Source organism: Staurois parvus, unplaced genomic scaffold (genome assembly GCF_062004578.1).
Source record: "Staurois parvus isolate SC_StPar_1 unplaced genomic scaffold, SC_StPar_1.0 ptg000120l, whole genome shotgun sequence".
NCBI lineage: Eukaryota > Metazoa > Chordata > Amphibia > Anura > Ranidae > Staurois > Staurois parvus.
The window spans coordinates 8,236,009-8,380,187 of NW_028317916.1; the positions used below are offsets into that span (position 1 = coordinate 8,236,009).

At 40.3% G+C, this 144,179-nt stretch overlaps 4 protein-coding genes across 6 annotated transcripts in view; 2 read left to right on the forward strand and 2 right to left on the reverse strand.

Moving 5' to 3' along the window:
• Positions 1 to 446: 446 nt before the first annotated feature.
• Positions 447 to 66,312, reverse strand: IQUB (IQ motif and ubiquitin domain containing). Its single transcript, XM_089672139.1, has 13 exons — positions 66,094 to 66,312; positions 40,074 to 40,711; positions 38,315 to 38,449; positions 33,893 to 34,060; positions 32,879 to 33,054; positions 30,544 to 30,699; positions 27,705 to 27,915; positions 23,695 to 23,870; positions 17,538 to 17,708; positions 16,440 to 16,616; positions 14,661 to 14,909; positions 10,925 to 11,110; positions 447 to 827 (listed from the first exon to the last, which is right to left on the reverse strand). The coding sequence occupies exons 2-13, from the start codon at positions 40,663 to 40,665 to the stop codon at positions 654 to 656; spliced, it is 2,571 nt and encodes an 856-aa protein (XP_089528265.1). The 5' UTR covers positions 40,666 to 40,711; positions 66,094 to 66,312; the 3' UTR covers positions 447 to 653.
• A 20,246-nt stretch (positions 66,313 to 86,558) lies between these two features.
• NDUFA5 (NADH:ubiquinone oxidoreductase subunit A5) lies at positions 86,559 to 102,177 on the reverse strand. 3 transcript variants are annotated; one of them, XM_089672141.1, is made up of 5 exons: positions 102,139 to 102,177; positions 90,587 to 90,631; positions 90,348 to 90,464; positions 87,276 to 87,341; positions 86,559 to 86,761 (listed from the first exon to the last, which is right to left on the reverse strand). In XM_089672141.1, exons 1-5 carry the CDS (start codon positions 102,160 to 102,162, stop codon positions 86,660 to 86,662), a joined length of 354 nt encoding a protein of 117 aa, XP_089528267.1. In that variant the 5' UTR covers positions 102,163 to 102,177; the 3' UTR covers positions 86,559 to 86,659. The 3 variants fall into 3 exon arrangements, with proteins under 3 accessions (XP_089528267.1, XP_089528268.1, XP_089528266.1); XM_089672142.1 differs by lacking the exon at positions 102,139 to 102,177 and adding an exon at positions 97,674 to 97,788; XM_089672140.1 differs by lacking the exon at positions 102,139 to 102,177 and adding an exon at positions 97,603 to 97,700.
• A 3,126-nt stretch (positions 102,178 to 105,303) lies between these two features.
• ASB15 (ankyrin repeat and SOCS box containing 15) lies at positions 105,304 to 124,464 on the forward strand. The gene is made up of 10 exons (XM_089672143.1): positions 105,304 to 105,369; positions 108,421 to 108,519; positions 116,148 to 116,203; positions 116,281 to 116,412; positions 117,997 to 118,155; positions 118,664 to 118,909; positions 121,003 to 121,174; positions 121,993 to 122,563; positions 123,295 to 123,448; positions 123,588 to 124,464. Exons 2-10 carry the CDS (start codon positions 108,422 to 108,424, stop codon positions 123,761 to 123,763), a joined length of 1,764 nt encoding a protein of 587 aa, XP_089528269.1. The 5' UTR covers positions 105,304 to 105,369; position 108,421; the 3' UTR covers positions 123,764 to 124,464.
• A 12,717-nt stretch (positions 124,465 to 137,181) lies between these two features.
• Positions 137,182 to 144,179, forward strand: part of LMOD2 (leiomodin 2) — an 8,357-nt gene continuing 1,359 nt past the window's right edge. Inside the window, exons 1-2 of the mRNA XM_089672144.1 lie at positions 137,182 to 137,587; positions 140,829 to 142,247. Of these exons, the coding sequence (XP_089528270.1) occupies positions 137,318 to 137,587; positions 140,829 to 142,247 (1,689 nt within the window). The 5' untranslated portion in view covers positions 137,182 to 137,317. The remainder of the gene's footprint in view (positions 137,588 to 140,828; positions 142,248 to 144,179) is intronic.

The following is a 144,179-nucleotide window of genomic DNA, read 5'->3' on the forward strand; positions in this document are numbered from 1 at the left end:
CATAATTTGTTAGACATGCATTTCTTTTGAATTTTGTGTTCCTATTTTGTCTCTCAGTATTACAAAACACCTACCATTCAATTTTTAGACTGATCATTTCTTTGTGAGTGGGCAAACATTCAAAATTAGAAGGGGATCAAATACTTATTTCCTTCACTTTATATATATATAATATTTGGGGGTTCTAAGTAATTTTCTAGCAAGAAAGTACTGATATTTCCATGTAAATTAAAAGTGTAAGAAAAGGCTCAGTCTTCAAGTGGATATACCCATCTCTGTGAGGGTAAATAATATCCAGTTGGGACACATCTAGCAGTAAAAACCTGGCAGAAGTTCTAGCCATTCTTCACACTATCTAAAACTAAACAAAAATCTATGTTTAGAATCACTGGAATGTCAATATGGACAAGAACTTCCATTACATGGCTAAATCAGCAGTGCTAAGATAAAATATTATAATATTTATTTTTTTTATAACAGGTTTGATAGTTTAACAATCACTGCTCAATGTTTGAGGATGGGAATACAGGACACATAGGATTGTAGAGAGCATTGCTGGAGTCAGAAAATGTTCTGTTATAGAATTACCCAGCAGGGAAAATATAAAAGCAATTTAAAAAAAGATAAACATACTGAAGTGAGTGGAAAAAAGTCTAGGCTTGGAAAGCAGTAGCGATAGGTTTACTAATAACCAGATCATTAACTGCAGACATCTGATTTGAATTCTCCCCATGAAGAAATGGTGCCATCTCTGGAATCTGTGAAAAATAGTTCTTGGCAAGAGTATGTCTGTGCTTGATCTTCCGAATAAAAACAATGCCATAAGCCTGGAAAAGAGAGTGAGAGAAATAAACAAGGACTTTAGAATGTGTACAGTTGTATTATCCTAATTAAATAAGTACAAGTAGCTTATAAATTATATGAATGTGCAACATGTCTTGTGCAATGACTATTATTTTCTCATTAGGATAGAGGCAATGCCAGTTTTAAAGGGAAACTACTGTGAATTTCTATCGTATACACATATTGATTTGTGCTGTTTTCAAACTGTAATTTTCAAAAAAAACTTTGTACTTGCCTAATGTGCCATATTTTCATGACAAGTTTATATATTTTTGCTTTCATGGCTATCTGCAGTCAGCATTCTTGTTACAGTATTACTATATATGAGCAAAACTTTCAGTAAGATACATATAATTTATAAGCACTGCTTGTGATAATTGGGCTGATTTATTTTTTGGCGTAGAGAGTAATACCAGGTGTGTTTATATATGCCCATTATCTCATATGAAAATCTACAATTTCTGCAAAGTGAAAGTGGAAGAAAATCTAACTATTCTTAAAAATATTCCCTCTCCTACTTTCTACCTACCCTGCCTAACCTGTATTTAAAAGATCTCTGTACTTTAAAAGTGGATTTCAAAATGGCAAGTACTCAGATCTTTATTTACAGGTCAGGCAGGATAGGTAGGAAGAGAGAGAAGGGAAGATTTTTTAAGGATATATAGGGTAAGACTGGCCATACATGAATTTAAAAAAATGATTCCAATGTGGATGGGGGAATCACTCCCGTTGTGTTATTATGTTCTGATAGCAGGGGAGACAGAATCTGGCTTTCCTCAATCATTCAAATTTTTAAAGTTCCAGATGACTATATTATTAAGGCACTGTTCTGTAAACCAACATCTAGAAACAATTTTTTACATTCTAAAAGTTCCCATCCCACCAGCCTTATATATGGAATACTAATAGGGCAATACCAAAGGGTTTCTAGGAATTATTCCAGTGATAAATCTATTAAACATGAGGCTATTTTGCTATGTAATAGATGTAGAGCAAGGGACTACAATGATAAGCACCATAGGAGCCAAGGGAATACATTTTCTAAGAATTGTCACTAGATTTAGTAAAAAAAATCTTCCAATTTGTGAGAGATTCTCAACACTGGGAATGGCTTAGGGGATGATCTAACTATTCTGGGATTTATTTCACCTTTGCGCTCCACTACCTTTAAATAGGTCCATAGGTGATATTCTAATCCATCATCATTATTAAAAACATCAGTCCAAGTGTTACGAATTCACAGGTACATATAAATGCAGTTCTTGCACTATTAATGGAAAAATCTTGTATTCCAAACACTTTATAAACTCCAATACATAGGGGATGATTTACCTCCTGATTTGTGATTGTCAGCTTTTATATGAGCAAAACAAAAAGATTTTTCAAAATTAATGATCAATGTTTGATCATAAAATCAGATGTTGTGCCTGGTAATCTTAAACAAATTGCAATTTTTATTTTATGCTTTAATATTATATTTAAAGTCAAAATAAATATTTTTATTTTTACTGTACTGATTTGTATTATAGTTTGTGATCAGTTTTGAATAGTATAACATTGTTCTATTTTTGTTTTGCTGATATTTTTTTGTTTTCTGGCCTTGTTGGTGTATTGGCAAATAACTTCCAGTTTTCTGGTAGGTGTGCTATTGAAGGTGATGCAATTCTAGTGAGGTCACTTCTATTCCCAGTTCCATTGCTGACATCTATGGTATTCCACCCTTCCAGTCCCATCTTGTGAATATATTCCCTTCAACAACATAGTTGACACTGCACTGCTTGAGAAAGTCATCATATTTGGTGACAAAACACATCACAAGATGTGATGTCACAAGCTGCACACTGAACTTATATTTTGTTTCTCTTCTCTGGTTAATTTTGATGATGTTTCAACTTTTGGGGGCTACAATCCATGACTTCCTCCAGATCATTTGCCATGATTCTTTGGGCAAGTAAAATCAAGGACTGGTAAAATAATGACCATGTTTCACTCCTTTGTTTGTTAGCTACGTGATGTGTAAGAAAATATCGCACTATAGAAGTATCATTAGCCATCCTGACTGGCATAATATCCATCGTTGCTTGATTTGATTTACATCGTTGACCTTCATATGTCGAGAGGGAGATCTAGCCCAAGGCTTTGCATGAACTACACCTTAAATTGATTTATGGGTCATTCCATGTACTATGCAGATTAACTTTACTATTACAGGGTGACCTTTATATGTACTACAAAAATCTTGTCTTGTTAACACACATCCATATCCTCATGGTTGTTGAACCATTCCTTGGTGATTTTACATATATTAGCGGCAAACCATTAGCATGAGAATCTATGTAAGTTGATCTATTTTTAAATGATAATTAATTAATTGACCACTTTGCAATAATCTATAGTACCAAATAGTTCAACTGCATGGATAAGCAATTTTGCCAGTCTGGGGATATACACACCCTAACAACATTTTTGTCAAGGCTAAGGAGGATATTTTCTTACTTTCAGTAATATTCCTAAAAGCACGGATGATCAGCTATATAAAAATCTGGTCCAATTAGAAGTGATAAAGCAGGGATGAGAAAATTAGAGATCTATTAGTAAAAGACAGCAACGTTTGCACACATTACATATAGTGAGGCACACATTTAACCGCTTGATCGCCCTAGTTGCTAAACCCTTCCCAGCCAGTGTCATTAGTACAATGACAGTGTATAATGTTATCACTGATCACTGTATTAAAGGCACTGGTGATGTCAGTGATAGTTAGTCTGTTCCCCCAGCATCAGTTTGTATCAGATTGTCTGCCGCACTATCGCAGTCCCATTATAAGTCACTGATCACCACCATTAGTAGTATTAAAAAATAAATAGGTAAAAATTTCAGTATATAAACCATAGTTTGTAGATGCTATAACTTTCACACAAATCAACCAATATAGACTTATTTGGATTTTTTTTTATCAAAGACATGTATAAGAATCCATTTTGGCCAAAATTTATGAAGAATTTAGATTTTTTTAAATTTTTTATTGGATATGTTTTATAGCAAAAAGTAAAAAATATACAGTAGGGTTTTTTTAATTTTTGTTTTTTTTTTCGTTTATATCGCAAAAAAATGAAAAAAAAAAACCCATTGGTGATCAATACCATCAAAAGAAGCCTCTATTTGTGTGAAAAATATACATTTCGCTTGGGTACAGCATTGCGTGACTGCACAATTACGAGTTAAAGAGTAGCGCAGTGCTGAATAGCAAACAAATGGCCTGGTCATGAAAGGGGATGGGAAATCTCCTCAATGGGACACATACGTAAAAAAAAAAAAAAAGAAAAAAAGGGGGTCAAAACCTTTCCTTATTCTATATAAAATGCAAAAAAAATTTGCCTTTACTTACACTTTAACAAGTCTTTATGCTTCAGCACTAAATACAGCATGTGCTCTAATTTATCCCAAAAATATCTGGGTCCCAGAGGCCTGCTAAAAAGATGTAACTTTGATTTTAAAAAATCATTTGTAGTTGATCTCAGTGACAGAACACTGACAGCTCAGGACCATCTGGTTGAAGACAGACAAGATTAACTTTGTGATATAGAACACAGCCAAATTTGTCTAAGTTCACAGGCTACTCTAACTGTGCAAAAGACATTTTCACACAGTTTTGGTGTCAAACTCTGAAGTAATCTGAAATGTTCCGGGCAAGAAAATTATGCAGCTCATCTGCTTGACACATGGCCACTAATGGATCTGTATAATCAGATGCCTCAAGGATGAATCTTGAGGAAGACCACAATCAAGTGGTTCTAAAGGCAGAAGGTTTTTCTTTTATTCTACGCATTAACACCTTCATGCCGACCTCACACAAATATGGGCTTTATGCTGTGGGGCTGCATACTTGCGTATCTCCCTTTGTGCTGGGAGCGCGCCGCACGGCGCGATCCCAGCACAGAGACCGGAGTCCCACTGTGAGTCCCAGGTCCCGTATTAACGATCGGGACCCAGAACTCCCAATTCCAGGTCACATGATCGCTGTGATAGCCTCTGATCAATCACTGTGAAGCCCGCCCCTGTGTTTTCTCTCTCTGAATGGAGGAGAGAGATACATTGTCTCTCTCTCTGTCCTTTCAGAGAGAGAAAAAAACAAGTCTGTAAAATAAATAAATATAAAAAAATAAAGAAAAAATCATCAAGGTTTGATGTAGGTCAGTGCCAGGGTTAGTGTTTGAGTCAAGTAAGGGTCAAAGTTCAAGGTGAGGGTCAAAGGTCAGGGTCAGTATATTTTAGGCAGGATTTTTTTTTAATTAGTATCAGTGTCAGTTAGTGTCAGTGTGTTTTAGGCAGGACAAAAAATAGCAAACTGTGCACTATTGTTGCTGGGCTGTACTAGAGGTACGAATAACAAATAACATACACATATGTGACATTGCTGCGATTGTCAGGAGCAGAATTTATTTCAGGTTATTCTTTGGTGGAATGTTATGGTAGTAACAAGGAAAATACAGGTAAATTAAAAAAAAATTATTATTTTGGGCCAGTTTTCCTCTGATAATAAAACAAAATCAGGAGATATCCATTACCATTCACCACCAAATGAAAGCCTAATTTGTCCAGAAAGTAACAAGGTATAATTCACCTTTGTTTTACCCTTAGGCATGAAAGAGTTAAGGTAAAAAAAACCTTCTGTGTGCAGCTCCCCTCCTCCCCAGGCCCCCTTATACAGAGCCCGATGTTGATCCAGTGCTGTGCGCAACAGCAGCATCATTGCTCTCTCTCCCCTCACTGGCTCAGCAGCAGCAGTGGGAGCCATTAGCTCCTGCTGCTGTCAATCACAGCCAGTAAGGAGGGAGTGGGGCCGTGCCGCACTGTGTGCTTCATTGACACATGGGACACAGCTTGAAGGGGAGCTTGCTATGGGGGTACTCAGCAGGGGTGAGGCCAGGAGTACTGGCAGGAGGACCAAGAGGAGGAGGATTGTGGCTGCTCTGTGCAAAACCACTTCACAGAGTAGGTAAGTATACCATGTTTGTTATAATTATAAGACTTTCACTACATATATTTCCCCATAGGCTACCTGCCCTAGCATTTTGTATGTCATTTATGTCTATTACTAAAAGGACAAATATTAATTTGCCTTTTTTGAACTTCACTTCATCGTTTAAAGCCAATCTCCAGCTATATTTGTATTCAACTTTTGAATAACGTGGAGAAGGGTTAGAACCTCTTTCAGGTTTTTACTGCTGTTTGTTACTCCATTTGTTTTCTCTGGAATTTGGCTTTAACCATCACATTGTAGACTGGATTTTTAATTATGTCGTCACTCATATTGAACAGAGATCACTGACTACATTATCTCCTCTGATCTCAGCCAATTCCATTATTTCTGATCTAGACAAATTCTTTTATTTGCAAGCCAGAGGCCTATACATTAAATGTTACATTCACTTTTATTAAAGAATAAGTTCACCTTTTCTAACATGTTACATGTTATACCCATATTCCGTGTGTAACATGTAACATGTTAGTGCTGCAGCTGCCCCTGCTGTGACAGAAGACCAGGGATCTTCTCCCCATGTTTGCTGTCACAATTAAAAAATAATTCTGTGAATGAAAAACTACAAGTCCCGTCAGCCTTTGCAGCTGTCAGCTTGTAGTTCTCACTCAACTACCATGGTGCTGTTGATTTCATTCTGTCTTCCTGTCTGTGTATATCTGCCTGCTCATAAGAGGTATGAGCACACAGATATACAGACAGGTCTGCAGGAGTCCTGCACGGAACCCACAATCTGTCGTTCGCGTGTGCAATGCTTTCTAGGCTCCTAGTAAAAAAAATAATAAATACACATTTTTATACCTGCAAAAAGATGTCCATTTATAATTTTTTTTAACAAAGGTGAATTTATCCTTTAAATCAGAGTTCTCCAAAGTATGGCCCGCAGGCCACATCTGGCCCTGTTAGGCCATTTTTTACAGCTCACAGCTAGAGTCCTCAGACTCACTGCAGGGATGGACTCTGTCGACTGTGGAACATGAGTTGCATATTCACCCCCGTCAGCATGCACTGCAACCCCTCTTGGTGTCTCACTGTGTTGGGTGCTAGGACCGCCTGCATCCTAGGAATCAATTAAGTGCTTTATTACAGACCTGCTGCCGCTTCCCAGCTCCCCCCCCCGCCTCACTGTTAACCAGTATCCTTCCTTGCCCTGTACAGTGGTAAGGGGGAACTGTGAGATGTTTACAAGTTTGCAGTGGGTGGGGTGGGTTTAATGGGTCTGAATGGGACACACATGTAGGGGGGTGGAAACACTAACATGTGAGGAGGGGATGATGGCTCTGATAGGGACACAAACGTGGGGGAAGGTCTGATGTCTGTGATGACATAAACATGGGGGGGGGGGGGCTGATGGGAACATATACATAAGGGGGGCTGATGGCTCTGATAGGGACACAAATATGCAGGTAGCTGATGGCTCTGTTGGGGACAGAAAAATGCATAGGACTGATGGCTCTCATGGGGACACTAACATGTGGAGGTGGGGGCTCTGATGGGGACACAAATATACAGGGGTGCTGATGGCTCTGATGGGGACACAAACATGTGGGGGGCTAGTGGCTCTGATGGGGGCACAAATATGCAGGGGGGCTGATGGCTCTGATGGGGGCACAAACATGTGGGGGGGCAATGGCTCTGATGTGGACACAAACATGTGGGGGAAGGTCTGATGGCTCTGATGCGGACATAAACCTGTGGGAGGAGGTTGATAGGGACACATACGTTGGGGGGGGGGGGCTGATGGTTCTGATGGGGACAAAATATGCAGGGAACTGATGGCTCTGATGTGGACTCAAATATTCGAGGGGAGGGGGGTGATGGCTCTGATGTGAGGATTCTGTAGGAGACACAAATGTGTAGGGAGACTCTAATAGGTGATGGGGACACAAACATGTGGAGGGCTCTAATGAGGACACCTATTTGCGGGGATACTCTGATGAGTGATGGGGACACAAATGTGTAGGAAGACTCTGATGGGGACACAGATGTATGGGGAGACTCTGATGGGGACACAGATGTATGGGGAGACTCTGATGGGGACACAGATGTATGGGGAGACTCTGATGGGGGCACAGATGTATGGGGAGACTCTGATGGGGACAAAAATGTATGGGGAGTCTCTGATGGGGACACAAATGTATGGGGAGATTCTGTCGGGGACACAGATGTATGGGTAGACTCTGATGGGGACACAGATGTACGGGGAGACTCTGATGGGGACACAGATGTATGGGGAGACTCTGATGGGGACACAGATGTATGGGGAGACTCTGATGGGGACACAGATGTATGGGGAGACTCTGATGGGGACACAGATGTATGGGGAGACTCTGATGGGGACAAAAATGTATGGGGAGTCTCTGATGGGGACACAAATGTATGGGGAGATTCTGTCGGGGACACAGATGTATGGGTAGACTCTGATGGGGACACAGATGTACGGGGAGACTCTGACGGGGACACAGATATAAAGCCCCATGCACACAAGAAGTTTAGCCCCACTGCATGATGCTCCAGCCTTTAGGTGCCAGCAAAGGATACAGGAGCACCATCTAGCCCTGCTGTCAGCAGTCTGTCAAATTCTATTCTTCTACTGTGGATTTGATTATAAATTATTTTTCCGGCCCGCAAATATGTGTAAAATATACAATGTGGTCCCCGAAGTAAAAAGTTTGGAGACCCCTGCTTTAAATATAAGGAGAGTTACCAGCAACAGTTGTCATATGTGTAAAAGAGCTGGACAAAAAACGGACAGTTTTATAACCTACTGTATTGTATGACTGGATATCTTGAAGACACTGGGGGTTCAGCTGATAGTGTGTGCTATTGAGTATCTGCATCCAAGTATACATTATGTAGTATTGCATCCTTTAAAATACAGTATATATATCATTTACAGTGTGTACATGATTATACAAAATGTTTTCTTAGTTGTTAAAACTGAGATGGAGATTTTTTTCCCTACACATGGTGGTTATCACATCCCACTGACACCGTTCACTTTTTCTGTGAATGAAGCAAACATCTTACAGCTTCCCAGAAACCGTGCAACACATTTGGAATGACTTACTTGACTCATTGGATTAATAATTACAACATGCAATAGCTGACTTGCAATGCCCTCTGTTGGCAGAAATGTACTGTTATCAGCAAGCTAATGCAATACACGTTACCTAGACATGTGATTTATAAACGTTTAACCAGAGTTTACAAAGCTGTGATGGTTTTAATTGATCAAAGTAAATCGAGTGTGGCCAATGGCTCTAAAAACATGAGAACAATTTTAAATGTAGGGTTTACCAATAATGCCTAATTACATATTCTGTATGCGTGTATATACTGTATATATATATACAGTGAAGGAAATAAGTATTTGATCCCCTGCTGATTTTGAATATTTGCCCACTCACAAAGAAATGATCAGTCTAAAAATCGAATGGTAGGTGTATTGTAACACTAAGAGACAGAATAGCAACAAAAAAATCAAAAGAAATGCATGTCTAACAAATTATGCACCGATTTGCATGTTCATGAGGGAAATAAGTATTTGATCCCCTTCACATGACTTAGTACTTGGTGGCAAATTCCTTGTTGGCAATCACAGAGGTCAGACATTTCCTGTAGTTGGCCACCAGGTTTGCACACATCTCAGGAGGAATTTTGGCCCACTCCTCTTGGCAGATCCTCTCCAAGTCATTAAGGATTGGTGGCTGACGTTTGGCAACTCGAACTTTCAGCTCCCTCCACAGATTTTCAATTGGATTAGGGTCTGAAGACTGGCTAGGCCACTCCAGGACCTTAATGTGCTTCTCTTTGAGCCACTCCTTTGTTGCCTTGGCCGTGTGTTTTGGGTCATTGTCATGCTGGAACACCCATCCACGACCCATTTTCAATGTCCTGGCTGAGGGAAGAAGGCTCTCACCCAAGATTTGACGGTACATTGCTCTGTCCATCGTCCGTTTTGATGCGGTGCAGTTGTATTGTCCCCTTAGCAGAAAAACACAGCCAAAGCAGAATGTTTCCACCGCCATGTTTGACAGTTGGGATGGTGTTCTTGGGGTCATAGGCAGCATTCCTCCTCCTTCAAACACGGCGAGTTGAGTTGATGCCAAAGAGCTCCATTTTGGTCTCATCTGACCACAACACTTTTAACCAGTCCTCCTCTGCATCATTCAGATGTTCAGTGGCAAACTTCAGACGGGCCTGGACATGTGCTTTCTTGAGCAGAGGGACCTTGCAGACACTGCAGGATTTCAATCCTTGTCGGCGTAGTGTGTTACCAATTGTTCTCTTGATGACTGTGGTCCCAGCTGCTTGGAGATCATTGACAAGATCCTCACGTGTAGTTCTGGGATGATTCCTCACTGTTCTCATGATCATTGACACTCCATGAGGTGAGATCTTGCATGGTGCACCAGACCTAGGGAGACTGACAGTTGTTTTGTGTTTCTTCCATTTGCAAATGATTGCACCAACTGTTGTCACCTTCTCACCAAGCTGCTTGCTGATAGTTTGGTAGCTCAGTCCAGCCTTGTGTAGGTCTACGATCTTGTCCCTGACATCCTTGGACAGCTCTTTGGTCTTTGCCATGGTGGAAAGTTTGGAATCTGATTGTTTGATTGCTCCTGTGGAAAGGTGTCTTTTATACAGGTAACAAAATGAGATTAGCAGCACTCCCTTTAAGAGACTGCTTCTAATCTCAGCTTGTTACCTGTATGAGAGACACCTGGTAGCCAGAAATCCTGCTGAATGATAGGGGATCAAATACTTATTTCCCTCATGAACATGCAAGTCAGTGCATAATATGTTAGACATACATTTCTTTAGAATTTTTTGTTTATATTCTGTCTCTCAGTGTTACAATACACCTATCATTCGATTTTTAGACTGATCATTTCTTTGTGAGTGGGCAAACATTCAAAATCAGCAGGGGATCAAATACATATTATCTTCACTATATATATATATATATATATATATATATATATATATATATAAACACAAACTAAATTAATCAAATAAATAAAATTGTCAAATTACCTGTTCAGCATTGCCAAGTTTTAAATGGGCAGCTGCTTCATCTTTTGTTAAAAGGATACAGTTCCATGGAGACCACTCATAGTATTTGTCCCACCTAACCATGACCAGATCATAAAGGTCATCACAGGCACTGAGAACAGACTGGGCTGCCCAGATATTCTCAACCAGATATTGGAGGTCTTCTTGCTGCAAATAAAATAGTTTTAGCACAATAATAGAAATAGGCTCTAAAGGAGTTTTGCACATTTTTACAGCAGCCCTGAAAAACAAATAAATAATAAATGGAGTTGATATACTAAAGGCAAATAGACAGTACACTTTTCAAGTGCAGGTGCTTCAGAGTTTAGTAATTGAGAGGAAGCTCTTCTGACTTCCATTATCCAATCGTGCAAGCAAAAATGCTGGTTTTTTTATGATCCTTGCAGAAGATTAGGTATTTTTTGCAAAGTGAAGCTTCATCTCATTTAGTAAGCTCTGGAACAATTGCACTTGCAAAATACACAGTTTATTTGCCTTTATTTGCCAATGTGTGGACATATACAACACAAACATTTCCCAACACGTACCAGCTAGCTAGCAAAAAAAATTGTTTCAGGCTAAGTGTTAGAGGAGATTAAATGTTAAGGGTTGACTAGGGTTGGGGTAAACAATTAAACGGTAGTAAACCCAAAATGTAATATATTGCGGCTTACCAATCATTAGATGTGGTAACAGCTTTAGTTCTCTTTTTTAGTCTTTTTGTTTCTGTTTTTACCTGGTTTTCTGGCCAGTAACATACCTCCTGTATGACAGTACCTTTACTCTGGATGAAGGAGTATAGGAACACCCTTAGACAACAGCATTTTTCAGTCTTGGGGGAGAGGAGTGTTAGATTTACTAGTAGATTTACATACACTAACAAACAAGCCAAACTAACACTTATTAAGCAGTTGCAGCAACAGGTTTTTTCCTTTTGAGATGCACATTTTACATATATGAAATTAATGTATTAACCCTTTTAACGGCCACATCTCCAAACCAGCTAGTTCTATTAAAAATCAACCGATTTAAAGGCAGGATCACCAGGTGAAAATAAGGGAAAGAAGAAAACAATGCAGTCATCACATCTAAGAATTCGAAAACTGCAATAAAATAAATGCTTTTGGGTTTAATACCTCTTTCAGTGTTAAAACTATACTACTCCAAGAGAATGACATTATCTCATGACATCAGAGCACATATAAGTGCAGCCCTGACTATAAAAGCATTCAAAAACTTCCCACAAATTTCATAAGGATACATCTATATGCACAATAACTAATTAAAAGTTATAACATGACATGACATAACTGAAGCACACTGGACATCAAACCATGTAAAAACAAACACACAAGAACAGCATGAAATGTAATATAAAAACAAATAAGTGAATAAAATAATTTGCTAAAGGGTTAACAAAATGCTCCCGAGCTAGTGTATACTGTGTAGGAGAGGTTTCCTTCTCCTATAAAATAACACGACGTCTAGACATTGGCCATGCCCCTGACAACATCGCTGATGACAAAACGCATTGGATGGAGCCAGAGTGTCACGTACCTGGTTGGGGAGCCTGAAGTGGAGAGAGGGCGCCCTCTTGCAGCCCCCGTTTGGAACCCCTGAAAGTGGGAACAGGGGCACAGAACCAGGAGGGGCAGGAGTGCTGTGAAGGTCTTGCAGCTGTCAGCAGGTAGCTGGGGACACAGGAGATCCGGACACAAGCTAGGTGCGGGTGCAGGGACGTAGGTGCAGCAGCAAGCAGGTGTGGCGGCAGTCAGGGTGCGGGTCTTGGGACCGAGCACCAATGCGTGGATGCGGTGGCTGATGGGTAGGACGGTGGTCCAGATGTAGGCCAGATGCCGAGCCGTGGGTGCAGCGGTAGGTGGATATGGTAGCTGACAAGATGCAGGTCAGGTGCAGGTGCAGGCAAAGTAATAATGCAGAGTGAGGCAGGCCAGGTCGGTAACAAGCGGGCAGATAAGTACAAGAGGAGCAGACAGGAGAATGGTCAGGGATAGGTCGGTGCAGGCGGAGTTCTTTCTTAGGCGGGTATACAGAATGCAGGAATCAGGATCAGAATCAGGAAATGTGTGCAGGAATGTATTTAGACCAGAAGGCAATGATTTCCATCTGAAGCAGGTTCAAATAGCCCGCCAGACGTGACGTGTGTGCTACTGCACATGAGCGAGCCTTCGGCGCTACCGTGCATGCACGGCCACATGCTCTTGCGCCTGCACACTCGCACCGCCGCGATTCGAGGGGATCCGTCGCACTGCTGTACGGCGACGGGATCCCTGACACAGAGCGTGTGACGTCATTGCGCACTGGAACGTGGCGGCCATCTTAATGGTTGGAAACAAGTTGTTTTTTGGATATGGTGACATGCTGTTTTAACTATTATATGAAGTACGTGTATTACTGCATTTGAGGCATTAAAAACTAAAAAATTACTGAACTATGAGGATTTCCTTTTCCTTTTTTAACTGGATTATCCTGTACGAGGATAATACTTACTTAGGTCTATCCATAAATTTTGTATTGAAGACCAAGACCCTTAAGGTTTGTATACAAGTTCATTGTTCGCTTCCAGGAAGCACACAGCGCATATTGACCTTTCTTTTTGGGGGTCAATATTATCTTTTTCCTCTTGGTGGTTTTTTGGGAACCTGTCGGATATCTGTTGGGTCTTGATTGATGAACTTTTTTCACATACAAAAAACTTTAGATTGGACTTTTTGTTATATTAAGAATGTTTTAAAGAGTTTGATTTAGAACTGCGCTTTCTCTATATATACTTTGTAATGATATAAGTGCTCTGGGAACCTTACTAATGTATATCAAAACACCCATCTATATACCAATATATCCTCTATATGACAAAGTGTTAAGTACTAGTAAATAAGTCTATGGCATAAAATATGGAGCTAATCCATAAGTGGTCCACATGTATTGTGGCCACCATATCCTCACGAGCAGGTTCAATTACTGCATTCAAAGTTTAAAAAAAGGATTGTTGCACTTAGCTTAATTTTCTCCTTTCAAAAGTCATTGAGGGATGCAGCTTGATGATAAGGTATTTGTATACCTAAACGTATATTTATATAAAGCCAAAATCTTTTTTTTCCTCTATTGTCCACTGAGGGACACAGCTTAGTGATAATTAAGCAACCTACAGTTATACTGCTGCCTACAGAAGAAACTAACACTAGGCACATAGAAAACTGAAGACCAATCCCCTTGTGGATATAACCCTTCCCACCTCACATCTGCTCAGTTGTAGTATGCAGTCTAAGAGAGAATGATAGCATATGAGGGGAGCAAGCTGTTGCTCTCATTGGGCAAGAAACAAAAAAACAACCCAAGGGCATTAAAGAGTCCATTGCTTAAGCTTGTGACCAAAACTAGCATCTGCGTGGCAGATGCATCGACCTTGTTGAACTTAGAGGAAGAATGTACATAAGTGCAGGTCACAGTGCTGCAAATCTGAGATACAGAGACCTAGGCGGTATAATCCTAGGTTAATTGTCATCAAGCTGTAACCCTCAATACAAGACAATGAAAAAGGCTTTGGCTTTGTACACACTTTAAGTATCTTTTAAGTTAAGGTATACAAATACATTGACAACTGAAAAGGTATAGTACAGTACAAATATTACAATTATTTATGTTATTAAATATATCCACAAAAACAACCAACCTTAGTTTTGATGAACACACTTACCTGGAGCACAAATGCTATTTTAGCATCATCACCATAGTTTATTTCTGATTTTTTCAGTTGTTTCAGTAAAAGTCTATATTTTGAAAATTCTTCTCTTTGTCGAGCTTCATTGTCTAGTTTTGAACATTTTCTACACCTGCCAATACTGTGAGCATTGGCAGATAGAGAAAACTCAGTTGATGGTAGGTAGCTTTTGCAGCTATTACAGAAATATATATTTTTGCGAAGAACAGCGGGATCTTGAGGAACCTGTAGATAAACATTGTAATTAGTTCAGTATCATACAACCAGAGGTGAAATGATCATCATAGCTTACCATAACAATAGCCAGACAATTGTGTTTAGGACTGAATTCTCACCAACATTCCTGTGCTTTTCTGGCATCTCTAAGAGTACAGCAAGGTAATGCTAAAACAACTCCATGCACAGATCCCACCACTTATCATTGATCCACACAAACATTTATTAGATAATTTAATGTTATTTACTGCAGGGTATAAAGGCAGCTGTAGTAAGTACACATATAGAGCCTACATATACCTTTGTATGACTTTATAAAGTTTTGACAGTTGCTGTAGGTTTCGTGAGATGGCCAGCCTCTCATATGTTCCTATTAGCCAGTAATGCCTTGGGAATCATTCCCATCCAATAGTACACAGCAACAGCCCTCAAGAAGGGGGAGTCTTTTCCCCCAAAACACATTGACTTGATGTACATGTCGCTACTTTTTATTAAACAGCTATGAGCCATACTTTAGCAATTGCAATTTCCTGGACACTGGACGCTCCTTCCTTTTTATCCAAGTCTACATGCTGAAACAACCGTAAGGTCTCACTGAAAAGGTAGCATCCCAATCTCCAAGAGGGTCCATCACCCCCGTACATCATTGGGCATTATCCAGGAAGGGATTCCTATCTTTTTGCCCACACAAATACCCACCCAGGACCAGTGACTAATCCAGTCAGTCCAGCGCGAAATCCAACACAAGCTATTAGTCAGTAAGGCCACCCACTGTAGTGATAACCCAGTAAGAACATGTGTAAATTGAGAGTGTTTACCAGTTTACAAGATGACAGTGCTGGTATGTTACAGCTGCCTGGGTTTTGGGAGCTGAAAGTGTCATCTAGGTATCGCTAGGTGACTGCTTTTAATTGCAACAGCCTATTTGGCACCTTTATGATACAGATGAGTTTATTTAAAGTGACACTAAACTCTGGTTTAAAAAAATCTTTTAAGTAAGAGTTCTCAACTTAAAGTGGAACTTTAGGTAAAAAAAAAAAGGCTAAAAGGCAGGAATCTTAATTCAGAAGAGACATGCTTTGTCTCTTCTGCATTAAAGTTACTTACCTGCCTGTCCGCCTCTGTACAGTGAGCTGTGCATAGGCAGCTCACTATATAAATTCAGCAATGCTGAATATGAGTGCACACCCGTGCATGCATGGGAGTGACTTCATCCTCGCCTGGCCAATGGCAGCAGCCGGCGATCAGGACCTGAAAGCTGGCCACCCAAAGAAGTGAGTGGCCGGGCGGGGAGCCGCATCACTGAAGACAAGGTGAGTACAGTTCCGCTTTGACAAAGTACCATCTATGGTCCTCAGCCTCCTCCAATCTCCAAATTCCTTTCTTTGACCTTTGGCTGTGACCTGACTCCCTGTTAGAGGGTGGCCACATTCATTCTCCACGGTTCCACTGTGTGTACAAATGTAGCCATGCTCTCTTTTCACAAGACTGAATGCTATAATGACAGATTTGCTTTAAAGAAAATCATCAAGTCATTACCTTGAGTAATCTGGCAACTTCTGGGTTAAATGTGGGAATTTTAATGTACTGTAGGAAAAGTGTCGATATTCTCTTCCGAAGTCCTTCCAAGTTGTGCTCTTGTACACCACGAAATAAAAGGTCAGCCTCTCTGTCAATTAGCTCTACAATTTCTTGGGTTAACTTGCAATTGTGTTCCTATGAAAAGTAAATGAAAACTACATTAAATATTATATATATATATATATATATATATATATTTTAATATGTATTTATTTCTGGGCCAGACAATAAAAAGTAATATAATAATTTCAAAAACAGGCAGATGCAATGACTTCATGATTCAGAAACAGGCAGATATTTTATTTAATAGGGTCCAAAAAGACCTCATTTGAAAAATAATCAGATCAGCCCATGTATTACTAGTTTCAGAATAATGAAGCACTGACGTAGTTCACTGCAAGCAATTTACCAAGATTTTATGTTCCTAAAAAAAACACTTGAAATATTACTTTTGGTTTTACATGTTCACTGAGGTGTTTGTCTAGTGACTTTCCCTATTATATCTTTATACAGAGTAAAATATGGCAATCCAATTACTGCCACTGCATCAGAAAAAAAAACATTTAAAAATCAGAACTTCATAAGAATAAAAATATTCAAGAAATTAGGTAACTGTTAAATCAGAAAGAAGATGTCCTCTACTTTGGAAAAATGTTGCCTGCTATAGAATGGTGTTTGTAAAAAAAGGTATAGCATGTGGATAGATACACTAAAATTAATTTCGACTTTAGTACATTGTCTTAGACCGAATTGGTTTCAAAATGTCCTGCCTACTGAACTGGAACTGATGCCCATGACAACAAATATTACATTGGCAATAAAGGCTGGCAGTTACAATTTATTGGCCAGGTTTGTGACGTACCTTGGTTAGCTACATTTTAGCCATTCATACATTATACGTAACTCCTGTCTAAGCTTTTTTTTTAACTAGACATTTGTATCTCTTAATATTAGATTAATAATTAATGATATCCACAAAAAATGAACTGTAAAATATTAATAGTGTTACAAAACACCTATTCACACAACTGATTTTTAAAAAGAAAAATAAATTACCTTGACGGTATGCTTAAGCGTCAAGAGTGCATCAATCCTTTCATCACGATTGAAGTATTGGGTGTTAATGCTGTTATATATGTCACGTAGCTCTCTGGCACGGATTGTAAACTGGGTATCCATCTCTGTAACTTTTCCATCAAACGCTTTCCATTTTTTGGGTTCACAACACTTTAAATGAGGAATGTGATTTTAGATACATCAATGTTTACATAAATATACAGCAAATGCAAACTAAGAGAAGTGTATGACAATACTTAAAGCTGAATTTTGGGGTCAGTGAAAACATTGCTTGAAATGATAGCAGCCCGGAACAGACGGTGTCCAAAGTGTTGTTTGTGAAAGCAGCCTATGTGGTGAGGAAAATAACTTAGTGTCCTCTAATGGCCCTTTTTGTGCAGAAGCATTAAGAGGTGGACACAAGTCTATTAAATTCACTTTTCTTGCACCTTTTAGGTCTACCTGCTGACTTTCCCACTCTGAGTCACATGACCAGCAGGTATGACAGCAGCTATAGTCTATGCAAGCCTCCACTGCTGCAACTTGTGCACCAAGGAATAATAGGACATAGTTTAACAATCAAAAGTAGATATTTAAAAATACATTTTCTTTAAATAATAATTTCATATTCAACATAAACAACATTAAGCTATTCCCTAATAATTGTATTGTGAGTCTGGAGTTCAGCTTTAACAATTCACATTTTCTGTATCAAAGCATAATAAAGAAAATAACCAAACTCAATTGTCTGCCTAAAGATAATGTGTTGAGATGGTAATCTTTGTTTTTAGAAAAGAAAATATTTAAGAAAATATTTAATAAAGAAAATAACCAAATAATATTTTCTGACTGTTAGATACAGTTTTCAGTATTCCAACTATACATATATATATATATATATATATATATATATATATATATAGTCAGAATATTGAAAACTATATCTTCAGGCAGAAAATATAATTTGGTTATTTTCTTTATTAAATATTTTCTTTATTATTCTAAAGACAAAGATTACCATCACAACCCAATCTTCTCGTAAAATGTAGCTTTGTGAGAAAACATTTTGAAAGTAATGCTTTCATATTTCGGATAATCACTCCTTAGGCATCAACATTGCAGGTCATCATTTCAGCCAGGAGACCAAAAACAAGACACTCTCATGCTGTTGTTATTGTACATTTTTAATCATCATTCAAATAAAATAAAAAAAAGAAATTAAAGACTTCTAAAGTAAAGCTAAGCACACGTAACTTTAAAATACCGCAAGCAGCAAGAAAAGTTCATATATAGTAAATATAAGCACACACAACTTTAAAATATAGAAAGCCCCTAGGAAGGTCCATGTATAGTAAATAAAAGCACACATTACTTTAAAATACAGCAAGCCCCAAGGAAGGTCTGTGTATAGTAATAAAAGCACACATAACTTTAAAATACAGCATGCCCTAAGGAAGATCTAATTACAGCCACCATCAATTTTTACGTAACAGACACGTTTATTCAACTGTATTAACCAGTAACTGCAAATTACAGTCCAAAGTAAGCTCTGGTATCCTTTGAATACAAAGAGGAGTCAAAGTGCAATGTGATGTGCAATAACTCTGGATAATTCTGGTTTTCCTCATCAACTGGAAAGGGTTGGCACAATAAAAGCTCTCACATGTCATTTTCTTTTTGCTTACAAGGCAGTATACAATTAGCATGGAATAAAATAGACTCTTTGAACAAAAAGAAATGAGTGGTCTTCCACAGTACTTCGGGTGCACTGACTACTTTTCTCCTGGAATCAATCCAGCTCTTAAAAAAGATAAGTAAATACCCAGAAACTTTATTTAAAGTGCACATACAGTACAGTATATGTTTGGAGACTAAGAAAGCAACATTATAATATCAATATAGTATTGTTTAAACTGAAAGGAAATCTGTATTGCCATAAATATGTAGGTGGACATTGCTGATTTCTCCTTCTAAAAAATACTGGTCTCCTAGTTGTCTTGTTGGATCTAATGGCCTTGATATTTTCTTAATCACTGACCTGGAACAAGCATGCAAATCAGAAGTTTTTACTTCTGATTTGCATGCTTCTGATTTGATGCTTCTCCCACTTCTGATTTGCATGGGAGTGATTTAGAAAGCAAGGTAATTAGCATGTCCAGATGGAGGCTTTTGTTCTGAGATGACATTATTCTGGAAATGTAATATGGGTAGTAACAAACAATTTATTTATTTCAGGTACTTATATAGTGCTGTCAATTTTACGCAGCGCTTTACATATATATTGTACATTCACATCAGTCCCTAACCCTCAAGGGGCATACAATCTAAGGTCCCTAACTCACATTCATACATACACATACCAGGGCCAATTTAGACCGGAACCAATTCACCTACCAGCATGTCTTTGGAGTGTGGGAGGAAACCGGAGTACCTGGAGGAAACCCAATGCAGGCACAAGGAGAACATGCAAACTCCAGGCAGGTGGTGCCGTGGTGGGGATTCGAGCCAACTACCCTAGTACTGCCAGGCGGAAGTGCTAACCATTTAGCCACTGTGCTGCCCAATTGAGTAGGATCTACTCTGCTCTCTAGGCTGTATGATGACATTGTTCTGGGTGTACAACAGTTCTATTCTGCTTTTATAAAGACAAGGTTCTGGTTTTGCAGCGGCATAGCTTTGACCCTTGGAGTCACGATTCTTGGCATAAATCAACCCTGTTCGGGCTTTAGGATGGTAGGATCTGGTCACTTTCCTGACCTTAATATGTCTTTGGTAGAACAGCACTGAAGAAAAGTACACCATTTTTTCTAATATAAAAAAACTGCATTAATCTCTTTCATAACAGTTTAAGTAAAAAACAGACCTCAACAAATACAGTTCTTCACTTCACTGTTTGGACTGGGCAGCATTTTGGTCTTCATGATGGCAAAAGGAAACACACTTGCCTTTTAACTACCACATATGTGCCCAGAGTCCCTAAGAAGATAACAGAATAACCATCGACTTGTAGATATATGTCATAATTTCCAATGGATGTTGTGCTCGAATGAGTATGAGTGAACAGGAGGTCATTTTCCCTGCCATGTAGACCAGGATACTGGCAGCTCTGGTAGAGAGGAGCCACATGTTTATATTCTGATTTTTACTTATGTCGAGGAGGGGTAGCAGTGGCTGTGGAGGATGTATTTATGCTTTATTTTGAAAAAGTGCACCTATTGTTTAATATTTATTGCAATGCCAAGTCTGTATAAATTTAAGTGACCTTTAAATATTTAATTCTTATACATTGAGAGTTAATTATCCTAATAAAATTTGTTCTTAGTTCCTTCAACTTACTTTGGACTTGTGGTTTATATATTAATTTTATTAGGAGTCTTTTATATAAAGTTTTTTTTATTATTTAGTGTTTACTGTCTCTCTAGGAGAGTAATCAAAATATGTATATACAGTATATCAGCCTTTTTCAATCAGGTTGCCTTCAGGTTTCTCCAGGTGTGCCTTGGCAAAATGCCTAAAAATTGTATACTAGCCAGCAGGTGGATCAAGCCTGCATTTTAATTATACAAAGCCACAGGTTTTCATTGTGCACCAATATAACTTTTTAGCTGCTTGTGTCCTAACAACCAAAGACGTCATTGGTTGATAAGGAGGACGTTGGTCACAGCATCCTTGTTTGCCCCTTCCTTGCCCCTCTCCATTAGCACTGAGGTCACATTAGCTGAGTGAGGGAGAGAAACTGAGGAAAAAGAGAAACACTGGAATACTAGTCAGTACCAGTGTGCAAAGGCGAGTTTGCTTTGCAACCTCTAACACTTGATGTCCTACGTGTGTGAATATTGCTGTTATGTAAAATGATTAGTTTCGTTTTTACATTTTGGAATGGGGTGCCTTGAGATTGTGCAGAATTTTAAAGGGTGCCTTGGCTAAAAAAAAGGTTGAGAAACACTTCAGTATATTATAGCGTATATATCAATACAACAACACCATTTTAAATCAGAAATTGGAACTAAAACTTTCTATCTTCTGAAGATGGGGCCATCTAAAACTGGCCATACATTATACAATACACAGTAGATGTATAGAGAATTTTGGGCACACTGGATAAAAATGTCAAGGGACAGGGATAGTAAGCACTAGGATCATTGATTCAGATTTCAACGACACTACTTGCATAAAGTTTGCATATTCTTCCTGTGTTTGCTAGATGTTTCCTCTGGGTACTCTGGCTTACTCTCAAATGGCAAAGACATGCTGGTAATGTAGGTCTAAATTGGCTCTTGTATGTGTATGTATGTATGTATGTGAGATACGGACATTAGATAGTAAGCTATTGAGGGCAGGGATTGATGTGAATGTACAATATATATATATATATATACACACACACATACAGTATCTGTATACTGTATACATGTTTTGGCTTATACATGGGGACAGGAAACCAAAGACAGACAAGTACAGTAAAACACTATGGTAGAAAAAGAATAAAATGCTTTCATGAAACGTAAAAGCAGCAGGGAGCCAGTGCAGCAACTGTTGGGGGGCAGTAGTGTGAGTAAAGCAGCTGGCAAAGCAAATCTGTCAGATACATTTATGACAGAATGAAGTTATGCCAGAAAAGTAAATCTGAAACCTAGTGTGGAGAATTACAATTCATAATTTCATATTTTAATTTACAAGGTGAGGCTGGATGAGAAAAACAGCCCAACGTATGATTCAGAGAGAAACCTTATTACAGTTTATCAGAACACCTTATTATAAGCACTAGTAGTTAAGCACTGTAATCTAGCCAAGAAGATGATCATAAGCAAATATGAAACCAAATAACAGCCTTAAAGCATACTTACAAAAGACAAACCAGGAATTCCAGTACTACAGATTACAGTGAACTGAGCAAATAGTTTCCAAGAGCTCTTGAGAACACAAATAAAATTATACAATGGCCTAGCTTCACGTTCACAAATTGGCTTGGGGCAAAAAACATGCTGCAATGAAGTTTTTAGTATCTCTCAAAAAGAAAATGTTATGTCTGCTGTACTAGCAAAACTCCATCTTACTGTATGTGTTAAATAATTTACACATTTAAAAATGCTTTAATTTTTACTTATTATGTACCTTACAAGGTAGTAACATATGTGCAATGGTGCTGTGTAAACAATATGCCGTTTAGATGAAGTGAGAGTTAGTTGTTATTTTCCTACCTTACTTACTGTTTATTACCTAAATACACATGCCTTTAACATTCAGGAAACATAAAAAGGTGGGTACAGCAGTATTATTCATAGTAGTCCTAATGATGAAAAACGGTACTCAGTTGTCTTGTATTATGGACCCTATAATTTTTTTTGTGAGATAGGAAATTAAATAATAGTAACTGGCTAGTTACTCCTAGACAACAGCCCTACTTCCTTTAGCATCACAGATGCCTTGGGTTTAGCAACAGTTCTAATTCAGCAAGTCACTCCATCTAGTAAAGTGACTTACTCTGTTCTGTGTTGGCCTTGCCGAGTGAAGGGATATCCAGGCTCAAATACTACCTGCATAGTTTAACAGATCACTTACCACGGATCACCATGTTAAGAAAGCATTCCCCATTTACCACCACCATTAAGTGTTCACTCACCACTGACCACAAACATTAAGGGGAGCACTCAGCACTAGCCACCAACCATAGGGGTCAGTCACCACTGACTACTGTTTAAGAGGACATTTACAACTGGCCAACACCACAGACCATCAAAGTATAAAAGGGCACTGACAACCACCATAAAAGAGTGTTAACTCCTGACTGCTGCACTCTGCAAGCCTGGTCAGGAAGGGGGGTAAATCCTCCAGAGGGCAAGTGGTTAAGAAATATTTTTCGGGTACAAGACTGCAGTATTTGTTTGCAGTATATACAGCAAGTAGGCTCAGGTTCTGTTCGTTATCTTTAGGCCGCTCACACTGTTGGGTGCAATCTGGCTATGCCCATTGTTCACTGGTGACTTCATCTCCTCAATATGCCCCAGGGCCTCTACAATCCTAGAAATGCCTCTGCCTATTTACGTTTCCTCCATATTGATGGTCCAGCCCTTCCCAATTGTGCAGAAAATAATCACAAGTAGCACACAACAGACTGATGAACTGTATAGCTCTTATGTGTGAGGATGACGCTTACCTTGTTTAGGAGAGACTGTATAGCTTTATTCTGGGTCTCCTCTCCAGCATCTATTTTGTGTCTGCCAATAGAAGAGATCAGCTGGGTCTCCTGTTCCAGTAGTGCACAGAGAGCCGCTTTCCTTTCAGCACCGGTATATTGTTGGTTAATACGCTCCACTTCTTCCTTTCTCCATACTACAAACAACATGGAATTAAACACAATGAAACTGAAGAAAATTATAATATATACAATTGCAACCAAGAAGGAGAAGAAGCCAGAGAGCTCTGAGCATGTAGCCTGCCCGCACATACACCAGTCCTCATCCGCTGACACAATTTCCGCCAAGCAGATGCGTTCAACGCTGGTTCCTTCACTTCCAGCCTGCATTCTGATGCCATGACTGCGTTCCTCACCATCCGTGGAAGCGGGACTCCATCCCTTGACTGTTGGGCTGTACAGAATCTGTGCACTTCTAATGGCAAGTTATCTTATATCTACTCTCTTGTGAGTGTTACTTACTTTTGCTGAATAAACCGTACACTAATACTACACTTAGTGGTGCCTCCCTTGTTCTATCTGACAATTGCAACCATTAAATACCATGAGAAAATTTTAATATATTCATCAGAACTCACCTTAGAAAACAGTGTCACTGGCCAATCGGATGTCACAGAAATAACAACTGGTATGTATAAGAAATACTCATTTACAACAAAAATTAAGCAACTGTGATAAAACTTACACAAACTGATAATGAGCTATAACCTTGCTAAGTGCATTGTTTTCTGAAGTCCATAATAGTTATATGGTACAACTGCATGTTTTTGTTTATGAAGTAAAAATTGAGAACAAAAAGCACTTTAGAATGTTCCAATTTGTACCTCGTCCTATGTTTTTAAATGCCCCTGGGTGTATTTCTTGCTTTCCAGACTTGCTTACATTTCTAGAAGCCTTTTCTCTTGGCTGTACATATATCTTTGTTTTTAAGGTCAAGTTTTTCAATTATTCACTATAAAAATCCTAAAGCAGGAAAACATGGCCTTTAGAAAGCAGAAAGCTAGGTTGACGATAAATGTCACTATTACATTATTATTACAAAAGATGGCCTTAGTGAGGTGCCTTGACATATTTTGAATCTATTTCCAGAAAACCGCCTGATATGGAATGCATCATCGTATTTTGTGCATACAAAGCTGATTAATTGTCACATTGAAATAAAGACATATGACCATTTGTAAGGCTTTAGTATACAAAATATACTTCTTTTCAGAAATACAATCAAGACACTCTGCAGTTCTGGCATATGTCTATTCATGAAGGACAGACTGTTCACCTATGTTGTAAATACAGACTGACATGCTCTCACAGTGCTCAGCATTGTTGTACATGAAAGAAGTAGGGATCAGCAAATCTAGGGGGAAAAGATTATATCTAAGATCCATTTTAAACCCACTGCTGGAAACTCCTGTCTTCATTCTCATAGTTGCCATCACCCCAAATGGAAAAGCAATACACCAAGTTAGTCAGTTTTGTTGTCTCCGGAAAAATTGTATTTTGGGTGAGGACTAAGTATCTTAAAGTCAAGTCCTCATAGCAAAGTTCCTGGACAAAGGCTATACTCCGGAGATGGAAGATGAAGCATACCAGGCATATCTTATACCACTACCAAGATATATAGACATGGGAGAAGTTCCTTTTCCAGATATTATATTCATTCAATTTTATTATTATTATTTACACATGGAGGATATTATCAAAAACCAATGGTCCACTAGAAAAACCCAAACCTGGCCTGGTCTCACCATCTAGGCCTAGATTCATATAATGGAAGACTCCCATTATAAAAATCAAAATAGCTCTCAGTAAGTTGAAATGCAGTACCTCTAAACTTCAATTTAAAGACCTATACAACTTCTTTGGTAATCTTGTAGGGACTTACCAATGCAGAAAAGAATACTTCATGTGAAAATATATTCTACATGGGCAGAATACATTCTTAGGCAAAATGGCAAATTATATCATATATCTCCGTTATATAATTGTTGTATAGATTTTGTTTTTGTTGCCTTTGGTGCCCTTTGGGTTTATTACAGGTTGGGTGTACCATCAGGGTCCTTAGAAGCAGTTGTGTGGAGCGCCACAGATTCATTGAACATGGGAACTTCAAACAGTGTCCTGGATATTTTGCAAAGAAAAATAATAAATCTACAGAGGGTCTTAGGATTTTTTGTGATTGAAGCTATTCCATAATGTGGGTTCACTGCAGGACGATTTCACAGGTTGAGGGAGATTTAATAAAACTGGTGCACGTAGAATCTGGTGCAGCTGAGCATGGTGGCCAATCAGCTTCTAACCAGCTTGTTTGATTAAGCTTTAACAATAAAACTTAGAAGCTGACTGGTTTCTGTCCAGAGCTGCACCAGATTCTGAGTGCACAAGTTTTAGTAAATAACCCCTATTGTGTCATGGCAAAACTTTCTGGATCTTCACCCTTACCATATTAGCTGTGATGGGGTTGAATCAGGAAGAGAACACCATAATGTAGTACCTGTATAATAATTTAAGGCCACTCTCCCTCTTTTTATTGGATATATCTTTCTTATTTATATAGCTTTACATACGTATTTAAAAATCTACATTTATTTTTCTTCTTTTTTTACCACTCAGTATTATGAGAATGAAAACTCCTCCTACAAGCTTTAACCAGTGCTCTGCTGGACATTGATAGAAGTAACAAGACTGCTCTGCTGATGAGAAAAGGTATTTAGCAGTTTATATTTACTAAGATAATTGCATTTCTATGTTCTGTGTACTGTAAGAGACCAGATATAGTGAATGCATGGGATTAGTAACACTTTAATCTCCTTTTCTCAAGAGAGGATAAATTCAGCTCCTCTAATCTTTTCTCCTACTGTAGCTGAGCTCCTCCATGCCTTCCTGTTTGGTTACCCTTCTCTACATTTTCTCCAGTTCCCCAGTATACTGTGAACTGGTGCCCAAAACTGAACTGCATTTTCCAGATGAGGTGTTACTAATGATTTGTACAGGGGTAAAATGATCTCTCTCTCTGGAGTCTATACCTCTTTTAATACAAGAGAGGATTTTGCTCGCTTTAGAAATCTCAGCTTGGCATTGCATGCTATTATTAAGCTTATGATCTACCAGAACCCCCAGATCCTTCTCCATCATTGATTCCCCCAGTTGTACTCCCCCTAGTATGTATGATGCATGATGCATGCATTTTCTTAACCTCCAAATACATAACTTTACATTTATTAACATTAAACCTCATTTGCCATCGTGAACACTTTTACAAATATTGCTCATAATTTGAAGTTTGTGAACTTTGAGGCCCACCCCATTAAAGTTTATGGGGGTGAATCTTGTTATTCAATTGGGAACATTACAGAGCTAATAAACAACTTATTGTAAAAACAGAGAAATCTGGGATTTGCCATGGTGACATATATCGATAGCAGAAATTAATAAATAAATAGGCAGCATCTCTCTCTGCACAGATTTGTCAGTTCTCCCTAACAAGTTCATCACACACTGACATTATGGGTTCTGTGAGCTCGCACTTTTATAGAAAGTGGGCTGTGTTATCTATCCCTTCAAATGACTGATTCCTATGACTCAGCTGACCAGGGGTAAAGGGTATGCACTGTATTATAGACTATTTCTTGTTTCTGGCTGAAAGTGTACAAGTTCAATGTACAAGGTGAATGTTTCAGCCAAAGGTTCATGATTCATGAATTTTGTAAATCCTGAGTATTTGCTGAGAGTGCATAGTAGCAGTGAACCCAAACCTCATCTATAGGCAGCAGACAAATTGCAGTGAGGCCAAGATCCCTCCGAAAACTATTTTGGTAGTGTTTTTTACCCCAAGTATGACGTAGTTTTAATTATACTTACCATATATATATATATATATATATATATATATATATATATATATATATATACACAGTATATATAGCGTAATAGTTCTAAGATGATGCTACATTTGCTCAATACAATATACTTACACTCAAGAGCATGGTAGAGTAACTCAAAATCTTCCTTAGTCTTTGGATTCATTCTGCGTTCATAGTCTTTTCTCAGTCTTTCTTCTTTCTCTTCCTTCTTTCTCAATTCCTCCCTTTCTTCCCATTGCAGTCTCAGCAATTTATCCTCTCTAAGCTGCTCTACCACTTTTTTGGCATGAAATCTTCGAAAGTATGTCTGTATTACTATCACCTGAATGACAAAGATTGTCACACATTAGTTGCAAAACGCAGAACTCAACCTTTTTTTTTAATGTCAAGCCTGTTTATTAGTCTGTACATATTGTGCTACATTTACATACAGAAATCCCCCTGCGCTCCACAGAACCTAGTGATTTAGCTGCTATCACCTATTCTCTATACCGCAAGATATGTGAAACAAAATTATATAAGTGGTGAAGCGCTCAACTTAAATAATAGTGACAATTATCTTAATCAATATAAATGAAAACTGGTGCAATATCCCCATATATAAATTATACGTCCCTGGTGGTATAGTGATAAACAAAAAATACAAACAATACCTCTTGAGCTATGCAAATATAAATAAATGAAAAACTAGTGCAATATCCTCATATATGAATTATACATCCCTGGTGGTATAGTGATGAACAACTAATACCTCTTAAACTGTGCAAAAGTGATACTAAATTCAATTAATTAAACCAATTAAATAAGACATTAATTACAATAAATTAAATTGTGATGCCACACTGTGCAAAATCATGAAAAAGTGTTCAAATGATGTCACTCCATGCTGCAATAGTGCTCTTCGTGAAAATCTTGACGTGACTCCCCTCAATAATAGCCAAAATGCCCCCTCACCTTCCACATTCGACCCTTGCGGGTCACAGAGCTTTATATATATATATATAATATATCTCTGCCAGATATTATTCTCCTCCACTGCCTCCACCGACCAAGATCCTCCTCCAGGCAATAAGTTACACTCCAATAACTCCCCTCACAAACCGGACTCAGACACAGGGCGCATATGCAAGAAAAAGCAGACCTCCATAGTGCAACACTGTTTTAATGCACTCAGCATTTAATGCACTCAGGATCCTGAAGAAGCCACGTGATCGTGGCGCAACGCGTCGACGTATTTCCGGTCATAGGGGTGACGTACTTCCGGTTCCGGGTTCGGACGCCATCTTTGTACACCTGTATACACCCATAGCACATGGGAACTGCTTCTCTCTGTTGGAGGATATGTGAGTGCATTTTTTCAATCTATCGCTGAGTGCATTAAAACAGTGTTGCACTATGGAGGTCTGCTTTTTCTTGCATATGCGCCCTGTGTCTGAGTCCGGTTTGTGAGGGGAGTTATTGGAGTGTAACTTATTGCCTGGAGGAGGATCTTGGTTGGTGGAGGCAGTGGAGGAGAATAATATCTGGCAGAGATATATTATATATATATATATATATATATATAAAGCTCTGTGACCCGCAAGGGTCGAATGTGGAAGGTGAGGGGGCATTTTGGCTATTATTGAGGGGAGTCACGTCAAGATTTTCACGAAGAGCACTATTGCAGCATGGAGTGACATCATTTGAACACTTTTTCATGATTTTGCACAGTGTGGCATCACAATTTAATTTATTGTAATTAATGTCTTATTTAATTGGTTTAATTAATTGAATTTAGTATCACTTTGCACAGTTTAAGAGGTATTAGTTGTTCATCACTATACCACCAGGGATGTATAATTCATATATGAGGATATTGCACTAGTTTTTCATTTATTTATATTTGCATAGCTCAAGAGGTATTGTTTGTATTTTTTGTTTATCACTATACCACCAGGGACGTATAATTTATATATGGGGATATTGCACCAGTTTTCATTTATATTGATTAAGATAATTGTCACTATTATTTAAGTTGAGCGCTTCACCACTTATATAATTGTGCTACATTTGCCCTACTTTTACACAGGACCCCTCTTGCCCTTTCCTTTCCAGTGAAAGCCAGGTTTTAGACAGTGGTGTACCTGCTGAGTAAAATAGGGTGGTCATTGGAAGATGATGGCCAAAAATTGAATCACAGCTAGTTTCTAATAGATAGATAGATAGATAGATAGATAGATAGATAGATAGATAGATAGATAGATCATATTTTTTTTTCAGGGGTCATTTGGCAAAGTCATTAGTGAACAGAAAATTTCTTTGCTTTCCCTACCTGTGTGTGCGAGGTTGTGATCTGTAGTCTTTTAAACAAGAAAAACTTGTGGGCTACAATAAGTCACACAAGACTTTGAAAACATTCCACAATTTAATGGGAACCGCAAGCATGTGACATTGCAAAGTAACAGTAGAGCTCTTGTCTTTCCAATAAAATGTGTGTATCTTTCTAATTAGGTCTATTACTGGGATTGTAAGAGCTAAATTGTTACCTAATTTGCATGAAAGGTACACTAAACTACTGCCGTATAAAATTCGCTTTACAAAATATTTTTGATACCCAGTAGTAATGTGGCCCGGACTGCTAATACATTAGGGGGTTGATTTACTAAAACTGGAGAGTACAAAATCTGGTGCAGCTGTGCATGGTAGCCAATCAGCTTTTAACTTCAGCTTGTTCAGTTAAGCTTTGACAAAAAAATGGAAGTTGATTGGTTTCTATGCAGAGCTGCACCAGATTTTGCACTCTCCAGTTTTACTAAATCAACCTAGGTATTTTATTGCTCGGGACTCTCTGGGGTAAACAAATGGACTAAAGGTCAATGAAAATGGATGACCTTCAAATAGCATAGCATATATTGCAGTTATTCTTTATGTCACAGGTATAGCACACAAACACACACATTCAAGCACTTACTGCTTTCAGTCTTCTGGAATGATACTCATCTGCTGGAACATATTTTGAGGGCTGTAAGAGTTTGTCAGTTATGTTTGATACATAGTAACCTATTTTTGTCATTTGTGTAGACATCGTATTCCTTGACTGCTGAGTCTTGTTCTTTTGAAACACAGTCTGTAGAGAAAATAAAACTATTAGCAAAACTGAGCACATAAATTGTTGAATCTACAAGTAGCTTGAAAAATGTTGAACCAGCGAAAACTGTTTAATTGTTTAGTGGTCCACAATGCTCTCAAGAGAAGACTACAATGGTTTTGGATTAATTTTACTATTTTCTTGTGATGTTTTATATCTATATTTGTACTATTTAAATAACATCTTTGTTTAACAGATACATATTTACACAATTCAAGGCAAAATTGTTACTTTCCCATGCAGTGGGGCTGTGCCTGCACTACATGGGTTAAATGCTCGTTTTTGTCTAGGGGTTCGGACAGCAAAGATATACTTGCCTAATCCGTCAATCCTCCGAGCACCTGTGAATGGGCTGTTCCTGATGTCATCACACCCATAGACTGGTTATGGACGTAAAGACAGCATGAACAGTCCACCGCTAAACATGGGGGAGCACGGTTTTCCTAAGGATTGGACAACAGGATAAGTATAGCTTTTCCCTAAACCCCTGAACAAAATGAGTATCCATGCAGTGCAGGCACAGCCCCACTGCATAGGATAATAAAAGTTGCGACTGGAGTTCTGCTTCAATAATATTATGACTGCACATCAAAAGTTATTTGTCTTTATTTTCCCTCACTATGACTGATACATGGTACAAAATCCTCTGTACATAGCGGGAGTGAGAGGGAGTGAGTCACTGCTTTGATTCATTCAGTTGTGAACTGTAGATTGAGCTATTGAACTCTGTAAGTAAACTAACTGCAAAGACGTTAAAGTGGAAAGTCACCCAAAAGGGGAAGTTCCACTCTTCCTCCTTCCCCCCCCCCCTCTTTCACACTTGGCACATACTTTGCAATGGGGGGGGGATTGGGTACCTGGTTTTAACAGGCACCTGCCACCACTTCTGATGGGATCGCCTATACAACCCGAGCTGAAGTTCTCCTCTCCCCTCCCTGCCCGCAGCCTTCGGGGACACATTACAGGTCCCAAAAAACTGTGGAACTGTGGAACCATTCAGATAGCACAGCACAGCTCACACATAGCCTGTAATGTAAATTGCACTGAGTCAAAAAGCGCCACTTTGAGACATTTTTCGCTTTATTTTTACCCATTCCTACTAACAAATTTGTTCACAAAACAAAAGCAGCAGGTTCTCCTCTGAAAGATGAATGGAGTTTCTGACAAAATAATACAAAACAAAAGTGCCCCCCCCCCCCCCCCCCCCAGCCTACCAGGCTCTTCGGATCTAGTATGGATTATAAGGGGAACCCCATGCCAATATTTTTTTTTTTAATGGCATTGCCCCTACCCCCAAAATCCAAAGCAGACCCCTATCTGAGCATGCAGCCCCACTGGCCAGGAAACCGGTTGGACGGGGGGAGCACCCCCTCCTGAACCATACCATGTCAGGTGCTTTGGGGTAGGGGGGGACTTTTTTTTGGTGAATGAGTAGGGGTATTATGTACCCTATACTTATTCACATGGGGGAAGGGCCAGATTCCGGTAAGTCACCACTGGTACCCCCACAACCACTGGGTTGTGGGGGAGAGGACCTTGTCCTCATCAACATTGGACAAGGTGATTTGGGGGTCCCCCCTACCCCAAAGCACCCCCCATGTTAAGGGCATATAGCCTGGTATGGGGGAGCGCTCACTCCCCCCCCCCTTTCCTTGCTTTTCTGGGCTGTATGCTCGGATAAGGGTCTGGTATGGATTTTGGGGGGAACCCCACGCCATTTTAAAAAGAATAAAATGGCGTTATGCCATTTCGTATTGAAATTGCATTGAAGTCGCACTTAAATTGGACTAAATCACACCACTTTAAAGTCACACCTGGTGTGAACCAGGGCTTAGTCAGCGCATTATTTCTTTAAATTGCAGTGTAATTTAATAAGAAGGTACAACATACTTTTCCTGTGGAGTTCTTTTCTGAGTACCAAACTAAAAATGCTTAGGGAATTCTGACTATCTTGGGATTTCACAGACTTGTAAACGCTGGACCTTTAAAAAAAGTAATCAAACAAACTTTCATGCTTGTAATACTTCCAAGGCTAATTATGCAGTGACCAAAAGATAGGCATTTTGGGATGTGCATATATGCCATATAATTTATATGAATTTATATAACCCCACCCCAGGCAGAAGAAAACAAGCTTACATAAACCTTAGCCATATACCTGGGTGTCTCTACAGAATACTTCAACTCCTTTGTCTGGTCTTTTTTTTGGCACAGTTTGTGTTCCAGCATGGTGGTACACCATTCCTGTTACCTTGTGTCGATATCCACCCAGATACGGTTTGCGGTAGTTTAATCTTTCAATTTCCACTGCTATGTCCTGATATATATCTTCTCCTAATCGAAAGCATAAGTGTTAAATAAAAAAAAACATACAATTTTTTTAATATATTTATTAATGGCCGGCATGGTGTCATTATACCAGGTCTGCCTTTTTCTTTCTGCCTACTATAAAGGCATAAAATGTGTGACATAAAAAATTACAGTGTAAAAAAAGAAAATTGTATTGGTTGTGGAATTTTAGGTACCAGCTTTTATTAGGGTTTTATATACTGTATTAATATGCTATTATTTTAAATGTTTCATTTAAAATTCAGATTTTGTGTTACTATTGCCCTCGTACTCTTGTCAATCAAACCTCAGTTTCTTACATGAGTTAGCCTGGGACTAAAGTGAAAACAAATTAAGTCATTGGTTCAGTATAGCAGCTAGATAACTGTTTTTTTTTTTCAAAACTTCTTTCTTGTATGTTTTCCTAATTTAAGTTAAGTGAAGAGTTTGCAAAAGGTTGTCCTAAACTTTTAACTGTAACTTCCCATAGCATCAGACGAATGGGTAAATGCTTCAATGGGTCTATTTAATAGTGCACTGGGGCAGGGGTAAGTTACAAATCACTGAAGACCACCTTGTTGGGATACTGATAATGCAGAAAACTGGGGTTGGTGTTTTAGAGAAGACTCAGGTATTTTGGACACCCAGTTATTTCACACACCCCTTTAGGAAGCAAACTCTCTGTATTGAAGGAATAGAAGTTGAAATCAGCACAGTGGGCAGCCTACACACTTGATGTACTGAGATGATCTGCTATCAAGGGATGAAAGCATCACTTTGTACATTAAAACACTTTAATACAAGCAAAGCAGGTTCATCAGAAGTATTTTAAATGCAGACAAACCTGTTTGTACCCTGACAGTTATCACATCTGGCATGCTATATTCATGTTGAAATTTCATAGCTTTGACAGGATAGTTTTCAGGATCCATTGACTGCATTTCCAGCTGGATAGTTCCATTAGGTGTGATGCCAAGATCTACTAAAGTCTCATGGTCCTCTACTGCCTGGCCTATAGTAAGAAACAAGAAAAATATAAAACAAAGTATGCTCATAGTGCAATGATACAGTATGTTGGCAACTTACAACAAAGGCTAAATTATTACAGTGCAACACAGAAATCTAATAACATATAAACACTCTTGGGTGGAATTGATAAAGAAGTTGAGAATTTGCACACAATAAATTGTGTAGACAATCATTTCAATTACCCAATCATTTGCAGATGAAATAAATAAACATATATTTGCTTTACAAATGGTTGGATAATTGAAGTGAAAATTCCTACAATTTAGTGTGTAAGGTTTCTCAACTAATTTAGTAAATTAGCCTCTATGGGTCTAAATACTCCCCTAGTTTTAAAAAAGAAGCAGAAATCTATGAAAAAAAGGACTGGTTTTATATCCCATTAAAAGCTTTTTTTTTTTACTTCTCTAAGATAAGTGATTATCCACTTCCAGACCAGACACTTTTACCCCCTTCCTGACCAGGGCAATTTTCAGCTTTAAGCGCTATCAAACTTTGAATGACAATTGCGCGGTCATGCAACACTGTACCCAAATTAATTTTTTACCATTTTTTTGAGACAGAGAAAGCTTTATTTTGGTGGTATTTATTCACCGCTAGGATTTTTATTTTTTTTGCTATGTAAATGAAATGTCCAAAAATGTTGAAAAAAAGTGTTTTTTTTATAAAATTTTGCAAATAAATAATATTTCATCATAAATCTTGGCCAAAATCTATTCCGTTATCTTTTTAGTAAAAAAAAAAATCCAAATTAGTTTATAACCAAAAATTATAATTTTTAAACATTTATTTTTACATTTTTATTTTATTTTTTTATATTATTATTTTTTATTTATTTTTTTTACATACTGTCACCCTAGCAGTACAGTGTCACCATGGTACCACTGTACATTGATTGCTTTTACACCCATATAGGATGTAAAATCAATCATTTCTCTTTCTCTCTGTCTGCATTCTTGCAGTCATTGAGAAGTATTGAGTGAGCTGTGATTGGTCACAGCTTGTCACATGGTACAAGGCTGTTGTGAATAACCTTGTACCATGTGACCTCTGTGATCATTCACAGATTTCACACGTAGTAAGCAATGATGTCACAAGGGACATCTTGCTTACTACTTTGCATGTGATCACTGATTGGCCAATCAGTGACCACATGATCGGGACCTCGTACAGAGGCCCAGAGGACACAGCGGGCACCGGATCGCGGTGCTGCGCGCTCCCAGGGAGCGCGCACAAGCAGGGGGCGGGGAGGCCGTTTATGAACAGCCATCTGACCCTGCACTGCCACCGTCCGGCCGTTTATATACAACGACCGGACGTGAAGTGGTTATTTTTCCTTAATACATGTGGCATATTGTATATATACAGTGGGTACACAAGCTGTGGGATGCAGGATTGCTATTCATGTATTAACTTTTGAAAATGTTTGTAAGAATCCTACTACTGTATCTAGGAAGCTGTAATAGCCCTGTGAAGGATAATCTATTACAGACTAGGAACAATAGTCCTTCATTACTGCAAATAGAATTCCTCCTACGTCTCTCAGCACCATGACAATGCAGAAGATCCCAGTGTGAACCAGAGGCTCCGACTGCGCCTGACCAGTCACAGGAAACTATGAGTGTAATACCTGTTCTTTAACATACACTGCCACCTGTCTGGTGAGAAAAGAATTATTAATAGGACAGAGAAAGAAAACAAATGTTATTTGTCCCTTGTGTCATGCTTTTTTATAAATGTTAGTAACCTTACATTTCCATGGCATCTAGAAATAAATAGTTGCGAATTTTTAAAGCTGTATTTGTTTAATTAAAGGTACATGACAACTAATGTACACACTGTTTACTTGCTGTAGAGTTCTTGTAAGCTAGATTCCTATCACTGTCTTGTGTTTTTGCAGGTAGATCATTTAGTCTGGGAAAACATCAGATACATTTCCAATTTAGTTTCCATTAAAGCCCACTCTGGGATTGTATTTTCCCCTCACCCACCCCTATAGCTGATCGCTGGAAAATAAAAACAATTCTAAAAATCTAAATGCCCTTGTTTACTTACCTAAACCAGCGATTACATGATGCTGCAGCTGTGAGCCTTTTCCTCTTCAATTCGCTTGCTGTAATTGTCCTTCTTTGGATGTTCAAGTCAGTGCCTGAATGACATAGACTCTGCCTATTGAATGTCCAGCGATGGGGTTCTCTCAGGATCCAGAAGAGGACAACTTCATCACATGGGACCGGTGATCTCAGGAAGAACATCACACTGCTAGATCAGTGGTCCCCCTGCCTGAAACCGGTAGCGGGACCTGAGGGGGTACTTAGATGAATATATCTGGCTTCATAAGGTAAGGGGAAAAACACGTGTAGGCAAATGCAGTCTGTTTTCTCCACTGTAGGTGGCACTTGACCCGACTGGTACCACAGCCTGGAGAGGAGGTCCAAGGGAAACATGAATTCTCTGTGGTTTCCTGGGTCAATGGGGCAGTGTTCTGGTTGTCTGTGACCCTTAGTGGCCTTCTTGGGTCAGCAGGATCTATTTAGGGCCCTGCCCCCATGTTCTGCTGCACTTTGTTGCAAATGACTAGTGTAGGGAGAGCTACCTTACTTGTTATGGACTGTAATCCGTGTTAGGGAAAGATTCCTGACAAGGAGAGAAAGACTAGGGGCTTGTTTCCAGGAAAAAGTCTGTGCACAATAAAAACATAGACATCCATCCAGGGCAGCCCTACACATATACGCTCCAGGCTGGGACTGCTGCTGTGCAAGAGGTAGAGAGCAGCAGCACGACTGAAGAGCTTCCCTAACATAGAGCCTGCAGGGGGAGAAAGCCAGCCGTGTGCCCACCTGCCCTGACCTTTGGGGGAAGCCAGCCCAGACTGCACCTGCACTGCTGGATGTAAGTGACATACAGATGTACTCCTGTTTACATAGCCTGCCCAAGGATGATGGACATACTTTGTGAAAACTGACAGATGGATCGAGACTAAACACATGTGTGACCGGGCCCTTAAAATCCTACAAACCCAGATATAGACCAGTTTCTTTTTTATTTCATGCACATGCCATTTTATGCCTGACAACGCATGCATTGATGGTCAATACGGAGTGGGCGAACGCCATTTGAACCGCATTTGGAGGCTATGGAGGAGGTTGGAGCAGTTGCTTAATGATAATTTTTGAGCTGATTTTGACCATTCTATAACTTGATGGTCAAATACATCTGGTAACCCTTCTTTGAGCATGGAATGGACACGTGTTTTCACATGGATAACGTTTGATCGTCTAGCAATTGAAGATTCACGTTTAAACCTTTTTGATGTTTTTTTTTTATTCTTTTTGGAATTGGGACTCATTATTTCACTTTTATATTATTTTTATATTGTATTAGAATTAATGTTATATCCAGCTTCACAAATGTTCAGTTAGGTTATAGTCTCTTTACACCTTTAGCGCTACACTTTAATTTGTATATTTTTTGCATTGCATTTTTCAATAGAAATAAGGAACAACAAAACAAACAAATAAAGAAATAAAATGAAAAGAAAGATACAATTATCCCATATTCAAAAACTTCAAATATCAAAGGCATGTAGCCGTGCCATGGCATTGCAACAGGAGTTATAACCAGAAAAGTGAAACACATTGCTTGGTATGTCAAAGAATTCATGTCATTAAGGTATACATTTTGTGCATATGGTATAACAGATTAATTGTAGAGTTCAGATTGAAATTGTACATAGAAATACAGTAGTTGCTTGCTCAATTGACATCCTTCTGAACATGCCAGTTTTAAACAAAGGTGAAACCCCCAATGCAGTAAACTGGATTTCGTAAGGATGTTGCATTCCATGCAACAGAGTGAATGTAATCTCTCCTCATGTTCTGTGTGGCCTACTGGGAGAAGCAATGAAACAATTGCAGGATATCATAATTTTTTGCTGCAAGGATGAAGAAGTATTTTCTTGTATGAATTTTGGAGTTTGAGTCTCCCGTCACAAAATGTAGACACTGAAACTTAAATCCATACATATATTTTTATATACCTTCCACCATTACCTATATGACTGCTTCTTATATTTTTGTATTAGACACAAGGTAACTAATAGGATCTCCCACAGACTTAATATGATTAAATTGCAAAACAGTCTGTGCGGCAGTCTCTTATTGATTTGAAATGAAACGTGAGCCTTCCTTTAAGGGTTATGAGCCTACAAAAACCTATTTAGAATGCCTGTTTTACATACCTTCAAACATAATCCGTATGACTGTTTCTGGTATTTTCATCTGAGATGCAAAGTCATTTTTAAGGTTTCCCACAGACTTTCCAATGGAAAATGCAATAGTAATGACTTGACCAACAGGAACTAACATTACCTTAACTAAAAATAATGAAAAGAAACAAAATTATATGTCAGAAGCATTTTCTGTTCAATTACCAATGTACCTTTCTGTTAAATTGTATACTTTGTAAATGTACTTTGCTGATTTTTAAAGCTTTAGTAAATCAAATGCTGAGAAGCAACATAGGTAATCATTGGCCTTATTCAGAAAAAAACTGTTACTCCATAGAGAGCAATTCTAGGCATAAAGTAAAATCAATCAGTGTGCTACTAATGCTATCAAGTAAACACAATGAACTCTCTGGTTTTAGCACAGTCAAAGTGGGGAATTTATTAAAATTGGAGCAGCCAAAATCTGGAGCAGCTGTACATGGCAGCCAATCAGCTTCTCTTTTAAGCTTGTTGAGATAAGCTTTAGAAATGAAAGATAGAAACGGATTGGTTGCCATGCACAGTTGTTCCAGATTCTGGCTGCTCTCATTTTGATAAATCCCCCACTTTGACTGTGCTAAAACCATAGAGTTCACTGAATTTACAGGTGGCATAAATCCTAAATTATCATTCCCATCCAGATATGTGTGTATACCGGTAACTCTCTTATCTGAGTCCATGTCAGTCCAAACTCTGAACTCCTTTTTATTTGCAGAGTCCTTTCAGATGAGCATTCTGATCAGATATGCCTGTTAGTTTTTTAGGTGGATCAGATTGGGCGCTCATTGTCAGTCTATGGGCATGTAAATGTAAATAAGCATTTGTTCATTTGATTACATCCATCTAGGTGAAAAAAAAGGAAAAGGTTTGCATTCTTCTCCAGTCTTTTACAAACCTAAAAGTGATGAATCGGTGGCAAAGGACGTATATGTATGTCCGTTCACATCGACCTGCCCATTGACCTAACATCTGTTTGCTTTCAGTCACAAGCTATAGGAAAAAGCTGAACAAACTTAGATGTCAACAAAAGTGCCATCTGTTCTATTCAGCTCTAATTCACTAGGTCTCAACAGAGAACAGACATCTGAAAGTAATTGTCAAAGAAGTTACAAAAGGTAGTAAAGCTGCATATCATACAGCTCTTTTCCAATTCTTTATAATATACAAATTAATAGTAAACAAATAACTGAAGCGATGCACTGAACCAAGAGGAAATTGAAGAAGAAATTAAATGAGAAAAACAGAAGACAATTCAAGGAGAAGAATGGCCAAACCTTGTTTAGCTATACTTCTTTAATAGGTCACAGGAGTGACCCATTTTCAGCTGACAGCAGGTTTAAGCCCACTGTCGGCACCAAGCCCATCCAGGCTCTGGAGAGATTCCAACTTTAAAGTTGGGATCCACCTAGATGTCTGGACCAGCAGTTGGTTCAGCCTCTCAGAGAGACACTGAGAGCCTAAGCCAACCACTCCTGCCCCTCCACCGCCCATCACTCCAGTGAGCACTGGAGGTGCAGAGCAGAGAGTTTGTAACTGACAGTCACTACTCTCTGCCCAGTGAAGTCCAATAACCAAGCGATCAGCAGTCTTTGATCGTTCAGTTCTCGGTCTTAGAGGCGGTGGGGGACAGCTGCAGCTGGGATCGGTGCTGCAACCATCTAGGTGAGTATGATTGTTTGTTTTTCTTTGATTCACAAAGTAATGCAGCTGAACTCCATTGCAATAAACATACCTGTTGCTGTTGGACTGGTTATATCTGAAGATATTTTCTTTTCAAATATATCTTTTTCTGTAGATGGCTCCTCCTCTTCCCTCTTTGCAACTGTAATCTCTTCTGCCTTTGTATCTTTTATGATTTGTATATGGTCTTCATTCATTGTCTCTGGCACTTGCTCTGTTTCTGGTATATCAGCAATGAGCTCTGAAGCAGTCTGATCCCCAATATATTGCTGCTTTGTTAGAGCTGGATCTATACCATCATCTGGTGGTGCAAGTTCAGACTCTTGTTTATGTTGCTTTTCAGCTGACACATCTGAATCAGGTGGTTCATCACCTGTGCTGACCATGTCTTGACGGGTAAGTAAATCCTCTTGCATATTTTGACTTTCGTCATTGTCAGTGTGCAGTTGCTCGTCCATGCTTTGTACCCCTTCACTCTGAACACTGAAGTACTGGACTTGTTCCTGAAAGGCTGCCTCATCTCTTACAGTTGGTACAGAGGAAATCATGTCTTCACCAAGATCATGAATTGCAGTATCTTGGTTCTCATCATCAGTTTGCAGACCTACATCTGTGCTTTCAGATGGCTGAACTGAATGTTCCATCTTAGGTTATTAGGTTTTCTTTCAATTTATGAGATGTTTCCAAAGTCTATAATAGAGAAAATTATAGAAAACATTATGAAAGATTTCTAAAATATCATCACATTCACCCAAGAGTGTAAAGTAACCTGTGGTCAAAACAACACTTATCTATTGTATTTGGCACCTACTGCATATACTTACTGATTTTTGTTCAGCAAACCAGACTCCAGAAAGGAAGAGTACTCTGAAAACGGGGATAATTCTCCATGGTTGCTGTCTCTTCCTGTCTTTCCTGTCTTGATATTGGTTGGCAAGGCCACCCATACTAGTGGTGGGTTTAGGTGAAGGACAGGAAAGTAAAAAAAAAGTAGGTTTGGAGCTGGTCATTGCTCCCCTTCAGAAAGCCCCATTTTCTAAGGTTTGGAGGTGCTCTGCTTGTATTGAGTATGATGGCGCTTTGAGGTACCAACAACAGTATGCAGAATTGTTTACTTTAAAGGCTAACTGTAAAAGGTACATTTCTAAAAATAAAAAATAATATATTAACTATGATAAATTACTTTATCTGTCTGCATTATCTGTGTTGCGATCAGTACCACAGACCAATCAGACTGCAGCAACAGAACACTGCTATCAGCAATTGGGGTTCTTCAGCCATCCCTTCAACCCCCCTCCTCCCAAAAAAAACAGCCATGCCATGCTTCTGCAGCTGCGCCATGGACTGGTAGCTAAGAAAAGATACAGGTGAAACTCGAAAAATTAGAATATTGTGCAAAAGTTCATTTATTTCAGTAATGCAACTTAAAAGGTGAAACTAATATATGAGATAGACTCATTACATGCAAAGCAAGATAGTTCAAGCCGTGATTTGTCATAATTGTGATGATTATGGCTTACAGCTCATGAAAACCCCAAATCCACAATCTCAGAAAATGAGAATATTACATGCAATCAATAAAACAAGGATTGTACATAGAACAATATCGGACCTCTAAAAAGTATAAGCATGCATATGTACTCAGTACTTGGTTTGGGCCCCTTTTGCAGAAATTACTGCCTCAGTGCGGCGTGGCATGAAAGCTATCAGCCTGTGGCACTGCTGAGATGTTATGGAAGACCAGGATGCTTCAATAGCAGCCTTCAGCTCTTCTGCATTGTTCGGTCTCATGTCTCTCATCTTTCTCTTGGCAATGCCCCATAGATTCTCTATGGGGTTCAGGTCAGGCGAGTTTGCTAGCCAATCAAGTACAGTAATCCCACGGTCATTGAACCAGGTTTTGGTGCTTTTGGCAGTGTGGACAGGTGCCAAGTCCTGCTGGAAAATGAAGTCAGCATCCCCATAAAGCTCATCTGTGGAAGGAAGCATGAAGTGCTCCAAAATCTCCTGGTAGACGGCTGCGTTGACCCTGGACTTAATGAAGCACAGTGGACCAACACCAGACATGGCTCCCCAAATCAACACAGACTGTGGAAACTTCACACCGAACTTCAAGCATCTTGCAGTGTGCCTCTCCATTCTTCCTCCATACTCTGGATCCTTGGTTTCCAAATGAGATGCAAAAGTTGCTCTCATCAGAAAAGAGGACTTTGGACCACTGAGCAACAGACCAGGTCTGTTTTTCTTTAGCCCAGGTAAGACGCTTCTGACTTTGTTTGTTGTTCAGGAGCGGCTTGACAAGAGGAATATGCCATTTGAAGCCCATGTCCAGGATCCGTCTGTATGTGGTGGCTCTTGATGCACTGACTCTAGCCTCAGTCCACTCCTTGTGAAAGTCCCCAACACTTTTGAATGGCCTTTTCCTGACAATCCTCTCCAGGCTGTGGTCATCGCTGCTGCTTGTGCACCATTTTCTTCCACACTTTTCTCTTCCACATAACTTTCTATTAATGTGCTTTGATACAGCACTTTGGGAACATCCAACTTCTTTTGCAATTACCTTTTGAGGCTTTCCCTCCTTATGGAGGGTGTCAATGATGGTTTTCTGCACAACTGTCAGGTCAGCAGTCTTTCCCATGATTGTGATTCCTACTGAACCAGACTGAGAGACCATTTAAAGGCTCAGGAACCCTTTGCAGGTGTTATGGCTTAATTAACTGATTAGAGTGGGATACTTTGAGCCTAGAATATTGCACCTTTTCACAATATTCTAATTTTCTGAGATTGTGGATTTGGGGTTTTCATGAGCTGTAAGCCATAATCATCACAATTATGACAAATCAAGGCTTGAACTATCTTGCTTTGCATGTAATGAGTCTATCTCATATATTAATTTCCCCTTTTAAGTTGCATTACTGAAATAAATGAACTTTTGCATGATATTCTAATTTTTCGAGTTTCACCTGTACATACTGTACAAGGTCAAGTAGCTATCTTTTTAGATAATAGATCTAATTCTGCCAAAACCCTTCTTTAAAGCTAAGGTCACCTTTAAGAAAAATAGGGAAAAAAAGTGTGCATTTATTATTTTTTCTTACAGGAGTCTGCAAACCATTGTACCCAAGATCAATGGATTGCTGGAGCAATGTCAGGTTCCTGCAGACTCTCCCTCCAACTTTCTGACCATGCCTCCATACAGGCTTATAGTTAGAAAACTGGAGGAAGTGTGAATGGACTACAATATCATCACACTTGTAATCCATTGATAACTACAAGCCAGCAGACGGGATTTGTAGTTTATTCATTCACAGATCTCTGTTAATGAATAACACAGATGTGCGGGTGGAGTCCCGAACAGCCGCGCAGATTTTAAATGTGACAGCAGCACAGGGGGTGAAGGTGAATGTGCTGCAATGTTACAAGTTATACCCTAAATATGGTTGTAAAATGTTCTAAAGATGAACTTATCCTTTAAAGCTGTGAAAACAAAGTAGAGCTAATTATATGGGATTTGATTTACTTTTACAGTGGCAGACAACAGGGTGAGAGACAGCAGAGGTACTGAGCTCTGTGGAATTTTACACTGGCTGATCACAGAGTGAAGAAGGCTGCATCAAGGCATTAAACTGCAACAAAAATCTACACCTAGTCAAGATAACTAAGTCTAAGACACAGGCATCAGGATTTATATAACCATGTATTCTGCCAATGTGTAACTAGACAAGGCATTGTATTAATCAAATTGATCAATTTGAAAAAATTATTTGCTAATAAAACTGGAAAAGAACAACCCTAATTTATTTAATTCAGTCTTACAGTAACAATTTGAGAGCCCTGATTAATTAACACTTTGTGCTGTATCTGTTATCAGTGATTCATAAGATCAATTATTCATAAAAAAAATTTAACACTTCTCACAGATGAGTCAGAAAGTAGCATTTATATATTTAACTTCAGTACAGATGAAAGTATTTAGTATTTTAAAGAAGAAATCAGTGCCCTGACATAACATAATACAACAAGTGCTTTGACCTGCATAAGTAAATACTATAAATCACACAACTGCTATAAAATTCTCAGAAGCCTTGGGCCCTCCATGGTATCAGGAAGGGGCAAAGCTAGATATAAAGTGACCACAGCAGCTTAAAGGAGAAGTACAGGCAAAGCTCTTTTGGCTGTACTTCTGTAAATCACAGGAGTGCAGTTCGTTCTGCCACTCCTGTGATCCATTTTCAGCTGACAGCAGGACGAAGTCCGCTGTCAGCTGACATCACTCAGCTGGTCCAGGCTGAGGAAAGATCCCGACTTCAAAGTCAGGATCTACCCCAGCAAACCACTGAGAGCCTGAGCCAGCCATTCCCTCCTCCTCCATAGCCCAGCACTCCAGTGAGTGCAGGGGAGCAGAGCAGACAGTGATGACTGCTCACAGCAGCGATGAGAACTCAGTGATCAGCGGTTATGTGATCGATGAGTTCTCACACTTAGAGCCTGTGGGGGACAGATGCAGCATTGGACAAACGCTGCACCCACCTAGGTAAGTATGATTTGGGGAAAAAAACAAAACCTACACTTCTCTTTTAAGGCCTCATGCACATTGAAAATTTTTAACTCCTCTAGAAACCAGCAGAGCTTTGGCCAAAAAAAAACCGCTTGATGCTTGTACAAGTCTGTATCGTGTTTACACGCATTTACCCGCATCAAGCATTTGGGAATTAATTAATTTAATTGGCCAGAATAAATAATATATTAAATAAATTAATGCTCAAGCGCTAAATGCGCCTAACATTAGCACGTGTTTAGATGTTTTTAGACACATCAAGTGTTTTTTCAGCCAAAACACTGTTGTTCCAGGAGGTTTTTTTTTCTGACACTAAATTCTCCTACCACAAAATGCTGCTAAAATCCTATGTGTGCATGATCACATTTAGAGGCAGTAAAAAAAAAAAAGCCTGAATACCCCTAGGAACAGCTGTAAAAGTCCAGTGTGCATGAGGCCTAATAATGCTAACATCAATAAACGTCACCTAGTAGTGTATGCGTATGGCCATCCAAAATGCCCATGTATGTAGGTACTGAACTATTGAACCATTCCTTCTATTGTCCTAACACGAGCACGGCTTGGATAATGCACATATGGATTTGACAGATTAAGACATATGCATCCAGCTAAATCTGTTAAAAATTAGGCAGCAAAAAGTTAAATATTTTCACAGCCATTGGATTCAATTTGCCCACTAAGGCCATTTCAGCAAAATCAGAATATAGACTCATGTTTCTGGGCATCAAAAGACACTCTTGGCTAACCATTTTCATGAAGAATCAACCATGTATTACATTAGAGCACACTGCACAAATCTTATATAACCCATCTGTAGGGGTGGGTGCTTGGCTGAACAGTTGAAAAAAAGGCATTCCAACTGAACTTCCAAGATGGCTGTTTACTGAAATCCAACATCAGTAGAAACTGATGTAGGTGATCAAACGGAACTAAACCCACCAAGACAACTGTTTCACAAAATTACAAAGTTACATTACAGGCATGCTGTCACAGTTGCTTGTACTCTTGACTGACTTGCCAAGACGTCAAATGGCTGGTGTCATAACTGATCATTTGTGCAGCACCATAACAACTGCAAATCAAACAGAGGTTAAGATGGCAGCTTCCTTGGCTGTATAGGATGGAAGGGGTTAGTTCCACTTTAAAGTGGTTGTAAAGCCTTACATATACCCAGTGAAGTAATTGGCCTCAGATGATACACAGAGATAAAACAAATCCTCCTACATAAATTGTACCTGTTTATCTGCATTCTTCTCTTCTCTACAGCTATTCAAGGTGCAGAAACTAAACAGCTTGCCTGAGCATTCAGAAAGCAGAGGGTGGGGAATTGAAGTTTCACACTGCAGATCTCAGTGAGAAGAGCTTTGAGAGCAGACTGTTGGAAAGGGACCCCCCCTTTCACACAGCAGACAAGAACAAAGCTGAGGCTGTCAGTCACAAGCTGTATGCTGCAGCTCCCTCCCGTCACCTTTTTTCTCTTGGTGTCATGAACACCTGTCAGAACTGACTCATACAGATATCAGAGGAATGAGGAAGCAAACAGAAATGACACTTAGTGTTTTGGATTGAGACAAGTACACAGTATACAGGGACATGCTTTGTTCATATTTCAGGTTAGAGGTTTACAAGCCCATCTAACAGTCAGCTTAGAATTTCAGTTGGAGTGCTGGCTTTTTCCATCTGTTTTATCTAATCTGTATCCAAATACTATTATTTTCCAAGTGATAAACAAGTATTGGGAGTATTCGGTTTCCCCTGCGCTATACTCATTAAAAGTATATGCTTAGCTTGATTCTGCATACAATTTTATGGCATATCCAACAGAAAGGCAAGCTTTGGGAGATTAGCCATTGTCTATAGCTGCAAGAACTGTGTGGCTGAAAGCTGCAGAAGATTGGACATCCAATTGGTGGATCTTTGAAAAAGTATGAACAGAGGGCCAGGTCGTGGCCTTACAAAATTGTGAAACAGTCTCGGTGCCAGAATGCCCAAGCAACACACACCAACATAATGGAATGAGTGCATAAAAGTGTAGGAGGAGTTTTCCCTGTAGAGCATACGCTCTGACAATGAGTTGCCTTAGCTATATAGTGAGTGGTGGACTTGGCAGCACAATGCCCCTTGCGAAGTCCTGAGGGGAGAATTAATAGAGTCTGTCTATCTAACAGAAACTGGTGCTGTGATGTAGACTCTGACTAGATCTAGGCAGTGAATAGCTATTTCTTTTGAGTGCTTTGGAGCAGGACACGAGAAGGCAGGGATGGAAGACTGAAACCACCTTAGGAAGAAAAGATGGTCTTGGAGTAAGAGTACCTTGTCATTGTGAAGAGTGAGCAATGACTTTTTATATGAGAAAGCCAATAACTCAGAGACATGTCTGACAGACAAGTTAGCAACCAAGAATGCCACTTTTACAGGGGAGATCAGCTAAGAGGATTTCCCTGATGGGTTCAAAGTGTAGTTTTTGCAGGGCAGAGAGAACTAGATTGAGGTCCCACGGAAGCACAGGGTGCTGTAAGGAGGCCTGAACAGAGATGCACCTTGAATATATGTGGGAGTGCATGGCCAGAGATTTTTGAAAGAGAGTGGGCAAAGACAAAAACCTAACCTTTTTTAGAGGGCTTAAGACCAAATTCTGTTCATGACCTGATCGAAGGAAGACCAGAATGTGAGATACAGAATAATCTCTGGGATTGAAGTGCCTTTGTTCACACCAGTCAAGGAAAGACTTCCAAAATATAATAGTAAATCCTCCTGGAAGTGACTTTTCATGCTTTTAGCAAGGTAGAAATGACAGCCTCAGAGACCCTACCTGTCTTTTAAGACCTGAGCTTCAACAGCCATGCTGTTAAAGCCAGTGACTGAGATGCAGTTGACACTGACCTGAGACAGTAGGTCTAGCCTGTTGGTAAGGGGCCAAGGGTCATCTCCTAGTGGTCTGAGTATGCCTGTGTACCCAGAACTTCTGGGCCAGTGCAGGGCAATGAGGATCACAACCTGAAAGACTGGCATCTGTCATTGTCACTTTCCAATTAAATGGAGGTAACGACTTTACCATTGTTGATTCTGGGCTCAAGATCCCCCAAGCTAGGGAAGCTTGGCTGGATAGGAGCATGGACAGGTGCAAAGAAGACACATGCTTTTTTCATGCCAACAAGATGCTGTGTTGGAGAGGTGTCAAATGAAATTGAGATTCAGAACTAATGGAGAATTATATCCACGTATTCTAGGTGAAAATCAAGGTCTGGGTCTAGGTCAAAGAGTGGTTTTCTGGAAGTTGACCACCCACCTGAAGGATATGGAATGTCCTGTGCATATTTGCAGAATGAATGAGAGTCATTCAGAAAATCATCTAGATAGATGGTGACTTGGATACTCTGACTTCTTATAAGGGTGAGAAGAGGTACAAGGACCTTTGTATATACTCTAGGAGAGTGAGATAGGCCAAATGGCAGCACAACAAAGTGCAAGGGATTGTTGCCTTTTGCAAAGCATATAAAGGTGAATAAAGTGGATAAATGGGAATATGCAGGTAGGTATCTTGGATGTACAGACACCAAGTATTCCCCTTGTCTCAGAAAGGCAAAAACTGACCTTGCAGGCTCCATGCAAAATTTTTAAATTTGAAGGTATTTGTTAAAGAACTTTAGCCCTAGGATTGAACAAGTACCCCCATTAGACTTTGGTACCATGAAAAGGTTTGAATAGAATCCTTTCAAACCTATACTGTACGGAAGGTGTTGGCAACCCCCCAATAGCGATCTTCCCATCATTTGCGGATAGGTGGCGGGTAGATTACAACCCTTCCTTTCTGACCCCTGATACCTGGACAGAAGCAGCAGCGGCATTTACTGGTACCTCCATCAACTGAAAGCCTGCTTCTCCTCCTCTCCATTCAGAGGCTGCAGTAGGAAAATACAAGGGATCGTTTCCAGTAAATGCTGCCCCCACCGCCCATCTTGTCCAGGTTCCACATCCTTCTAATGCTCGGGCCCCTCTGTGTGTTCCCCTGGTTCCCCACTGCGCCCCACCCTCCTTTGCAGCTCTCCTTGCTTCCCTTCCTCTCCTCTCCCACTGGCTGCCGCAGGTAATTGTTTCTGGATGGAGATCAGGGGAAGGGGCCAGTACATATGTAATTTGCTGGCCCCTTCCTTTTCTGAATGAACACAGTGAGTAAACTGTGTTTACTCTGCTTTGGTTTGTGAATGAACAGGGAGGTTATGCAGAGCTCTTCCTGTTCATTCATTCTGTGCAGTTGAGGTTGCAGAGATGGAGATTGAGTACTGTGCAGGGGCGGACTAACCATTTGGAAACTCGGGCACTGCCTGACGGCCCGGGGTCAGTAGGGGGCCCCATGAGATGGCCCTGGTACCTTTTTCATAGGCTTTTTTGAGTTTGGGCAAGGACACAGGGACCCCAGGATCCCCTATTGCCCGGGGGCCCCATGAGTTTTCAGTCCATCCCTGGGACTGTGTCCTCAATCTTCTTTCTCTGTCTCAAAAGTAAGACATCAGGGGTCTGTTTAGATCCCTGATATTTCACCAAAGCCCCCAAATGGGGCTGCTAAAAAAAATAGTAAAAAATAAAATTGTAAAAAAAAAAAATGATAAAAAATATTAATAAAATGCAATAACAAAAATTAAAAACTACTGACCGTCCACTACCATACTGACACCACCCACTGCTTTACTGACCCCGTCCTCTGCCCTACTGACACTGTCCACTGCTCTACTGACTGACACTGTCCACTTTTAAGGTATAAGTTTATATTTTTACAGTGACATTTGTTTTATTATATTTTTCTAAGTTTTCCTTACTATTTACTTAGGGCTTTCTGGTTAATTTCTTCCAAACCCCAATGATTTTTGATCTCTTTCATTTTGTTCAAGTAGATATCGACCTTTTAAAGGCTGCCTGCCCATGCTGTAGGGGCAGAGAGAAATTGCATCAATAGCTATTTGCAGAGCTGGGCTTGCCACTGCAAAAAAAAAACACATTTAAGAGCATCTCAAATTTCTTATTGGCAAAATATTTGAATGACAGAACATCTTCATTTGCTACAGTGAGATATTTGTTTAAGACTGAGACAGAAGGGTCTACTATCAGAACAGATCATTATATAGTTACCTCTTTTTCTACTGGATAGAGTTCAGCAATGATTTTCGGAGTGGCTAAAATCTTTTCTGGATTTTTCCAATTGTCATAAATAGTCCATTCTATTTGTTCATAAATAGGGAATTTCTTTTTAGGCTGCATTCACACTTGAGCGATTTGTAGCTTGAAGTTTGAATCTCCAAAAACACTTAGAATTTAAAAATCAATTGTTCTCTATGATGCCTGTTCACACCTGATAGTGCGAACAGGCACCATGGAGAACAACTGATTTTTTAAGTTTGAGTGTTTTTGGAACTTTGAGCCTCAAGCTACAAATCACTGAAGTGTGAATGCAGCCTAAGACTTAGCAGGTCTGCTTGTACTCAGGAGGTCCAGTGAGACATAGAAAAAGTAAATATAGGAACATGACAAGCATATTGCATGAGGCCCTAACATCAGATGCATAGGAGCTTGGGGGTGAGAAATCTTCCTCTAACACTGCCTCTGGGTCTTCTTCATCTCCTTCTTTGTCTGCCTCTTCTTGGGTGGGCATAATGGGCTCCAATTCAGTTAGACGATGGAGCTGGAGAAAGAGCCAGGAATTTTTGTGCCCTGGACAGAAGGCTGTATTAAAATCATTAGTTGGCCGAGGAGAAGTGACATAGTTGCTTTGTCTTGCAATAGTGTGCAGTAATAGGGTAAGTGTGTACGCAGCTAACCAAGTGCAGAACATCCTATGGCAAAGTCCCCGTGGTACAAGGGAGTACCTTATAAAGGGCTCTAGGCGGTAAATTGTGCGACCCGTGATGTGATTCAATACCTGGTCATTCACCTGAGACTAAGATCAGTGTGGTTGAATTTTAGCAGAAGTTTGAAAAGTTTACACTCTAAAGTAAATAAATTCCAAACAAAATGTCGGTTCTTTACATTAATGGTCAAAGATACAGGCTGATCCTGTCTCACCTATCCACTTCGCTGGTCCTTATATAAGGTCCTGGTTTTGGCTATCACATCAGACATATTCTCAGAGTCTGAATATCATAGGGATGTATCATGAAGAGGACTGTCACATACAGATGGGTTTTGTGGACCCTCCATGTAACCAACACACAGAGAGAGCAACTTTTCAGGCTTTAGCTTTTGTAAATAGCAGTTTTTTATTGAAGATTTTTCAATACAAGAAACAGGAAATATGTACATATAGCTCACTTTATAGCAAAGCTCATAGGATAGGGGCAATGAAAATACTAACGAGGTTCAACCGATAGATAGGAGAAGAAGAAAAGCAAATCCACCTTATAGTAATCACACCAGTAATAATCCATGGGTTTCCTCCGGGTGCTCCGGTTTCCTCCCACACTACAAAGACATGCTGGCAGGTTAATTGGATTCTGTCTAAATTGGCCCTAATATGTGTATGTATGAATGTAAGTTAGGGACCTTAGATTGTACACCCCTTTAGGGTTATGGACTGATGTGAATGTACAATATATATATATATGTGTGTAAAGCGCTGCGTAAATTGACAGCGCTATATAAGTACCTGAAATAAATAAATAAAAAATATGACAGACGCAAGGTGCTTCTCTCTTTCTGGTAGGACGTCATATGACGTCCTCCCATTCTCACCGCGCATGTGCGGCTCAGGGAACGCACAGCGCCGCAATCGGCGGTGCACTGTGTCCCTCGGACACAGCAGATCACCGATCATGGAAAGAGCCGAAGATGTCGGCTCGGTCATGTGATCAGCTGTGTCCAATCACCAATCACAGCTGATCACATGTAAACAGGGAAATGCTGGTTATCGGCATTTCTCTCCTTTCGAGCTGTCACGCTGACCGCTCGAGAGGAGAGGAGAGCCAGTAATCGGCTTTCCGCGGAGGGGACATGTACACTGATCTTTAGGGCACTGATGATCAGTGTGCCCTGATGATCAGTGTAGCCCCAGCAGTGCCACCTGTCAGTGCCCATCAGTGCCACATCAATGCCACATATCAGTGCCTGCCAGTGCACATCAATGCCACATATCAGTGCCCATCTAAGCTGCCTTTCAGTGTCACCCATCAGTGCCAGTCAGTGCCACCTATCAATGCCAATCAGTGCCACCTATCAGTGCTGTCAATCAGTGCCACATATCAGTGCCAGTCAGTGCCAGCCAGTGCCACCTATCAGTGCCTGTCAGTGCCGCCTATCAGTGTCAGTCAGTGCCGCCTAACAGTGCCAGTCAGTGCCGCCTAAAAGTGCCAGTCAGTGCCGCCTATCCGTGCCATATATCAGTGCCATGTATCAGTGCTGCCTTTCAGTGCCCATCAGTGATGCCTGTCAATGCCCATCAGTGCCACCTACCAGTGCCTCCTCATCAGTACCCAACAGTGCCACCTATCAGTGTCCATCAGTGCAACCTATCAGTGCCCATCACTGCAGCCTCATTAGCGCACATCAGTGAAGGAGAAAAATCACTTATTTACAAAATTTTATAACAAAAACTAAGAAAAAATGTTTTTTTTTCAAACTTTTCAGTGGTTTTTGGTTTGTTTAAGAAAAAATAAAAAACCCAGAGTTGATTAAATACCACCAAAATAAAGCTCTATCTGTCACAAAAAAATGATAAAAATGTCATATGGGTACAGTGTTGCATGACAGCGCAATTGTCACCCAAAGTGCGACAGTGGTGAAAGCTGGAAATTGGCCTGGGCAGGAAGGGGGTATAAGTGCCCTGTAGGCTTGTGGTTAAATATTGTATTGTTTTTTTCCTGTTTTTTTGCACTACAAATAAGATATGTGCGTTGTGCATAGAAATGTGTTCATATTTTTTTTCAAACTATAGTCCGGCCCCCAACAGTGTGAAGGTCCATGAACTGGCACCCTGTTTAAAAAGTTTGAGGACCCCTGGTCTATTCCCTTGTTAGAACATATGCCATATACTGTATACAGCGGTGGATACTTTACTTTTTCACAATTATTTTTAGAGATATCTTCCCACTGACAAGTTCCCACTGACATAATTGATCTCTTTAGCTATCTAAAGGGGGGTAATTCTTCCCAGTGGTCACAAGTGTAAGGAGCATTCTTCCCCCTGACCAACACACCAATGTATCATGAGTTGTAGATATAGTCATTTTTAGCAGGGGTTTCCTGAGACTAATAGGTGTTCTAATACCTCTCCACACTATCTAAAACTGAGAAAAAAAAGGTTTTTCCTTTAGTTATATTTTAAGTAAATACAAAATATCTTTCTAAATGTCAATTATTGAATAAAAATAGGATAAAACAATCACACACATACTGTATGTAAATACCAACATTGTATTTTTTATTGGTGGAAGAAGTGTATCTATACATGTGTGTGATGTTTTATACTATTTTCTTTCAATATTTGACATTTAGAAAGATATTTTGTATTTACTTCATGTAACTTGTTTTTGATACAACATGTGTGTCCTGTGAAAGCAGCTTCCCTTTGACTGGCAATCCAGTCACCTTTTTTCTTTTGTATTAATACATACACTGCAGGGACCTCAGTGAGTTGGCATATTTCTAAAGTTTAAACCTTTTTACCTCTTTATTAGCAATAAAAACTGACAAGGCTTCTAATCCTTCTCCACAGTATCTATCGCACTGGATAGCCATGGGATAAAATTCCGCATAGGTTCATGAAATAAATACTGAATATTTCAGAAAACCACAGCATGCGGTATTTTAGAAGTGTTCTTTTGGTGAGTGCCAAAAAGATTTTTGAAAAACGCTTAGCGATATTTTGTCGCATTTCTTAAAGTGGTAGATAACACTTTGCGAATGGAGCCCACAGTCTCTTTTTTTCTGCTGGCAGAATGGTGTCTGAAGACATTTTGGCACTCGGAAATGCTGATTAAGGGGGATGATGGGCGTAGCTGGGGGCTTTTCCTTCTGACAAACAACTATGCAGAACTTAAAGTGGAACTGCTCTCAAAAATTGAAATACCGATTGTTTGCTTCCTCCACCAGCCTATAACTAAACTCGTTTTTTTGGGGGGGGGGGGAACAAGTACTTAAATCTGTCTGTACCCACTGCCACTTCCACAATCCTTGCATTGGCAAGGATGACATCCCTTGCCCAACCCCCTCCCGCAACCTCCAGGGACACATGACATGTCCCAGGAGGCTAGAGGACCATTCACAAACACTGTGCAAGCTCACATATGTGTCTGTGTCCAAGATGGAGGCTCCAGGGACCTACAGCAGTAAGAAGAACTAGCAATAGGAAGGAAAGTTCCTCCTTAATGACTTCAACTCTTTGGATGCGCATAGTACATACAGAGAGTGAAGGGTTCAGCACAAGCTCATGGCTGCAGTATCAGCCACAAGCTTGTGTTTGTTTTCTTCAGCTGGCTTCTGGTACAGTGAAGGTGATCACTTTCACAGCACAAATGGAAGAGATACCTTGCCCCCTTCCCACCAATACCCACCCTCTGAGGTTACTGGGCTCTCTTGCTCTTCCCTGGAGCCTGAGACTACATTAGAGGGTTTCAGGATGGTGAGTGGGAGTAGTCGAGGAACATCCAATCCTCAATCTCCTCTGCAGTCAATGAAGCTGGAAGTGATGATGATTTTGTCATTTTGGGTTTTCAGAGCTGTCATTCCCTGGCTGATATAGCCAGGAAAGCAAGTAGCTGAGCAAATATGTGCTTGATTAGCTGCTTTGGAGGACAGGGGAGACACTGGGATCTAATAGACCGGGGTTTCTCAACCAGGGTTCCTCCAGATGTTGCTATGGGTTCCTTGAGAGATGAGATACTTCTGCCTCTCAGATACGTTCCCAGAAGCATAAGGAGCATTATTCCCAGTAACCATCACAGTAAATATAGCAATTTTTAGCAGGGGTTCCCTGAGACTGGAAAGTTATTTCAAGGGTTCTTTTGTGTTGAAAAGGTTAAGAAAGGTTGTAATAGACCCTTCATGTCTCAATAAAGAGTACATGTCACCTGCCCAATGCTGTCACATGGGGGTTTGCTAACCCTTTGTGATAGCAAGAAAGGTAAATAAATAAAAATGTTTAAAAAATAAAATTATAATAAAATGTATAAAAGAAAATTAAACAGGGTGGGCACATGTAAACTGTGATTACACCACACATTTGAGGTATCACCACAAAAGTCAAAGTGAGAGCAATAATTCTAGCCCCATAGTTTGTGATTAATTCTAAACTGACAAGTAGTAAAGGTTTTTAAAGTGTTGCCTTTGGAGACATGATATGTTTGTTATCTATTTACTGTGACACAACCCCATCTTTTACATTTTACCAAAAATTGGTACTATATTATTCCATTTTGAAATTAATTTTATAATATTTTTTCCTGACAATATGCATTTGATAATCAGTGGTGCAAATGTTGTGCAACATAAAAAATTTAAACTATCTTTTTATTCTACAAAGGTTCTGGGGGTTTTAAGTAATTTTATGGGCAAAGATGCAGATTTTTACATGTGTGCAAAAAAATGAAAACATTTCTCTAGAGCAGAAGTGGTAAAGTGGTTATAAAGGTAAAAGGTTCCTTTTTACCTTAATGCATGCTCTTAATGCAAACCTTTTAAGAGTCCCCCCCCCCCCTAACTACTCACCTGAGCCTGATCTCAGTCCAGTGGGCACTGCAGGATGTCTGCAGGATCTCCTCTCCCCTCATCTGACTCACAGGCTTGGTTGTGAGCAGCGGGAGCCATGGGGTCACTTGGTGGGAGGAGGAGACAGCACCACCAGCAGGGAACTCGAGAATAGAACTATTCCACAGAGCAAATACATAAGTATAACATGTTTGTTATTTTAACCGCTTCCCGATCACCCTATAGCAGAAGTACTGCTACAGGGCAGCAGGGATGTGCAAAATCACATACATAATTGATTTTGTTTCTTCCAGGTAGGGAGGCGCGCTCCCTCAAAAATACTGTTTTTCTTTAAAAATTATCGCTCTTTTTTGTTTATAGCACGAAAAATAAAAAGCGCACAGGTGATCAAATACCATTGAAAGAAAGCTCTATTTGTTGGAAAAAAGGACATAAATTTCATTTATGTACAACTTTGCATGACCGTGCAATTCTCAGTTAACCTCTTGGCGCCGATGCCTCCCGGCCCTTTAAGGGTTGGGTTTTAGGGTCATGTGACCGCCGTGATTAGCTGTCACGGCGGTCACATGATTGGAAAAGGTCCTGATCTCAAGAAGAGATTGGGACCTTTCCGTGAGTACCGGACAGGTGTGCTGGGAGCGCGTAGGGCGCGTGCTCTCAGCACATATGTTTTTCTCAAGACCCAGATGCCGGGAGGCCGCACATTTGCCTGTGGCAGGCTTCAAGAGGTTAAAGTAACGCAGCGATGTATCGCAAAAAGTGGCCTGGTCAGGAAGGGGGGTAAATCCTCTAGAGGGCAAGGGGTTAATGAATAAAAGGGAATGTTTACAACCAATTTAAGGCCCCTTTCACATGGCTGTTCCACTTTGCTCAGCAGGATATCTGTCTGCTGTTCCCCTGCTGAGCAGGGCAGAGCGGGTGGGTGACAGCTCTGTCTGCTCAATTTCTACAGAGCGGACATGGACAGAGCCCACTCTACTCTATGGGCAGTCAGGTGTAAATGGACCAGCTGTCAGTTTACACCTGACTGCCTCCTATCCGATCAGCCTACATGGAAGAGGACAGATTTTCTTCCGTTTGTTTTTAGCGGACCAGATTGAAGGTAGACAAGTGTAAATGGACACATCACATAGAGAGGAATGGACCATCCAATCAGGTCTGTCTGAAAACTGACAGGCAGACCTCACTGGAACAGTTGTGTGAAAGGAGCCTAACAAAGAAACTTGATTTCAACAGCCTAACTTTACTTTGTGACATTGTTTTATGATATTCATCTTGGAATAATTTGCTATTAAACACATTTTACTGTTCACAGAAGAATGGAAGGACTTTTCAGTCTGGGTACATCTCACAACAGCCGACCGATCGGGTCTGCCGGTCAGTTTTTTAGGTGGACCCGATTGGACCATCCATTCTTCTCTATGGAACAGTGGGTGTAAACGGGCATGTGTCCCTTTGCACGTGCCTACATCCAATCCGATCCACTAAAAACAGATGGATGGAGAACTGTTCTACATCTGTCTAGCTGATCGGATGGCAGTTGGCTGTAAATGGAGAGGCATTCCGTTTACATCTGACCGCCTGTAGAGGAGAGCAGGCTGAGTCCATATTTGCTCTGCAAAAGCAGAGTGGACACTGACCAGCCATCTGCCTGCTCATAGGGTATCAGCTGACAGGAAGAGATTACTAAAGTTACAAAAATCCACGTACAACAGAATCCAACTTCCATAGTGTTGTATTGTATTGTATTCTTTTGTTTCTGAGCATGCTTGGTCTTGGTCTCTCAAGTTTTTCCGGGTGAATGTACTGTACTGATTGAACGACAATCGTTCATGCTGTTATTGTACAAGACACATTTTCGTGCTTGTTCCTTTGGATATTGTCACATGAACTGTCGTGATTGGCTGTTGAAAGTTGTGTACTAACGATCAATGTATCATACGATCGCTGCGAAAGCAAATTTTGTCATCTGATTTTCTGAGCGTATGTACGGGACATAATGGAAGGTATTTTTGCAAAGTGATGAGATAACTTACTATTCCCTCCAGCCCGTGCCCCCTTCCCTGACTTCTCCATCAAGATCAATAATACAACCATCAGTCCCTCCCCTCATGCCAGGGTACTAGGTGTAACCCTAAACTCCCATCTGTCCTTTCACCCCAAATCCAATCACTGTCCAAATGTTGTAGGCTTCACCTCTGCAACATCTCCAAGATACGCCCGTTCCTAACCTCAGAAACCACTAATCAACTTATACACTCCCTTGTTATATCTCGCCTTGACTATTGTAACTCCCTCCTCATTGGCCTACCTAATCACAGGCTATCCCCTCTTCAGTCTATTATGAATGCTGCTGCCAGACTCATCCACCTTACTAACAGTTCTGTATCTGCCACCCCTCTCTGCCAATCCCTCCACGGGCTTCCCATTGCCCAACAGATAAATTTCAAAACACTAACAATAACATATAAAGCCATTTATAACTCTGCCCCAAATTACATCACCAATCTTGTCTCCAAATATCACCCAAACCGTACTCTCCGCTTCTCGCAAGACCTCCTACTCTCTAGCTCCCTTGTCTCCTCCTTCCATGCTCATCTCCAGGACTTCTCCAGAGCTTCCCCCATCCTCTGGAACTCTCTACCCCAATTTATCAGACTATCGCCTACTCTGCTCAGTTTTAGGCGATCTCTGAAAACTCTTCATTGAAGCCTATCCTGCCCTCAGCTAATAACAGAATCTTCTATTCCTCCTACCAGTCCATCCCCCACAGTTATTACCTTTTGTACCACTAGCCCTCCCCCTTAGATTGTAAGCTCCAATCCCTCTTGTATTGAACTGTATTGTTGCTGTATTGTCTCCCGTTATATTGTAAAGCGCTGAGCAAACTGTTGGCGCTATATAAATCCTGAATAATAATAATAATGATTGTAATAATAACTAGAAAATCTACAATTTCTGGGGAAATTGTGTGAAGTGTTCTTGCCTCCAACACTAACCAAGTGATTGATGAAATGTAAACAGTGCACATGGCAAGCTTGAAGAAATGCATTTGAACTTTTATTTTGCAGCTCACACTGTAGCTTTGGTCACTCTGCTTCCTGGTGACTCCCCTTCGGTTGCTATGGCAACTCACTCAGTCAGAACAAGCTGAGAGGGGCTTTTATAAACAAACTGCTCCAACTTGCTCACTTCACTGGCAGTTGCCATCTTCAAACGGTTGTAGTTTTAAAAGTATAAATCCTACAGCAAAGAGCTTTATATTGTGAGACTCACAAGACCCAGACCTACATGTTGATGTATAGTATGTCTCTGAAATATTAAAAATTAAGGCACAGTCGTAGTTTAGAAATGGCCCTTCAAATTTCAGGTGGCTGCGAGTGAAGTTTCAATGAAAGTCAATGGGCGGCGTGAGTTGCAAACAAATGGTCATATTGTGAAAACTATCAGGAGTATGGCTTAGCCATGAACATTTTTAGTGACAGCCGGGACAGCTGAACGTTTTGATATAAGATTTGTGTAGGTGGGCTTGAAAATGAGGGAGTGATGGCAGTTTAGAAATCATGTCCTGATTTTTCCTTCTACACTCTAGCTTTTGTCAGCTCCCACTCTAGTTGCGCCATTCATTTCTATGGGAAAATTTCACCACAAAAAACGCGATATTTCGTGAACCATTCGGCGAAACGTTCCACAAAGTAACAACGCACCAATCGGGAACAATCCGCACGTTTCCGTACATTACTGTCTATGTAGTGTAAGAACTGTGGGAGGAGTTAGGGTGGCTATAATAATAAGAACCTATATGTGAGATAACAGGGGAGGGGTCTGCAATGCAAAAACACCTAAAAAAGAGAGGCAGGGAACAACGCTCAACTTCCAAGTGTTCTGGAATGGGGCTCAGAGAAGTCTATATTGCCCTCAGTGTCACTGAACTTCTCTGTGACATCCTCTTTGTCAGTATCATTGAACTTCCCCAGAGAGATCCTCATTGTCCGTATCACTGAACTCCCCCTGAGAGATCCTTATGTATCATCACTCCTGTCAGTAATCACTGAACTTCTTTCAGAGAGATCCTCACATCAGTATCAATGAACTTCCCCTCAGAGGAATCTTCACATCAGTGTCACTAGAAAGATCCTTCACTTGGTGTCCGTTGAGCTTTCCCAACCTCTCCATCTGCTCAGTAAGCTTCGAGTCTTTTTAAACCGCCCAAACTACCAAAATATCAAGCTATGGAGAGTCAAATTTGAATTTAACATTAAAATCTTTCTTTTGGCTTGTATGTTCACTTCCAAATATTTCTGGCTCTATAAACCATCTAAAAACACAAATAATTCAGATTTCATCAATCCTGAGGTGGCAAAACCCATTTCCCAGAATCCTTTGCAAAGATATGCAAATGAGCAGGTTCAGCCAGTAACATTCAAATCATACCTGTGCTGATAACTGTCACCAGTGTGCCTATGGGAGCTCTCAACTGAATTTTCATGCCATAGCTGGACACAGGAGCAGGACCACGGCAACCACCTGTAAAATGACAGCTTTCTTACCTATAAAGGTTAGGGGGGGGGGGGGTATTCTGCTGTAACAAAGCCTTCATTTTTCCTTCATGTAATCCTCCCAGCACTTTATGTGGCAATTTAAGTGTCTGCTGCAGCCTCTCCATGTATACAAGTGTAGAATCAAAATTCAAGAAACCTCAAGGTGGTAATGTTGTGTTATTAACCCCTCACCTACCGGGCACTTCTACCCCCTTCCTGCCCCCCGGGCACTTCTACCCCCTTCCTGTCCAGGCCAATTTCCAGCTTTCAGCGCTGTTGCACTTTGAATGACAATTGCGCAGTCATACAACACCGTACCCATATGAAATTTTTATCATTTTTTTGTGACAAATAGAGCTTTATTTTGGTGGTATTTAATCACCTCGGGGTTTTTTATTTTTTCTTAAACAAACCAAAAACCACTTAAAATGTTGAAAAAAATTTTTTTTTCTTAGTTTTTATTATAAAATTTTGTAAATAAGTGATTTTTCTCCTTCACTGATGTGCACTAATGAGGCTGCACTGATGGGCACTGATAGGCTGCACTGATGGGCACTGATAGGCTGCACTGATGGACACTGATAGGTTGCACTGATGGGCACTGATGAGGAGGCACTGGTAGGTGGCACTGATGGGCATTGACAGGCATCACTGATGGGCGCTGAAAGTCAGCACTGATAGGCGGCACTGACTGGCGCTGTTAGGCGGCACTGACAGGCACTGATAGGCGGCACTGATGCACACTGATAGGCAGCACTGACTGGCACTGATAGGTGGCACTGACTGGCACTGATTGGCATTGATAGGTGGCACTGACTGGCACTGATGGGTGACACTGAAAGGCAGCTCAGATGGGCACTGATATGTGGCATTGATGTGCACTGGTAGGCAGTATGTGGCACTGATGGGCACTGGCGGACACTGACAGGTGGCACTGCTGGGGCTACATTGATCATCAGTGCCCTGATGATCAGTGTACATGTCCCCTCCGAGGAATGCTGATTACCGGCTCTCCTCTCCTCTGTCAGCGTGACAGCTCGAGAGGAGAGAAATGCCGATAACTGGCATTTCCCTGTTTACATGTGATCAGCTGTGATTGGACACAGCTGATCACATGACCGAGCCGACATCTTCGGCTCTTTCCGTGATCGGTGATCCGCTGTGTCCGAAGAACACAGCGCACCGCCGATCGCCACGCTCCCTGAGCCGCGCATGCGCAGTGAGAATGGGAGGACGTCATCCCAGAATGAGAGAACCACCTTGCACCCCTCATATTACTATATGGCGGGCGGTGGTTAATATGGATTTGGATTTTTCCAAATTCTAACCGTTATGCTGGTCATTCACAGTTTGAATTTTGGGAAATTCCTGCTTAATGGGTTGAACTTTGGGATAAGCACACATTTAGATTTACTAAAACTGGCGCACTTACAATCTGGTGGCGCTGTGCATGGCAGCCAATAAGCTTGTTCAGTTAAGCTTTGACAATAAGGCTCCATGTAGACGGGGAATTTGGAAAACTCTTCTGAACGATGAAAACTGACTGCTGGAAAACGTAGGTTAAAAAACGTCTGTTAGCTGCGTTTGCATACCGCGTTTATGTGCGTTTTTTTAAGATAACTTCAGGAGACCTTCCAAAATGCCCAGAATGCACTGAAAAATAGTCAAAAATTAACTATTTCAAACATTTTAGGAGAAATAGAGAGAGCAGAAGCAGAGAGTGTAGTATGTGTTAAGATGACCTGTCTTTTCTGGTTGTCTTCACTATGGATCCCATCATGTTATCCTGTGTGTCCATCCCCGGCGTGTTCTCCTATGTGTCCATCCCCGGTGTGTTCTCCTATGTGTCCATCCCCGGCGTGTTCTCCTATGTGTCCATCCCCGGCATGTTATCCTATGTGTCCATCCCCGGCATGTTATCCTATGTGTCCATCCCCGGCGTGTTATCCTATGTGTCCATCCCCAGCGTGTTCTCCTATGTGTCCATCCCCGGCATGTTCTCCTATGTGTCCATCCCCAGCGTGTTATCCTATGTGTCCATCCCCGGCGTGTTATCCTATGTGTCCATCCCCGGCGTGTTATCCTATGTGTCCATCCCCGGCATGTTCTCCTATGTGTCCATCCCCGGCATGTTCTCCAACGTGTCCATCCCCGGCGTGTTATCCTACGTGTCCATCCCCGGCGTGTTATCCTATGTGTCCATCCCCAGCGTGTTATCCTGTGTGTCCATCCCCGGCATGTTATCCTATGTGTCCATCCCTGGCATGTTCTCCTATGTGTCCATCCCCGGCATGTTATCCTATGTGTCCATCCCCGGCATGTTCTCCTATGTGTCCATCCCCGGCATGTTATCCTATGTGTCCATCCCCGGCATGTTATCCTATGTGTCCATCCCCGGCATGTTATCCTATGTGTCCATCCCCTGCATGTTATCCTATGTGTCCATCCCCGGCATGTTATCCTATGTGTCCATCCCCGGCATGTTATCCTATGTGTCCATCCCCGGCATGTTATCCTATGTGTCCATCCCCGGCATGTTCTCCTATGTGTCCATCCCCCGCATGTTATCCTATGTGTCCATCCCCCGAATGTTATCCTATGTGTCCATCCCCGGCATGTTATCCTTTGTGTCCATCCCCGGCATGTTATCCTATGTGTCCATCCCCGGCATGTTATCCTATGTGTCCATCCCCGGCATGTTCTCCTATGTGTCCATCCCCGGCATGTTATCCTATGTGTCCATCCCCGGCATGTTCTCCTATGTGTCCATCCCCGTCATGTTATCCTATGTGTCCATCCCCGTCATGTTATCCTATGTGTCCATCCCCGTCATGTTATCCTATGTGTCCATCCCCGTCATGTTATCCTATGTGTCCATCCCCGTCATGTTATCCTATGTGTCCATCCCCGTCATGTTATCCTATGTGTCCATCCCCGGCGTGTTATCCTATGTGTCCATTCACACATAGACTGTAATAAACGTTTTGTTTTGGCTGGAAAAAAACCCAGGACTAGTGGGTTTCTAGAGAAGATTTTTAGCTGTAAAAATGCTCTAAATGCTGAAAAATGTGGCAAAACGCGGTAAACTGCCGCAAACTGGTGTTTTTTGGACTTTTTTGACCCCCCCAAAATTTTTTTTTTAAAAAATGCAAATGTGGCAAAACTCCGCTAAATGCTAATGCAAAAATGCTTAAAAAAGCTACAACTGGAGTGGGCGGAGTAACTGGGTGGAGTGGGCGGAGTAACTGTTGTGTGGTTGGAGTGGGCGGAGTAACTGTTGTGTGGTTGGAGTGGCTGGAGTAACTGTTGTGTGGTTGGAGTGGCTGGAGTAACTATTGTGTGGTTGGAGTGGGCGGAGTAACTGTTGTGTGGTTGGAGTGGGCGGAGTAACTGTTGTGTGGTTGGAGTGGGCGGAGTAACTGTTGTGTGGTTGGAGTGGCTGGAGTAACTGTTGTGTGGTTGGAGTGGGCGGAGTAACTGTTGTGTGGTTGGAGTGGCTGGAGTAACTGTTGTGTGGTTGGAGTGGGCGGAGTAACTGTTGTGTGGTTGGAGTGGGCGGAGTAACTGTTGTGTGGTTGGAGTGGCTGGAGTAACTGTTGTGTGGTTGGAGTGGGCGGAGTAACTGTTGTGTGGTTGGAGTGGGCGGAGTAACTGTTGTGTGGTTGGAGTGGCTGGAGTAACTGTGAAAAGGTAGGACTGGGCAGAGTAACTTTATGAAGTGGGTGGAGTAACTGTGTGGAGTGGGCGGAGTGAGTAAAGATAGTGAACATTACACTAACCAATTGATCAAATTTAAAAAGTGCCCATGGCAAGCTTGATAGAGTGAGAAATGCATTTCAACTTTTATTTTTCAGCTCACACTCTCGCTTTTGTCACTCTGCTGCCTGATCACACACCTGGGTTCCTATGGCAACTCACTCTACAGCAAGGGCAGAGAAGAGCGGTTAAAAACAAACTGCTCCAACTTGCTCACTTCACTGGCGGTTGCCATCTTCAAACGGTTGTAGTTTAAAAAATATAAATCCTACACTGAAGAGCTTTAAATTGTGAGAATCACAAGACCCAGACCTACATTTTGATGTATGTGTGTATGTCTCTGAAATATTACAAATGAAGGCACAGTCGCAGTTTAGAATTTGCCCTTCAAATTTGAGGTGGCTAGAGTGGAGTTTCAATGAATGTCAATGGGCGGCGTGAGCTGCAAACAAATGGTCATATTGTGAAAACTATCAGGACTAGGGCTTAGCCGTTTAGTGGCAGCAGGGATAGCTGAACGTTTTGATATACGATTTGTGTAGGTGGGCTTGGAAATGAGGGAGTGATGGCAGTTTACAAATCATGTCCTGATTTTTCAGCTCACACTCTAGTTTTGAACATTCCGCCATTCATTCCTATGGGACCAATTTCACCACAAAAACGCCGATATTTCGTGAACCATTCGGCGAAACGTTCCACAAAGTAATAGCACACCAATCGGGAACAATCCACACGTTTCGGTATATTACTGTCTATGTAGTGTAAAAACTGTGGGAGGAGTTAGGGTGCTAAAATTGGCTATAAGAATAAGAATAAGAATATATATGTGAGACTAGAAAATCTACAATTTCTGGGTAAATTGTGTAAAGTGTTCTTGCTGCAACCTTTACCAAATGATTGATGAAATGTAAGCAGTGCACATTGCAAGCCTGATAGTGAGAAATGCATTTCAGCTTGTATTTTGAAGCTCACAGTCCAGCCTGGTGAGTCATCTGCCTCTTGAGTGACCTTTGGTTGCTGCACCTGGAGAGGGCGGAGTAGGCTCACTGTGCTGAGACAGCTGGGTTGCTATGACAACTCACTCTGAGAGGAATGTCAGCATGTCTGTTCTAAACAGGCTTTTCAAACTTGCCAAGTTCACTGGCGATTGCCATCTTCAAACGCTTGTAGTATAAATGCTACCATGAAAAGGTTTATATTGTGACAATTACAAGAAACAGACCTACATTTTGATGCATAGTATGTCTCTGAAAGATAAAAAATGAAGGCACAGTCGCAGTTTAAAAACGTCCCTTAAAATTTCTGGTGTCTAGAGTGGAGTTTCAATGAAAGTCAATGGGAGGGGTGAGGTCCAAACAAATGGTCATATTGTGAAAACTATCAGGAGTATGTCCTAGCCATGAACATTTTTAGTGGCAGCAGGGTTAGCTGAACGTTTTGATATAAGATATGTGTAGGTGGGCTTGAAAATGACAGAGTGATGGCAGTTTACAAATCATGTTCTGATTCTTCTGATTTTTCCTTTGCACACTCTAGCTGTGCTCTGCTGCTCAATGCATTCCTATGGGAAAATTTCGCCACAAAAAACGCGATATTTCGTGAACGATTTGGCGAAACGTTCCACAAAGTAATAGCAATCCGATCGGGAACAATCCGCACGTTTTGATATATTACTTGTCTTTGTAGTGTAAAAACTGTGGGAGGAGTTAGGGTGGTAAATATGGCTATAATAATAAGAATAAGAATATATATGTGAGAATACAATAAGTGTTCCTTGCTATGCAAGAACACTTAATAATAGATTGTAAGCTCCAAGGAGCAGGACCCTCGATCCCCTCGTGTATTGTACTGTATTGTTACTGTACTGTCTTGTGTATTGTCTCCCATTATAATGTACAGCGCTGAGCACACTGTTGGCGCTATATAAATCCTGTATAATAATAATAATGAAAAAATTCCCATTTAGGAGACAGCCAGCAATAAAAACCTGACAGGGGTTCTAATTGCTCTACAACTAAAAGAAAGAAAAGAGGGAAAATCCCTGATTGTAAGCCACCATCCCCAAAATAACAATTAGATGAAGGAGGGACCCCCAAGGACTTAGGACTTTGAAGGCTTAAATAGTATCAAAAATATTAAAAAAGTACAACTTTGTATTTGTGAACAATTGTTATGACACATAGACATACAACACAGTACTATGACTCTGTATGATGTATTGAATGGGATGTCTAGGTGTCATAACAATTGTTCACAATTAAAAATGTGTACTTTTTTGGTACAACCCATTATAAAAGTGTTTCTTTAGTTCTACTGCAATTGGAAGATTGGTGAAGGAAACCACGAGTCAGTCCTCAGCATGTTCTGTTCTAAACACTGAAATGGTCCCTATTCATCCATGAGTCCTGATCCCTGCTCACAGCCCCAGACAGATGATGAGAATATCGTACAGTGTGTGTCTGTGTCCGCTCGGTGTCAGCACTTCCCCCCTCTGTACATCGGACCCCCATTTCTATCCCTCTTACCGGGCTCAGAGTCCAGGCTGATTTGTTGTCACCGGCGTCTCCAGGGGAACAGGGGGCGGGGACAAGTCTCCCCGGTGACAGGAAGGCGGCTCCAGGGGGAAGACTCCGCCCCTGTCTGTTCAAGGCTCCTTCATTGAGGTGTCACTGATCAGTAGGATCGACATTTTTCCAGAGACTTCTATGATACGATCTGGCAGCCTCTATAGAGGACTGGATGTTTACGTTTCATCTCCGTTGATTCTATTTGCAGTAGGCTGAGGACATTGTACAGGGCGGATGGTTGTGTACAGTACAGAATTCACGGTGTCACATGGTGTCAGAGATTAGGGGAATGGACTAAAACTGGAGCAGATGTGCGGAGGAAGCAATCGGCTACTAGCTGGGGCTCATTCAGGCTCTGTTCATAAGTGTAGTGCGTTTTCAGAAGCGCAGGGACTCACAACCTTCTGTGGGCCCTCCGTTCACACTAGAATGCAGTGCCCTTGAGATCTGCTGTAGAGATCAGTTATTATTTATTAGTATTTATTTCAGGTACTTATATAGCTCCGTCAATTTACGCAGCGCTTTACATATATATTGTACATTTACATCAGTCCCTAACCCTCAAGGGGCGTACAATCTAAGGTCCCTAACTCACATTCATACATACACGTACTAGGACAATTTAGACAGGAGCCAATTCACCTACCAGCATGTCTTTGTAGTTTAAAGTTAACAACACTCCAAATACATTGCGTTTTTTCCCCGCAACGGATTGCCGTGCACATGCACTACTTTTGGTGCAATGCAATTTCAGCCCATTCAAAACAAATAGGGCTGAAATCACACTGCAAAGAACATGAAAATCGCACAGGGACGATAGTGCTGTGAGCTGCAGTTTCTAGTGTGAATGGGCCCTTAGCCCGGGTCCACACTGATGTGGTGCAGCACAATGCATGTGATTCGCACAGGAACTGCACCGCATTCCTGTGCAAGTCACATGTGATTTCTGTGCGGTACAGTTTGAGCCATAGATTTTGTATTGCTCAAATTGCACCGCATCTGCACCAAAAAAGTGCAGAACCCTTTTTTTGCCCACACCAGAATCGGATCGCATGGGTGTTCACGCCCACACGATCCGATTCTTCACCTCGCACCACATTTTGCAAACTGATTTCGAGGTGTTAACTTAAAATACACACCCGCAGCAAATCGTATGAATGGGATGCGATTATGATGTGGTGTGGAAATCACATAGAAACCGGTGCCAATTCCACACCGGATCATGAACCCAAGCTTAGTATAGGTTCACACTTGTGTGGTGCAGGACATCGCATGTAGTTCGCACAGGAATCACACCACATTTCTGTGCAAATCACATGCGATGTCTGTGTGGTGCGATTTAAGCCATTCATTTTGCATGGCTCAAATCGTATCCACAACAAAAAGGTGACAGACCCTTTTTTTCCGCAGCTGATTGGCATCACATGGCTGTTCACACACGTGGTGAGAATTCTAGCATTGGCACTGCATTTTGCGATCTGTTTAGGGGTGTCATTAATTTAACATTGACACACGCAGCAGATCACATGGATGCCGTGCGATTGCAATGCGGTGTGGGAAACACACAGGTTTTGCTGCGTTTCTGGCACAGCATTAGCGTGAACCAGGTCTTAACATGGTTTTCTATGAGTCCCATTCACATCAACGCAGTTTCCTGCAGAGCATTTTTGGAAGAGGTGCAGAGTCTTTTTTTGGTGCATTTTCAGGTTCATAGACTTCAGTGGATGTGTATCAAAGAAGTGTGGTTTTGGTAGGGATTTGTGTTTAACAACCAGTCTGCTCCTACAGAAAGAAAAAACTCATGAAGCATGAAAACACATCAAAAACATGCTGCAAAAATACACCAAAAAATACAAGAAAATCATATGCTCAGGTGTGAACCTAGCCTCGCAGATGGGAAGGGTGAGAAAAAGTGGGCAGTTGTGCCGTGCTTTTACCACTCCACTTAAACCAACACACCAGCCAAGAAGAGTTGTAAACATAACCCCTTTCACATTCAGCAGGCATTAGTGCTGCTGAACATGCCAGTTTAACCAGTTGCCACCCATTAACAGTAGATTTACTGCTAGTGGACAGCAGCCACAGCCTCAGTAACATATCTGTATGTCACAACGTCCGAGTTTCAGGCACACATGCGCGCACCCCTTGCTGACCAGTGATTGGACACAGTACAGGGTTGTTAGCAGGTTACAGCCAATGATTTTGTCTGTATACCTGTTGTGTATTTACAAACACACACAACACTGATTTGGCTGTATCTTCTCTCTGAAATCAGCTCTGTACAGGGAGAAAAAGCAGCCAGATCTGTGTGTAAGTCCCCAGTCACACTGGGTGCGACTTGGCAAGTCAGACTCTATTGTCCGCAATTACAGACAAGAGGAAACAGAGGGTCTTGCTCATTAGAGCTTACAATCTAAGAGGAAGGGTTGAGTGATACAAAAGGTAATAGCTGTGCAGGATGAGCTGATGGAGGAAGTAAATAGAAATAAGGGATGACAGGTCCTCTTTATGGAGGCATCTGGTGTCTAGAAAACCCCAAATATCTCCTCTACCTTTAAAAGCATAAAAAAAACCCAAAAAAACAATTGATCTTATGCTTTAAAAAAAAAAAAATGTAACATCCGGTCCAGTCCAGATGTGATGTCACGACGTTACTCCGGTCCTCCTAGATCATAGAAGTGAGGAAATACGATCTGGTCTTTCCTCACCTCTGTGACCAGCAGCCGCAACCGCCGGCGTCCCCTTCCGCTGCTTCTAAAAGTGATCCAGCAGCTAATCAGTCGCTCAGATTACTTTCATCAGAAAGAGAAACGGCTGCTCGAAAAAAAAAATGCAGGAGTAATAGCTCATGGCTTCAGCCATAACCCCGGTAAACTACTTGCAAACCACAATGTACATATTGTATATACATATTGCAGTCGGTGAGTGGGCAGTAATTGCACGTTACATTTTTTTTCTTAACAATGTGGAGTTCTCTTTAACAACTTCAAGTCCGGACACTTTTACCCCCTTCCTGTTCAGGCCAATTTTCACTTTGAATGACAATTGCGCGGTCATGCAATACTGTACCCATATGAATTTTTTAGCATTTTTTTGAGATAGATAAAACTTTATTTTGGTGGTATTTATTCACCACTGGGATTTTTATTTTTTTGCTATATAAATGAAAAAGTCCAAACATTTTGAAAAAAAAAGTGTTTTTCTTATAACATTTTGAAAATAAATAATCTTTCTTTATAAATCTTGGCCAAAATGTATTCAGCTATCTTTTTAGTAAAAACCCCCCCAAATTAGTTTATAAACAAAATTACAATTTTTCAAAACTTTTTTTACATTTTTATTTTATTTTTTTATATTATTATTTATGATTTAGTTTTTTTGTTTTTTAACATACGGTCACCCTAGCAGTACAGTGTCACCATGGTGACACTGTACTACTTGTGGGAGGTGATAAAGATTTTTTTTTTTTTACACTGAGTGCTTTTACACCCATAAAGGCTGTAAAAGCAATCATTTCTCCTTCTCTCTGGCTGCATTCTTGCAGCCATTGAGAAATACTGTGAGAGCTGTGATTGGCCACAGCTTGTCACATGGTGCTGTTGTGAATAGCATTGTACCATGTGACCTCTGTGATCATTCACAGATTTCCCAAGTAGTAAGCAATGATGTCAGAAGTGACATCTTGCTTACTACTATTCATGTGATCACTGATTGTCCAATCAGTGATCACATGATCGGGACCTCACACAGAGGTCCCGTACACTGATTGGTGTTCCGCTGTGTCCTACGGACACAGTGGGCACCAGATCGCTGTGCCGCGCACTCCCAGGGAGTGTGCACAGGCAGGGAAGCGGGAGGACGTATATAAACAGCCACCTGCTCCTACACTGCTTCCATCTGGCCGTTTATGTACATGGTCCGGACGGGAAGTGGTTAAACACTGTTTGGCAGTGATATTTTTTTACTACAACAGGTGCTTGTGCAGTCTAAGGAAAGGTTCATACTTGTGTAAGGCTGGGAATGCACGTAACATTGTGCATGTTCCAGCAACACACAAAAATGTGCATCCCTCTCACAGGCATGCTGTGGTGCTATGAATTCTTAATTGCACCCCAATGCACTTTGCTAACATGCACAATAAAGTGTGTCTTTTGTGTGATTTTTGCACATAGGTCAACCCACTGAAATGTATAGGCTGCCATAAACTCAACATGCAAATACCATAGGTGTGCATGGAGCCCTAATCCCTCTATGCTATGACTGCTCTGATGCAGGTTAGTAGCTGGCAGTGTTTTTAACACTCATCAAATGCCTATGGAAATGATACTATGGGCAGCACACAGTGCTGTTCACATTAGCAAAACATGAAGCTTTAGGGTCGCGTCAAAATGGAAGCCTCATGTCCAGTCAGGAGGAGTTGAAGCCTTTCAACGCCTCCCATTCAAGTCTATGGTGATGCTCCTCAAACATCTTGCAGGTGTTTGCAGGGCGTTAATACCATTAAGTTTATTATAGGTGTTTGTAGTGCGGTTTTAAAGCTTGTAAAATGCCTCAAAACCTCGCATAGGGCGTTTGGGGAGCGTTTCTAACGCTTGCAGAACACCCAAACTTTAAAGCTCATTAACGCCTGTCTAAAGCTATAGGGGCGTTTTGGAGGTGTTAGAAATTAATCAAGTGTGAACAAACCCTTACTGATCCTTTTACCTGGATTTCAGTCTTTCTGTGGACCTCTTAAAGCTGTACACTCCTTATCGTTTTATCTTTTATGGGCAGCACAGTGGCTAAATGGTTAACACTTTCACCTGGCAGTACTAGGGTTGTTGGTTCAAATCCCAAATACAGCACCATCTGCCTGGAGTTTGCATGTTCTCCCTGTGCCTCTGTGGGTTTCCTCCAGGTACTCTGGTTTCCTCCCACACTCCAAAGACATGCTGGTAGGTAAATTGTCTCCTGTATAAATTGGCGCTAGTATGTGTATGTATGAATGTGAGTTAGGGACCTTAGATTGTACGCCCCTTGAGGGTTAAGGACTGATGTGAATGTACAATATATATGAAAAGCACTGTGTAAACTGACAGCGCTATATAAGTACCTGAAATAAATAAAATAAATCTTTTCTTACTATCAGTTTTCTGCAGAAACATTTGCTTTCTGTCTTGAGCCATGAGTTGTCCCGTCATCCTTGTAGCCAGTCATTGCCATGAAGGTAAGGGACATCTTTCTATTTTCTCAATAGAGGGTTCCCTGATGTAGTTGAGCAGTAAAAACGGTGATGGCACATTATGTAATTTATTTTGCAAATGAGATGGGATTATTATGAAAGCTGCTCATTTCATGAAATGTTATTGACATTTGTTTGCTTTATCTAAAGATTACAAGCATTTTACGGAGCAATTTAAAAACATTGTTGGACTGAATTCCAGATTGTTGGAGAATCTCAGTAGTGTGTCCTTACTCCTTATAAAAAGAATGACTTCACAAATAGAAATATCTAACAGCAATCAAAATAGCATTACCTGCAGTGCAGTAAGCTCAGCAAACCTGAGAAAATAATCATCTAATGTCATCTCATAGCTACCTTGACATTTTAGAAGTCTCTAGTGAATAGCATGAGTATTCTTTGAAAGATTCTGGATGAATTATTTACAACAGACAAATAAAGCAGCTCTAGCTGCCCTTCTCACCCTATCTTCAGCTCTGTTCCCTGAAGACTTACCTGCTAACCAATTCACACATTCATATTTACACGAGGAATGGTCAAAAAGTGCCTAATTTGAAGGGAGGCCCAAACTGGTATTGGGATAGCGATACTGGAAGTGGCCTTTGTTGAAGAACTATCTCGCCAACACAGCATTTTAAGTAATGGACTGGTGGTAAATCTGGATTTAGGCAGATTGAAGGTCAGGGTCCCATAGTGGATGAGATGAATGACCTTTTGCAGGTTTGACAAATGCTCCACACAATGTATTCCATAAGTGGGTGGTCCCTAAGTGTCTTTGGGATGATTCATGAGGGGAGCTATGGGAAACAATCAGGTGGTTGCGGGAAGACAATTGTTTCTTAGTGACCCAATCTTTGAGGGAGGGGCGGAGATGCTAGTTGACCACCCTTGTGATCTGGCAGGCCCAGAAGTATTCTGGTTACAAAGTTCTTTAGCTCCCTTGCATTTTGGGCAAAGTTAAAGTGATTTTAAACCTTTAATTTTTTTTTTCTTTTAAATCAACAAACATATTATACTTACCTGTACCATGTAATGGTTTTGTACAGTGCAGCCCCAATCCTCCTCTTCCGGAGTTTCTTGCCAGCGCTTCCAGCTCCTGCAGCCTTCTGGAGTACCCCCCACAGCAAGGCATGTGTTGGGGAGGGGGGCACTCGTGCAGGCCCGCTGCCTGTGTCCAAAGACACAGACCTCCAAGCTCCCCATTCCCTTGTCAGAGGATTGATTGACAGCAGCGGGAGCCAATGGCTCCCGCTGCTATCAATCTCCTCTGTGAAGAGGGAGAGAGCAGAGAGAACAGCTGTTCTCGTGCACAGTGCTGGATCAAGATCGGGCTTCGGTAAGTATAAGGGGGTCTTGGGGGGGGGGTGGAATCCTGGACAAAGAAGGTTTTTTACATTAATGCAGAGAATGCATTAAAGTTAAAAAAAAAACTTAAGGCTTTTGAACAACTTTAGGAGGGAAAGGCTAATCCCAGGGAGCAGACACCTCCACACAAATATACTAAACATACTTTGTTGATGGCTGCTCTTTGCAATGACTGCTCTTCCAAACCTGGGAAGAAGGAATTGATCCCAAGTCCTTGAGGCTTTGTTGGAGTTTTGGTAAAAGAGAACAGAAATTGCAGGTGTACAGTTCTGCAAGGTCTGACAGTGATTGGAAGCCTAAATATGTAATCACCGCCTTTTTTCATATGAAACGGAACTTCCACTACATCCACAGGAATTAAGGCAGTCAACGGATAGGACATATAATTGATTTTAGATTAAAGAGACCTTGAAAGTGCTTGAGGCCTTCAGTATTTTGCAGAGAATGGCATGTGGTTCTGATATGAATAACAATACATTATCTGCAAAGACAGCTATTTTGTAAACTCTACCCACTACCTGAAGGTCTGTGATATATGGATTTGAATAAATTCAATGTTAATATGAACAGCAGTGGGGATAAGGTATCTGGCACGTGGCCGCTGACTTTCACCTTTGAGTGTGGAGATGAATAAAGCATCATGATTCTAGCACACATGCTGTTTCAAAGTCCTATGAACCAGTGAGCTGCTTCCATATTGTCCCAGGCCACTCTGTCAATCAAGAAGCATCCCTGTTGTTTTTTGGTCATCAGTCAAGGTGGAGATTAAAAGTTTTTAAAGATTAAGGGCTTCCCTACCCAACATGAATCCCACTTAGTCTACAGAAATTTGGGGTGGGAGTAAAGCAGCAGTCAATTTGCTAAAATCTTTAAATCAGCATTTAAAGGAGAAGTAGGGCCAAAGCTCTTTTGGCCCTACATCCCCTGGAGATCACAGAGGTGCACTTCATTCTGCACTCCTATGACCCATATTCAGCTGAATAGCTAGCTAAAGCATGCTTTCAGCTAATGTCACTCAGCTGGTCTAGACTCTGGAGAGATCCCATTAGGATCCACCCAGATGCCTGGACCAGCAGCTGGCACAGCATCTCACCGAGCTGCTGTGAGCCTGAAACAGCCACTCCAGCTCCCTCCAAAGCCCGGCGCTCCAATGAGCACTGGAGGGGCAGAGCAGAGAGCTAGTGACTGATCGTCACCACTCTCTGTTCACGGAAGATCAAGAACTCAGTGATAAGTGGTCTTTGATCACTCAGATCTTGGGTGGAGGCAGCTGAGGACAGATGCTGCATCGGATCGATGCTGCATCTACATAGCTCAGTATGAATGTTTTTTTTAATCTTTTAAGAGAGACATAGGTCTGTAATTTTCAGGACTATAACATAGGCCTCTAGTATAGCCTTTCTCAACCAGGTGTCCAGGCACCTTGGGGTGCCTTGTGGTTTCTTCAGGGGTGCCTTGGCAAAATGTTTAAAAATTGCCCAAAACTTGTATACAGGCCAGCGGGTGGAACACTCCTGCCTTTTAGTTACACAAAGGCACAGGTTTTCATTGTGCACCATTACAATCTTCTAGCCACTGGCGTCCTGACAACAAATTACATCATCAGTTGATAAGGAGGATGTTAGCTGCCTGCACAGCATCCTGCTTTGACCCTCCCCTGCCCCTTTCCATCAGCGCTGGGGGTCACATTAACTCAGTCATGGAGAAAAACTGGAGAAGAGAAACACTGGAATACTAGTCAGTACCAGTGTGCAAAAGTTTATTTGCTTTGAAAGAATAAATCACCTCTAATATTGGGTGTCCTACATGTGTGGATGTTGCTGCGTTATATAAAACTATTAGAGTAGTTTTTCACATTTTAGAATGGGGTGCCTCAAGACTGTCCAAATTTTAAAGGGTGCCTCGAGACTGTCCATAATTTTAAAGGGTTCCTTGATAAAAAAAAGGTTGAGAAACACTGCTCTAGTATACTTTGGGATCTGTCAGGGTATTGAATACAGTCACAAAGCACTGTGCAAGGACTCAAGCATTTTATAGTATTTAACTGCAAAACCGTTCATTCCTGGACATTTATGGTTTATGTGTAGGGCTAAAACAAACCCCTTCAAAATAAGTGAGTGGTCTAGGAGCATAGTATCCTGTTCTGATATAGCTGGAGATCTGTTCATATTCAAATATATTTGTATTTATTATTGAGCTTGTGAAAAAGGCTTCTACAACTGAGCACCCAAATTATACATTGTGCAGACCTTTGTAACGGGTATGGAATTGCTTGGAACGTCTACTGTCTTAGAATGCTCAGCACCTTTCCTATCATAGACATGCCTCTAATTTTTAACTGAATCATCACCTTAAAAATAAATTGTATATATATAGAATAAAAACAGAGAATCAGAAGTTCAAACCTTTCAAATCTTTGGTTATTACAGGCAACCAGAAAACTGCAAACATTCAATACATTAACAAGAACATTAACTTTGAACACAGTGGGGTTGATTTACTAAAGGCAAATAGGCTGTGTACCACAAGTGCACTTGGAAGTGCTGCAAACTCCCCTGGCCAGTTCCTTACTTTTCTAAATTTGTAGAAAATGTCTATTTCTATGGAGAGGCCATCTATCGTTGAAACTCATAATAGGTAGCCACTCCAGAAGAATGAATAGGATTTCCCTATATAGCAGGGGTCTCCAAACATTCTAAACAAAGGGCCAGTTTACTGTTCTTCAGACTTTAAGGGGGTCAGTGGGAGTAGAAATTGTTCTGGCATCAATGGGAGTAAATAGTGCAACTTTGGTATTAGGGGGAGGAATAGTGCCCAATCATTGGTGTCAGTGAGAGGAATAGTGCCCAATCATTGGTGTCAGTGAGAGGAATAGTGCCCCATCGTTGGTGCCAGTGAGAGGAATAGTACCCCATCGTTGATGTTTGTGGCAGGAAGTATGCCCCTTTATGGGAGGAAAAATAGGGTTTTATATCAGTGGTGCATCTGGCCCCTGGGCCACAGTTTGGAGACCACTGCTATATAGCATAGGTACCCTTTAAAGTTGAGAAAAGTATATAACAATTAGGCTACGTAAAGATTAAAAACATTTTGGTACTTGCTGAATAGGAAGATGTAAAGCAGCATGGTTTTGCAAAGAATAAGAAAATCCATGGTTACGTTAAGAAAAATAGTGGAAAATCTAATTTTACTACTGTGCAATTACCTAACAGGATTTCTAAAATATATTGTTTAATTTTTAGCCCCTATCGTTCTTGAAGATGCCATCTCATATTTTTCCACTAGATGGCAGAAAATACGCAGTGAACAAAATAAATGGACAGAATTAATTTAACACTTCTTACACTTGCTTGTGCATTTTCGTTGCTGTTAAATGTATTTGAAATGGCATGGAAAATGATTATCATCTGTTGTCAGCCAATGGCAGTTTACCTTTTTTCTTTTATGCTATTTTAGTGCCATTTAAGATAAAAGCAACGATCTCACCATGCATTTTGTATGTACCTTCACATTTATTTGCACCAAAATGTGGGTACAGTGTTAGGTTAGGAAGGTTTTTAATTATCAGTACTATTTTAGTACCATTATCAACCTGGCTTGAAGTCTTGTTACAGAGCATTTCTAGCCATGGCCATCTTAAGGGTAGATTATTCATGTAGCATTTAGTTCCTGGCATCCATCTGCCCATAGCTCACGTATGCAGGCAGGAGGGTGTGCCTAGCTGAGAAAGCGCCTCCCCCCCTCATTCATATAAAAAAAATAAAAACACGTCCATGAAGACTCCTGGAATGTATGACATTACTTTCATCGAGGCCAGAAATGTAACCAAACAAAAAGAAGTTAAAACAAGTAAATATATTATACCTTCCTGTCTGTTTACTAATACTAGCAGCATAAGGATTGAAAATAAAGTAGAAGTCTGGTCAAATACTAACTATACTTAAACCTGCTTCCACCCCTATTCTAACTGCCCTGTAAAGGTAAGATGTCTCTTCTTTCCTGTTCTGAGGGCACTCCAGTCCGATAACATGTTCACCCCAGCGACTGGCTTCAGTGAAGAGTTGAGATCACTAGGAACAGCTACAGAGCCTAGGCGGTGATGTCACCTATAGGCTTACTATGGGACATCTGTTCTTAGCTGTCCCTTCTCTACACCGAAGCCGGCGCTGGGAGCCCATCATTTGACCGGACCAGAATGCCCTCTGTATAGGTAGGTATAGACATCTTTCCTTTACAAGGTAGTTAGGATAGGCTTAGAATTGCTATGGGAGCAGGTTTCAGTATAGTTCGTTTATGAATGGACCTCTACTCTAATGTTGATTGAGAGAGTTTGGTTCCGCATTAGGAAGCATGGCCATGACAGGCCAACGGGTTATATTTCATAACACTGGTGTATACATTTCAGCTCATATTTACACCTGGCCGATGAGTTAAAATAGACCTAACTTTAGAATTGTTGTCTGCCTTTAAAGTGATACTAAAGTCTTGTGTTTTTGTTCTGAAAAATAACGTCTATACTTACCTGCTCTGTGCAATGGTTTTGTACAGAGCAGCCCAGATCCTCTTTTTGGGACCCCTGCCAGCGCTGCAGGCCCCTCCTTCCTGTTGGGTGCCCACATAGCAAACAGATTGGTATGGGGGCACCCGAGCAGGCACACTTCTGAGCCGCAGCTCTGCGTGCATATTCACACACAGAGCCCTGGCTTGGCCCCACCCCTTCTCTCTCCTGATTAGCTCACTGACTGTAATTTGACAGCAGTGGGAGCCAATGGCTACAGCTGCTGCCTCAGCCAATCAGGAGTGAGAGTCCCCAGGGAATTGATGCTTTCGTGGATATCATTGGATCAAGAGAGGGCTCAGGTAAGTGTTGGGGGGGGGGGGGGGGGCTGCTACACACAGAAGGTTGTTTACCTTCATGCATAGAATGCATGAGGGTAAAAAACCTTGAGCCTGTAGAACCACTTTAAGTAAACATGTTTACTATCAAAATACAGTTGTGTTCAAAATAATAGCAGTGTGTTGAGAAAAGTGAATAAAGCTCAAAATCCTTCTAATAGCTTTTATTTCCATACACACAAATGCATTGGAAACACTACACATTCTATTCCAAATCAAAACATGAAGAAAAATATATCAAATTTGTGTTGTTCCTCTAAAAAAAAAAAAAGGAGGAAAAGTGAATATTAGACTGTTCAAAAAAATAGCAGTATTTGTATTCTTCTTTACAAACTCAAGCATTCACTATATAAACTGAAAAATGTTTGAAGATTTTGCTTTCCTTTGAATCACTTAATTAATATTTAGTTGTATAAGCACTGTTTCTGAGAACTGCTGTACATCTGTGTTGTATGGAGCCAACCAACTTCTGGCACCTGTGAACATGTATTCCAGCTCAGGATGATTGGACTACATTCCACAGTTCTTCTCTATTTCTTGGTTTTGCCTCAAACTGCATTTTTGATCCCCACAAGTTTTCTATTGGATTAAGATCCGGGGATTGGGCTGGCCACTCCATAACGTAAATCTTGTTGGTCTGGAACCAAGCTGTTGCGCGTTTACTGGTGTGTTTGGGGTCGTTGTCCTGTTGGAACACCCATTTCAAGGGCATTTCCTCTTCAAGTATTCTGATGTATTCAAACTGATCCATGTTCCCTGGTATGCAATAAATAGGCCCAACACCGTAGTATGAGAAACATCCCCATATCATGATGCTTGCGCAACCATGCTTCACTGTCTTCACAGTGTACTGTGGCTTGAATTCAGTGTTTGGGGGTCGTCTGACAAACTGTCTCCGGCCACTAGACCCAAAAAGAACAATCTTACTTTCATCAGTCCACAAAATGTTGCGCCATTTCTCTTTAGGTCAATCAATGTGCTCTTTGGCAAATTGTAACCTCTTCAGCACGTCTTTTTTTCAACAGTGGGACTTTGCGGGGGCTTCTTGCAGATAGCGTGGCTTCACATAGGTGTCTTCTAATTGTAACAGTACTCACAGGTAACTTTAGACCTTCTTTGATCTTCCTGGAGCTGATTGTTGGCTGAGTCCTTGCCATTTTGGCTATTCTATCCATTCGAATGGTAGTTTTTCGCTTTCTTCCACATCCTTCAGGTTTTGGTTGCCATTTTAAAGCATTTGCGATCATTTTAGCTGAGCAGCCTATCATTTTCTGCACTTCGTTATATGTTTTCCCCTCTCCAATCAATTTTTTAATCAAGTTACGCTGTTCTTCTGAACAATGTCTGGAACGACCCATTTTCCTCAGAATTTCAGAGAGAAATGCACTGTAACCAGCATGTACAACATTTGCTGCCTTCCATCCTTAAATAATGGCAATAATTGCCACCTGTTTTTCAAAGAATGAATGACCTCACTAGTAGAACTCCACACTGCTATTATTTTGAACATGCCCCTTTCAATTAGTGATTCAATTACACAGAATCAGCAGCATGCATGTCATGACTGTTGGGTCTGTTGGATTTCTATTACTCTACTACACCTGCTAGTAAAATATTTGCCATGTAGAAATATCATTTCTACCAAAAACAGTGATTGATCAGGTTAGTGATGTCTGACTGCTATTATTTTGAACACAACTGTACATAAGCTGTGGGGTGGAGAAGAGGGGTGAAGGAGAGAGAGTTTGAAGAGAGAGTACACAACTGTGAGGAGGAGTAGGGAATGCATGTTACAGAGCTGAAGAAGCAGACTGGATAAGAGCTGAAATAGCTGGATGGGGAAACAGGTCACCTGTAGTCTGATTAGTATTTGAAGTTGTCTGGTGTTGTTTCTCGCTTTGTGCATTCGCTGAAGTGCAGAGCCGAAGTGTAATACTTAATCTACGATTAATACTTTCTCCATGATGATAGTTGCCAATACTGCCCCTGGCTGCGCCTCCCCTAAGGAAGACCTAAATTTATACTGAGTTGGGTGGGGGAATTGCCAATTAATCAATTAAGAATGCTTAGCAGAGACACATGGCTAGTAGGGCAAACTTCTCAAAAAGGAGGACTACAAGAGACAACGAGAGCAGGAGGACAGAGTTGTAAAGATTAGGATCAGCTCATAAATTTGGGTTAGACAATAGGAGTAAAAGAAACACAAATATGGACCAGAGTTAAAGATTTTTGAAGCAGTAAGAATGACCAATAAGAACATTGATAGTTATGAATCAGCTTCAGTTAGAGGTGGATTTTAAAAGCAGTATAGATTACACATAGCAGTGCAGGGTGAATTAGCATTCATACATGGCATGGGCGATATTACAGATGGATATTGCTCGCAGACAATTACCATATAGCAGTGCAGGGTGAATTAGCATTCATACATACCCCACTAAACTGCAGACAATTTCCAGCAGAAATCTCCGAAACCTAAACCCGGTTTCCTTCCACTCTGGAACTGACCAGCTCTACGACAGCATCAACCGCGTCGTGCCCCGACCTGGCCACCGCTGTCTACAACTCTCTCTCATCCGCTCTAGACTCGTTTGCTCCCCTAACAACACGAAGCATCAGGCCCCGACCCCTACAACCTTGGCAGACTGACCACACTTCGAAATCTCAAACGACACAGTCGCGCGCTGGAGCGATTGTGGCATAAAACCAAATCCCACCAAGCGTTCACCCGTTATAAATCTGCCTTCCTAACATACACTTCCTCCTTTCACGCTGCCAAACAAGCTTACTTTGTCACCCTCATTGATACCTTCTCTTCCGAGTCCTCGTCGGCTCTTCTCTACCTTTAACTCTCTACTTTCTCCATGCCCACTGCCACCCAGCGCCTCACTCACTGCCCACGAGATTGCACACTACTTCCAAAACAAGATCAACGCAATTCGTAGGGATATCGCCACTACACAGACACCCACCCCACTTAGCATCCCTCACACCATACCTCCCCTCAACACTGTCCTCCTTTGACCCCGCTACGACCGAAGAGGACCTAAAGGTCTTCTCAGAAGCCCGCCTCACAACCTGCCCCCTGGACCCTGTCCCCTCACAACTCCTTCGATCACCCTCCTCTTCCATCCTATGCTCCTTCACTCACATCTTCAATCTCTCCCTCTCTACAGGTACATTCCTCTCCCCTCTAAAGCACGCACACATCACTCCCATACTTAAGAAAACCACCATAGACCCCACCAACCTGAACAACCTTAGACCCATTTTCCTGCTCCCATTTACCTCTAAACTCCTAGAAAGCTTAGTCTACAATCGTCTGAGCTCCCACCTCACTGACAACAACCTTCTCGACCCCCTACAGTCTGGCTTTCGCCCCCCTACACACCACCAGAACTTCCATACTAAACCTCTCTAATGACCTACTAACTGCAAAAACCAACGGCCACTATTCAATACTCCTACTACTTGACCTCTCCGCGGCTTTTGACACGGTTGACCATCCCCTCCTCCTCAAAAAAAACTACTCTTTTGGCTTCAGCAACTCCGCTCTCTCCTGGTTCTCCTATCACAGCGCTCCTTCAGTATTACCTATAATGCTGCCACCTCCTCCTCACTCCCTCTCTCTGTAAGGGTCCCCCAAGGTTCTGTCCTTGGACCCCTTCTCTTCTCCATCTACACCTCCTCCCTTGGTCACTTGATAAACTCCCATGGCTTCAACTACCATCTCTATGCTGATGACACGCAAATCTATCTGTCTTCCCCTCACCTCACCCCTTCAGTTTCCACCCATATCGCTAGCCTACTAAGCGACATATCGGCCTGGATGGCCCTCCACTTCCTCAAACTCAACCTCTCCAAAACTGAGCTCCTAGTATTCCCCCCTGCCCGCGCTACCCCCACTGACTTCACCATAACTATCGCTAACACCATCCTCAGTCCATCCCCTCACACTAGGGTACTAGGGGTAATCCTAGACTCCCATCTGTCTTTCCAGCCCCAGCTCCAATCGCTGACAAAATCATGTAGACTTCACCTCCGCAACATCTCCAAGATACGACCGTTCCTAACCCCGGAAACCACTAAGCAACTCATTCACTCCCTTGTCATCACGCCTCGACTACTGTAACTCCCTCCTCATTGGCCTACCTCATTGTAGACTATCCCCCCTCCAGTCTATCATGAACGCTGCTGCCCGACTCATCCACCTCACTAACCGTTCCATATTCGCCACCCCTCTCTGCCAATCCCCCCACTGGCTCCCAGTTGCCCAACGGATAAAATTCAAAACTCTGACAATGACATAACCGATCTTATCTCTAAATATCACCCAAACCGTACACTCCGCTCCTCGCAAGACCTCTTACGCTCTAGCTCCCTTATCTCTTCCTCCCATGCTCGTCTCCAAGACTTCTCCAGGGTGTCACCCATCCTCTGGAACTCCCTACCCCAATCTATCAGATTATCACCTACTCTACTTGCCTTTCGGCGTTCACTGAAAACCTCTCTCTTCAGGGAAGCCTATCCTGCCCTCTGCTAATTCTGGTATCCTCTACTCTTCCAACCACTCCATCCCCCACAGTGACTACCTACTGTACCACTCACCCCGCCCTTCAAGATTGTAAGCTCCAAGAAGCAAGGCCCTCTAATCCCTCTTGTATTGAACTGTATTGTTACTGTATTGTCTCCAACTATAATGTAAAGCACTGAGCAAACTGTTGGCACTATATAAATCCTGTATAATAATAATACATGGCATGGGCGATATTACAGATGGATATTAGTCTCAGACAATTACCTGTGATGGGATAGAGAAGAGTTAATCAGATGATGCAGAGCTGAAGTGTAATACTTAAGCCACAATTAATACTTTATCCATGATGATAGTTGCCAATGCTACCCCTGGCTGATGTGCATAATTCAGAAGGATGGCTGTACAGAATTTCTGGTAAGACAGTAAATATATCTCCAGGGCCGGGGGGGGGGGGGGGTGTTGCAGAAGGGACACCTGCCCTGGGAGTTATCTTAATTCGTGGTGAGGGGTTCACATTGGGAGCTGCCACTTCTCCTGCCTGACAGGAGCTGTCATTCTCCCTCATCATATTACTGTACAACCATCCATTCTGGCCACTTCAACTCTGTCTTATCTCTCCTGCAGCCATTATGCTGTCCTCTCATTCCAAGCTCCACTCTCGCCCTCAGGTTGTTCTCCTTCCTGGGTCACTTTCTTCCTTGATGATAACTTTCACTGTGTCCAGCTTCTCTCATTTCCAGCTGTCTAGTTTCCTTACCTTTTCTGAACAATAGTAACAACTCTCCTGCTTCTCTCTCCTGTTCGCATTAACTTAATTAGCTTCTGGTCTCAGCTTTGGGCATTCCACACAGCCATCTGGCTGATACCCTTTCCATCCGTTTACTACTCTACTAACAGTCCTATCTCCATGATGCAGCCCTAGCACTTTCTCTGCACTCCTTCACTCAGCTCTTCATTATAATATACTCTTACTACCCAGAACCCCCTTGCCTATTCACTCTTTGAGTGTGGCCACAGTGTGATTGTATGTGCAGTGTACCTGTGGTTTTATGTGCTCTTCCAATAAATTCTATTACACACTGCATTTTTATGAAAGTACATCAAAGTCCTGCATGATGCAGCTTTGATGCGCTTTCAGAAAATGCACTGTGCAATAGACTTCAATGGGAGCATTCCTAAAACTACACGTACAATCACACTGAGGCCATCTGCAGCACACCAGTGTGAGCCCACTATAAGGCTAGGTTCACACCTTTGCATGTCAGGAATGTGCACAAGATTGTGGCTCTTCTAACAACCACAGAAACACACTGGGCTTTACTTACTATAGCTGGGGAGTGCAAAATCAGACTCTCTTCTGCATAGAAACCAATCAGCTTCTAGGTTTTATTGCCAAGCTTAATTGAACAAGCTGAGGTTAGAAGCTGATTGTTTTCTATGCAGAAGTGAGCCTCATTTTGCACTCTCCAGCTTTAGTAAATAAACCCAACTGTCCATTAGTAGATGTGTGGCAGTGCCATTAACTGTTAATGGCACCCCAATGCATCTGCTAACACATGCATTTTCACATGCAATAAAACACATGGTGTCTCTGTCTCAAAAGTGAGATACCAGTGGTCTGTTTAGACCCCTGCTATTTTACCAAAGCCTCCCTACAGGGCTGTTAAAAATGTAAAGGAAAAAGGAAATAATTATGCTTGTTCTTACGTGTTTTGGTCTCTGAGAAGCAATCAGAGAGCATTTGACTGGCAGTAAGGTGGCTTTGTATTGTCTCCTCACCGCCTGTTTTAACCTCTTCAACGCTTTACTAGCATGCCGAAACCATGTGCATTGCACACAGTTGCGGGGTACTTTTGGAGCAGCATCATTCACTTGAATGGTTCAAGTTTGACAAGGGGTATAATTCATGCTGCAGCTATGAAGCAAAACACTACAGCCACAGCAGGTGTACATTCCCAGGCGTTCCCTCTACAGCTAAAGGATGCAGCAGTTGAGGCACTCAGGGCGTGCCAGTTTCCCCCCTCCCAGCCATCATAATTGAAGCACACCCACTCTTCATTGCCGTGTGACACAGGCCGCTATTTCCCTGAAACGACCCTCATTTCAACTTCAAAAGTTGGACGGTAAATTAGTACTATTTCACTGCGTGTAACAAACATTATATGCATTGTAAACCTTACACCATTATTAGCCCTATCCCGTGGGGGGGGGGGGGGGCGCAGATTGCAATGTTTGTCCTGGACACTGCCCCAGCACTGTATATCTATATATTTGCACTGTGTATTAGCAGTTATCCTCAAGTTCTGCTTTAAAGTGTACACTATATCTAATCACCACAAACCAAAATCAGTTTATTTTTAATATTCCAAGCAAACTCACCCCATTCATCCATGTCTCCATTCGTTATTTTTCTGAGAAATCACTTAGCATAAAATCTGCTAGCATTTCTGGCTGTGGCCATCTTGAGTAAGTGCAGATGATTCATATAACATTTACTTCCTGTCATCTGCCCTTAGCTCAGGAATGCAGGCAGGTGGGTGTGCTTTGCTGAGAAAACCCCTCCTCCCCTCCCGAAGACTCCTGGGATGTATGACATTGTTTGCCTAGGCATGGAAACTAGGAAGTAACTAAAGAAATGTAAAAAAAGTTTAAAACAATTAAATATAAGATACATTCCTATCTATTTACTAATGCTAGCAGCATAAGGATTCAAAAGGTTAATGTTGATTGAAAGAGAAAAGTTCCACTTTAGGTTTACTTTAGCTTTTGTCTGCTCTAAGCAGCTGCTTAGCACGTGGTCCAACAGTGCTTCTGTCAGTGTGGATGAATTTTGCTGGACCTGTTCTTTTAGTGCTTAAATTAATGTTTGTATAGCACCCTGCTGCTGAACCCCTATTCTAAACACAGAAAGCACAGGTACCTGCCAGGAAATTATATTAAAGGAAACCTGTACTTACAGAAATATGGAGGCTACCATTAAATCCTTCAAACGTCAGTTTCCTGGCTGTCAAGCTTAATATTCTCCAAAGTACAGACTTAGCAAAAGTTCAAACTATATTAGCAGAAGACTTGGATCTGGGTCTAGAACTCTGCAATGGTAGCTCCATTATTTTCTTAGCATGTTTTCTTTAAGGTGAAGCTGGCCTCAAAAGACATTTTTCACAAAAGATTTGTTCATTCCAAGAACACTTAAAGGAATATTTGACCTCTCAAAGAGATCATAGTACCTGGCAATACCCAAGAAGGATCCATCTTTGTTTAGGCATCATCCAAGGTTACTATCTACTTTCTTGGCTAAAATGCTGACTCAAAAACGTACTTAAAAAAGTTTATTTTTTTTAGAAACCATACTTACCTAGGTGGATGCAGCATTGGTCCGGCTCTGAGAACTGAGCAAACACTGCTGATCACTCAGTTTTGAGTGCTCCATGAGCTGGTGACTTCCCTATAAAATCGTGATCTTTTTCCAGACTGGACTGGCTGAGTGATGTCATCCGACAGCAGACTTAAGCCTGCTGTTGGCTGAAAACAGGTCACAGGAGTGCAGAACGAACTGTACTCCTGTGATCCACAACAGAAGTACAGCCAAATGAGCTTTAACTATACTTCTCCTTTATTCACATAAATGCTGGTGCATTTACAGGCTTATAATTACCTGTCCATCTTTCCCATCTCTAAGGTGGACAGTACATAAGATATCACTTCTGACCATTTAAAGACCGTATTTGCTTAGAATGAAAATTTTTCATTCAGTAGGAGTGCAAAAACAAGCAAGATAATTCAACAATTGAGTTAAAGTTATCATGTCAGAAAAACAAATTCTGCCACTGCTGAATTTTCCTTCTTAGAATGTTGGTTGCCTTTGAGTCCCTGAGACAGGAAAAATATGCAAATAAGGATATCTGACTTTCCTGGCTACAGACTTATTCTGAATCAATGACTCAAATGCACTGAAGCTTAATCATAAGTCACACGGACAACTTGTTTTTTATATGGTGGTCAGCAATGGAAGTCCCATATTTCTTGCGACAGGTTGACTTGCTAAGACTTTCACTTGAGCTATTCCTATCACACAACACTTTCTGGACCAATTTACTGCATAACTTTAAGCAGGTTTCTTTTTTAATCATCAAATTTTGAGAATACTTGGTTTTGATCCCTAAATGAAGGAGCTACCTTCACTTCTTTCACATTATAGAAAACAGATAATAGTCTGGCCAGTTCTAGTGGAAAAAAAATTACTAGAACCACAGAAAGTTGGAACCAGAAAACAGACACTTGTGTTTGACTAACCCCACATACAGTGAGTAGCTTTTTGTCTTTTATTTGGCCAGGTCTCATGTTAATGCTGAAAATAAAATATTTAAAAAAAAAAAGCAGCAAGAAATATTTTTAACACATATATACAAATCTGATGGATAGGAATTTTATTGAGAACTGGAAATACTATTTTTTAGAAGATATCCCTTGCAACTTTATACAAATATTTACAGATAAGTGAAATGCTAGACTGGCCACTTCCACTGATCTGCAGGAGATTCTTCAATTAAAGGCTCCCAAGGTTTCCACACAGACATTTTTCTTGCCAGATATAATTCATTCTCAGCCTTAAAAGAAAAAAAATACACACACATATTATATACATATACCGTGTATAATAAAAACACACAAAGCACACCCTGCTACATACAGCCAGAGTTGAAATCCTAGCTTTACAAACAGAACACTCAGGGACAGCATAGAACAATTGTGAATATGAGTTCACAAATAGGTTTGCTTATGCAAGCAGGTTTGTGTTTGTCAGAACAATTCTGTAAAAAAATAACAAAACACCAGTGTACCCCTACATGTGGCAACTTTTCTGATGTTATGGCATCTATACTTCTATCATAACTGATACACTCAGTACACGTATTAAACTGTAGGCTTCACAGATCTAATATGAGTGCTTAGTTTGCATTTTAGATTGTTAGGCTATGCAGAAATATCACTATTTATCTCATTTCAAAGTCTAAGACTTAAGAAGTCTTAAGACTTTTTGAAGATGCTTCTTCAGTGATTCCATTGTCATAACATTTGGCTACCCAGCATGCAACAGCCACTAACTCCTAGTGGTTTTACCTGTTGAATGACTTCTTCAATTTGGCCACAATTCATTTTCTGCTCCAGTTTCTCAACATTGGATTCCTAGAAATACAAAATAAAAAGACAGTTAATAGTATTAATACATAATGCAAAATAAAGAGACCGGGACCTAAACTTTAAACACACATCTAAACGATCCAGATAAAGAATGCAGAGTACATTATCATTGCTTTTTATGCGCCATTATAGGTATACACATTATAAGGAACTTATATAACACCATCATGTTGACCACACCAGCTGAGCAGAACAGTAAATTTGGGAAGATATAATAAGATATTTGTACTTACCTTAAACTCTTTTTGAGTTTAACTGAAGTACACAGGAAGTCTTACACATTTGGGTTAAACTGCCACCGACAGGATTGAACACTTACAAACAAACAAAAAAAAATTGTAGGCCACACAGGATAATCCTTCCTACTACCATCATGCCTCAATTGTGTAGCAAAGCAGTACCAAGAGCATGATCATAAACACAACAGGGTGGGAACACTCAATGGACTCAAAAAAAGGACTGAAAGCCACCTGAATGACCGTATGTCTAAAGCTGGCATCAGATGAAGCTGCAACCTTCACCAGGTAGAACTACGAGAATAAGTGAACATTAGGGCACAGCCTTGGAAATCTAGGAAACAGTTGCTCGATGCTGAAAAGCCCAATAAACACTTACAGATCTAGTTGAGTGCACCTTGACAGAAAAAAATGGAACCTAAATTTGGATGATGGCCTGTCTGAGCCACCTAGAGATGGTTGAACGAGAAGCCTGTACACCCATACAAGTACCATTGGGTATGACAAATAGAAAACCAGTCTTTCTGAAAGAAGCAGTGGCTGAGATACAGTATCTCACAGAAGTGAGTACACCCCTCACACGGTTGTAAACATTTTATTATATCTTTTCATGTGACACCACTGAAGAAATGACACTGCTACAATGTAAAGTAGTGCGTGTACAGCTTGTATAAGTGTAAATTTGCTGTCCCCTCAAAATAACTCCTCACACAGCCATTAATGTCTAAACCACTGGCAACAAAAGTGAGTACACCCCTAAGTGAAAATGTCCAAACTGGGCCCAATTAGCCATTTTCCCTCCCTGGTGTCATGTGACTCGTTAGTGTTACAAGGTCTCAGGTCTGAATGGGGAGCAGGTGTGTTAAATTTGGTGTTAAATCGCTCTCACTCTCTCACACTGGTCACTGGAAGTTCAACATGGCACCTCATGGCAAAGAACTCTCTGAGGATCTCAAAAAAAAGAATTGTTGCTCTACATAAAGATGGCCTAGACCAGCAATGGGCAAACTACGGCCCGGCGGACCTTTTAATCCGGCCCGCGGATGTGGCTGTCAGGATGTGTGTAGGCGGGGCAGCGTGACGAACGTGAGGGGAGCTAGGCTCCTCTCACAGTCCGCCCTGAAGACCGGAACGGCGCGGGAACACGGCGAGAGGAACGCGCGGAGCAAAGGTAAGTGAATTGACACGGGGGACTTGGCTTACTACTTGGGGGGGAATAGTACTATGGGGGATGAATTAATATGGAGAATGAATTACTATATGGGGGATGAATTACTATGGGGGATGAATTACTATAGGGGGGATGAATTACTATATGGGGGATGAATTACTATGGGGGATGAATTACTATATGGGGGATGAATTACTATATGGGGGATTAATTACTATGCTTACTATGGGGGAATATTACTATACTTACTATGGATGACACATACACATCATTCATCTACTCTTGGTCCGGCCCCCGGCTAGAAGCAACAGACTAATCCTCTAGTTCTAGAGTGCTGATCTAAAGTGCCTGTGACATCATTAAAACCATCTGTTTTTCTTTTCCCCTCTTTACTATGTGAGTGGGCAGTAATTAGCATTGTACCTCTTTTTCCACGCGCTTTCCTCAGCACCAGGAAACTACACACCCATGGTGCATCGGAATGTTAGGGCATTATTTGGACAGGTCTGTGGGCAGTGTCAGGGGGAGTAATCTTGTAACCACCCACATACCATTGTCATCCATGTGCCCTCTGTTCCTTTACCGCTCACCCCAGCCAAACAGCAACTCAAACTACGCAGGGGAGGGGACTAGCCACCCAAAGCTAAAAGGGACTCTGAGCAGTGACCTTCATGAACCATCTGACAAGAGAGATGCTGCTGTGAGGTGAATGGATCAAATATTACTACAATGTACACCGTGTTTGTGAAGGTAGATTTTGCCTGGAGTTGGGCTTTAAAGAAATGACTATTGGGAGGCCAGATATAACATTTTGATTAAAACTATTGACAGGGACAATGTTAATAAAAATGTTATAGGGTGCTTCAGAAAAACAAAAACTGTTCTGTAGCTTCTCCGGTCCTGTCCCCAGTGGCGCGCCTTGTGTGCTGGAGATAGCGGACAATGGCTGGAAAATGTCTGGGAAGTGACATCACCCATAGAGTTACTATGGGGCTTCCGTTGTCAGCTGTCTCTCCTGCACACTCCTACACACTGAAGCCTCTGCTGACAGTTCAGCATGGGATGAGACAGGAGCAGCTACAGTAAGAATAATTATTGTTTTTTTTTTTTACAGGGCAAGATAGATTAGGCTTAGAATGTGACTAAGAGTAGGTTTAGAGTTTGGATTTGCCTTTACTTACCACGCCTAAAATTTTAAATTAAAAAAAACTGTTAGGACAGCTAAAAGGGGAGTTCAATGGCAGAATTCAGCTGTGACTAAATCCTATATCCAGAGCATCAGTACTGGCCGCATGCAAACTGCAGGACTAACTATTTCCAGTTTCTATGCTGTTAGAACCACCTAGGGCCATTCAAAAGTCCTGACAGTGCCGGCTATTGATTTGTACAAGGTACAAATCTTGCCATGGCTGTGTGCCTTGAACTAGTTTCTTTGCTGGCAAGATTCTCATTAGCAGATGGCCATCAGAATGAGCCGGTAGGTTACAATATTTGAGACAACAGCAATATTATTTGAAGACTTTTCCTCATCTCTATAGATAAATTAGTTAAGTTTCATTTTAGTGATGATTTTTAATTACTTACAGTCTTTACTGCATTATATCGTTCACTGATGATCTGTTCTGTGTATTTCCGGTATGCTGCATCGTTTGGAATGGTCTGCAGGGCAGCAAGGATCTTTGTATACAATATATTCAAGCGCTGCATGGTTAAAGGAACAAGTACATAATGATGTGTAAGACTGAAAAGCAGTCACTTTATCTTAATGCAAAATTCTACACTACAATCTGAAAATGAAAATCAGAACAAAACTTTAAACATACCTCATGTGGATTCTGGGATACAGCTAATCCAACCAAGCCAGTGGTCTGAAAAAAATGAAGCATAAGTTTAAAAAATGTGCCAAGGTAACTCACTAATAAAAATAAAAATAGCATTTAAAGTTAGGGGTGCCCTATATACAAAATAGCTCTATTACAGTGAAAGCAGTACTTAATAATATTGAAGTAGGTCTAAAGACAAAACTTTTTTTTCCATTTTGGGTAAAGAAGGGTTATAACCCCTGCCAGTTTTTATTTTGCCATTTGTGTCCTTTTAGGGAGATTTCCCTTGAAATTCCTGAAAGCCACAACAGGAAGCAAGATGAAATCCCTCCAAAGTAAGGGAATCCCTGGTTGTCAACCAGGTTACCAAAACTATTGTTCCTATTAGAAGAGTCCCCATCCATTCCTGTTATATTTACAACCGAAAATTTGGGGTATGTCTCTATTATCTTACCATATCAAACCCAGGGATGTGCAAATCCTATCACCCGACGCCCAGGACATGTAGTTCCGGGTACCGGGCAGGTTGTTGTTCCTTACATTTAGCCCTGCTACAGACAAGCAGCAGGGCTTGCTTAAGAAAGTAGTTGGTAAACTCTGCAGCGGACAGGCTGTAGCTGTGCATGCTCAGTGTCTGTGACACTCGTTCAGATAGCACACTTCCCCCCCTCCCTCCCTACCTAGATGAGAAAGGAGGGAGATTATGTTTTGCTCCACCTCTTCCTGCCCCTCTCCTCTGTCACTGCCCCGTGAGCGGGAAATCTGAAGATCTATCCGGCTGTATGATTGCCAATGTCTGAGCCTGCAGAGAGCAGCCTGAGGATGAGCGATCTCTGCTCTACCAGGGAGCTTTCCCCACTTCCTTCCTTTCTCTCCTTATCTACCTCCCCACTCCCTGTTCTTCCAGGAGCTTCACACTTAACTATTTCATGTCCAATTAGCAGCTAAACTTTGAGTAAAGGAGGCACCCCGCTGAGCGCTGACTAAAGGGGGCACTCCGCCAGGGTCTGATGTAAGCAGGGACTCCGCTGGACACTGATGTCAGGGGGGACTCTGATGTACAGGGGTAAAGATGGGGACTTTGATGTCCCCGGGTGCAGTGCTGGAGAGAGGCAGGGAGGGGAGGAGGAGATAAACAGTGCAATGTTAAAAATATTAAGGACAAGTAGATTGCCATGAGGGACAAGTAGTTTGGGACCATGATTTAGTCCCTGGACAAGTAGTTTTTTAAAACATTTCCACATCCCTGTAACCATTGGGTCATGCCACAAATTCTCAATTGGATTGCGGTCTGGGTTTTGAATAGTTCATTCCAAGACATTTAAATGTTTTCCTTTAAATCACTTAAGTGTAGCTTTAGTAGTGTGTTTAGGGTCATTGTCCTGCTGGAAGGTGAACCTACATGCCAGTCACAAATTTCGGCCTGACTAAAACATGGTTTTAATCAAGAATTGTCTTTTAAGTAGTGCCATCCATTTCCTTTAATCCTGACCAGTTTGCCAATCCCTGCCAATGAAAAGCATCCCTACAATACGATGCTTCCACTACCATGCTTCACTGTGGGAATGGTGTTCTCAGGGTGATGCAATAGGGACTTTTCAGGGCGATCCTTCTGAAGCACAAATCTGCCTATAAATGACCTCAAGTGTAAATCTAACCATGTTTCTGATTCCCCAGAAAGAGCAAAGCCTCAGCATTTATAGAGTAAGAAAACAGGTATCTTGGCATTACAGCAAAGAACATTTGCCTGACTGAAGGGAAGGGATCTAAAGGACATTCCTCAAGAAGCTGTGAAATAGCCAAAGAATGAGAGACCTAATCTGAGGTGAACCGGTACCCAAAGTCAATAAGGTGTTCTCTGTTCTGTCAGAGGATACCTGCAGCAAGACACTAGTGTTTACTGCCTGCGAACACACCAGCAAAACATTGGGTCCTTCACCTTCCACACAAGATCTCGGGTTCTTTTAAATGCATGAATTTCTCCTCCATGTCTAGAGCCTATTAGTTGAGAGGAATTGGTTTCCAAGGGACTGCCCATTAAAAGGAATGAAGAAGGAGACTATCTCCTGCCTAGGTACGGACTACTCAGAGGTAATAGCAAAGCAGTACCAAAATGGTTTTCAATGGAGTCTGAACCAGCAAACCTGCCTCATGCAGGATACCATAATGTTCTGGAAGGCCAGAAGGCAGCTCCAGAAATAGTGATCCTCCAATAAGAGACATTCCCCAAAGGGAGAATAATCCCTACAAGCCACCTGATGGAGGATGATCAAACTAGGTACTACCTGGTCCATAGAAACTGAAGTCTTAGACTACTCAAGAAACAGACCCACAACAGCAAAGAAGGGGGCTAAAGTAGACCAAGATAAACTGGGAGAAAGATGACCTCCAGCACCCAACATTCATAAAGGAAGAAAAGAGGGGTACCTTTCTGTCTGATGATGAGGGGCCTTAAAGTAAACATGCCGTGGACCTTTGCAGCAAGGAATCTTTTTAATTACCCTTGCCTACAGGTCACAGACAGGTGTTAAGTCTTTTGGGAAGATGTTGTGCACTATGATCCACTACACTTACTTTGACCAGAAGTAACATCCAAGTATCCCACAATGAGGATGACAGGAAAGGGCACTAGGCCAAACACAGGACTCATAGCTCTATGAAGTATCAGGTGTGCCAGGGTGACACGGAGGATTCAGATACCTATCTGGGTGAGAAACAGCCAAAGCTCTTCCTAGTTGACCTGGTGGGTCAGAGGGTCCCATTTGGAGAGTGGGGGCGCTGTGGGGTCATCAGCATGGTGACGTCACAAGCATAAGCTCCACCCTATGCGTTTCATCACAATATCAATTGTGACGAAACGTGTAGGGAGGAGTTTATGCTCGTGACATCACCACACTGGTCACAACGAGGAACTAGACCAGATCGTCTCCCAGGACTGACACTTTTATACTTACAAAGCCCTTTCAAATTTTTTTATATGTGAGTGGATAATTACTTTTTTTTTTAAATAAACATACATTTACGGTTTTACACTAAGTGAGCTCCCTTGCCTCTCTTTCATGTCATGAATGATTACTTCCTATCACTGGATGTGATGTCTTATTGAGTATATGGAGAGATATGGAGGTAATATCAGACATGTGATTGACTCTTGGTAGCCTTTTGTGGTGATGTGGAGGAGATAAGGGGTCTGCTGCAGAAGATATTAAATCACTCACTTCCCTGACTCTTTATCAAAAGAGTCCACATGTTTCAGTAAGCGTCCTCGAAGCCTATGGTGGCGGTATACCATAGTGTTGGAAATTCATGGATGAACAAGGATCTCTTCACTATAATGTGCATGATTTTGAATACAACTGAAACTTTTTTTTAATTTTCTATACACTTTTTTAGTTATGTGATTTATTTTGAATAATATATATTTACGACTTAATGTTTGTCACCAAATTCAGCGCAACAATGCATCTAATTGTCTTTGCCAGCTGCTTTTCTCTTCTCTGCCAGCATGATTTCTTTGTGTATAAAATTGCTTTTACACAAAACTGCATCGCTAGCTGAACAAAAAAAAAGATACAGGGTTGATGCATGCATCCTCACACAGGAGATCGGTTTGTCAATTTTTCATCCATCCGTCGATGGATGAAAACGGACACCAATGCATCTCTATGGAAAGACTGATGCAAACGGATGATCATCTATCTACATCCGCATCCATCAACATCTGTTTTTTCAAAATGGATCAACTCCTTGTTTTTGTTCCGTTAAAAAAAAAAAAAATATGGAACAAATGAAAAACGGATGTAAACTGTCAGTTTTTGCATTGAACTGATGTAAAACTTCATCTGTTTTTTTCTTAAAAAAACAAAACATGACTGAACTGATTAACAAAACAAAACAGAACGCCATGTAAAAGGACCCTTAGGTCCCTTTCACACTTGCAGATCGTTTGTCTGTTTTATATCCATCCGTTGATGGATAAAAAATGGACATCATTGCATCTCTATGGAAAAATAGATGTAAATGGATGATCAGCCATTTACAATCACATCTGTCAGCATCCGTTTTTTTTTCTATAAACTGATCAAAGCTTATTTTTGTTCCGTTAAAAAAAATGGAACAGACAAAAAATGGATGTAAATGGACAAATGGTCCATTTCTGCTTTGCAAGTGCAAAAAAAAACTGATGTAAAAACGTATGTAAACTTTATCCTTTTATTGTTTGAAAAGCTGACTGAACTGATGAAACGAACCGTCCGCAAGTGTGAAAGGGGCCTAATGCAGGCCATAGATGGGTCGAAAATCGGCCGATTTTTCTACCGAAAATAAAATCAGCCGATTTTCGGATCGTTACTGGGCTAATTGTTCGGCCGTTTTTCGGTATTTTGGCAGATTTTCTTTATCGGCAAAGTTGGAAAAAATCAGCCGATTTTGCTGATTGGCCGATTTTCGCGGCAATTATGGGCAAATCGGACGATCTTTTTACCGATAAAAAATCTGCGCATGAGCAGTGACCTGCAAGAAGAAGAAGAAGAGGAAGAGGATGAAGAAAAAGAGGAAGAGGATGAAGAAAAAGAGGAAGAGGATGAAGAAAAAGAGGAAGAGGATGAAGAAAAAGAGGAAGAGGATGAAGAAAAAGAGGAAGAGGATAAAGAAAAAGAGGAAGAGGATAAAGAAAAAGAGGAAGAGGATAAAGAAATAGAGGAAGAGGAGGATGAAGAAGAAGATGATGAAGACGAAGAAGAGGATGAAGACGAAGAAGAGGATGAAGACGAAGAAGAGGATGAAGACGAAGAAGAGGATGAAGAAGAAGAAGAGGATGAAGAAGAAGAAGAGGATGAAGAAGAAGAAGAGGATGAAGAAGAAGAAGAGGATGAAGAAGAAGAAGAGGATGAAGAAGAAGAAGAGGATGAAGAAGAGGATGAAGAAGAAGAAGAGGATGAAGAAGAAGAAGAGGATGAAGAAGAAGAAGAGGATGAAGAAGAGGATGAAGAAGAAGAGGATGAAGAAGAAGAGGATGAAGAAGAGGAAGATGAAGAAGAGGAAGATGAAGAAGAGGATGAAGAAGAAGATGAAGAAGAAGAAGAGGATGAAGAAGAAGAAGAGGATGAAGAAGATGAAGAAGAAGAGGAAGATGAAGAAGAAGAGGAAGATGAAGAAGAAGAGGATGAAGAAGAAGAGGATGAAGAAGAAGAGGATGAAGAAGAAGAGGATGAAGAAGATGAAGAAGAGGAAGATGAAGAAGAGGATGAAGAAGAAGAAGAAGAGGATGAAGAAGAAGAAGAGGATGAAGAAGAAGAAGAGGATGAAGAAGAAGAAGAAGAAGATGAAGAAGAAGAGGAAGATGAAGAAGAAGAGGATGAAGAAGAAGAGGATGAAGAAGATGAAGATGAAGAAGAAGATGAAGATGAAGAAGAGGATGAAGAAGAAGAAGAGGATGAAGAAGAAGAAGAGGATGAAGAAGAAGAAGAGGATGAAGAAGAAGAAGAGGATGAAGAAGAAGAGGATGAAGAAGATGAAGATGAAGAAGAGGATGAAGATGAAGAAGAGGATGAAGATGAAGAAGAGGATGAAGAAGAAGAAGAGGATGAAGAAGAAGAAGAGGATGAAGAAGAAGAAGAGGATGAAGAAGAAGAAGAGGATGAAGAAGAAGAAGAGGATGAAGAAGAAGAAGAGGATGAAGAAGAAGAGGAGGATGAAGAAGAAGAAGAGGATGAAAAAGAAGAAGAGGATGAAAAAGAAGAAGAGGATGAAAAAGAAGAAGAGGATGAAAAAGAAGAGGAAGAAGAGGAAGAAGAGGAAGAGGAATTCCAGTCCGGCAAAAGTGTCCCTGCAGAGAGCTCCGCTATTTCTTTGACAGTTCCTTGACATTTATAGCGGTTGCAACAATGTATCTATTTGTTTCCGAATAAAAACATCTGTATCCTAAATGGATACAAATAGATACATTGTTGCAACCGCTATAAATGTCAAGGAACTGTCAAAGAAATAGCGGAGCTCTCTGCAGGGACACATTTTGCCGGCTGTAGACGGGATGAAAATCGGCCGATTTTTTTTACCATTCCTGGTAACGTCGGCAGCTTGAACGGCCGATTTTTCATTTTTTTAAAGAAAAATCGGCCGGTTTTCACCCCATCTATGGCCTGCACTAGGCTGTATTCTCACTGATCCGTTTTTTCTGCTTTTGTGTTAAAAAAAAAAAAAAAAAAAACAGAAAAAGACGTGCAATTTCAATTGAACTCTTTACACTGATCCACTGCAGTTTTTCAAATCCTGCTTGCTGCATTTTTGGTGTGGTAAAAAAAAAAATGCACCAAAATAGGTACCTCCCCATTTAAATCAATGGAAAACGCATCAAAAACACACCCACATTGCGTTTTTGGAGTCACACGTCCTTTTAAAAAAAATGCTCTGCAAATGTGCATATGTGTTTTTGCCACGGATCAGAGTGAAAGTATCCCAACTGGTGACATATATGTACGTTCACTGGTCTGGAAGTTGGTAAAACCAATTATGGTCTTTTCTGTCATAATTGCTTCTCTCTGACTGTTTGCGTTTGTGTCCACCGATCCACGCATGCGCAGCTCGGTGTATATTTACAGTGCCAGGATGACCTGGCTCCCGTGCGCATACATGGCAATGATGTCATCGCAGCCTGGCGATTAGTTGTAGTCCAGCAGGGAGAATGGGAGAAGGAAGGACCTGTGACTGACAGGAGAGCCAAGAGATCAGTCCTAGGGGGGCTACTGGCAGGTAAGTCCTCCATAATGTGCTGGTGTGGGGGGGCACACTAGTACAACATGGAGGTCACCTCCTGGGGCACATTTTCATTGTAAAGATTTCAAACTTTAATTTCCAGCATTGAGATACACACCGTGTACAGTTCCCCAAGACCCCCTTCCTGGATTTCCTGCCATAGTCAGGGAAGACATGTACAGCGGGGAATACAAGGTGTCACTGAGTCCCCAGACATACTACACTCTAGGTTCACATCCATGGACATGGCCCGACACCGTCACCTCAACACACGGCAGTCCCGAGCCGCGGAGCCCACATTCACACATCGCACGGGTGACCTCCGAGCTCTCACCTTCTTTAGTACTCCGGCCATGGCTGTCCCGCAAAGCACGCCGGGTAGGACGAAGCTCGATACAGAAAGCCAGGCTCCTCCCAATGATCGCTGATAGAGCGACCAAGCCTGAAGCAATCGAGCAGACGAAATGAAAACCTTAGTTCCCACATACAGGAAGTGAAAGAGGATAATATGCTCTGCCAGATAATTGAATCGTGTGTTCATTCACCGTGTTCTCTCATTCAGATATACACTATATTGTCAATGGTATTGGGACACCTCACATATCATTGATTCAGGTGTTCCAATCACCTCCATGGCCACAGGTGTATAATATCAAGCACCTAGGCATGCAGACTGCTTCTACAAACATTTGTGAGATAATGGTTCGCTCTCAGGAGCTCAGTGAAGTCAAGCATGGTGCCGTGATAGGTTGTCACCTGTGTAATAAGTCCATCCGTGAAATTTCCTTGCTACTAAATATTCCACGGGAAACTGTTAGTGGTAGAGTTGCCACCTGATCCCTTTAAAACCGAACGCATATTAATTACACTGTGGCAGATTAAGGTGCTAATTAACCACTTGCCTGCTGGGCACTTCTACTAAACCATCGTTCATTTACAGAAGAGAAACTGGTACATAATATTCCCACCCCCCCCCCAAAAAAAAAAAAAACGTTCTTTTTTCCAGGATGGGGGTTTCCATAGATGTTTTAAATGTGGACCATGCAATCATTCTCTTGAAATGCCAAAGAAAATTACCACGTTTATGTCCCATCAGACCTACAAACAAAGTGCTAGTCAGTGCCACCTATGAGTACTGCCAATCAGTGTCACCTATCAGTGCCAGTCAGTGCCGCCTAACAGTGCCAGTCAGTGCCGCCTAACAGTTCCAGTCAGTGCCACCTAACAGTGCCAGACAGTGCCGCCTATCAGTGCCAGTCAGTGCTGCCTATCAGTGCCATATATGAGTACTGCTTCTCAGTGCCCATCAGTGATGTCTGTCAATGCCCACCAGTGATGCCTGTCAATGCCCATCAGTGCCACCTACCAGTGCCTCATCAGTGCTGCCTATCAGTGCCCATCAGTGCAGCCTATCAGTGCCCATCACTGCAGCCTCATTAGCGCACATTATCAAAATTTACAGTTGTTTTTGGTTTGTTTATCAAAAAATAAAGAACCCAGAGGTGATTAAATACCACCAAAAGAAAGCTCTATCTGTCTCAAAAAAATTATAAAAATGTAATATGGGTACAGTGTTGCATGACCACGCAATTGCCATTCAAAGTGCGACAGCACTGAAAGCTGAAAATTGGCCTGGGCAGGAAGGGGGTGAAAGCACCCGGTAGACAAGTGGTTTAAAAAAAATTAAAAGAACCTTTATAATCACATTATGGATATGCTAAGTATATATTCATAAGTTTTATTTATAACTTTAAAAATAATAATAATATACCAGTATATATTATAATTAGAATTGTATCATATTTATATTATATACATTGTATATGGCCCTGAATCAAATTAGTTTTACATCTTAGTATATCATTACATTTTTTACAGCAAAAGTTTATAGCAGCAAGAAATTGCAATTATAATTAGTGTGTATTAACACACACACACACACAATGCTGGGTTGTTGCTAAACTTTAGTATGACAACTTATTGTTTATAGTTAAATATTTACAACATCAATAACTTGCAATCACCATCATTAATATTATTATTAATGTATATTATATTTATAATTGATCATATTATTATTATTATTATTATTATACAGTATTTATAAAGCGCCAATAGTTCGCTCAGCGCTGTACATTACAAAGGGGGACAGAACATGTGACAGAACAATACCAATACAATGCAAAACATGAGGGGATCGAGGGCCCTGCTCTTTCGAGCTTACAATCTAGGAGATATCAATGTATATTTTTTAAGGCCCTGAATTGAATTAGTATTTGTAAAATTACAGTATTAAAGCTTAGTATATCAATTTGTTGTAGTAAGCAAAACAAGATTATATGAAGTGAACTTGTATGATTATGAAAGTCAAGTTAGTCAAAAGTGCCTAATCACTGCTACTAGGATGTATTAGAAAGAGAATCAAACAATGTACATGTATAGTATCTCCCAGAAGTGAGTACACCCCTCACATTTTTGTAAATATTTTATTATATCTTTTCATGTGACAACACTGAAAAAATGACACTTTGCTACAATGTAAAGAGTGAGTGTATAGCTTGTATAACAGTGTAAATTTGCTGTCCCCTCAAAATAACAACACACAGCCATTAATGTCTAAACCGCTGGCAACAAAAGTTAGCACACCCCTAATTGAAAATGTACAAATTGGGCCCAAAGTGTCAATATTTTGTGTGGCCACCATTATTTTCCAGCACTGCCTTAACCCCCTTGGGCATAGAGTTTACCAGAGCTTCACAGGTTGCCACTGTAGTCCTCTTCCACTCCTCAATGATGACACCACGGAGCTGGTGGACGTTAGAGACCTTGCGCTCCTCCACCTTCCATTTGAGGATGCCCCACAAATGCTCAATAGGGTTCTGATCTGGAGACATGCTTGGTCAGTCCATCACCTTTACCCTCAGGTTCTTTAGCAAGGCAGTGGTCGTCTTGGAGGTGTATTTGGGGTTGTTATCATGTTGGAATACTGCCCTGCGGCCCAGTCTCCGAAGGGAGGGGATCATGCTCTGCTTCAGTATGTCACAGGACATGTTGGCATTCATGGTTACCTCAATGAACTGTAGCTCCCCAGTGCCAGCAGCACTCATGCAGCCCCAGACCATGACATTCCCACCACCATGCTTGACTGCAGGCAAGACACACTTGTCTTTGTGCTCCTCACCTGGTTGCCATCACACACACTTGACACCATCTGAACCAAATAAGTTTATCTTGGTCTCCTCAGACCACAGGACATGGTTCCAGTAATCCATGTCCTTAGTCTGCTTGTCTTCAGCAAACTGTTTGCGGGCTTTCTTGTGCATCATCTTTAGAAGGAACTTCCTTCTGGGACGACAGCCATGCTGACCAATTTGATGCAGTGTGCGGCGTATGGTCTGAGCACTGACAGGCTGACCCCCCATCCATTCAACCTCTGCAGCAATGCTGGCAGCACTCATACATCTATTTCCCAAAGACAACCTCTGGATATGATACTGAGCATGTGCACTCAACTTCTTTGGTCGACCATGGCGAGGCCTGTTCTGAGTGGAACCTGTCCTATTAAACCGCTGTATGGTCTTGGCCACCGTGCTGCAGCTCAGTTTCAGGGTCTTGGCAGTCTTCTTATATCCTAGGCCATCTTTATGTAGAATAATTAAAGTGCCACCCCAACAATCAATATACAAAAATATATATAAAAATATAAATACTCCCTATAGCATATATCTCACCTTCACCCTTGAAGGTGTAACTGTATCTATAATAATTAATATGCCACTTTAACAAATATCTCCCACAATGTGAATATAAAAAGAAAAATATCAAAAATAATAATGTCCAAAAAATAAAACCACACTAGTGTCCTCAAAGAAATTAAAGTCATAAATAGGTGATTCCAAGAATTATCCAAATGTCAGAGCCTCCCAGATGGCTTTCACAACCAATGTCACCTCAAAAAAAGAAATCATACATAGTGCATTATCCTTAATCAATAAATGCATAAAAAATACACTGTGTAAAAATAAATACACTGTGTAAAACACACGTGACCACTCTTAAATGAAAAGTGAATGGATGTGTAAACCTTGCTAGTGAATCTCTCACAGTGCCAAAAGAAAACAACAAGTGTCAAATCAGTGTACACTTCTATTTAAGTAAGGAATGAATACCCTTACCAAAACAAAATATTAATCACGCCTTAATCCCACCAAGATATACTGCAATTCCACAGATAGCCCTCCTGGGAAAGGTCTTTTTAGGATGCCATCACAGCTTTGAGAATATACTTCCTTGATGTCATCTGGGTTAATCAGCATGAAAACTCCACATTCCTCCTTGTGGCAGGCGCAGCACTTGTAGTGCCTTGTGCGCTGTGGCATTAGAAAAATTATGCAATTGCTGTTTCTTTGTTTGATTAGACTGACTTTACTCTGTAATTCCTCCAATGCCACTCTATGGATGCAGTAGGTTTAAAGAGCACACCGAATACTTTAGTTAACTTCTTTAAAACCTTCAATCTTCTTCATATAACACTGCTTACAATGCCTTGTTTCGTTTATCTTACAGTGACTTATTTATTTCATATTACAATGGTTTAATTCGTATTACATTGGGTTGATTCGATAGCTTATCTCGATAGATTCGATAGGTTCGATTACTTATCTCGTTAGATTATTTCGTTAAATTCGGTAGATTGATAAATTTGGTGGAACTACAAGTAAACACACATACAACAGTTTTTACATACAGATCTACCTGCATTGCTAAACAACAGAGGAACACACAAGTGCATTAAATACCTCTTTGGCCTTCTCTACCTCCATAAAGCTTCTCTGACTGGAACTGGTCTGTTTCCTCTTCTGTCTGATGAGCAAGTGACCCTAGAATATTCTAGCAGGGAGTTTTACACAGGCACAAATGTGAAACTGGCTGGGATTGGTTAAGGCTCTGTACAGTGTGAGGCTGGCTGTGATTGGCTCACCTAAGTACTAACTCTTAAAGGCATATTTTCCTTTTCTGCTTTTGCTAACACAATTAATATATAAATGTTATATAACATTCAAAGACATAAATCACAGCAATGATTCTGCTTTTGGCTTTAACATATGCACATATACACTGTACTGAGGTTATTGGCAGGTTTGGTATACACATATATGTGAACCATATTAGCAACCTAGGACTGGTCTTAGCTGGCCAGCTACACTCCTCAAACCATATTCCACCAATATAACAATATATGAAGAACAAAATAGTATAATATCGCCAAAACACCTTTAAATATACTTTATTGATATGCTTACATCACAGCAGCTTTTTAAAACACCTTAATATCCATTTCTCAAACCTCTGTGTAGTCCAGGGAACATCCACAAATGTTTGGTGTGATTTTGCCACTTTCCAAAATGGCCACTACTCCACTTCCGGTTCCCGTGTGCGTCTGACGTCACTTCCCTTGACGCGTTTCGTCATCAGACTTATTCATAAGGGATACAATCGTCAGACAGGAAGGTCATATTTAAACTCCTCCTCTGCATGGCGCCAAAACCATAACCGCCATGTTGAAGAGGGGAGTATTGCCAGTAATGTTCGGTGCTAAATACCGGGTATGCAATAGAAACGAGGAATCCCATATTTATTTACCACTGCCTGGACAACCTAACAATCTGCCCCAAATGCATCACAAACTATTATGCAGAAGACATTCACATTGTGAATGCAGAGTTCAACAAAGCATATACCATTTAGCCTGTGTAGTCCCCATAGACCATTTATAGTTATATTATAGTGTCATCACTATCTGCTATAGGGAATTTACATGGCCTGGTAAATATTGGATAGAAAAACAAGACATACTATATCAAAACACCTATAACTGACTCTAAAAACAATAAATCTTATAATTAAGCTAAATAATTAAATTATCATAAATGATGCTACAAAGGAGCCCTATAGATAAATACAGATACTCACTAAAATTCACTCCAAAAGAACAGTCAAGCACCTAATTAGGTAATAACCATAAGCAACAAATAATATTAAATAATGAGAAATAATCCTACATATAACCTATATAAATACTGATACTGTTGAATTCACTACTTAATCCTCTGATAATATTAAAAAATATATACAGTTGCAAGAAAAAGAATGTGAACCCCTTGGGATTACGTGGAGTTTTGCATGAATTGCTCTTGCAGTCATTTTTACAGGACGACCACGCCTAGGGAGAGTAGCAACAGTGCTAAACTTTCTCCATTTGTAGACAGTCTGTCTTACCATGGACACATGAACATCAAGGCTTTTGGAGATACTTTTGTAACCCTTTCCAGCTTCATGCAAGTCAACAATTCTTGATCGTAGGTCTTCTGAGAGCTCTTTTCTGTGAGGCATGGTTCACATCAGACAGTGCTTCTTGAAACCAGTAAACCCAAAACAGGTGTGTTTTTTAAGGGCAGGACAGCTGTCAGCAACACATCCAATATCGTCACACTGATTGGAGTCAAGGTTGGCTCACTCCTGGCTCCAATTAGCTCTGGGAGAAGTCATTAAGCTAGGGCCTCACATACTTTTTCGTCCCTGCACTGTGAATGTTTACATGTTATGTGCAATTAAACCATGGCAACATCTAATGTTTGTGTAGTATTATGTTCAGCAGACTGTGTTCTTCTATTGTTGTGACTTAGATGACGTTCAGAGCACATTTTATGCCCAATTCATGCAAAACTCCACATAATCCCAAGGGGTTCACATACTTTTTCTTGCAACTGTAAAATATATAAAATATAAAAAATATTTTAAATATTTTAAAATATCCTAAAATATTTAAAATGATTCATCAATATACAGAATATGATACCAATACCTTCCTTTCCTACCATATATAACATATTAAAAAGTATATAGATTAAAATTAAATTAATACATAATGTATCTCCCATAATAACTATAGAAAGTGATTTTACACAGGTAATTTTTATGATTAAAAATGTATACTAAAAATTATATATTACTAACACACATCAATACCTTATTCCCTTCATCAAAAATTAGAGATAAAACAATTAAGATCTAAGTCTACATTTAAACCCTTTAGTCTTAAGGTTTGTAACTCATAGATCCAAAAGGTTTAGTTTTTTGAAATAGCCTTGATTTTATCTCTGCCCCATCAATGGGCGTCTATCCGGTCGATCCCACAAAATTTTAGGACACTAGGATCACAGTTGTGACAATCTCTGAAGTGTCTCGATAAACAGTGATCCTTTTTTCCTTTTCTTATGTTTGCTACATGTTCACTTATTCTTTTAAATAAAGGTCTAGATGTCCTACCTACATACTGGAGTCGACACGGACATTCCAATAAATAAGTTACTGTTATTATTTTTTGGACATCATTATAATTTTTTGGACGTTATTATTTTTGATATTTTTCTTTTTATATTCACATTGTGGGAGATATTTGTTAAATTGGCATATTAATTATTATAGATACATCTTTATGTAGATCAATACTTCTTTTTTTTCAGATCCCCAGAGAGTTCTTTGCCATGAGGTGCAATGTTGAACTTCCAGTGACCAGTATGAGAGAGTGAGAGTGATAATACCAAATTTAAAACACCTGCTCCCCATTCACACCTGAGAGCTTCTAAACACTAACGAGTCACATGACAATGGGGGAGGAAAAATGGCTAATTAGGCCCAGTTTGGACATTTTCGCTTAGGGGTGTACTCACTTTTATTGCCAGTGGTTTAGACATTAATGGCTGTGTGTTGAGTTATTTTGAGAGGACAGCAAATTTACACTGTTATACAAGCTGTACACTCATATTTACAAAAATGTGAGGGGTTTACTCACTTCTGTGAGATACTGTAGTTCTTTCCTATGAGAGTGGTGTGCTGCTTCACAAGGTCAGATCTATATTTAACAGTGAGCTTCATGTTTAATTTTAGAGAGTGTGTCACTGTGTTCTGCAGGGTGCTGTTCTTGTGACAAGTAAAGGCCTCTGTGTAGCAGATGAGGACTGCAAAAGGTGAGAAACACTTTGTGGACTATAAAATGTTTGTTCACTGCAAATCAAAGGTAGTAATCAGCATCCACGTGGCAGTGAGGTTGTTATTAAATGTTGATTAATATCAGTTAAAGCAGTTGTGCTGGTCATCTGGATTTAGCCTCTATCTTATCCAGCGATATTTCTCCATACAACTTGACTAATGTACATGTGTCATCATGGAAGGCATGAGCTGGTAACTCTTTACTAACCTACAGCTGTTACTTGAACTTGTAACAGTGTACTGAATATTACATAGTGCTGTGCTAAAATATTCATTCTCCATATATATTGCCATTGTTTAGTCTTTGACATATAGGATTACAGAGGGGTATAATTTGACATGAGAAGGATGTCCAGAGGTGGCTATTAATTGAACTCTGTAATTACTAAAGGAAGGCTGTTATTTATGTACGGTGCTAACACAAATTGTATTTGTTTCCGGTTTGCGTGTGTTTTCTTACATTACCTGATATGGGAGCTGAGTATGACGGCATGTTAAATATATTGTAGGGCTATGGTATGTAAAGCAACAGCTGCCAAAACCAAAGTTACTATGCATTACAGAGAAGAGCAAATAGTTTAAATTTGCATTGACAGCTGCCCACCTGTTCCTGTCCATTCTTCAGGGTTCACACCATAGATACCTCTGCTTTATATTCCTTTTTAGTGTTTTAATACTAAAAATGTGTAATCCCAACCCCAAAAGATACTACCTGGGTGCACCAGGCATACGGCCTGGCACCCCATAGCAAAAACCTTTAAGCATGCAAATAATTCTGACCCAAATGCCTTCCAGGATTGAACAGATGCTTCAGGCTCTGTTCACACTAGTGTGATTTCAGATGCGACTTGAGTCACACAGAATCACATGACAATGGAAATTCCATTATTTTCTATGGTGCCTGTTCACATCAATGCAACTCAGCATGGTGCGATTTTAAGAAAGGTTCTTGTACTACTTTGGTGTGATTCCAGTACACTTTGGGCCCCATAGAATATGAAAAACACTTCAAAGTAGCACCTAAGTTACGTAAAAGTTGCATCTAAGTAGCACTACATAATCACACTTAAAGTCAGATCAAAATCAGATTGCAGCAGTGTGACCCTAGCATCAAAAGCTGCATCCAAATACCAGAATCGTATCTATAATTAGGTGGGCCGGTAAGTTGCTGTTAAAGCACTTAAAGCGATATTAAACCCAAAGCCAAAAATTTAATATATTGCAGCTTACCAGTCCATAGATGTGGTGGCTGCATTCGTTTTCTTTTTTTTGGTTTTCCCCTCTGTTTTCACCTGGTGATCTGGCCAGTAAACACCTTCTTTATTAGGATCAGTGGTGTATTTAGGTTTTGTGTTGCCCTAGGCAACACAAAAATTGGCGCCCCCCTCGCCGCAGAAAGAGGCTGACATTGAGCAAGAACACTGTGAGGAAGAACAACAAAAAGAAGCGCACCAACCTTGCGCATTACCTCAGTAACCAAAATTTATTAAATAAAAGAATGGTACTCACAAACAGCGAATAAAAACAGGCATGTAAGTCCTCAAAGGGACTTTAAAGGCAAGATGCAAATGCGAATCCCATCATGGAGGAAGCCACTCAGTACAGCTGACGCGTTTCGAAGGACAAGCCTCCTTCCTTTTTTGGAGTTTGTTCCATCTACTCACCACCGGTCTGGGTCCTGGAGCGCAGGAGATATCGCATTTTGTTCATTGAGCAAGAACACCCCTGCCCTCCACCCTAGCCTTCCACTACCACTGCCCCCCATACACCAGCCACCATCCCCTATGGTGAGAGAGAGAGAAAGACACTCACATTCACAGCTCTGGACATCCCCAGGAATGAGAGTCGGGCTGTGCATACACTGTCATGAAACCCGCAGCTTCTCTCTGAACCCACCAGGTCCCCATGCCGCATGTGTCCCTTCTTCCAAGGGGCAGTGCTGCCCCCCCTGAAAAATGCCGCCCTTGCCTTGTGGTAAATACACCCCTGATTAGGATGCCTACACTCTGGATGTAGGTGCAAAAGAGACACCTTTAGACAGCAGCATTGTTAATCTGGGGGAAGGGGTGTGTTAGATTTACTAGCAGATTTAGATGGACTAACAAACTGAAGCCAGACTCCAGCTCACACTTTATAAGCAGTTACAGCAAACAGTTTTGTTCCTTTTGGGATAAAGGTTTTATATAAATAAATAAAAGCTGATCATTGTAAGCACCCCTGTCAGTGGAAAATGGTTTGTCTCAGCCCTCTTATTGCTACATCTGCAGGTCAGCTTGCAGCCATCACTTCTAAGAATTTGTTAGCTGCAGTATATTAAATGTTTGCTTTTGGGTGTAATACTATTTTGATTGAGATCCTTAACTTTGCACTGAAAGACATGAAACTCCTTCATTATTAATTAATTTTTTTTAGCGGTAAAACCTCACTCCATATTCTTGTTTATAGAAAAAAGTTGTGTACTGTATTGATAGCCCCAAATTTATTTCTTAGGTTTTGTCTACAACTGGGAATGAAACACCTTGTCAGATTTTCTGTTTAATTATGTTTGTTTGTCCATTTGCTACAGTATTTTTCTTTTTCTGTGTTTTCTTTCCTGTGAGAAAATTTCCCTTTACTTCCTCTCCTGGAGACACAACAGTAAGTAAGAGGAAATCTCCCCACAGTGAGTGAACTCTCCTCTTCATTGTCACCAGAACAGACATCCTCCCTGGAGTCCCCACTGGAATATTTCCCCTCCCTTCTGTTGACAACTGTACAGTTTTGGATTTCCCTTTACTTGTTTATAAATATATTTGGGTCATTAATTCACCACCAGGCATGGAACAGCCATATAAAAGTTATTTCAATACTATTTTATCAATGTGACAACAAAGTTTTTGAATGCAAAGCAGACAATATTACATTTGGGATTTTTACTGCATATTCAAAATCTCGGTGATCATCACATGTGCTGTACATAAGTATGTATTTGTTTTACTTGAAATTTTCTTTGCAACATAAGTTTTTTAGCATTTTTTCTTTTACAAAAGAATGGATGAAACTGAGGAAGAACAGCTGTCTAATTATGAAATTCAGTTCGGCATTCAAGAATCCTTACACACAGTCACATCCACTGTTTATCGAACTAGGTAAGAAACCCTATTGACTGTATTATTAGGTCAACATAATGTCCAGGCATGATTTGACTTGACCATATCACTGGATTTTTTTCCCTTTCAACCAAAAAGTCCCTAACAAGGCTGGTTTGTAAACAACTGATATCTTGTAAACTCCACATTCACAACACCACTGCAGAACTGGATTTAACTTCCAAACCATTTGTACACATTTTGCTTAAGGGCTTAGAGTCTGTTGGGTAAAATACCAGGAAAGGTTGATTTATTGATTTAATTTCATGGTCATCACAAACATCAGCCATTGTATTGTGGTTAAGAAGCATCACTGAAAATCATTTGCCATGCCATGTTGCAGCAACACAGTAAATACCTTAACCCCTTGCCACCCATGTAAAGCATATAGACATTGCTTTGTGAACTGGTGCGTAGTCATGTTGGAAAGGGCATCCTCAAACTGTTCCCACAAAGTTGGGAGCATGAAATTGTCTAAAATGTCTTGGTATGCTGACACCATAATAGTTTCCTTCACTGGAACTAAGGGGCCAAGCCCAACCCCTGAATAACAACCACATACCATAATCCCCCCTCCACCAAACTTTACACTTGCACAATGCAGTCAGGCAAGTACTGTTCTCCTGGCAACCGCCAAACCCAGACATGTCCATTGGATTGCCAGAGAAGCATGATTCATCACTCTAGAAAACATGTCTCCACTGTTCTAGAGTTCAGTGGTGGCGTGCTTTACACCACTGCATCTGACGGTTTGCATTGCACTTGGTGATGTAAGGCTTGGATGCAACTGCTCGACCATGGAAACACATTTCATGAAGCTCTAGGCACTGTTGTTGTGCTAAACTGAAGGACACACAAAGTCTGGAAGTCTTTAGCTATTGACTCTGCAGACAGTTGGTGACGTCTGCGCACTGTGCTCTTCAGCATGCACGGACCCTGCTCTGTCATTTTGTTATACTACCACCAACAGTGGACTGTGGAATATTTAGTAGCAAGGAAATTTCACGATGGCCTTATTGCACAGGTGGCAACCTATCACGGTACCACGCTTGAATTCACTGAGCTTCCAAGAGTGACCAATTCTTTCACAAATGTTTGTAGAAACAGTATGTATGCCTTGGTGCTTGATTTTATACACCTGTGGCCATGGAGGTGAATGGAACACCTCAATCCAATGATTTGGAGGGGTGCACCAGTATGTTTGGCAATATAATGTATGTGTACATAAGCAGCAGAGCTTTCTGTGCTGAGGAGGCACTCACTGTGCACTCCCAGCATAGTGACCAAGCTGTCATAGTAATACTAATAATAATGATTGGGAGCTGGTGTACCGCCCCCCAATCATGCGACAACTGTGCCAGCCAGTCACAATAGTCACATGATCGGCCAAGCCTTTCCACCCCCAGGGAGTAAAGACCCTGTTAAATGGGATACTGGGACTAGGTAGAAAGGGGTTAAAGAACAATAATAGGCAACAAATTCAACCGATCAGTGAGCTTCTGATGTAGTCAGAAAACATTGCACATGTGGTACAACCAGAAGGTTCATTTGATTGGTTCCCAAAGCTGCCCTTGGTCTGTGACCTGCACAGTGAGGAAGAGGCAGAATTGATGATGTCATCATACAGAATTTGGACTGGTGCATGTTTTTTTCATGTGATCAATATGTCAGTCATAACATAATAAAACATACAGGCTATAGGTTGCATTTACAAAATAAGCCTTCAACCTGCAGATGAACACCTTTAGGGTTCAGTGCCACCTATTTAATTGTGTACTTGCCACATAGTATTACATTTTAAATAAAAACAACTTAGAAATTGTGAAATATATATTTTTTTACTTTTTTTGTACAGTTGCCATCCTATATTAATAAAAAAAAACAGAACAGGATTTTTATTAAAACAGTATATGACATAAAAAAGTCTTATATGTTCCAAAAAGGGTATGGAAATTATTTAGGTGTTCAAATTAGTCATAGAGTTTTTGTCAAGTTTAAGTACAACTAAAAGCAAAACTTTTTTTTTTTAGTTTTCGACAGAGTGGAGAGGGGTTAGAACACCTGCAAGAGTAAAGGAAAATCACAAATTTTTGGATGTCCCAAGAAAAATAATAGAGGGTAAATCTTCTAATGGGGACACTAGTCCTGGCGACCTGGGGGTTGCCAAGGGATTCCCTTAATTTGCAGGGATTTTCTCTCACTTCCTGTTTTGCCTATGGAACAGGAAGTGAAGGTAAATCTCCATAATGGGACACAGATAGCAGAAAAAAAAGTATAGCCCTTCTTTACTCTATCCAAAGTGAAAAAAATGTTTTGCCTATAATTTTGCTTTAAACAACGAATGGTAAAGCTGCTATATTTGGCTAAAATTGACCTGGAATCAATGACCACTGGTAGCAAGAAGGTTCAAAGAAGCTGCAATCAATTCACATTTAGGTATGTACATACTTTAAACAATTTTAAATAGTAATGTTTTTTAGGATAGTATTAGTGATAGCATAGAACTATTATTTTTGAAGTACAAAGAGTACATTCATGGCAACCCAATACTGTCTGGGTATGAAGTCTACACGTATGTGCAATTTTTAATTATTTTTATTTTGGTAGCAAGGAAGTATTCTTTATTTTGAGTGACACATTTTATACTTTGGCCTAGCTTTGAGCAAATGCACATTTAATTGCCTGTTGTATAATTAGTCAGCATTATTCTACCATGACTCTAATGCAATAATGTCTGTGAGAACTGCAGTATTTCAAAATCACACAGAAAACAGGAATAGGTGAAATGGTATGTGTAGTTAAACAGATTCAGATAAGAATATATACGTTCCATCGTCTTTGTCTGTGGAAGTGAATGATGGATCATGTTTAGGAAATAATTTGTGAAGGATAAACTCTATTTTCAGTCTATCTTATAGTGGGATCAGCCAGAGCATAAGTGCCAGAGGTCAATTTCAGAACCTGAGCCTTAGGATTAGCACTTGGCATGTCAATTTCTCCATCATGTTCAGTCCAGTGAGTAGGCGTACATACGAAAAAGTGCACTCGTAGAAAGAAAGATGGATCATGATTATTCTTAAGATGCTATACTTACAGCTAAAAAAGAGTCACTGGCAGACAGGTAACCATGAAAGGGAGAAGAGGAAGAACTTTGGAAAAGATAAGAAGTGAAGTATCAGGTTGACCACTTGTTCACCTGTCACTGGGGCAGGAAGCAAGCTTAGATCTCACCAGTGGGGACGCAGAAAATAATAAAAACTTGGCAGAGGTTCTAACTGTACCCTGCTCCACTATAAAAATGATCCTATCAGTTTTCAAGAATAAAAGATTTACCCTCACTTCTCTTTGCTGGTAACAAAGATAGGTAGTTAGGATAAATCTGTCCACAGTGACACAAAGGTTCCAACCTATCCCCATTCTATTTTAAACATAGCAGGCATGTCTGAACTGTTTTGGTTTTCCCAACTGCGACATTGGTTCCTGTCGCTTATTTGCGATAATGATCTCTCTTCCTCCTTGACCGTTATTGAACATATCTACCACCGTACTCCCCTGGCGTTCAAACTGATTTCTACCATTTATTCCCAACTTAACTGTCTGTCCTCTCCTGCTACACACACCTAGGTTGCCAAGTGGCAAGTGGGAGGTCAATCTAAAGACCAAAATATCAGAAGATGATTGGCAAACCATGTGGCATACTACCACTAATTGTACTATCAATATTAGTTCCCTAGAATCCGCATATAAGGTGTTAACCACTGGTATTTAATGTCTACTAGACTCGCTCACTTATTCCCTGGATATACAGGATTTTGATTTCGGGGTTGTCAGAAGCCGGGGGAATGTTCCTCACACCTGATGGACCTGCTCCATACTGGGATGTTTTTGGATGAAAGTGCTCACACTTGAATAGGTTATTTGAGTCCCACCTCCCTAGAAACCCTTGGTTTGCTTTATTACGTTTTAAACCATTGGGTGTCACCAAATACCAACTTTTAGCATCCAAATTCACAGTAGCTAGAGCCTGGAAGAAACAATTTGTTTCTTTCTCTGAGGTCAAAACTAGGATGGATTATTTATAAACAAACAATTGACCAGTATCCTTCTCAATACCCATGCCAAATTTCTCATGATTTGAGATCCATGTATTACATACAGCCACCCTACACTTGTGGTATAATAGCTACCCATTTATAAGGAGCCTGGATGATGGCCAGTGGTTCCCTGCATCCCATACCCCTCTCCTGTCCCTCTTTGTTTTCTCCTTACCTTTCTGTATGGTGCCGCCTTTCTACATAGATGTTTTGTTCCCTTTCTTTGTTCGGTCTTTTTCCTCTTTCTCCGATACAGCCTGTCAGCTGCTTTCCAGTTGACTCCATTTTCTTGACCTTTGGCAGTATTTGATTATATTATTGTACCGAGTGTATAAAGTGGTAACCCATAACCCCCATGTCTGGATCTTACAAAGTCTTCTATTGTATTTTGTTGTATTCTTACATAAAAATCTTAGTGACAACCTTGGGCTGCGGACCCTTATTCTCCTAATACACCATATTGCTTGTTGATTTATCTAAGTTTAAAATGTTCAGAAAATATTGAAATTAAAACATATAGTTGGAATTCCACTTTAAGGAAAAATAAAAAGGTTCTCAGTAAAAAAGTCATGATAAGCTGAGATACTGTCAATGAATAAAAAGTATGAACAAATACAGCCATAGTAAAGTACAGCTATAATTCTTACAATTACTTCCTCTATTGCAACTTTAAGGGACCATTCACATCAAGGAAGACCACTGTGGATGGAGCTATTGTTTGGTGGAAGATTTTATGTCTGGCTCCTTCAAATTTTTCAAACAATGTCAGTCAGAAGGGGGCTCTCAAGGCCACCCATGTTGCGAATTTCAGCCAGTTCATCAAGAACTGGCTAAAATTTGCATAGTGTATGGCTAGCTTTGATATTAAAAATGTACTTTCCTATGCTGTTTAGTTGTTTACACTTTTTATCTAATGACAAAGTCTCTTAAATCAACTCTATATTCTGTTTAAACTTGATGTCCTTGAGTGACGAGTTGAATTTAGCCAATGCAAACATCATAAAGATGGTAGTATTCTCTTGACAGAATAGATAGGCTACTCACCATAACATAATGGAGCAAGCTTTCAGATAATGGCAATGTTTTAAACGCAGTCCAGCAATTAATCTTCCAGAGCTCAGTAAAAAATACAGGCTTGGAAGGAATTCAGTGTCATAGACCAATAATGTCTGATGACCAGATCTGTTACATGGAATAGTCTCAGGTTTAGAAGCTCACTCTTTGGTGCCAAGTAACTGGAATTGTTTTGCATGGCTAAAATTAGGAGAAGAACATCCTGTTTTAGATGTATTGTTATGCAAACAAAACATTACTCATTGTCCACTCACTTAAAGTAACACTAAACAATATCCTTGTTCTCGAAATATAATCCATATACAGTACATCTACCACTTAATGGCCCTATAATTTATGTTTCCTGAAATTGTTTCCTACTGTGTTTTTCTGCCTCCTTGTAATTCCCTCTGTGAGTTCCTGAACCTCACCTTGTACCCTTTCACTTCCGTTTGTTTGAAATGAGCAGTGCATGTTGTTTGTGGTCATGTGCACTGCTCTATGCACACTACAAATCCAATATTCAATAATCCTTAGTCCATAGCTACTAGTCTATCTCAGATGCACTGAATAGAGGATGGTTACATTCCTACATACATTTTCTCTTTAGTCCCCATGTACATCTAAGCATTTTGTAGCTCAAAGTTCCAAAACACTCAACAGCCAAAATGCCAAGGTTTTCAATGCCTCTTCATATCTGAGTGTAGTGTCTCTTGAAGCTCAAAAAAGAAAATGTACCTCTTTTGCGCTACAAGCGTTTTTGGCCCCAAGGAACATGTGAAAAACGTGTATTTTTTCCCCCTAGTAACTAACTTTCCATTGCCTAAAAATAAGAAACGCTCAAGCAAAAATGGTCAAAATGCCTGTACAAATGCTCAAAAAAACCTGTAAAAGTGATTAAAGATGCTGAACTTAAGTGTGAATGCAACCTTACTTTCTATGGAGAGCAGAATTATGGCAGTCTGCCAGCATTCTGTGATCTGCACTTTTGAGCTTTGACAATAAATTACTTTACAGTGCATGCCACTAGAGAGGTCAGTGGTGGTATGTTGTAAAGATCTTTCATTGCTTTTTAAGCAAATGTAAATACTTTAATGTTCATAGACTGGGCACAGATGCTCAACAACTGTTTATATTTAAACCTACGCCATATGGACCTGACAGCAGGGGGTTAAATACAAAATCCAGTGGCTGCAGCCATCATCAGCAATGTAACCGGGATCCGCTTGCCCATCTGCGGGCCCAGGGAGAGCCATGGCGGGTGGAGGGTGTGACTTGGAAGGCGACGTCCATGACATCACTTCCGGGTCACAGCTGTCACTTCCCTGGCTAGAATAGCTTGGGAAAGATGCATTGCAATGCATCTAATGGATCACAGAGGAGACATGCAGGGTCTTTTAGACCCTGCATTTCTCAATAAAGAGAACCTGTCACTAAAAAATCATCACATAGGGGACTTTGTGTCCTCTATGTGATGAAAAAAGTTAAATAAAAACATTTTTTTTTTGTAAAAAAAAAAAAGTTACACTCAAGCACATAACACCCCCCAAAAAATTCTGAGTCCCCCCCACCCCCACATATACGCATGTACAAACATAAAGCACATGTCGGGGTGCCTACACATGCTACATATCGCCGCGGCTGCCGGAGTGAGAGCAATAATTCTAGTACCAGACCTCCTGTCCCTTTCTGTTTCTTTATATATGGTGATATAATGTATAACCTGCTTGTGGAGGAGAGGAGAAAGTGGTCTTGGAACTTGTATCAGTCACAGTTTTATCCCAAGGAGAGGTGGTTACCTTATCACAACTATCGATCCACTGGGATAGTCCCGAAAGCGTGTATGACCATTCTAGAGATAGGTGGTCATTGGATGATTGTGAGTGTCAGTCCATTGGGGCACTTTTTTGAGCACAGTGGAGCACCTGTTATATTATGTGAAGATTTACAATCAAGATAATAGAAGTTGGACACTGGCACTTTGCACCTATTTCACTGGTTTGGGACTGAGTGATATTGTATTTTTATTGTTTTATGCACATAGTATGTGCGGTTCATATGGTTATATATTTATGTTTTGTGCATTCAGGTTCACAGTTTAGGACTGCTGCAGCTGATATTTAGAGCATTTGATATATCTATAAGCGCAACAGCACACTTTCTCATGCATCTCTTAGTGATATATAGTCATTGTTTCTGTCGCTGTCATATTTCTTTCTTCTCACCTTAAATTTTTTTTTTTCTCACCTGACATCCTGTTGCATTCCCCATAATACACCAAATCATGCTGTTTTCTAAAAATGCTTTTGCAAGTTTGTTTTTTATGGTTTTGTGGCTGATTACCTTTACCATCTTATCAGCTAAGAAAAGTAGGAAAGTCGATTTTGGATAGGTTGGACCTTTTAAACAGAAAAAAAACATATTTACTGCTTAAGGATACCTGGCACACTAAATAAACATAATAACCCTTTTTTGTTACAGTGGGTTTGTACCAACAAGTGAGGTAAACCGCAAAATTGTGGCTGCCATAAAACAAGGTAAGGCAAGGAGGTATTATTATTGTTCTAATTGATACAATCAGTCATGAGTCTGAACTTTTGTGTAATGTGTTTAGGTGAAATCACAGAACTCCAGAAATACATGCAATATAAGTATGCACTGGATGAAGCTGATGAGAAAGGGTGGTTTCCTCTACACGAAGCAGTAGTCCAACCAATCCGGCAAATTACAGAAATAGTTCTTGACGGTACGGTGCATAAAATACACATCATCCCAGGGACTTAAAGCTTACCTAACTCAAAGAAACAAAACTGTAAAACACTGTAACTTACCAATCCTTAAATGTGGTGGCTGCATTAGGTTTTTAGATATTTTTTCCTTTATTTTCACCTGATGACCCGACCAATAACACACTTCCTGTCTTAGGGTGGCTCCACTTTATGGAGAATCAGTGGAGCCACACTTGGAAAACAACACTGCCAATCTGTGGAGAGGGTAGTATTAGATGTACCAGCAAATTCAGATGGACTTGACCAGGGGCAGACTGACAACTCATGGGGCCCCTGGGCAATAGGGGATCATGGGGCCCCTGTGTCCTTGCCCAAACTCAAAAAAGCCTATGAAAAAGGTACCAGGGGCATCTCATGGGGCCCCCTACTGACCCTGGGCCCTCGGGCAGTGCCCAAGTTTCCAAATGGTCAGTCCGCCCCTGGACTTGACTAACAAAGCAAAAATCCAGCTAAAACAGTTACAGAAACAGTTTTTTCCTTTTTTGATAAAGGTTTTACATAAATCAGTAATAGCTGACCATTGTAGGCATCTCTGTCAGCATTAAAGGGGAAGTGTAGGATATAAAACAAACACACTCATCCTATATCATTGCAGCATTGTTCCGATACTACAGTTGTCCCCTGCTGACTTTAAGACCAAGAACTGAGTGATCACGTGACCACTCATTTCTCAGTCTTCACTCAGCAAAGAAAGGTGACAGTCAGTCACTGGTCCTCTGTTCTGCCCCCCCCCCCCCCCCCCAGCACTCGCTAGAGTCCCAGGCTGTGAAGGGTTGGGAGAAATGGGTGGATCAGACTCTCACACTGAGAGGTTAAGAAAGCTGCCGGTCAGACAATCCAGGTGGATCCTGACCTTCCAGAACATGGACTCTGTGACATCAACCAACAGCGGGCTTTAGCCTGGTGTTGGCTGAACCTGGATTCAGCACACAGAGTGCAGAAATATATGCACTCCAGTAGCCCAGAAGGAAATAATAGCTAAAAAAAAAGCTTTGGCCATGCTTCTCTTTTAAAATTGGATGCACCTAGTGCAGTTGAAGAATTGCAAATACCACATCAACCAGTAAATGATAAGAAACAGTTTCTATTAACAAATATGATGTTGGGATGTTTTTTCAGAACTTTGTAAAAAAATGTTTCTGTGACATATTGTAATCATTTATGTAGACAAAGAGTAGCAGTATTAAGCAGTTATTCCACCATAACTAATATCCTTACATATACCATATATCCTTATGTCTCTGTGTCACAACATTACCCCTAGAGGCCAACTCCCACCTTCTACAAACTTGAAAATGAACATTTTTGGCAAAGAAGTAACTTAATTTAACTGATTACTGGATACAGGTAAAAGCTGCTATTAAATAGGAAACATTTTTAAAGGTAGATGGTATTTTGCAAACCTATTTTACAAAGACAATTTCATAGTGGTAGTCTATGAGATGTTACAGGTATGAATGACAATGTCTCTAATCTTCTAAATCTGTCAACCATAGAATTCTGTGTTTATTACTAGATAGTAATTAGCTGTACTTATATAGCCATATATAAAGCACAGTGGGAGCAGAAGACTAATGATGGTGAAACACCACTTACACTTGCTGCAAAATCTGGACTACTTGAAAATGTGAAGGCACTTCTAGAGAAAGGAGTTTGGCCGAACACCAAGAACAGCAGAGGAGAGTCACCACTTCTAATTGGTAAGATTTGCTACAATAACGTTTGCAAACAAATAAGAATATGTAACTAGAATTCATACTATATTTCTTTAAACATCCTGTATTCTGCTAGGAGTAATTGTATCCATATTATTTTTTTAAACTGAAAAAATCTGATTGACCTGATTTAGAAGTATTATATTTAAGACGTAAGTTTTCCCATAATAATATCCTACACCTAAATGTTTTTGTCTAGCTACTGTATATTAAAATATTACAGATGCAAACAGTAAAGAATTACAAATATACAAGAAGATTTTAGTTTAATGCATGTTTTACTACATTTGATACACTTTACTGAGGCTAAATATGGGTAAAAGTACAGCAGGGCATGCAGTAAACACAGAAAAGCACAATAAAGATGTGTTTTAAAGCACTATAGTAAATTGTACCTTAGAACTGATACTTCAGTGCATCAGGCCCTTTTTTTTTTTTTTAAATGGTTTTGTGTTTGGATTTCATACTTGTATTTTGATGTTTTTAATTCCAGCTATAAGGAGTGGCAGTTATGATATGGTGGTTACTCTGATCAGTTACAATTGCACCATTAACCAACCATGTGTAAGGCGTTGGTCAGCAATGCATGAAGCAGCAAAGCAGGGCCGCAATGATTTGATCTCCCTACTCATAAAGAATGGTGCAAATATCAATCTTAGGGATGGCTTTGGAGTCACACCACTGGGAGTAGCTGCTGAGTTTGGTCAGTGTGAAGCACTTGAACAGTTAATTCATAAGGGTATGTAAAAACCAGTGTATTTTTTTCTTTTTATTAATTAAACAGTGTTTCTTTGTGTATTGTTATTTTATAACAGAATAATTCATTGAACAAAAATAAAAAACGCTGTAGGGCTGACTGTCTTTCACCATAGTCTGTCTTCACTTCAAAAAATTCCAGAGTGCAGCACGTTGTTTTCAGTTAGTTGTCTCTCATAAGAAAAGATGGTGAAGAGAGGTATGTATATTTTGGGTTGTGCTGTAGACTTAAAACCCTAAACAGAAACTGGAAAACATGTGAAAAGGAGCCTAAAGTACCACCTGCTGACTGATATTAGAATATAAAACATTGAAAAATACTATATTTATCTAGCATAAGACAACATACAAATAATGTATAAAGAACAAAACATTAAAGTGTTACTAAACCCACAACAGTAAAATCAGTCTGTATATGCAGTAAAGCATGCTTGTTATACTCACTGTGGTACCTAAGGAGTTAATCATGTGCATTGTGTAAAAAGGCTGTTTGATCCTGACTTCTCTGATCTTCCCCTTCTTCCAGTGCCCCCCTCCTATCTCCTGATAAGACATATTGTGTGGAGACACTCTGCACATGCTCAGTTGGTGTGTATTGCTAGAGAGGTTTTCTTTTCTTGGAAGAATGCATGTGATCAGCACTGTCCAGACAGAGGTCAGGGGTTCTACATCCTCCTAGAGCAGAATGAAAACTCCTCCTACAAGCTTTAACATGTGCTCTGCTGGACACTGATAGAAGTCACAAGGCAGCTCTAACTGCTGAAGAGAAAAGGTATTTAGCAGTTTATATTTACTAAAATAATTGCATTTCCATGTTCTGTGTACTGTGGGAGACCAGATATAGTGAATGCAGGGTCCTGGGTTTAGTAACACTTTAAGTTAAAGGAAGAAGATAACAAACCCACCCAAACACTTCCAATAAACACCACAGGTGGGTTTCTCCAGTAACTGTTTTAGCCTATGTTGTGAAAAAGGGAATTTAATAATGTAAACTGGCCACGGCTCCAAATAGTTATTTTGTGCATGGGATGTTATATATTTCTTTATTTTCCAGCAAGTAACTTTCCTTATGTGTTTAACACTATCTCAGAATATTGTACATTAGTTGATACAGTATTTTTTACCTTAGTGTCACCCACAGAGGAGCCACTGAATTGTTTTGTGATTTCTCTTCACACCTGAAGATGACACCCCTTGCTCACCCAGCACTTACCAACACACCTCAAGATATTTTAAAGAATTTATTTGGTCAAGCATAGCCTAAAAGAGAGAATTAGCAAGCATAATAGTTCCCAGTAGAAAACAGATTAATTTGTATGATGCTCGTCTCTTACCAGTCCCAGAGCACCCTCTTCTGGGTCTCTGGACACATGGTCTGATTCTGTAAAAGTTCAGTTCAAGTCAGACAAGGATAGAAGTTGCTGATAATCTCTTTTTTTCAATCTTGCTGAGACAGCACTTTTCCTTCTTTACTAGTGGTGGGTCACACAGTCTGATCACACCAGGCATTCAAATCACATCCTCTCAGGGAGAAGGTTCTCATTTTCTTTGCTTCTCTAAGTTCTCCCCCAATTGTGATCAGTTATGGCAGGGATCCATTCTGCACTTCTGCATTAATGAATATTCAGTTTAACCCTGTGCACACTGCAGAACGATAACACAACAGCAGCAAAGGAAGATGTTCTGCAGCAGTTATCAGCTACAGTCCGGGTTACACTTACAGTACATTAAAATACAAATACCAGAAAGTATAACGGTTCCTACTTTTTGACTTACTATACTGATATTCAGTGTTTATTTCATCTGGAAAACTCAAATATCAAAATAGAATGTATATTATGAAACTCTGCAATCCAGTGCCCTGCATGCCACTCTTTCTGCATTCATTTCAGTTCTGTCGAATATATGATGTCTTCTCTGATGTTTCTTTCTTGTGCACTGATATGTAAAACTTTTATCTAAATGATGCAACAACTGCTCAACCCTTTTGTGCAACTTTCACTGTTACTTTTTAGCCTATATACCCTTGTAACCAATAGTAACTCCAATATCTAAGAGAACTCATTTTGTTCTTAGGTGGTGATATTAACTTAGAAGCAGATGATGGCTCTACAGTGCTGTCTGATGCAGCTGAAGGTGGAAACCCAGACTGTGTGGCTCTTCTTTTGGAGTATGGAGCAAGTGGAAATGTTCCAGATAAAGAAGGATATCTCCCTATACACAAAGCAGCCTATGGAGGACATTATCTGTGAGAAAACACATTATTTTAAGATAGCATCTTTGTCTGCTACTTTAAGCTGGTATCATTTACACGTACAAAAAGGCTTTTTATATAAAATATGTCTCAAGTATCTTTGAAACCAGAAGTAATCAATGCAATTCGAATTGTTGGTTTTTTTTTAGTGTGGGTAAAAAAAAAAAAAAAAGCATCTGCTTGATGTAGACCCTTACGAGTCACTTTTGTTGCATGGTAGTCACATTTATACCAAAATGATTTTAGAACAAGTAGGCTAGGCCTCCCAAAGCCCTGTGTTCTTAGTCTAACTTAAGAAGCCAAGAACAGTCAAGACTCCTCATCCTGAAAGATATAGTTTAGACCAATATACAGTATTTTATGCCAATCCACTTAGCTGTATTATATACTGAAGGTTGCATTGCTTGTTTTAACCCTGACTCAAATCATAAGGCATAACTCTAAAGGCCTATTTCACACAGTGATCCTGTCGCTGTCAACAACATGCTAGCAGCAGGATTGCCAACAGATCGGTTATCTTTTGCTATGGAGTCTCTTCTTCACTAGCTGGACCTGCAAGTTGTCAATTCCTCACTAGTGAGTGAGATTTGTCAGTGTTCTGGGTCAGCAAAGGAGTGATTCCTTTTACATAACTGGAAGCCTCTCCTTGGTAATTCTAATTATAAGTAGATGGTTTATGTTTTTGACGTCATTAAATAGCTTTTGTGGTGTACATGAAATATAAGGACAATAGCACCTTTGCACTATTTTGTGGATATTTATGTGTTCACTTGCAGACTTTTAACATAAACTATTTACATTCTCTCTCCTAGAGCATTAAAGTACCTTATTCCTGTGACATCGCCACATGCAATTAAAAAAAGCGGTCTAAGTCCTATTCATTCAGCTACAGATGGCCAGAGTGTGCAGTGTCTGGAGCAACTTATTGAAAATGGCTTTGATGTCAATGAACTTTTGGCTGAACACATGTCTGACAATTATGGAGATAAAAGGAAAACTGCATTATTTTTTGCAGTATCCAACAAAGATGTTTTGTGTACGGAGATGTTGTTGAAGGCTGGTGCAGTTCCAAATGAAGACCCTCTAAACTGCTTGTTAGTGGCTGTACGCTCTGGAAACCATGAAATAGTGAGGCTGCTCTTAGCTCATCAGGCAGATGTCAACTGTTATTTCACAACTGTGAATGACACTCATTTTCCTAGTGCAATACAATATGCCCTCAGTGATGAGATCATGCTACGACTGTTGTTAAATAATGGATATCAGGTTGAGAAGTGCTTTGATTGTATGCATGGAGACATTTATGGTGGCTCGTATATATGGTCAGATTCTGATGAAGAAGTTTTGCCGGGATGGACATCATGCGTTATAAAAGACAGCCATGTGAGTATGTGTAAACCATGCAATTATGCCATGGGCAGATTAGGAAATAGTGTAGAAAGAAAATCTGTACTGACCACAGCCAGCAATCAGTTTCCAGCTGTCTTTACCTTTTACCTTGTACATAAAGTAAATGTAAAGTAGCTGAAACTCTAATTGAATGACATTTAAGGGGAGATTTACTAAAACTGGAGAATGCAAATCTGGTGCAGCTCTGTATTGAGACCAAACAGCTACTATGTTTTATTGTCAAAGCCTAATTAAACAAACTGAAGTTAGAAGCTGATTGGTTACAGTGCACAGCTGCACCAGATGCTCCTTTTTTTTAGTAAATCTCCCCCTAAAGCGCTGTGCATTATAAACAATTCAAATTTTTTACATCCTTTGTTGCATCTCAGTACTGCTGATCTCTAGCGTTGTCATTCAGTCACTTCTTGTCCATCAGTTGCTGCCAGCAGATATCTGATTACTTGCTATAGGCATCACAGGCAATTTACGTCCCCCTTCTGTATAATGCTTCTTGTAAATACAGTTTTTAAATAGAGACTACCAAAGTAAAATTATTAATACAATATATTTTCTCAAACATGTATAAAATACATTAAAACTGCCACATTACTCTTTAGACACAGATAATGGAGTAAAGCATAAGTGTCAAATAAATACATTTTTAAGAAAATCTATACTGTAATGTGAAATATAATTGTATTTACCTGTTCCTCTGTCTCTTTCAGTTCTGTGACTTTATTACTGTGTCCTGGATGAAGCATTTGGTTGGAAAGGTTATAAGGGTGTTAGTAGACTATATGGATTATGTTCCAATATGCACAAAAATTAAAGCCACACTTGAAGCCCAGAAGGAGTGGATGGACATCCAAGAGATTATAGGTAAAATAATACTAGAAGTGTTTTCTATACATCTCTGTATACAGGAAAGAATCATTTAAATAGGGAGATATATCGAACATAACTTAGAACCAGATCATGTACTTATTCTTTGTCTTTTTATAATGTGCTGTGCCTGTAGGAAATCCACGTCCATTGAAGCACCTGTGCCGCCTTAAGATTCGCAGACTTGTTGGGTTGGAGACATTGCAAAGTCAATCATCAATGAAGAGATTTTTTTTGCCACCGCTTCTTAAATTGTATTTGTTGTATAAAGAGTATGATTTATATGGGAAGGGATTGCAGCTTGATACATGATAGTATGTGGAATTATCAATACAAATATAATTTCATATTTGACAAAGAGAAATTTATAAGATAAATTTTGGTGTTGGGGTGTAACTATAGCAGATCGCATGATTGCTATGATGACCAATGGTAAGGGGCCTCAGGACTGCCTGGCTGTGTAATGATCTACCAAGGGAACAATGATATATGCATTTATATAAAAATGTGTATAATGAGTTCAAACACCTTGATCAGATTGGACTGAAATTATTATGTTATTATCAATAAATAGCTCTTATGCATAAGTGCAGTAACCCATAGGAACTGATTAGTATTCACTTTCCTGAAGTCAGACCAATACAAGACGGATTGTGATTGGCTGCTAGAGGTATTGTACCTAAGAAATTGAACTTTTTACACAATTAGGCTAAATGTTAGCTATTTGCTTAAAATTGCACATTTTTTATTGGTGGGAAAGCTTTCAAGATGGAGTTCGCAGAGAACCCTGTAACTGGGTCACACTGTGTCACTTCATTGTACATGCTTTTATCAGAATATCACTTTATTATGCATCAGATAAAAAGTATATTCAAATGACTTAGCCACCATATCTATATTTGTATGTCTTATAAAGTTTTCTAGAATTATGTATGTTTGCTAAATACAATTTTGTAAATAAAGCTTCATACAATCTTAAAAAAAGCATAATATGTTATCACTATCACATTTAACTAATGCAGTACTTCTTTATTTTCACATTTATAATGGTTTTTCAAAATTAGTTTCATCCAGGGCTTTGATAGGAAAATAGTGCTTAGACTGCCCACAGTCATTACCTATGCCAGACTGATCAGAATGCTGGTAGGAGGTATGGGGGTGATCAGGACGCTGGTATGGGGTATGGTGATGATCAGGATGCCGGTATGGGGTATGGCAGTGATCAGGATGCTGGTATGAGGTAAAGCGTTGATCAGAATGCTGGTATGGGGTATGGGGGTGATCAGGATGCTGGTATGGGGTATGGTGATGATCAGGATGCCGGTATGGGGTATGACAGTGATCAGAACGCTAGTATGGGGTATGACAGTGATCAGAACGCTAGTATGGGGTATGGCAGTGATCAGAATGCTGGTATGGGGTAAGACGGGGATCAGAATGCTGGTATGAGGTATGGTGGTGATCAGGAGACTGGTATGGGGTATGGTGATGATCAGGATGCCGGTATGGGGTATGGCAGTGATCAGGATGCTGGTATGAGGTAAGGCGTTGATCAGAATGCTGGTATGGGGTATGGGGGTGATCAGGATGCTGGTATGGGGTATGGTGATGATCAGGATGCCGGTATGGGGTATGACAGTGATCAGAACGCTGGTATGGGGTATGGCAGTGATCAGAATGCTGGTATGGGGTAAGACGGTGATCAGAATGCTGGTATGAGGTATGGTGGTGATCAGGAGACTGGTATGGGGTAAGGCGGTGATCAGAATGCTGGTATGGGCATGGCGGTGATCAGGATGCAGGTATGGGCATGGCGGTGATCAGGATGCTAGTATGGGCACGGTGGTGATCAGGGTGCTGGTATGGGGTATGGCAGTGATCAGGATGCTGATATGCAGTATGGCGGTGATGAGTATGCTGATATGGGGGTGATGAGGATGCTTGTATGGAGTATGGCGGTGATCAGGACGCTGGTATGGGGTATGGCAGTGATCAGAACGCTGGTATGGGGTATGGCGGTGATCAGGACGCTGGTATGGGGTATGACAGTGATCAGGACGCTGGTATGGGGTATGACAGTGATCAGAACACTGGCATGAGGTAAGGCGATGATCAGAATGCTAGTATGGGATATGGTGGTGATCAGAATGCTGGTAAGAGGTATGGCAGAGATCAGGATGCTGGCATGGGGCATGTCGGTGATCAGGATGCTGGTATGGGCATGGCAGTGATCAGGATGCTGGTATGGGGTATGGTAATGATCAGGATGCCAGTATTGGGTATGGCAATGATCAGAACGCCGGTATGGGGTAAGGCGGTGATCAGAATGCTGGTATGGGCATGGCGGTGATCAGGATGCTGGTATGGGCATGGCAGTGATCAGGATGCTAATATGGGGCATGGCGGTGATGAGGATGCTGGTATGGGGGTGATGAGGATGCTGGTATGGAGTGTGGCAGTGATCAGGACGCTGGTATGGAGTATGGCAGTGATCAGGACGCTGATATGGGGTATGGCGGTGATCAGGATGCTGGTATGAGGCATGGCGGTGATTACGATGCTGGTATAGGGTAAGGCGGTGATAAGGATGCTGGTATGGGATATGGTGGTAATCAAGATGCTGCTATGGGTTGTGGCAGTGATCAGGGTGCTGGTATAGCGTTTGGCGGTGATCAGGGTGTTGGCATGGGCTATGGTGGTGATCAGGGCATTGGTATGGGGTAAAACATATAAGATGGCCGTCGGTCTTCCTCGCGGCCTGTGCGGCATGATGTCAACAGCTGGGCTCCTCCCTAACGCGTTTCGTGCTCGTGCACATTTTCAAAGCCCTTTGAAAACGTGCTCAAGCACGAAACACGTTAGAGAGGAGAACAGCTGTTAATGTCACGCCGCACAGGCCCCAAGGAAGGCCGGTGGCCATCTTGCTTATATGTTTTGCCAGATGTGAGTGCATTCCTTTTGCTATACCAATTTAATAATAAAAAATACTGCACTATCAAGAATTCCCTCTTTGGCTCATTATTTAACGAGCCCCCAAGGTGGAGTCCTGCAATATACCCACTGTGTTCCCATCCAATTGGTCAACGATATATGACGTGATGTCCCTGGAGTTTGTGTGTGAGGTCTGCTGCTCACCTTGTATGCTGACGTATGCCAGATGATTCTTGACATCCCTATCCACATCCAGATGACCATGACGGGATAATTATACACAAATGCGCTTTTATATTGCGCTTCTGGTTAGTGCAATAATATATACCAGCTTCCAGTCACTCAGTCACGGAATTCACCAATATTTATCATCTCTTTATTTGGACTTTATCATGTTTTTTATGAATCACTTAAGTCACTTTGTTTCATTTGATTTTACTTTAGGTATGTGTACACCATACCGATACGTCATATCTAGACGATACCACTGCATTGTATATCACTTTTAGCGCTTTATAGCATCTTGCATCTATTTTTTTCACTTTATAAGTTCTTTAGCACTGCATTTCTGTCTTACATGTTTATTTATAGGGTCAGAGGTTTCACCTTGATGCAAGCGGCTTGTTACCTAGTACAAAGTAGTTTACCTTGTTTTTATCATATTTTATCACTTTAAAATAATTGTGTTTTTTTTTATTCCTGTACAACCTTAAAGTAAATTTAAAGGCTTTTTTATGTCAATCAACATTCTCAAATCCAGTTACTATGTGATGCAAGAGATTCATAAATAATAAAAAAAAACTTAATTTACCTCCCAAATCCTCCTGCATTCTTGCCTTACATGTCTTCCTCCCAGACACTGCTGATAAAAGTGGTAGGATTTTTGCAGAACAGTTAGTTCTGCCAATCCAGAAAGCAGTAGGCAGGGCTAGGTGTGGACAACTGATGGTTGACAAGTTACAGGCTTATGAATCAGCAGTGACAATGTTGATAGCCATACCACCTGCAACAGCTTCTCATGCTACTGTAGTGCAAGCAGCCAGGGCTCAAATAAGGGACAGCACTGCTCTGCATTTAGTAGCATTGCAGCAGTGTTACCCCCTCCCTTTAATCACAGGAATCTGCATTAGATGGTTCTTCAATGGCAGAAAATAAAGCTGAACTCCAGGCATTAAAACTTTCATTCAAATATATTTCTTAATAGCCACAAAGAATATAAACCCACTTTGTATGTACCAAATGCTTTCACAAACCCAGATATTACTTTGTAAAAGTAGCAGTGACATCATCACTGGACTGTGCATAGCCTGTACAGAGAGCAGAGCTGTGGGAGAGACCCAGAAGGGCCACTCACTGCAGGTTGCCTGCAGATTTCTGTCAGAGGGAGCGGGTTCAAAACCAATCACCCAGCACAAATAGAGAAAGCTTATTACAGAAACCTACCGCACAGGTAGAATTCCACAATTAATTACTGCACATATTTGCTAGAAATACACATAGCACACCAGCATTCAAGTAAAAATACACATGCCTCTTGTTATTAGACCATATTTGCTCATCCCAGAGTTCAGCTTTAACATGTATTTGTGGGACTTTGCAGGGGTAAACAGTGCAAATGCATTTAAAATTGAATACTGCAGCACATTTTTTATATTCTAGCTGTATATATTAGCAGTACATAAACGCACATTAAACTGTTGAATTATTGCCATGTTAATATAAAGCACAGCAATGTTTCAAGGACACTTTTGGCTTGTTGCATCTGACCTTGTCAATTGCAGAGAATTGTACTAAGAAATTCAAAGCTTGTCTGTTCTTCTACATAGTGTGTTTCTGTGTCACTGACATCACTGTGATCATATCAGAAGATGCTATAAATTCTTAAATTGGTTTCCAGAAATCAGACACTTTTCCAGAGCACTTCAAAGTTGTAATACATTATTAAACAATCTAAAGCCATTTGAGATCTTTCTGTCCTCAAAATGTACTTTAACAATGAAGACAAACATGGTGTTCTTCTTCAATGTACATTAAGTGGCCCTAACGACTACTGAGAATTAAATACAGAACATTGTATTCTCTGCACACTTTAAAATGTACATGTACTCAAGTTAAATTGTTGAAACCAAAAGTGGAACTGTATAGCATACACTATAAGATGCAAAAATATTCCTTCAGTGTTACTGAAAAACCCTTTCAAACCATATTCTAAAGCAGTGTTTCTCAACCTTTTTTCAGTCAAGGCACCCTTTAAATTTATGGACAGTCTTGAGGTACCCCATTCTAAAATGGGGTGCCTCAAGATGTCCGTAATTTTAAAAGGACACCCCTTTCTAAAATGTGAAAATCTATTCTAATAGTTTTATATAATACAGCAACATCCACACATGTAGGACACCCAACATTAGAGGTGATTTATTCTTCCAAAGCAAATACACTGGTACTGACTAGTATCCCAGTGTTTCTCTTCTCCCTCAGGTTTTCTCCATCACTGAGCTAATGTGACCCCAACACTGATGGAGAGGGGCAGGGGAGGGTCAGAGTAGGATGCTGTGCAGGCAGCTGACATCCTCCTCATCACCTGATGATGTCATTGGTTGTCAAGACACCGGAGGCTAGAAGGTCATAATGCTGCACAATAAAAACTTGTAGCTTTGTGTAACTAAAAGGCAGGCTTGTTCCACCTGTTGGCTTGTATACAATTTTGGGGCAATTTTTAGACATTTTGCCAAGGCACCCCTGAAGAAACCTCTGGGCACCCTGGTTGAAAAAAGCTGATCTAAAGCATCTGATATGCTATACAGATAACAGCTTTTTAAAATGCGGTTTATGCATTAGACTTAAGCATTTCCTATACCTTCCATGTATCAGCATATGAGCTTGGTGAAGGTGATAGGTCACTCAGACATCATGCACTATATACCTCCTCTGCCCAGGCCCCACAAAAATTGGTTATTACTTTTAGTTTCAGTATTTTGCAATAAATGCAGCTTTGCTTTAGGAGTTGTGGAGTAGATTTAAATGAAGCAGGTCTATAAGTAGATGATTTCAGTTTTAAAGTGGAATTTCAGTCAAATTCTAAGTATGCCTAAATCTACTTCCACACCCATTCTAAGACTATTCAATCTACCCTGTAAAAGAAAAGATGACTATACTTACCTATTCTGAAGCCACTCCGCTCTGGTCACATGATTGGGTCCTAGTACTGGTTTTAGCTTAGAGGAGGGACAGCCAACAAGATGCCTTATAGTAAGCCTAAGGGTGATGTCATCACACAAGCACTGCAGCCATTGTCGCTGCCTCTCCTTTACACTGAAGCCGGCTCTGGGGCCAGATTATGTGACCAGAATTGAGTGGCTTCAGATTAGGTAAGTATAGATATCTTTTCTTTTACAAGATAGATAGGATAGTCTTAGAATAGGGGTGGGAGTAGGTTAAGGCTTATTTAGAATTTGAGTGGAATTCCACTTTAATAGTATTTGAATAAAATTATAGATAACTAAAAAAGCACCTAAACCGAATGTTTTGGAAGGTAGAGCCTTAACTGTAGCTGTAGGAGACTGTATAAATTCTATAGAAAGCAGCCAAACAGTGCTCAGTTCTGGTGGGCTATGAAATACAGGGTAAAATTAATATAGTATTTATCAGGTTTGTACATCTATTGGACTCCCCAAAGGAATGGTAAAGCTGATGCACAACTACAGTATCTCACAGAAGTGAGTACACCCCTCATATTTTTGTAAATATTTTATTATATCTTTTCATGTGACAAAACTGAAGAAATTGCACTTTGCTACAATGTACAGATTGTATAACAGTGTAAATTTGCAGTCCCCTCAAAATAACTCAACACACAGCCATTAATGTCTAAAGCGCTGGCACCTAAGTGAAAATTTCCAAATTGGGCCCAATTAGCCATTTTCCCTCAAGTGACTCGTTAGTGTTACAAGGTCTCAGGTGTGAATGGGGAGCAGGTGTGTTAAATTTGGTGTTATCGCTCTCACTCTCTCATACTGGTCACTGGAAGTTCAAAATGGCACATCATGGCAAAGAACTCTCTGAGGATCTAAAAAAAGGAATTATTGCTCTACATAAAGATGGCCTAAGCTATAAGAAGATTGCCAAGACCCTGAAACTGAGCTGCAGCATGCTGGCCAAGACCATACAGTGGTTTAACAGGACAGATTCCACTCAGAACAGGCCTCACCATGGTCAACCAAAGAAGTTGGGTGCACGTGCTCAGCATCATATCCAGAGGTTGTCTTTGGGAAATAGACGTATGAGTGCTGCCAGCATTTCTGCAGAGGGTGAAGGGGTGGGGGGTCAGCCTTTCAGTGCTCAGACCAAATTGGTCTGCATGGCTGTCGTTCCAGAAGGAAGCCTCTTCTAAAGTTGATGCACAAGAAAGCCTGCAAACAGTTTGCTGAAGATAAGCAAACTAAGGACATGGATTACTGGAACCATGTCTTGTGGTCTGATGAGACTAAGGAAAACTTATTTGGTTCAGATGGTGAATATCTTGGCCTTCTGTTGGGACACGTGACATCTCACGCAAACCGGAAGTGCGGACACGGACATTTTTGAAGTTGGAACATGTGGTTCCCTGCATACAGGACTATGCCAAAGCGATTGTAGATGTTTGGAAGCTGATTTTCTCCCAATACAATGTAAGATACTTAATAAAGATTTAAGATATTTTTATATTCTGCTGATTATCTTCTGTTTCACCTTATGAGGACTATGGAAGAATGGCACAGGAACAGTAGGAGGTCTAGAGAGTGATATTATCCATTGTTCAAAGTCTGTCATTCATTTTCAGAGGGTAATTATCCATTTGCTGCACCAGTTGGAGGAGATCACTTGGGTTTCAATAATGTCCACTGGTTATAGCTTGATACTTATTCTCAGAGTTATCCATTGTTACACCAATTGAAGGAGATCACTTCTATGTTTCACTAATATGAAGTGTGTAGTGCCCACGTTAGTTTTTGGGGTTCTATTTCACTTATTATTTCACTATTTAGAGTGATCACGTATGTTTACAGTTTGTAGTTGAATAGTCACGATTTTGATCACCATTTAAGAGTATATTTATTCATTGTGAGTTTGATTCACATATCTTGTATATTTTTTTTTTTCTCACGTGTAAATACACATTATGTCATTAGCATGATACACGGTTTTTCACAAGTTTGTATGGGTGTTTAAGATTAAGGGTAATACACTATCATGAGTTTATATTTTTGAGGTTTATGAAGATTTTGGAAGATTCAATTTTGGATGTCTGAAGAAGGATACGAGTGTGTTTGAGGATTTTGAAAGAATTTTCTTCAGAGACACTTTGGACATTTTTACTTTTCAACTATTTTCCTATATTTATATTTTTTTGGGGGGATTTATTGATTTATTTATATTTATTTTATGCATGTATTTTAGTTGGACATATTAGGTGTAAAGAAGAGAGTGGTTATATTTATTCATACTTTCAAGGGTGAAAGTTTACTTTTCTTTTGGGTGTAGTAGGTTTCATTAGTGACAGAGTGCAGATTTCTGCTGATTGAGTGCTGGGAAATAATGGTGGCCACACAAAATATTGACACTTTGGGTCCAATTTGGACATTTTCACTTAGGGGTGTAATCACTTTTGTTACCAGTGGTTTAGACATTAATGGATATGTGTTGAGTTATTTTGAGGGGACAGCAAATTTACACTGTTACACAAGCTGTACACTCACTACTTTACATTGTAGCAAAGTGTCATTTCGTCAGTGTTGTCACATGAAAAGATATAATAAAATATTTACAAAAAATGTGAGGGGTGTACTCACTTCTGTGAAATACTGTAAGTAGCTACAAGAAACCTAGCAAAAGTGTTTTTTTTGGCAGAAGTCTCCATCTCTTTCTGCTCTGCATTTGTAATTTTTATGGTAGTTTATATCAGGGTTTTTCTTCATCTCTGATCTTTGATAGGCACCACCAGTGCATGTTTTCTCAGTCTAGGATTACAGACGCCACGATGGGTTGATTAATTAAGGTGAATAGGCTGTTCACTTTGCAAGGGAAGTTGCACTTTGCAAGGGAATTTTCCCATAGCTTTGTGAATGTGGTGCAAAGAATACCCAATCACTTGCAGGGAAAAAAAAAACAATTTTGCTTGAAAATGATTGGATGATGAAAGTCAGCAGAGCTTCAACTCATTCAGTAATCTCTGGAGAAATCCTCCTGCAAAGTCCAACTTCCCTTCTATTTGCCTTTAATAAATCAACCCTAAAAAAGTTTTTTTGCCCTTCACTGGCAAAAGGCCAAGGATATATAGTACAACTCAATAATCAGACTGTTTGAGTAGAACTACTTTGGTCACAAAGGGTACTATTTAACCACTGTAACCAACATCAAGTGATATGAACTTTGATAAAAAATTATGGGTTATCATCGCTATCTTTGAGCACATGATTCCTAAATACAAGTCAGACCAGGATGCTATCTGCATGAAGTTACAGTAGAATTCAAATATTTTTTTGCTCCTTTGTATATTGGAACCAAAGAGAGTGTGTGTGTATGTGAGTTCGTGTTTGTGATAGTCAACTACACTATAAATCCCTATAGGGCAAGGACTGATATAAGGAGCACACAATTTGGATATATATTTATTGTTTTCTAAATACAGAGTTGTGGTTACATGTCATATTTTTCAGTGGGGTTAGACATAGCCTATAGAGTCCACAGCTTCGTAATATGTATCCAGGGGAAGTTTGTGAATAGAAATGATAAATGGAAAAGATGACAAAAAGACAGGATTTCACATGACCCCATCAGAAAGGATTGAATCATATGCTTATGTGCAGGGTTTCTTCCTCAGAAGATAGGTGCAGGAACTCAACCACAACCCCCCCAAACCCCCCCCCAATGCATCAAATAGTGGGTATGGTCAACTTCACTAAATGTGTGAGGGTCTTAAAGGGGCATTAAATACCAGGAGTGCATTACATACATAGTGAAGAGTTGGGGGGGAGGGGGTGTTATGCACAGAGTACAGAGTTCAGTCTTCTTCCACAGCTGCTTACTGTACCTCTGCATCCCACATCCACATCTCATTTTAACCTCTCTTCAGCTCTGACCTGTGAATGCACCTCCACCCCCCTCTACTACCGTAATCTTCTCCCTCCTTAAAAGCTCCACCATGTTCCATATGTCTTACTTTTATTGCTGTATTAAGCTGAAGTACCAGCCAGCTCTAGTACCTCCCCAAACACTTTAGGTGGTTCAACCTCCTTAACTTTCAGGGAGATCATGCAGTGGGGTTGTTGGCATCCACACTGCACCCTAGGCACCTGCATCTCCCTCCAGGAGATCAGGTCTGTGGGAGCCGTCGGGAGACAAGTTGTCACTTGTAAACACAGAAGCCGGACTTCTGTGTTTACAAGTGATAGCGGTGAGCAGGGGGCAGAGATCCTGGGCCAGAGATGCTGAAACTGAATTCTGTCAAGTTCCAGCTGAAAAAAATCCCTACTTTCCAGTATCAGGCGCATACTCTATCAGGATACACTGAACAATATAAGTAACAGTACCTCTTTCCTAATTCTGCTTAGTAATTAGAAACCTAAACACTTAATTTTCTCTAGTGTAAGCTAAGACTTCTTCACTGCACAATGAATGGTCTTAGTATTATAGTGTCCTCATAAGCAAATTGAGGTCTCCTAAGTAATCCAGAAAGTTCTATAGCGTATCAAGACTTAAACTAATCCATAAACAATTCGACTTTATATATCATAGGTGAATAGAATGGTTTTAGATAACTTTTTTTTTGTATCAAGTTCTTTACGCTGGAAGTTATCAAAGTGGCCTTTAAAATACTCTCCTTTTTAATATAAATGGCCTCTTTAAGTGGAAGTCAAGGTAACAAAATAAACACGTTTTAATAAGTAAAAAAATATTTACATACTCCGAAAAGCAGGCATAATGAAATCTAGACTAGATATCTCTGAAAAATTGTTGAATATATGAAGTTTCCCCCTTGGTGTGTTAGGTCTTACAGTTAGACTTTGGAGGCCTGAATGTAGCTAGATTTTTTCATTGTGAACCAAGAGGAAAACATCACAATATATTTGATTTGAAAAGTTTTTCTGTACGAGTTAACTTTCATTATGGGAAGCTTCTTCTGTGAAGATTTCTGTCAAGCCCAGCACCTGAGGCTGTGAACTGGAGCAGAATGATTGGTGAAATTAGGCTGGGCACATCCACTGTACGTTTTTGCTGTCTGTATGGAAACAGGAGTCTTTTCCCATTGGTCTTGGAATAGTGTCATATGCTCTGAAGCCCTTATACCCTGCCCAGTCCATCAAATGTAGTGGGCACTCATCCACTGGCAGATTGGTGTGGCTTTGGGCGTATTTGCTGTTGGGCTTTTGCTGCCAGGTTCTGTGGAGTTCATTCATACTGCTCACTTAATGCAGGAGCCAGAAGGAAAGTCCCTATTAAAATGTATGACCTGATTGTATTGATAAGGTAAGAACTATAGTTTATTTGTAAGGCAAACAGACAGGAACTACCATAATATCACCTGAACCCTTTAATATTTGAAACCATCAAGGCTGAAGTGTACCTCATATATAATAACTGAAAGAAAGGGTGTTGCTTATAGCAGCCAATCGCATTTCAGCTATTCTTTTTGGGCATGTTTCAATGAATAGAACAAATACAGCATACAGAAGATAAAATCCAGTTTTGGGAAGCCACTTTCTCAGCATCAGTATTTGCATCAGAAAACATTATCACAACTTTAGTAAAATAATGGAACATAATAATGAACTCAAAAATCATATGGTAGATTGTTTACAACGTAGCACAATAATTGTAATATTTATATAATTTATTTACAGGTGTGTTGTATGAAATACTAGGAACAGGGGCGGACTGACCATTTGGAAACTCGGGCATTGCCCGAGGGCCCGGGGTCAGTAGGGGGCCCCATGTGATGCCCCTGGTACCTTTTTTTTTTTTTTCATAGGCTTTTTTGAGTTTGGGCAAGGATACAGGGGCCCCATGATCTCCTATTGCCCGGGGGCCCCATGAGTTGTCAGTCCGCCCCTGACTAGGAATATTAACACGGATCCTTCAACATTCTAACAGTATGATGTACTTTGCTCCCCTAGCTGTGTAAAGTAACTAAAACATGTAAATATACTACCTGTGTCATGCTTGAGTGTCATGGTCATTATTAGCTGAAATTTTCTGGTCTGCTGGTCATACCCAGTCCTATGCACGCTTGCTATTAACTACCATTAACTCACAATGCTCAGAGACAGTAACCCACAGAACTAACTAGAAATGCAATACATTTAAAACTCAAAGCAGGCAGCCATGAAGCAGATAGGAGAACAACATTTACAGAAATACAGTCTCTATCAGACACACATTTAAGTGACATAAGGGTATTTGGTTAAAAACATTTATAAAAAGGCCAGCCTGTGCAGGAAATGCTTAATACTTGGCTCACTTGCAGTCTGAACCACCATTCTTTGCTGTCTTGAAGAGTTCCAGTCATTGAAAAACTACAGCACCCAACATGCCTGGTTACCCTCTGCGTGCTGTGGTTCAATTTGCTCACCCCAAAATCATTGCTTTGACCTGTAATGATATACTGTAGGGGTTGAATGATAGAACCACAGCATACAAAGGGGGGCCAAGCATCAGACACTCCCGAAATGTCAGCCGCTAAAGTTATTTCAGCTACCGTAGCCTCACAACAGGAACAGGAGGAACAGGTAGGTAGTAATTATGTTCTTTCAGTCTATCCTTTTATCCATTATTTTAAAACTATTGATAGGTCAGGTTGAAGCCCAATGCTGATAAGAATTGTAAAGAATGCTCCTTAGCCCTCATGCACACTTGACGTTTTGATAACGCTGGTAAGGTTAGCTGTGTAAAGTCATGTTAAAAATGTGAGTTTTTCAGCTTTTTTAGCATTTTTGCATTAGTGTTTAGCAGCGTTTTGCCACGATTAGCAGCATTTTGCCGCATTTGCGTTTTTTAGAGCTCTTTTTGACCCCCAAAAATTATTTTTTTTGTCCAAAAAAGTCCAAAAACACCGGTTTGCAGCGTTTTACCGCGTTTTTCAGCGTTAGAGCATTTTTACAGCTAAAAAACTTCTCTAGAAACCCACTAGTCCTGGGTTTTTCTTCCTGCCAAAAAAACATCCCAGCCAAAAACAGTCTATGTGTGCATGAACACATAGGATAACATGCTGGGGGGTTTACTAGCTGTAGAAAAAAATGTCAAAAGCCAAAAACAGCCGCTGTAAAAACGTCCAGTGTGCATGAGGGCTAAATAATAGCACTGTAGACCAAGTTAGTAAATAAAAACAAGACATTTAGTTTAACTTCTTCTAATTTAAGATACATCAACCCTAATATCTAGTGTGTAAAAATCTCAATGAACATATGGAGCACTAGTACATAATTTGTAGGAAGGGAGCTCCCATGGGAATCCAACATTCTTGCTTTGTGGTAACACTGATAAAATAACAGTAATCATTCTAACCACCTATGAGTGCATTTCATTAGAAATTGAACAGAATTTATCAATGTGTGGAAATCTTTAGGTCATCAGTGTAAACTTTATATGGTAAGATTTAGTGTGCAATTAATCCCTTAGTCTGAAAGCCTGACATTCACTTGTGATGTCACTTTGTGTCTGTCTCTGCATCCAGCTGACGTTGGAGGCTGAAATAGAATATGCTTTCATCCCCCTTTGTATTATAGGAACACCCATTTAGCCTTTCTTAAAAGGCTATGCCTCTTTTCATCTAAAGTGTCAGTTGCAGCTCACACAAGGTACAGAAGACACAACAAAGCTATCTGCTCTTTCTCCATTTGTATTTCTTATCTACATATTCAAGTTGACTGGCTTTAGAGCACTAAAGCTCCTGAGGGGACCATGTCTACCTTTGGATACAGGAGAGAGATCAGTAAATATGAAGATATTGATGAAGATGAGCTGCTGGCTTCCCTCTCACCAGAGGAGCTCCAGGAACTGGAAAGGGAATTGGAGGATATTGAACCAGATCATAACCTTCCTGTTGGAATGAGGCAAAAAAGTTTAACAGAAAAGTCTCCAACGGTGAACTTCAGCAGAGAAGCCTTAATGGCTTATTGGGAAAAGGAAACAAAAAAGCTACTAGAGAAAGAAATTGGAGCATGTGCTCAGGTGAGTCTGATTCCATTGTGTCAGCTTGGTTAAAAAGCATATTTTTATCTTTTATGTAGTAAACAGAAACAATTGAGTACTGTCCGTGATTCTTTTTTTATTTGCACTAACATACAATTTTGAGGACAAGCTTTCGGGGAATGTCCCCTTCTTCAAGGTCTAAGCAGTACTATTACAAATCACAAAGTTTAAGCAGAATGTTAGAAGGGATTAAGAAAAAAACAATTTTTTTTTTTTTTCTCAATCCCTTCTAACATTCTGCTTAAACTTTGTGATTTGTAATAGTACTGCTTAGACCTTGAAGAAGGGAACATACCCCGAAAGCTTGTCCTCAAAATTGTATGTTAGTGCAAATAAAAAAAGTATCACGGACAGTACTCAATTGTTTCTGTCACAAGTGCACAAATAGGGCTACAATCACCTCATGTAGTAAACAAAAATACTATAATTATCCATTGTTTGCTTGTCATTAAAAAAGAATACTAAGGTGTTACAGGGTTAGTTTAGAAAGCAATGTAAATAGCACCAAACATGGGCAAATAGCTATAACCTATAACAGCCAATCAAGATATCACCTTTCAGTTTAGAGCGGGGGGGGGGGGTCATACAATTCATATAAATAAGGAATGAAGTGTATGAAAAGTATCTCTAGCTGTTTTCTGCTTCTCATAAATGCATTGACACAAGTCAATCAGAAAACTAATGAGCTTTTTTGGTGTATTACAAAAGAAATTTAGTTTCCTCTTAACCTCACAAAATATATAAGTATTGAATTCTGTGTTATTATTATGCATTTCAGAAAGATTAAAAAAATGCAGTGCAGAGGTGTTGCCTTGCCCAGTATAAGATTTATAAAATGTATATTATGTTTAGTTTTACTATTAACCTAACAAAACACATTGGTGGTGGTGGTGGTGGTGGTGGGGGGGGGGGGGGGGGATTGGCTGTGCATAGTAACCAAGTAACCATTCAGATTTTACCTTCAGCTTGTTTAGTTAAGAGTTAATTAAAAATTAAACACAGAAGCCAATTGGTTGTAATGCACAGCTGCTCCAAAATCGGGTTGCTCCAGTTGTACCCACCTTTGTATTAAGTGCTGCATTAAAAATATGCACTTCAGAAAAAATATGCAGGACACAGGTGTTTGCAAGGTTTACATTTTTTTCCTAAAAGTGGGGTAATAAATGAGCTTTTTTTACAATCAGATTGGCTTCAGCATTATTGTCATTGCAATTTTTCCCATGTATCTGAGCCTCTTTCAAAGTTGGTTTACTTCCTGACTCTTGTGGTATACTTATTGTCAAATCCTATATAAAGAAGTTAATGTAAAAAAAAAAGGCTTTTTTGTTTTTGCTGAATCAAAATAAACAATTGGTACACCATGAAAAAAAAAGTTGTTAGATTGTGGTGCACAGATATACTTTAGTCTACAGCATGTGAGCTTTATGGGTCCCAATGTTGCCACAACATTTTGGTGTGTTGGGACACACAACTACCATAAAGCTATTGACTTTGAGGGAAGTCAGGTTAGCTAATTTGCATATTTCCAGCCCTCACAACTTTAAAAACTATTTTAGTTATACTTGGTGAACTGTCTCTGTGATCTGAAAAATGTGGCAATTAAAACAAAATGTTTTGTTCAGGCCAGGGTTCTTCTTCACCAAACAGAGCGCAAGTTGTCGTTCAAGTATAGATATTTACAGTCACCATCATCTGCAAACCAATAAATTCCAATAGTTCTTTTTTTCATAAAGAAATGATCAAACTGAAAAAGAATACTATTTTAACATGATCAATTTAAATCCCTACGTAGAGTTAAGAAAGCATTTATCTCCACTCTATGCTCTTGAAGAACAACTGATATGTAATCCAGGACACCTAACATAATTATCTAATCTGTCTAAACAATTATTAGTTGTTCACAAAGAAATTATATATACAGAAATCTATCTATCTATCTATCTATCTATCTATCTATCTATCTATCTATCTATCTATCTATCCTGAATAAAATTGTCAGCAGCATTCCAATTAAAATATGTATGTCAGCTGTTTTTAAACATCTGATAAGTGGAAACTTTTTCTAAAGAAAGTCCACAACTGATCCATTAGTGCATTCCCTGTGCTCAGACAAAGCCGTGCACTTGTCTCTGGTATTTGATTGTTTTCCAAACATGGTAGTTATCAACGCTTATTATATTGCTTCTATATATAACCACCATTTAATCTCAGTTCAGGCTCAGGAGTACGATAATATGTTCTTTGCTGCTTGCTACATTAGTCATCAAGTCTATGGTCTCCTTCACAATTTGTTCTTCTGATTCATTCACTTCTCAGATATTGAAAACCATGCTCACTTTGTAGTGAAATCACCTGAATATCAAAAACCAGTTTCAGAAAATTTGATAAAAGGTCTATAGATAGATGGTCTATAGACTTTAATGTGTAATTAAAAGTGCTGTGTGAATGAAAATGTGTGAAGAATGCCCAAAATTAGTGAATTTGCACTAAAGGCAACTGATTACTCTTAGATCTGTACATTTTTAAGTAATGTTATATTATTTTTTTAACTAACATTAGCAATGGTCATTACAGTTTCCACATGCAGCAATAAAATGTTACAAATACTACAAAAAAATGTTTTGGTTTTGTGTTTAAAAAAAAATGTACTCAGAGTTGGTTGTACTATAAATTAAAATATAATGGTTTTTAATTTAATAAGTGACCAAGTTTCCAGACCAGTATGAGTTATCTAAAGAGATGGACAGCAGAACAGCTTGCTTTGCAGCTGCCTTTGTTTAATAGAAACCTGAGACTTAGCTGTCTGATAAGGGATGAGTCGCTACTCTGAAGTCTTATTGAGTTCTGTAAACAACAGGTTTCAACACAGCTTGAGCTATATGTAATGGCTGGACGGAAGACTATATTTTTTTCCATGCAACAGTTCAGATTTATCTAACAAATAAAAAAAGTTGAAAAACTGTTCTCAATTTTTTTTTTTAATTTTGACCAAATAAAACAAAGAAGATATGTACAAAACCATTTTATAAATGTAGAAATTTTGTCTACCACAAATTTGATGTATTATACAACTGGATTATTCCTTAGTTTGTTGATCCATTATTTTAAAGAAGTAAATAAATAAGTAAAGTGTGAATGGATAGATCATTTAACTATAATGGGATTTCCTTACCCTTGACAGATTGTGGAAACAAAAACTGAATTATATTTGTTTTTACAGAATCCTAAGGAGGAGGAAGAAGAGGAAATTGAAGAGGATGACTTTGCAGGAAGCAACAGTGAAGTATCGGAAGAGGTTTATACAGAAGAAGATGAGGATGAGGAAGAAGAAAGAGAAGAAGAAAGAGAAGAAGAAGAAGTAGAAGAAGAAGAAAAAGAAGAAGAAGAAGAAGATGATGACAAAAAGGAAGAATATGCAAGTGAATTCGAAGAGAGTGACAAAGAGATCAAAGAAGAGGTGATGTGTAGCAAAAATGAGCAGCAGGAAGCTATAAAAATTCCCATAAAAACTCCCTCTATAAAATGCAATGGAGTTCCTTTGGATAAGCCAACTTGCAATGGATTCAGTGCAAGTGGTAATAAATACAGCAGACACACAGAAGATACTGTAAACAGTAAACCATTGCCTGGCCCTGTTCTCTCAAATCCAACAGTTATCGAAGAAGCACTTGAAAATATTAAAATCAATGATCCTGACACTACTGAAGTGAACCTCAATAACATTGAGAATATAACAGCTGATACTTTAATTGCATTTGCAGAAGCTCTGAAAAACAATACCAGTGTTAAAATATTTAGTTTAGCAAACACTCATGCTGATGACAATGTGGCATTAGCTATCGCTAACATGTTGAGGGTTAATAGAAGTATCACGTGTTTAAACATAGAATCAAACTTTATCACAGGGAAAGGAATATTGGCCGTTATGAGAGCTCTTCAGTATTCTAACAATATCTTGACAGAACTGAGGTTTCACAATCAAAGACACATCATGGGAAGTCAAGTGGAAATGGAAATAGTGAAATTACTAAAAGACAATACAAGTATTGTCAAACTAGGTTATCACTTTGAGCTTCCAGGACCACGTATGTCTATGACAAGCATACTGACCAGAAACATGGACAAACAGAGACAGAAAAGAATGCAGGAACAAAAGGAATCTGGTTATGATCCTTCATCTAACTTAAGGACCAAAACATTACAGAGGGGAACTCCAGGGGCTTCACCATGTCCTTCTCCCAAGAGTTCACCATGGTCATCACCAAAAGCAACAAGAAAAGTTCAGGCTACCATCACCTTAGCCCCTCCTCCACCTCCTCCACCACCCCCACCACCTCCTCCACCTGCCCCTCCATTATTGCAAGTGGTTCAGGAAAAAAAGGCTCCCACCAGGAATATTGCTGAAGTCATCAAGCAGCATGAAAGATCAGCAAAGAAAATTCAAAATGGACAGATAAAAACAAAAGGCAAAAAGAGTAAAAAAGAACACAACAATATACTGAAAGAAATAAAAAATTCTCTGAGATCAGTTTCAGAAAAGAAAGTAGAAGAGGGTTCTAGGCCACCTACACCCCAAAGATCTGCACATGATGACCTTATGGAATCTATCAGGGGAAGCAGTGTAAGACAGTTGAAGAAGGTATGTCTAATAATATTTCCACATATCTGATTTTCAGAATGCTGTTTGATAACCTGGTATTGTCCCACAGGCCATAAAATATATTAAAGTCATGATTCTATTCTTTTGGCATCCTCTACTGAAAGACTTATATGTCCCGGTACATGCCGTTTTTTCCTGCTGACTGCTTTTCTGGCTTTGAAATTGCCAGTCATACTGGACAGTTTTTGCAGAATGATCTAAGATTGTTAAAATACGTGGTCTCTTGCATACTGAGCTTTACCTTATTAAGTAAGTGTATATAAGATTATATTTGCAACTATTTAACATAGCAATCAACAATGTAATTCTCAAAAATAAAGCCAAAGCAAATACTAGTAGTTATGCTTGCCAATCAATGAAGTCAACTAAAAAAAGTCAGAGCGATGCACATATTTATTTGCTTTTAAATATAATAGCCTATTCAAATGAATGAGCTACTGTACCTATTATACGTGCATGCAAACACATACACACACACATGTGAACCTAGGCCAAATAGTATAAATGTGAATACTGATACAGGGAATAGAGGAAGAGAAAAAAGTAGGTATGGTACCACGTAGTTGACTGTAATAATCCCTAGTATCAGGCTGAAGATGGCTCCATGGAATGTTGTATGAGGCATAAAGTAGTGGGCATTATGTAACCGGAATAGAAAAGATGAAAGACAGATTAAGATTAGGTTTAAGGCAAAACAGCAATAAGAATGTAACCAGGTGCAAAGAGGAACTGCCAGTTCAGAACCAGGAGTAACATCACGGTCAGATCAGGACAGTCTGGGTCAGGTAACCAGATCAAACATGCATAGGAAACAAGATAGTTGAAGATCATTTGTGTTGGCAGCTGTACGTTTAAATAGTCTGATGTGTTAGGGTATTTCATTGCATGCTCATGTGAATGTGCACACACATAGACACACACCACTGACTGTGGCGTGGCATGCAAGTGCCTTTACCATGCCAGAACAGAGTGCTTCTGCTGATTATGTTTCTTTGGTGTAAACATAAAGACATTCTGCAATACCAAACTTTTTTTGTGGTTGCAAGCTGTAACTTTGTTTACTATCCTATAGTATGCTACTGTATAACTTGAAACTTGTGAAATGCAGGAACTGCCAAGGCTGACATGCTTTTGAGTATGTGTTTATGCTTAATATTGTACAAGCTACCCTATGCTTGCAGCATGCTGGAGAGCCAGACCACTGCTCTAACACAGAGCGCAAGGGTTCAGTTCTCCAGGGGTCTGACACACCACTGGCACAATAATCCAATCAACAATGATCATCATGCTAATGCACTGTCAATGTAAAAAGATAAGGATTGCTGGCACTCTTTTACATCATGCTTGTTCACAGTCTGTGATTCAAAAAGCATTAAAGTAGATGTAATCACTAAAATCTGAAACAATATTTAAAATGTTAATGTAAGTTTTTTTTTATTATTTTTTTTTAAAAGCTAGATTTTCATAAAAAATTCCTGGTGATCATGCCATCAGGGTCCTTGTTTAGGCACCTACTTTTATAGGATGACAATACTTTTTCCCTGTTTTTCAGTTGCTCTCCTGTGTTGTCACCCTGCAAAATGCAATTTTGGTAAAGCAAAGCTTATTATGCAGCTGCTGTTATCAGTAGGCCGGTCCTTATATTACATACAGCAGCCATTGGAATGAGTTCATTTAGACAGATAGTGGCTGAAAGTGGAGGTCAGCAGGACTGAGATGAAAAAAATAGAAACAGTGTTTTCTATGTTTAAAAAACTGGCAGTTGCTTATGATGCTTTAACAAACTAAATGTTTATTTGGATTTTCAATCTACATTAGGTCAGTCAGAATAGCCAGGCAATTGTCCCAGCAACAGTAGTGCTTCACACAAGATGCAAAATAATCTTCATTTATTAAAATAGCCAACAGTCA

Bases quoted from the DNA above. Each gene is read 5' to 3' on its own strand.
- IQUB (XM_089672139.1), bottom strand. From the start codon at position 40,665: ATGGAACATTCAGTTCAGCCATCTGAAAGCACAGATGTAGGTCTGCAA. The intron at 14,910-16,439 runs GTAATGACTTGA...GTTTATCTACAG, and splicing joins AAGTTGCCAGATTACTCAAG to GTTCCTCAAGATCCCGCTGT. The intron at 828-10,924 runs GTAATTTGACAA...TCTCTTTTCCAG, and splicing joins AACTTGGCAATGCTGAACAG to GCTTATGGCATTGTTTTTAT.
- NDUFA5 (XM_089672140.1), bottom strand. From the start codon at position 97,647: ATGTGTGAATGTGGGCTCCGCGGCTCGGGACTGCCGTGTGTTGAG. The intron at 90,632-97,602 runs GTGACGGTGTCG...CATTTTTTTCAG, and splicing joins CGGGACTGCCGTGTGTTGAG to ACCACTGGCTTGGTTGGATT. The intron at 87,342-90,347 runs GTAAGTAATTAA...TTGTATTTCTAG, and splicing joins GATATAATGCAGTAAAGACT to GAATCCAATGTTGAGAAACT.
- ASB15 (XM_089672143.1), top strand. From the start codon at position 108,422: ATGGATGAAACTGAGGAAGAACAGCTGTCTAATTATGAAATTCAGTTC. The intron at 116,204-116,280 runs GTAAGGCAAGGA...TAATGTGTTTAG, and splicing joins TGTGGCTGCCATAAAACAAG to GTGAAATCACAGAACTCCAG. The intron at 116,413-117,996 runs GTACGGTGCATA...GTACTTATATAG, and splicing joins TACAGAAATAGTTCTTGACG to CCATATATAAAGCACAGTGG.